This window comes from Streptopelia decaocto (genome assembly GCF_964273445.1).
Source record: "Streptopelia decaocto genome assembly, chromosome: 2".
NCBI lineage: Eukaryota > Metazoa > Chordata > Aves > Columbiformes > Columbidae > Streptopelia > Streptopelia decaocto.
This window is the reverse complement of record NC_138655.1, coordinates 109,651,386-109,795,564: the sequence shown is the minus strand read 5'-3', so window position 1 is coordinate 109,795,564 and position 144,179 is coordinate 109,651,386. Positions and strand designations below refer to the sequence as shown.

Below are 144,179 nucleotides of genomic sequence, written 5' to 3'. Positions count from 1 at the left end.
CCAACAAAGCGGCATAGCACCAATGGAGGTGGAAAAAGGACAACCTCCAGCCTTCTGCTGAGAAGCATGGGGTACAGAATAACTCTGTGCTACCCTGATCCTCCTCCAGAGCTTCAGCAGAAAGAAAAAAGTAAAAGTGTGCACAACTGCTCTCACAGCTCCTCTGGTCTGTGGATGAGGCTTCTCCCAGCCTGTCTCCAACCCCTTTTTACTCTATGCTCAAAGCACAGGAGGCAACATTAACAACATCAGTGACTGCCAGGCTGTAATCATCTCTTGCCCACCCCCTTTCAGGGAGGAATGAGAGTGAGCTCTGTGAAGACGAAGGCAAAGTAGTGGAGAAAACCCAAAGACCAATGCTCCTGCAGGTGCTACCTCACCTGTTACTGAGACAGGAAGGAAATACCTGAAAATCAGTACTCATGTCACCAGGAAGAGGCAACAAAGAGGGGGTGTATACCTGGTTTGCAGCTTGACACTCTTAGACCCAGGGGGCCTCGCTGGCTCTTTGTCCCACCTTCCTTTTGGCAGCAGGAGCATGCCAGTGCTTTGTTTCCACCTCTCATGTGCACAGATTGGTTCCTGCTCCTCATCTTACCTCCCAAAGCACTGCAAAGACCCCCTGAGCTTTTGCCTGGGTTCTGGCCACTTCCCAATTTCTCCCATTGCCCACCATGTGCTTCCTCAGCTGTCCAAGGATGATAGCTTCTTCCCATCAGGTGCTGCAGAATCAGCTGCCCCTATCCTCTCCTTTGCTCTCTTGCCATAATTTCAATCAAAGCCAAATAGAAATGGACAAGGAGAAAAAATATTTTTGCTACCAAGCTCAATAATTGAATAGACATGTATTTCTACATCAACATTCTAGTACTTCTTTTCCCCACTCCCCCATTTCCAACTAACTGGTTCCTAAAGAATCTGTAAGTAACCTCCAAACGCTGCTCAGACTCATGTATCCACAGGCACCTAGGCATGCCATCCATGACTATCAAAGGGGGTGGATGCACTTCTGTCTCCCTTGATGCAGCTGCATCCATCTTCCTAACAGACCTGGCACGGCAGAGGTGGCCTCACCACCTCGCTTGATGAGCAAAGCACAGGTTTTGTTCCCAGATCTGACTGAAGCTATAGTCCTAACAGACTACCTGCTACAGGGTTGTTTTTTTTTCCGGGAAAATTTCCAATGTGGTTCCCATAGAAAGAAGTGTACAGGAAAGTTATTAAACATGTTTCCCCCTCCTCCCCACCTCTGTTTAGCTAAGTGAAAAAGAAACAATGTAGTGATGAAATATTTCCCAGTATTTGGACACTTTAAAGAGCATCCAGGAGACTGCTTACCTTTAGAACAGCCTGAATCTTTCAGGACAGTGTTACATAAACTGGAGCACAGACTCGAGAGCTAGTGCTGTAGAACTACAGTTCAGCATTACGCGTCTGAGATGTCACTGACAACACTTCTTTCATTCTTCTCCTGTTTTGCATGATGATATTCAACTCCCCAGGGGCTTCACAATCTTTCACAAGTGTGAATTGTTCCAGAAATGATCCTTGCTTTACATGCAGGAATTATGTCTGTCTATAGGAGAATGGTATGTAACAGCCTCCCGCAACTGTGGAAAGCGGGAGGAGAACAAAAATCCTGTAAAGAGCAGAGGAACACAGTTGAACTCTTTCAACAAGCCATGTGTTCCCATGCTATTGGGGTTCAGACAGGACCTCAGTTTTTGACACTGCAACAGAGTCCACTGCTAAGGGCTGTTCTTGCACCAGTTGAAAAGCGTAGTTGGATGCCATGGTTTGGAACCTAATCACTAGGGTTTTCAGATCCTCCTGTCCCGTCTGCTTTATGATACAGGTACAGTTTCCTACCGAGTCTTACCAGATCTTCTTTTTACCAGTAAAGAAAGTTGGTAATTGCCTGACGCAAGGCATCGGAGTAAAACGGGATTGCTAAGCCTGCTTTTACTGGCCCACCGAGTCATCTGGCCAAATTCCGCTGCTCTTGTCTCCATCAGACACACAAAAACCAGTCTTCTGCGCAACTGGAACTGTCCCACTGAAATCCACAAACACCATGTATCACATATTAAGTGCTCGGGGATTGTTAAATATTACTGAGTGCAATATTAATCAAGAGGATGGTGGACGCAAATCAATTTCTCGAGCAACTTAAACTTTGGTACTTTTGCATTCTGCATGCAAGAAATAAGGTAGAAAAAACACACCCAAGCAAACAGAAAACAAAAGGTATCTTCTGAATATTTTCCGCAAATGGATTGTACCAGTTAGATGGCTGGTTGGATGCGGCCAGGATCTCTTTGAAAGTGAGAAGTGTCTTGGCACCTGCCAGATCCTCGGCAGATCTCAAGTGGTATTTATTGCAGCATTTGACAATGAAGCCTCCTGAGCACCAGGACTGTCTCGGGGCAGCACCCCAAAGGCTTCCTCCATAGGATGCTGAGCAGAGGGCTGGCAGGCGGGGCTGCTGCGGGCGGGGCTGCACACAGGGGTCCCGTCACCCCACGTCACAATGCCAGCACCCGGCAACGCAGCGGTCACAATGCCCTGGGCAGGATAAGAAGGAGCAGCCTCCCGTGTCTGCTGCCAGAGCTGGCCCGGGGGCAGCCCGGACACATCCCCGAGGAAGGCCTTGAGAAGCTGGTGGAATTCCTTGGCGGGGAGTGAGGAAGGAGAAGACTGGAGGCTGGACGAGGCTGCGGAAGGTTGTCTGCTGCAAGACACCTCTTTTGGACGGAAACCCTTCTGAGCTGGACAGCAGTGGTAAGAGCAAGGGAATGACTTCTGGACGAGCACTGTCTTCATCCCCTGCAGAGCCAGGGCCAGCAGTGGTAAGAAATAGGATGCAGATAGAGATGTTGCCAGGGGTCCCGGTGATTTGGAGCAGCCCCTGGTGTCCTGACAGGCACGGGAAGGATTCCTGCCCGCAAGGTCCATTAGGTCAGAGGCCTTTGGGCACTCTGGGAAGTCTGGGAAGTTGAGCAGGGCCCCTCACCAAGGCTTCTTGGGGCCATTTTGGCCTCAGTGCCTGCTGCTCCTGCTCTACCAAAGTGGGCCTCGTGCTCTGCGCAACCCCCCTCAAGCAAAAGATCCTACCTCAAGCAAAAAAGCCTTCCTAAACCAGCCAACATGATCCGAAAAATCCCTACCTAAACTAGAGAAGCAAAAACCAGACAAACCAATGAAAGTGAACTACCAAAACCAGCTGAACTAGAACAAACAACCCTCAAAATCCTGAACCAAACAACATCAACCAAAGTAAACCAAACAACCCATACCAGGCTAAACGAACACCAAACAACCCAAGCTAAAGAAAACCCTCTTAAAACAAGCTCAAAAAACTAGCTATTCTGCCCCATCCAAACCCAATTCAACCAATCAAGCTAAACCAAGCTGGACAAAAATACTTAAACCAAACCAAACTATGCAAAGCAAAACTACTTCAACTCACTTACCTAAAGACCTCAACAACCTAAATACCAGCAACCTAAAACAAGCAGCCTAAGCCAACCTCAAACAATCACTGAAACCAAGTTCAAACATCCCACCAAAAACACACAACCAACCTTCAATACCAATAGCAGAAAAACATCAAAAAACCTCAGCCAAAAGTCACCTCACCCAACCAACCAATCTAAACCAGCCACCCTTAACCAACCAGCCTTCAAGAACCAGCCTCCAACAAACTGCCTCAAAACAACAGCCTCCAACAACCTCAACAACCTGAACCAAGATACCTAGACCAAAACACTAAAACTAAACTCTAACAGCCAACCTTGAAGAACCTTCCTAAAACAACATCAAACAGGCTCCTCAGAAAGAGCAACAGCAAAAAACACCTGAACCAAACAACAGAAATCTGAATTAAAACGGCCCCAAACCACCTCAAGCCACCAACTAACCAACTGCAACCAAGCTAAACCCAGCAACCTAAACCCAGCAACCTAAAGCCCAATGAAACAGCTCCAAACCAACCAAGCCTAAATGGCCTACAAGCACACAACCTGCAGACAAGCAGCCTCGACCAAACACCCTCAAACAACTCAGAGAAACCCAGCTAAAGCAACCAATGTCAATCAACGCTCAAAAGAAAGAGCTTCAGACAACGTAGAAACAACCAACCTACAAACAAACTAGGAACAACCTATTAAAAAGGAAACAAAGTATCCAAAAACAACCAGATAGAAATGAGCCCCAACCAGCCTAGCAAGCAGCCTCAACCAAGCTAAATCAAAGGCTCAAGCACCAAAATCTCCAACCTCAGGGCCTGCTTCTCCTGCTCTACCAAATTGGGCCTCCTGCCCTGCACAGCCCCCCTCAAACAAAAGAACCTACCTCCAGGAAAAGAACCTACCTAAAACACCCAACATCATCCTGAAAATCCTAACCTAAGCCAGAGAACCGAAACCAAAGCAAACTGTGGAAAGCGACCTACACAATCCAGCTGAACTAGAACAAACAAGCCCAAATATCTTGAACCAAACAGCAACAACCAAAGTAGACCAAACAACCTAAACCAGGCTAAAATAATGCAAAACAACCCAAGCTAAGGAAAACCTTCTTAAAACAAACTTCAAAAATACTAGCTATTCTGCCCCATCCAAAACCAATTCAACCAACCAAGCTAAACCAAGCTAGACAGAAACACTTCAACCAAACCAAACTATGCAAAGCAAAACTACTTCAACTCACTTACCTAAACACGCATAAGTACAACAATCTACCTAAGCCACCTAATGAAAAGAAACAACTTAAATCACCTCAACAACCTAAATACCAATGACGGAAAACAAGCATCCTAAGCCAACCTCAAACAAATAGGAAAACAACCGAACCGAAACCAACATCAAACATCCCACCTAAAATGACCAACCTTCAATAACAACCTAGCACAACAGATATCAAACAATCTCAGCCAAAAGTCATCTCACCCAACCAAGCCATCTAAACCAGTTAGCCTTAACCAACCAGCCTTCAAGAACCAGCCTCCAACCACCTGCCTCAAAACAACAGCCTCCAACAACCTCAAAAGCCTGAACCAAGATACTCACACCAAAACACTAAAACCAAACTCAAACAGCCAACCCTAGAGAACCGTCCTAAAACAACGTCAACCAACCTCCTCAAAACAAGCAATAGAAAAAACGCCTGAACCAAACAGCAGAAATCTAAATTAAAACGACACCAAACCACTTCAATCCACCACAGACCTAACAAGCCTTACAAACCTCACAACCTAAACCAACAAACCTAAACCAAGGAACCTAAAACAATCAACCTAAAGCCACCTGACACAGCCCAAAAGCACACAACCTGCAAACAAGCAGCCTCAACAAAACGCCCGCAAACAACTCAGAGAATCCTAGCTAAAGGAACCAGTGCCAACCAAGGTTCAAAAGAAAGAGCTTCAAACAAGGTAGAAACAACCAACCAACAAACAGCCTAGAAACAAGCTATTACAAAGTATAAAAAGTAACCAGAAACAACTGTCTGGAAACAATGAGCCTCAACAAGCCAAACAATCAGTCTCAGCCAACCAGCCTCAACTAAGCTAAACCAAAAGATCAGCCAAGAACAAAGAGCCTTGACCAACCTACACCAAAGCAGCCTCTACCAACCAACCTGAAACAACCAACCTAAGCCAAAGCAGCCTGAAACAAGAAACCTTAAAAACCAAGCAGCAACCTTCAACAATAATCCTTAAAGAATCCAGAAGCAGTAGACAAAGAGTCGGAATGGCAAAAGTGACGTCAGGGACACCCGGCAGCTGTGCCCAGTGCATGGCCATTGAGGGGCAGGGACAGCCCCTCAGGAGGTAAGTAGAACCACCAGCCCCTAGAGGTTCCCAAGGCTATGGGGTCTTCTCAGCTGCACAGCAGTGGTAAGAGCAAAGGAATGACTTGTGGAGGAGCACTGTGGAGCTCGCTGTCTTCATCCCCTGCAGAGCCAGGGGCAGCAGTGGTAAGAAGTAGGTTACAGAGATGTTGCCAGGGGTCTCAACGAATTGGAGCAGCCTCTTTTGCCCTGGCAGGCAGGGGAAGGATCCTTGCCCCCGAGATCAATGTGGCCAGAGGCACTTTTGCTTTCTTGGAAGCCCCTGATCTGGCTCCAAGTCAAGGGAGGATAGGGCTTGAGCAGCTCCTGGGAGGCATGACCAGCCTGTGGGACAAGGAGCCAGGTCGTGCTCACATGCTCAGGGAACAGCCGATCGCCAGCATTGGGGTCAGGAAGGAATTTTCCCCCGGGGCAGATTGGCCCTGGTCCCCGGGGGTTTTTTGCCTTCCTCTGCAGCATTGAGCATGACCACTTTGCAGAGCTCCTCTGGGCCCTTTTGGCTCGGTTCCTGCCTGCTGCTCAAGCATCAGGAAGATGGCCTTCCTGCCCTGCAGCTGGGGGGAGAAAGCTTCTTGGAGTTCCAGGGTGGGTGACAAGGGTTCTCCTAGGAGTTACTTCTTGTCCTCAGTGACATTGAGCACAGCCCCTGGCTCTCTCAGGCTGTCTTACCCAGAGTAACTTTGCAGCAGGGGCCAGCTGTTAGTAAGTTTTCAAAGGGAAAATGGCTGCTTGCCATCACTATATGCCATAGTTTTGAAAATACCTTCACAGTATCAACCACTACTAATACTAATACTAATACTAATACTAATACTAATACTAATACTAATACTAATACTAATACTAATACTAATACTAATACTAATACTTCTTCTTTTCTTCTTCCTTTCTTCTTCTCTTCTTCTTCTTCTCTTCTCTTCTCTTCTCTTCTCTTCTCTTCTCTTCTCTTCTCTTCTCTTCTCTTCTCTTCTCTTCTCTTCTCTTCTCTTCTCATTCTTCCCTTCTTCTCTTTTTACGCTTTTTCTTATTCTTCTCTTTTTCTTCTTCTGTGCATGGTCACTCCTGATCCTCATACTTCACGTGCTCCCTCTTCAGGAACCAGGGACAGCTTGGTCTCTATTCCTGATGCTGCTCTTGCAGTTCTGTATCTTGTCTTTGCCAGACTGCAGGGGATGTTTCTTCAAGCTGAACTGAAGAATGCATCAGTCTGCTCCTGGCTACATGAGCTTGTGTTAATTCTTGTGCACATCAGCTCTGTAAACAGAGTCAGTAAATTACATAAAATAAAATCCTGTTTCAACTTATATCATTTGTGTTTTGTGTACTAGAAAGTCTTCATGGAGCTAAGACACCCTGGCACTTCAGGCAAATGGTCTCATGGTTATTCGCTTCATTGTCAGCATATAGAAGAGAGGAATTCTGCTCTGCCTGGAATTCTGCATGACAAGCCCTGACTGAGCCCTGAGGGCTCCATCCAGGAGAGCCGCTCTCTGCAGGGCAAGGCCCAGGCCCAGCCAGGGACAGGGCAGAGACAGGACGGGCACACACACCTACAACACGGCTCTGGCAGGGACCCAAGGCCCCAGGCTGAGCTGAGACACGTCCCCTGGGCCCATGGCAGGAGACGGTGGCGGTGGGTGGGGGTCCCAGGGGAGCCTGGTCTCAGCCACTGAGGCCTAGGAGCACCCCCAGAACCCTGGCAGAAGTAGACTGGCTCTGCTCCTGTGCTCTGCTGTAGACACTGATGGCTGGCCACTTTGGAGACAGGGCATTGGGCCAGATGGACCTTCTCTCTGATGGAGCACTGTTGTTCTCAGGTTCTTGTATTTTAGTATGTTTGTTTTTTTTTTACATGGGAAACAGCACAAGAATTTCTAGAAATGAATACCAGAAGGAAAACAATTCCATAGGATATGAACATTTCTTGCTCAACTCAGAAGGATTTGCAACCATTCAGTGGAGGAGCACGTCTTGCTCCAGAGCGAGGGCTTGATCTTTGGGCCTCCCTAGTGTCAGAGGTGTGGAGTTATTTCGTCAGTGGAAACCCAGCTCAACTGGATGAGCACAAAAGACTTTCAAAAAACCTGCACTTTGCACTTCCTTCTTGCAAACTTGTGCAGATGGTCAAAGAAATGAAGAACAAATGCAACGGACAGAAACAGCTCACCTTGTTATTTTTTCTTGATGTTTCTTTCCTGATTTTGCTTAAAAATTAAGAATGACCAAGTGTGATCAGCATTTCTGAGTGAATACGCGCAATGTGGTATTACAAAACGTGTAAATACTTTTAAAAATGTCTCCCTTTCCACGCAAAAGGAACAAGTTCTTAACATCAAAATGAAAGATAACGTAGAAAAGAAACATTCCAACATTATTTTCTTCACTCCATAGTCATAAGGGTAACTCATGTGACTAAGGGATTCTAACCAAACCTTAGAGCAAGAAACTTGCTCTACAGCATGGTTTCTTCTACCTGCTAATACTGTACCAAACAGAAGCATTTAATGGACCAACTGCATTGTCCCATTAAGACTTCCATGTAGCCCTAGAGACAAACACAGCTATTCTTGAAGTCGGATGCAATACACCGTGATGATAATTTCTTCTGCAACAAAGGGAACCGCTATCAGAAAGGCAGCTCCACAGTGGTCTCTATGGACTGCTGCCCTGTGCGTAGGACCAACTGGGCTTACTCATTAACACCCACACTCTAGGCACCTTGTCTATGGATAAAGATACTTAGCATTCATCATTTTTTTAGGAAATCAATGAAAAATATCTGTAGTTTGTTACAGGTTTAAATAATGCTGCAAAACCAAAAGCAGTGGCACACCCTTATCATAATCTACTTTGTGCTGAGAACAAAAAATATTCGTAAGGTTTCCTTCACAAAACGAGTGAAAAAAATAATAACTATAACAGAAATATATAGGCATGTTGGATTCAGTTGAAGGGAAAGACCAATTCACTACTTTCAGGACAGCAGTGTACTGGTTTTGACTGGGATAGAGTTAATTTTCTTCACAGCTGCTAGTGTGGGGCAATGATTTGGATTTGTGCTGGAACCAGTGTTGATAATAGAGGTATCTTTTAGCTATTGCTGAACAGTGCCTACACGGAGTCAAGGCCTTTTCTGCTTCTTGCACTGCCCCACCCGCAAAAAGGCTTGGGGTGCACCAGAAACTGGGAGGAGACACAGCCAGGAGAGCTGACCCCAACTCACCAAAGGGATATCCCATACCGTGTGATATCATGTCCAGCATAAAAAGCTGGGGGACATTTGGAGTTACATATAGAGCATATAAAGGGGGGGCACATTTGGAGTGATGCCATTTATCTTCCCAAGTAATGGTTATGCATGATGGAGCCCGGCTTTCCTGGCGATGGCTGAACAGCTGTCTGCCCATGGGAAGCAATGAATGAATCCCTTGTTTTGCTTTGCTTGTGTGCACGGCTTTTGCTTCACCTATTGAACAGTCCTTATCTCAAGCCATGAGTTTTCTCCCTTTTACTCTTCTGATTCTCTCCTCCATCCCACTGGGGGGTAAGGCAGCAGCTGCGTGGTGCTTAGTTGCTGGCTGGGGTTAAGTCACAACAGGCAGTCAATGTCTAAAATATAACACTCAAACTGCTGATTAGCATCATGCCTCCACTCTTAGCCAGGGCACCCTTGAGGCACATGCTCCACCATACCAGGAGATGACCTCCTTCCTTCATGCCTGGGATACTGACATCCAACAAAGCGGCATAGCACCAATGGAGGTGGAAAAAGGACAACCTCCAGCCTTCTGCTGAGAAGCATGGGGTACAGAATAACTCTGTGCTACCCTGATCCTCCTCCAGAGCTTCAGCAGAAAGAAAAAAGTAAAAGTGTGCACAACTGCTCTCACAGCTCCTCTGGTCTGTGGATGAGGCTTCTCCCAGCCTGTCTCCAACCCCTTTTTACTCTATGCTCAAAGCACAGGAGGCAACATTAACAACATCAGTGACTGCCAGGCTGTAATCATCTCTTGCCCACCCCCTTTCAGGGAGGAATGAGAGTGAGCTCTGTGAAGACGAAGGCAAAGTAGTGGAGAAAACCCAAAGACCAATGCTCCTGCAGGTGCTACCTCACCTGTTACTGAGACAGGAAGGAAATACCTGAAAATCAGTACTCATGTCACCAGGAAGAGGCAACAAAGAGGGGGTGTATACCTGGTTTGCAGCTTGACACTCTTAGACCCAGGGGGCCTCGCTGGCTCTTTGTCCCACCTTCCTTTTGGCAGCAGGAGCATGCCAGTGCTTTGTTTCCACCTCTCATGTGCACAGATTGGTTCCTGCTCCTCATCTTACCTCCCAAAGCACTGCAAAGACCCCCTGAGCTTTTGCCTGGGTTCTGGCCACTTCCCAATTTCTCCCATTGCCCACCATGTGCTTCCTCAGCTGTCCAAGGATGATAGCTTCTTCCCATCAGGTGCTGCAGAATCAGCTGCCCCTATCCTCTCCATTGCTCTCTTGCCATAATTTCAATCAAAGCCAAATAGAAATGGACAAGGAGAAAAAATATTTTTGCTACCAAGCTCAATAATTGAATAGACATGTATTTCTACATCAACATTCTAGTACTTCTTTTCCCCACTCCCCCATTTCCAACTAACTGGTTCCTAAAGAATCTGTAAGTAACCTCCAAACGCTGCTCAGACTCATGTATCCACAGGCACCTAGGCATGCCATCCATGACTATCAAAGGGGGTGGATGCACTTCTGTCTCCCTTGATGCAGCTGCATCCATCTTCCTAACAGACCTGGCACGGCAGAGGTGGCCTCACCACCTCGCTTGATGAGCAAAGCACAGGTTTTGTTCCCAGATCTGACTGAAGCTATAGTCCTAACAGACTACCTGCTACAGGGTTGTTTTTTTTTCCGGGAAAATTTCCAATGTGGTTCCCATAGAAAGAAGTGTACAGGAAAGTTATTAAACATGTTTCCCCCTCCTCCCCACCTCTGTTTAGCTAAGTGAAAAAGAAACAATGTAGTGATGAAATATTTCCCAGTATTTGGACACTTTAAAGAGCATCCAGGAGACTGCTTACCTTTAGAACAGCCTGAATCTTTCAGGACAGTGTTACATAAACTGGAGCACAGACTCGAGAGCTAGTGCTGTAGAACTACAGTTCAGCATTACGCGTCTGAGATGTCACTGACAACACTTCTTTCATTCTTCTCCTGTTTTGCATGATGATATTCAACTCCCCAGGGGCTTCACAATCTTTCACAAGTGTGAATTGTTCCAGAAATGATCCTTGCTTTACATGCAGGAATTATGTCTGTCTATAGGAGAATGGTATGTAACAGCCTCCCGCAACTGTGGAAAGCGGGAGGAGAACAAAAATCCTGTAAAGAGCAGAGGAACACAGTTGAACTCTTTCAACAAGCCATGTGTTCCCATGCTATTGGGGTTCAGACAGGACCTCAGTTTTTGACACTGCAACAGAGTCCACTGCTAAGGGCTGTTCTTGCACCAGTTGAAAAGCGTAGTTGGATGCCATGGTTTGGAACCTAATCACTAGGGTTTTCAGATCCTCCTGTCCCGTCTGCTTTATGATACAGGTACAGTTTCCTACCGAGTCTTACCAGATCTTCTTTTTACCAGTAAAGAAAGTTGGTAATTGCCTGACGCAAGGCATCGGAGTAAAACGGGATTGCTAAGCCTGCTTTTACTGGCCCACCGAGTCATCTGGCCAAATTCCGCTGCTCTTGTCTCCATCAGACACACAAAAACCAGTCTTCTGCGCAACTGGAACTGTCCCACTGAAATCCACAAACACCATGTATCACATATTAAGTGCTCGGGGATTGTTAAATATTACTGAGTGCAATATTAATCAAGAGGATGGTGGACGCAAATCAATTTCTCGAGCAACTTAAACTTTGGTACTTTTGCATTCTGCATGCAAGAAATAAGGTAGAAAAAACACACCCAAGCAAACAGAAAACAAAAGGTATCTTCTGAATATTTTCCGCAAATGGATTGTACCAGTTAGATGGCTGGTTGGATGCGGCCAGGATCTCTTTGAAAGTGAGAAGTGTCTTGGCACCTGCCAGATCCTCGGCAGATCTCAAGTGGTATTTATTGCAGCATTTGACAATGAAGCCTCCTGAGCACCAGGACTGTCTCGGGGCAGCACCCCAAAGGCTTCCTCCATAGGATGCTGAGCAGAGGGCTGGCAGGCGGGGCTGCTGCGGGCGGGGCTGCACACAGGGGTCCCGTCACCCCACGTCACAATGCCAGCACCCGGCAACGCAGCGGTCACAATGCCCTGGGCAGGATAAGAAGGAGCAGCCTCCCGTGTCTGCTGCCAGAGCTGGCCCGGGGGCAGCCCGGACACATCCCCGAGGAAGGCCTTGAGAAGCTGGTGGAATTCCTTGGCGGGGAGTGAGGAAGGAGAAGACTGGAGGCTGGACGAGGCTGCGGAAGGTTGTCTGCTGCAAGACACCTCTTTTGGACGGAAACCCTTCTGAGCTGGACAGCAGTGGTAAGAGCAAGGGAATGACTTCTGGACGAGCACTGTCTTCATCCCCTGCAGAGCCAGGGCCAGCAGTGGTAAGAAATAGGATGCAGATAGAGATGTTGCCAGGGGTCCCGGTGATTTGGAGCAGCCCCTGGTGTCCTGACAGGCACGGGAAGGATTCCTGCCCGCAAGGTCCATTAGGTCAGAGGCCTTTGGGCACTCTGGGAAGTCTGGGAAGTTGAGCAGGGCCCCTCACCAAGGCTTCTTGGGGCCATTTTGGCCTCAGTGCCTGCTGCTCCTGCTCTACCAAAGTGGGCCTCGTGCTCTGCGCAACCCCCCTCAAGCAAAAGATCCTACCTCAAGCAAAAAAGCCTTCCTAAAACAGCCAACATGATCCGAAAAATCCCTACCTAAACCAGACAAACCAATGAAAGTGAACTACCAAAACCAGCTGAACTAGAACAAACAACCCTCAAAATCCTGAACCAAACAGCATCAATCAAAGTAAACCAAACAACCCATACCAGGCTAAACGAACACCAAACAACCCAAGCTAAAGAAAACCCTCTTAAAACAAGCTCAAAAAAACTAGCTATTCTGCCCCATCCAAACCCAATTCAACCAATCAAGCTAAACCAAGCTGGACACAAATACTTAAACCAAACCAAACTATGCAAAGCAAAACTACTTCAACTCACTTACCTAAAGACCTCAACAACCTAAATACCAGCAACCTAAAACAAGCAGCCTAAGCCAACCTCAAACAATCACTGAAACCAAGTTCAAACATCCCACCAAAAACACACAACCAACCTTCAATACCAATAGCAGAAAAACATCAAAAAACCTCAGCCAAAAGTCACCTCACCCAACCAACCAATCTAAACCAGCCACCCTTAACCAACCAGCCTTCAAGAACCAGCCTCCAACAAACTGCCTCAAAACAACAGCCTCCAACAACCTCAACAACCTGAACCAAGATACCTAGACCAAAACACTAAAACTAAACTCTAACAGCCAACCTTGAAGAACCTTCCTAAAACAACATCAAACAGGCTCCTCAGAAAGAGCAACAGCAAAAAACACCTGAACCAAACAACAGAAATCTGAATTAAAACGGCCCCAAACCACCTCAAGCCACCAACTAACCAACTGCAACCAAGCTAAACCCAGCAACCTAAACCCAGCAACCTAAAGCCCAATGAAACAGCTCCAAACCAACCAAGCCTAAATGGCCTACAAGCACACAACCTGCAGACAAGCAGCCTCGACCAAACACCCTCAAACAACTCAGAGAAACCCAGCTAAAGCAACCAATGTCAATCAACGCTCAAAAGAAAGAGCTTCAGACAACGTAGAAACAACCAACCTACAAACAAACTAGGAACAACCTATTAAAAAGGAAACAAAGTATCCAAAAACAACCAGATAGAAATGAGCCCCAACCAGCCTAGCAAGCAGCCTCAACCAAGCTAAATCAAAGGCTCAAGCACCAAAATCTCCAACCTCAGGGCCTGCTTCTCCTGCTCTACCAAATTGGGCCTCCTGCCCTGCACAGCCCCCCTCAAACAAAAGAACCTACCTCCAGGAAAAGAACCTACCTAAAACACCCAACATCATCCTGAAAATCCTAACCTAAGCCAGAGAACCGAAACCAAAGCAAACTGTGGAAAGCGACCTACACAATCCAGCTGAACTAGAACAAACAAGCCCAAATATCTTGAACCAAACAGCAACAACCAAAGTAGACCAAACAACCTAAACCAGGCTAAAATAATGCAAAACAACCCAAGCTAAGGAAAACCTTCTTAAAACAAACTTCAAAAATACTAGCTATTCTGCCCCATCCAAAACCAATTCAACCAACCAAGCTAAACCAAGCTAGACAGAAACACTTCAACCAAACCAAACTATGCAAAGCAAAACTACTTCAACTCACTTACCTAAACACGCATAAGTACAACAATCTACCTAAGCCACCTAATGAAAAGAAACAACTTAAATCACCTCAACAACCTAAATACCAATGACGGAAAACAAGCATCCTAAGCCAACCTCAAACAAATAGGAAAACAACCGAACCGAAACCAACATCAAACATCCCACCTAAAATGACCAACCTTCAATAACAACCTAGCACAACAGATATCAAACAATCTCAGCCAAAAGTCATCTCACCCAACCAAGCCATCTAAACCAGTTAGCCTTAACCAACCAGCCTTCAAGAACCAGCCTCCAACCACCTGCCTCAAAACAACAGCCTCCAACAACCTCAAAAGCCTGAACCAAGATACTCACACCAAAACACTAAAACCAAACTCAAACAGCCAACCCTAGAGAACCGTCCTAAAACAACGTCAACCAACCTCCTCAAAACAAGCAATAGAAAAAACGCCTGAACCAAACAGCAGAAATCTAAATTAAAACGACACCAAACCACTTCAATCCACCACAGACCTAACAAGCCTTACAAACCTCACAACCTAAACCAACAAACCTAAACCAAGGAACCTAAAACAATCAACCTAAAGCCACCTGACACAGCCCAAAAGCACACAACCTGCAAACAAGCAGCCTCAACAAAACGCCCGCAAACAACTCAGAGAATCCTAGCTAAAGGAACCAGTGCCAACCAAGGTTCAAAAGAAAGAGCTTCAAACAAGGTAGAAACAACCAACCAACAAACAGCCTAGAAACAAGCTATTACAAAGTATAAAAAGTAACCAGAAACAACTGTCTGGAAACAATGAGCCTCAACAAGCCAAACAATCAGTCTCAGCCAACCAGCCTCAACTAAGCTAAACCAAAAGATCAGCCAAGAACAAAGAGCCTTGACCAACCTACACCAAAGCAGCCTCTACCAACCAACCTGAAACAACCAACCTAAGCCAAAGCAGCCTGAAACAAGAAACCTTAAAAACCAAGCAGCAACCTTCAACAATAATCCTTAAAGAATCCAGAAGCAGTAGACAAAGAGTCGGAATGGCAAAAGTGACGTCAGGGACACCCGGCAGCTGTGCCCAGTGCATGGCCATTGAGGGGCAGGGACAGCCCCTCAGGAGGTAAGTAGAACCACCAGCCCCTAGAGGTTCCCAAGGCTATGGGGTCTTCTCAGCTGCACAGCAGTGGTAAGAGCAAAGGAATGACTTGTGGAGGAGCACTGTGGAGCTCGCTGTCTTCATCCCCTGCAGAGCCAGGGGCAGCAGTGGTAAGAAGTAGGTTACAGAGATGTTGCCAGGGGTCTCAACGAATTGGAGCAGCCTCTTTTGCCCTGGCAGGCAGGGGAAGGATCCTTGCCCCCGAGATCAATGTGGCCAGAGGCACTTTTGCTTTCTTGGAAGCCCCTGATCTGGCTCCAAGTCAAGGGAGGATAGGGCTTGAGCAGCTCCTGGGAGGCATGACCAGCCTGTGGGACAAGGAGCCAGGTCGTGCTCACATGCTCAGGGAACAGCCGATCGCCAGCATTGGGGTCAGGAAGGAATTTTCCCCCGGGGCAGATTGGCCCTGGTCCCCGGGGGTTTTTTGCCTTCCTCTGCAGCATTGAGCATGACCACTTTGCAGAGCTCCTCTGGGCCCTTTTGGCTCGGTTCCTGCCTGCTGCTCAAGCATCAGGAAGATGGCCTTCCTGCCCTGCAGCTGGGGGGAGAAAGCTTCTTGGAGTTCCAGGGTGGGTGACAAGGGTTCTCCTAGGAGTTACTTCTTGTCCTCAGTGACATTGAGCACAGCCCCTGGCTCTCTCAGGCTGTCTTACCCAGAGTAACTTTGCAGCAGGGGCCAGCTGTTAGTAAGTTTTCAAAGGGAAAATGGCTGCTTGCCATCACTATATGCCATAGTTTTGAAAATACCTTCACAGTATCAACCACTACTAATACTAATACTAATACTAATACTAATACTAATACTAATACTAATACTAATACTAATACTAATACTAATACTAATACTAATACTAATACTAATACTAATACTAATACTTCTTCTTTTCTTCTTCCTTTCTTCTTCTCTTCTTCTTCTTCTCTTCTCTTCTCTTCTCTTCTCTTCTCTTCTCTTCTCTTCTCTTCTCTTCTCTTCTCTTCTCTTCTCTTCTCTTCTCTTCTCTTCTCTTCTCTTCTCTTCTCTTCTCTTCTCTTCTCTTCTCTTCTCTTCTCTTCTCCTCTTCTCTTCTCTTCTTATTCTTCCCTTCTTCTCTTTTTACGCTTTTTCTTATTCTTCTCTTTTTCTTCTTCTGTGCATGGTCACTCCTGATCCTCATACTTCACGTGCTCCCTCTTCAGGAACCAGGGACAGCTTGGTCTCTATTCCTGATGCTGCTCTTGCAGTTCTGTATCTTGTCTTTGCCAGACTGCAGGGGATGTTTCTTCAAGCTGAACTGAAGAATGCATCAGTCTGCTCCTGGCTACATGAGCTTGTGTTAATTCTTGTGCACATCAGCTCTGTAAACAGAGTCAGTAAATTACATAAAATAAAATCCTGTTTCAACTTATATCATTTGTGTTTTGTGTACTAGAAAGTCTTCATGGAGCTAAGACACCCTGGCACTTCAGGCAAATGGTCTCATGGTTATTCGCTTCATTGTCAGCATATAGAAGAGAGGAATTCTGCTCTGCCTGGAATTCTGCATGACAAGCCCTGACTGAGCCCTGAGGGCTCCATCCAGGAGAGCCGCTCTCTGCAGGGCAAGGCCCAGGCCCAGCCAGGGACAGGGCAGAGACAGGACGGGCACACACACCTACAACACGGCTCTGGCAGGGACCCAAGGCCCCAGGCTGAGCTGAGACACGTCCCCTGGGCCCATGGCAGGAGACGGTGGCGGTGGGTGGGGGTCCCAGGGGAGCCTGGTCTCAGCCACTGAGGCCTAGGAGCACCCCCAGAACCCTGGCAGAAGTAGACTGGCTCTGCTCCTGTGCTCTGCTGTAGACACTGATGGCTGGCCACTTTGGAGACAGGGCATTGGGCCAGATGGACCTTCTCTCTGATGGAGCACTGTTGTTCTCAGGTTCTTGGATTTTAGTATGTTTGGGTTTTTTTTTACATGGGAAACAGCACAAGAATTTCTAGAAATGAATACCAGAAGGAAAACAATTCCATAGGATATGAACATTTATTGCTCAACTCAGAAGGATTTGCAACCATTCAGTTGAGGAGCACGTCTTGCTCCAGAGCGAGGGCTTGATCTTTGGGCCTCCCTAGTGTCAGAGGTGTGGAGTTATTTCGTCAGTGGAAACCCAGCTCAACTGGATGAGCACAAAAGACTTTCAAAAAACCTGCACTTTGCACTTCCTTCTTGCAAACTTGTGCAGATGGTCAAAGAAATGAAGAACAAATGCAACGGACAGAAACAGCTCACCTTGTTATTTTTTCTTGATGTTTCTTTCCTGATTTTGCTTAAAAATTAAGAATGACCAAGTGTGATCAGCATTTCTGAGTGAATATGCGCAATGTGGTATTACAAAACGTGTAAATACTTTTAAAAATGTCTCCCTTTCCACGCAAAAGGAACAAGTTCTTAACATCAAAATGAAAGATAACGTAGAAAAGAAACATTCCAACATTATTTTCTTCACTCCATAGTCATAAGGGTAACTCATGTGACTAAGGGATTCTAACCAAACCTTAGAGCAAGAAACTTGCTCTACAGCATGGTTTCTTCTACCTGCTAATACTGTACCAAACAGAAGCATTTAATGGACCAACTGCATTGTCCCATTAAGACTTCCATGTAGCCCTAGAGACAAACACAGCTATTCTTGAAGTTGGATGCAATACGCCGTGATGATAATTTCTTCTGCAACAAAGGGAACCGCTATCAGAAAGGCAGCTCCACAGTGGTCTCTATGGACTGCTGCCCTGTGCGTAGGACCAACTGGGCTTACTCATTAACACCCACACTCTAGGCACCTTGTCTATGGATAAAGATACTTAGCATTCATCATTTTTTTAGGAAATCAATGAAAAATATCTGTAGTTCGTTACAGGTTTAAATAATGCTGCAAAACCAAAAGCAGTGGCACACCCTTATCATAATCTACTTTGTGTTGAGAACAAAAAATATTCGTAAGGTTTCCTTCACAAAACGAGTGAAAAAAATAATAACTATAACAGAAATATATAGGCATGTTGGATTCAGTTGAAGGGAAAGACCAAGTCACTACTTTCAGGACAGCAGTGTACTGGTTTTGGCTGGGATAGAGTTAATTTTCTTCACAGTAGCTAGAGTGGGGCAATGATTTGGATTTGTGCTGGAACCAGTGTTGATAATAGAGGTATCTTTTAGCTATTGCTGAGCAGTGCCTACACAGAGTCAAGGCCTTTTCTGCTTCTTGCACTGCCCCACCAGCAAAAAGGCTTGGGGTGCACCAGAAACTGGGAGGAGACACAGCCAGGAGAGCTGACCCCAACTGACCAAAGGGGTATCCCATACCGTGTGATATCATGTCCAGCATAAAAAGCTGGGGGACATTTGGAGTTCCATATAGAGCATATAAAGGGGGGTCACATTTGGAGTGCTGCCATTTATCTTCCCAAGTAATGGTTATGCATGATGGAGCCCGGCTTTCCTGGCGATGGCTAAACAGCTGTCTGCCCATGGGAAGCAATGAATGAATCCCTTGTTTTGCTTTGCTTGTGTGCACGGCTTTTGCTTCACCTATTGAACAGTCCTTATCTCAAGCCATGAGTTTTCTCACTTTTACTCTTCTGATTCTCTCCTCCATCCCGCTGCGGGGTAAGGCAGCAGCTGCGTGGTGCTTAGTTGCTGGCTGGGGTTAAACCACAACAGGCAGTCAATGTCTAAAATATAACACTCAACCTGCTGATTAGCATCATGCCTCCACTCTTAGCCAGGGCACCCTTGAGGCACACGCTCCACCATACCAGGAGATGACCTCCTTCCTTCATGCCTGGGATACTGACATCCAACAAACTGGCACAGCACCAATCGAGGTGGAAAAAGTACAACCTCCGGCCTTCTGCTGAGAAGCATGCGGTACAGAATAACTCTGTGCTGCCCTGATCCTCCTCCAGAGCTTCAGCAGAAAGAAAAAAGTAAAAGTGTGCACAACTGCTCTCACAGCTGCTCTGGTCTGTGGATGAGGCTTCTCCCAGCCTGTCTCCAACCCCTTTTTACTCTATGCTCAAAGCACAGGAGGCAACATTAACAACATCAGTGACTGCCAGGCTGTAATCATCTCTTGCCCACCCCCTTTCAGGGAGGAATGAGAGTGACCTCTGTGAAGACGAAGGCAAAGTAGTGGAGAAAACCCAAAGACCAATGCTCCTGCAGGTGCTAGCTCACCTGTTACTGAGACAGGAAGGAAATACCTGAAAATCAGTACTCATGTCACCAGGAAGAGGCAACAAAGAGGGGGTGTATACCTGGTTTGCAGCTTGACACTCTTATACCCAGGGGGCCTCGCTGGCTCTTTGTCCCACCTTCCTTTTGGCAGCAGGAGCATGCCAGTGCTTTGTTTCCACCTCTCATGTGCACAGATTGGTTCCTGCTCCTCATCTTACCTCCCAAAGCACTGCAAAGACCCCCTGAGCTTTTGCCTGGGTTCTGGCCACTTCCCAATTTCTCCCATTGCCCACCATGTGCTTCCTCAGCTGTCCAAGGATGATAGCTTCTTCCCATCAGGTGCTGCAGAATCAGCTGCCCCTATCCTCTCCATTGCTCTCTTGCCATAATTTCAATCAAAGCCAAATAGAAATGGACAAGGAGAAAAAATATTTTTGCTACCAAGCTCAATAATTGAATAGACATGTATTTCTACATCAACATTCTAGTACTTCTTTTCCCCACTCCCCCATTTCCAACTAACTGGTTCCTAAAGAATCTGTAAGTAACCTCCAAACGCTGCTCAGACTCATGTATCCACAGGCACCTAGGCATGCCATCCATGACTATCAAAGGGGGTGGATGCACTTCTGTCTCCCTTGATGCAGCTGCATCCATCTTCCTAACAGACCTGGCACGGCAGAGGTGGCCTCACCACCTCGCTTGATGAGCAAAGCACAGGTTTTGTTCCCAGATCTGACTGAAGCTATAGTCCTAACAGACTACCTGCTACAGGGTTGTTTTTTTTTCCGGGAAAATTTCCAATGTGGTTCCCATAGAAAGAAGTGTACAGGAAAGTTATTAAACATGTTTCCCCCTCCTCCCCACCTCTGTTTAGCTAAGTGAAAAAGAAACAATGTAGTGATGAAATATTTCCCAGTATTTGGACACTTTAAAGAGCATCCAGGAGACTGCTTACCTTTAGAACAGCCTGAATCTTTCAGGACAGTGTTACATAAACTGGAGCACAGACTCGAGAGCTAGTGCTGTAGAACTACAGTTCAGCATTACGCGTCTGAGATGTCACTGACAACACTTCTTTCATTCTTCTCCTGTTTTGCATGATGATATTCAACTCCCCAGGGGCTTCACAATCTTTCACAAGTGTGAATTGTTCCAGAAATGATCCTTGCTTTACATGCAGGAATTATGTCTGTCTATAGGAGAATGGTATGTAACAGCCTCCCGCAACTGTGGAAAGCGGGAGGAGAACAAAAATCCTGTAAAGAGCAGAGGAACACAGTTGAACTCTTTCAACAAGCCATGTGTTCCCATGCTATTGGGGTTCAGACAGGACCTCAGTTTTTGACACTGCAACAGAGTCCACTGCTAAGGGCTGTTCTTGCACCAGTTGAAAAGCGTAGTTGGATGCCATGGTTTGGAACCTAATCACTAGGGTTTTCAGATCCTCCTGTCCCGTCTGCTTTATGATACAGGTACAGTTTCCTACCGAGTCTTACCAGATCTTCTTTTTACCAGTAAAGAAAGTTGGTAATTGCCTGACGCAAGGCATCGGAGTAAAACGGGATTGCTAAGCCTGCTTTTACTGGCCCACCGAGTCATCTGGCCAAATTCCGCTGCTCTTGTCTCCATCAGACACACAAAAACCAGTCTTCTGCGCAACTGGAACTGTCCCACTGAAATCCACAAACACCATGTATCACATATTAAGTGCTCGGGGATTGTTAAATATTACTGAGTGCAATATTAATCAAGAGGATGGTGGACGCAAATCAATTTCTCGAGCAACTTAAACTTTGGTACTTTTGCATTCTGCATGCAAGAAATAAGGTAGAAAAAACACACCCAAGCAAACAGAAAACAAAAGGTATCTTCTGAATATTTTCCGCAAATGGATTGTACCAGTTAGATGGCTGGTTGGATGCGGCCAGGATCTCTTTGAAAGTGAGAAGTGTCTTGGCACCTGCCAGATCCTCGGCAGATCTCAAGTGGTATTTATTGCAGCATTTGACAATGAAGCCTCCTGAGCACCAGGACTGTCTCGGGGCAGCACCCCAAAGGCTTCCTGCATAGGATGCTGAGCAGAGGGCTGGCAGGCGGGGCTGCTGCGGGCGGGGCTGCACACAGGGGTCCCGTCACCCCACGTCACAATGCCAGCACCCGGCAACGCAGCGGTCACAATGCCCTGGGCAGGATAAGAAGGAGCAGCCTCCCGTGTCTGCTGCCAGAGCTGGCCCGGGGGCAGCCCGGACACATCCCCGAGGAAGGCCTTGAGAAGCTGGTGGAATTCCTTGGCGGGGAGTGAGGAAGGAGAAGACTGGAGGCTGGACGAGGCTGCGGAAGGTTGTCTGCTGCAAGACTCCTCTTTTGGACGGAAACCCTTCTGAGCTGGACAGCAGTGGTAAGAGCAAGGGAATGACTTCTGGACGAGCACTGTCTTCATCCCCTGCAGAGCCAGGGCCAGCAGTGGTAAGAAATAGGATGCAGATAGAGATGTTGCCAGGGGTCCCGGTGATTTGGAGCAGCCCCTGGTGTCCTGACAGGCACGGGAAGGATTCCTGCCCGCAAGGTCCATTAGGTCAGAGGCCTTTGGGCACTCTGGGAAGTCTGGGAAGTTGAGCAGGGCCCCTCACCAAGGCTTCTTGGGGCCATTTTGGCCTCAGTGCCTGTTGCTCCTGCTCTACCAAAGTGGGCCTCGTGCTCTGCGCAACCCCCCTCAAGCAAAAGATCCTACCTCAAGCAAAAAAGCCTTCCTAAACCAGCCAACATGATCCGAAAAATCCCTACCTAAACCAGAGAAGCAAAAACAAGGCAAACTATGGAAAGTGAACTACACAATCCAGCTGAACTAGAACAAACAACCCTCAAAATCCTGAACCAAACAGCATCAATCAAAGTAAACCAAACAACCTATACCAGGCTAAACGAACGCCAAACAACCCAAGCTAAAGAAAACCCTCTTAAAACAAGCTCAAAAAACTAGCTATTCTGCCCCATCCAAACCCAATTCAACCAATCAAGCTAAACCAAGCTGGACAAAAATACTTAAACCAAACCAAACTATGCAAAGCAAAACTACTTCAACTCACTTACCTAAAGACCTCAACAACCTAAATACCAGCAACCTAAAACAAGCAGCCTAAGCCAACCTCAAACAATCACTGAAACCAAGTTCAAACATCCCACCAAAAACACACAACCAACCTTCAATACCAATAGCAGAAAAACATCAAAAAACCTCAGCCAAAAGTCACCTCACCCAACCAACCAATCTAAACCAGCCACCCTTAACCAACCAGCCTTCAAGAACCAGCCTCCAACAAACTGCCTCAAAACAACAGCCTCCAACAACCTCAACAACCTGAACCAAGATACCTAGACCAAAACACTAAAACTAAATTCTAACAGCCAACCTTGAAGAACCTTCCTAAAACAACATCAAACAGGCTCCTCAGAAAGAGCAACAGCAAAAAACACCTGAACCAAACAACAGAAATCTGAATTAAAACGGCCCCAAACCACCTCAAGCCACCAACTAACCAACTGCAACCAAGCTAAACCCAGCAACCTAAACCCAGCAACCTAAAGCCCAATGAAACAGCTCCAAACCAACCAAGCCTAAATGGCCTACAAGCACACAACCTGCAGACAAGCAGCCTCGACCAAACACCCTCAAACAACTCAGAGAAACCCAGCTAAAGCAACCAATGTCAATCAACGCTCAAAAGAAAGAGCTTCAGACAACGTAGAAACAACCAACCTACAAACAAACTAGGAACAACCTATTAAAAAGGAAACAAAGTATCCAAAAACAACCAGATAGAAATGAGCCCCAACCAGCCTAGCAAGCAGCCTCAACCAAGCTAAATCAAAGGCTCAAGCACCAAAATCTCCAACCTCAGGGCCTGCTTCTCCTGCTCTACCAAATTGGGCCTCCTGCCCTGCACAGCCCCCCTCAAACAAAAGAACCTACCTCCAGGAAAAGAACCTACCTAAAACACCCAACATCATCCTGAAAATCCTAACCTAAACCAGAGAACCGAAACCAAAGCAAACTGTGGAAAGCGACCTACACAATCCAGCTGAACTAGAACAAACAAGCCCAAATATCTTGAACCAAACAGCAACAACCAAAGTAGACCAAACAACCTAAACCAGGCTAAAATAATGCAAAACAACCCAAGCTAAGGAAAACCTTCCTAAAACAAACTTCAAAAATACTAGCTATTCTGCCCCATCCAAAACCAATTCAACCAACCAAGCTAAACCAAGCTAGACAGAAACACTTCAACCAAACCAAACTATGCAAAGCAAAACTACTTCAACTCACTTACCTAAACACGCATAAGTACAACAATCTACCTAAGCCACCTAATGAAAAGAAACAACTTAAATCACCTCAACAACCTAAATACCAATGACGGAAAACAAGCATCCTAAGCCAACCTCAAACAAATAGGAAAACAACCGAACCGAAACCAACATCAAACATCCCACCTAAAATGACCAACCTTCAATAACAACCTAGCACAACAGATATCAAACAATCTCAGCCAAAAGTCATCTCACCCAACCAAGCCATCTAAACCAGTTAGCCTTAACCAACCAGCCTTCAAGAACCAGCCTCCAACCACCTGCCTCAAAACAACAGCCTCCAACAACCTCAAAAGCCTGAACCAAGATACTCACACCAAAACACTAAAACCAAACTCAAACAGCCAACCCTAGAGAACCGTCCTAAAACAACGTCAACCAACCTCCTCAAAACAAGCAATAGAAAAAACGCCTGAACCAAACAGCAGAAATCTAAATTAAAACGACACCAAACCACTTCAATCCACCACAGACCTAACAAGCCTTACAAACCTCACAACCTAAACCAACAAACCTAAACCAAGGAACCTAAAACAATCAACCTAAAGCCACCTGACACAGCCCAAAAGCACACAACCTGCAAACAAGCAGCCTCAACAAAACGCCCGCAAACAACTCAGAGAATCCTAGCTAAAGGAACCAGTGCCAACCAAGGTTCAAAAGAAAGAGCTTCAAACAAGGTAGAAACAACCAACCAACAAACAGCCTAGAAACAAGCTATTACAAAGTATAAAAAGTAACCAGAAACAACTGTCTGGAAACAATGAGCCTCAACAAGCCAAACAATCAGTCTCAGCCAACCAGCCTCAACTAAGCTAAACCAAAAGACCAGCCTAGAACAAAGAGCCTTGACCAACCTACACCAAAGCAGCCTCTACCAACCAACCTGAAACAACCAACCTAAGCCAAAGCAGCCTGAAACAAGAAACCTTAAAAACCAAGCAGCAACCTTCAACAATAATCCTTAAAGAATCCAGAAGCAGTAGACAAAGAGTCGGAATGGCAAAAGTGACGTCAGGGACACCCGGCAGCTGTGCCCAGTGCATGGCCATTGAGGGGCAGGGACAGCCCCTCAGGAGGTAAGTAGAACCACCAGCCCCTAGAGGTTCCCAAGGCTATGGGGTCTTCTCAGCTGGACAGCAGTGGTAAGAGCAAAGGAATGACTTGTGGAGGAGCACTGTGGAGCTCGCTGTCTTCATCCCCTGCAGAGCCAGGGGCAGCAGTGGTAAGAAGTAGGTTACAGAGATGTTGCCAGGGGTCTCAACGAATTGGAGCAGCCTCTTTTGCCCTGGCAGGCAGGGGAAGGATCCTTGCCCCCGAGATCAATGTGGCCAGAGGCACTTTTGCTTTCTTGGAAGCCCCTGATCTGGCTCCAAGTCAAGGGAGGATAGGGCTTGAGCAGCTCCTGGGAGGCATGACCAGCCTGTGGGACAAGGAGCCAGGTCGTGCTCACATGCTCAGGGAACAGCCGATCGCCAGCATTGGGGTCAGGAAGGAATTTTCCCCCGGGGCAGATTGGCCCTGGTCCCCGGGGGTTTTTTGCCTTCCTCTGCAGCATTGAGCATGACCACTTTGCAGAGCTCCTCTGGGCCCTTTTGGCTCGGTTCCTGCCTGCTGCTCAAGCATCAGGAAGATGGCCTTCCTGCCCTGCAGCTGGGGGGAGAAAGCTTCTTGGAGTTCCAGGGTGGGTGACAAGGGTTCTCCTAGGAGTTACTTCTTGTCCTCCGTGACATTGAGCACAGCCCCTGGCTCTCTCAGGCTGTCTTACCCAGAGTAACTTTGCAGCAGGGGCCAGCTGTTAGTAAGTTTTCAAAGGGAAAATGGCTGCTTGCCATCACTATATGCCATAGTTTTGAAAATACCTTCACAGTAGGGGCCAGCTCTTTTTTTCCCTGGATTCCATAACCCCAGGGTTCTGGCTGCTGCAAAACAGGCTGTTCTTGGAAGATCCCCTGGCTTGCTGCGCCATCTGGATCTGCCACTTTTCAACCCTCCCTGTGTGGAACGCTGTGCCGGTCAGGCACAAGAAAGCTAGTTAGGTGTCACTGGCCAAGAAGCACAAGAGCTTAGCAAGTTTTCAAAGGGAAAATATCTGCTTGCCATCACTATATGCCATCACTATATGCCATAGTTTGGAAAAAACCTCACAGTATCACACACTATTAGTACTACTACTACTACTACTACTTCTTTTCTTTTTCTTCTTCTCTTCCTATTCTTCCTTTCTTCTTTTCTTTTTTTTTTTTCTTCCTTTCTTATTCTTCTTTTCTTCTTTTATTCTTCTTTTCTTCTTCTTCTGTGCATGGTCACTCCTGATACTCATACTTCACATTCTCCCTCTTCAGGAACCAGGGACAGCTTGGTCTCTATTCCTGATGCTGCTCTTGCAGTTCTGTAACTTGTCTTTGCCAGACTGCAGGGGATGTTTCTTCAAGGTAAACTGAAGAATGCATCAGCCTGCTCCTGGCTACACATGAGCTTGTATCAATGCTCATGAGCATCGGCTCTGTAAACAGAGCCAGTAAATGTCATAAAATAACCCTAAATAAAATAAAATATAATCAAATCCTGTTTCCACTCGTATCCTTTGTGTTCTGTGCACTTGAAAGTTTTTCTGGAGCTGAAAACCCCCTGGCATTTCACGTAAATAATATTCCCATCTGTATTTGACTCATGGTGAGCACATGGAATAGAATACAATACATAGGATAGAACAGAAAAGAATATAATAGTTATTCTGTGTTGTGCCTTGAGTTCTGCATGATGAGTTCTTACAGACCCCTGAGGGCTCCATCCAGTAGAGCCGCTCTCTGCAGGGCAGGGCCCAGGCCCAGCCAGGGACAGGGCAGAGACGGGACAGGCACACACACCTACAACACGGCTCAGGCAGGGACCCAAGGCCCCAGGCTGAGCTGAGACACGTCCCCTGGGCCCTTGGCAGGAGACGGTGGCAGTGGGTGGGGGTCCCAGGGGAGCCTGGTCTCAGCCACTGAGGCCTAGGAGCACCCCCAGAACCCTGGCAGAAGTAGACTGGCTCTGCTCCTGTGCTCTGCTGTAGACACTGATGGCTGACCACTTTGGAGACAGGGCATTGGGCCAGATGGACCTTCTCTCTGATGGAGCACTGTTGTTCTCAGGTTCTTGCATTTTAGTATGTTTTTGACATGGGAAACAGCACAAGCATTTTTAGAAATGAGTACCAGAAGGAAAACAATTCCATAGCATGGCTGCTTAGATGCAGCCAGGATCTCTTTGAAAGTGAGAAGTGTCTTGGCACCTGCCTGGTCCTGGTCAGATCTCAAGTGGTATGTATTTTGGCATTCAACAATGAAGCCTCAACGAAAAACATTCCAGTCTGGTCAATGTTTTTAGATAAAGATGAGCTGACGCTCCAGTATTAGCAGCATTGGCACCTTTCCCTCCATTCAATTTTAGTTAGAAGCTGAAGCTCCCACAAAAATATGCAAGGAGATGTTTCTTTCCTGTGTCATCTGTTAAAAACACACCCACTCATTTATTTAAGTTAAAATCCCAGCCAAAAATTGGCAAGAGCAACCCTGGACAGAAATATAGTTTACACATGTCTGTCTACACATCCATGGGGCTAGAATAGCCAACACATCTGACAGCAACAGGAGAAAGTTTAGAAATTAAGGTGACCAATTAGTTTTCCCTATTCAATTCTCAACTGTTGTAGGCTCAATCCTACCTTCTGATCCAGCTCTGGTATAGCTAAAAGTATTACAAGCATTCATGTAATACCAGCTGTCCCTCTGTTGCTCTGCATTTTGCATTGGAGTATAACCACACAGAAACCATCTACCCTCTCAGACTCTGGAATCATTGCAAAGCTTGGTGTCACAGAAAAGGAACCCAAGATTTTCAGTAAGCCCATTTCACATATTAGTAGATAAAATATTTGGCTCCTGCAGGTGAATATAGTGAGCATAAGGCTCAAATAGGGAGTGTACTTTACCGTATTACAACTGCAACTGGAATTGCCAGGGGGATCATCCAGCGTGCCATGCTGATGTTAACAAGGTCTCTATGAATGGGAAAGTGCTTCCTGCACATCGTGATGCTGTTTCAGACTACTCAAAGCAAGCTGCTGGATCGCAGTGTTGTTAAGCTACTGTATGCTCACCAGGAAGCTACAGAAACTACCAAACAGACCACAGACTTATTATCCAGCATTTTTGAAAGTCAATTCAGTTTTTAAAGCTATGAGAAGTTACAGGAAAAAATTGAGTTAGGAAAAGAATTCTATATTAGTTGCGTTCGTAATGGAAGACTGAACTTTACAGCTTGTTACAAATTAAGGCATCTCTCTCTGGCTTGCAGTTTCATTAAACAGTACAATGCATTTCCCAAAAGGTAGCAACGGTACTGCCAGCATGTTAGGCTAACTTGGAGGGAAATACCACAGAAGGCTTCGATCCTGCCAGTGTAAGGATGTATCTTCATCTTCTTGGAGGAGGAACAGAGAGGAAAAGTGCTCTCAGGTGCAGAGGTGCTCTGAGCAGGTTGATCCAGGAATTTCAGACAGAGAAGTGGGCTAAACCAAACACTTCTCTATGATGCAAATGTATCACTCCTTTCAGATGACTCTCTCAAGATGTACCCAAATCTTACACAATTCAAGGTATATTCCCTACAGGTGGAGGAAGCACACTGAAGTTCTCCCTGAGTGTGCCAAAAGAAAATGATTCAGAACACATTTTTATTATTATTTCAAACTCGCAAAGGTTAAATCTCACTTTCCATTATTATGGAAAAATACTTTTGAAACAAGCTTACCTCAATTTATTGGTCTGGTTTCTGATAAGCTTTGTTAGAGCAAGTAGGGATAAATTAGCTCTGGATAAAAGGTAGCACATGTATAGTCCCAGCTTTTACCAAGTAGCTTTTTATCAGACTAAGTTTAACCAACAATTTTGTTCACACACAAAAAAAAGGCTTCTGGAATATTTAGGCTTAACTGCTTGACAACTGGCATCAGCAACAGCAAAGTTTACTAATAATATAAGTATCAATTAACACTGCACAAGTATTTAAAAAAAATGGAAGTTTATTCATCTTTCAATGGCTCAAATAGCAAATAAAAGGACAGGATAAGGCATCAGCCAAGACAAATTTCATGTGTCCAGTGGCTTCATAACACCTCAGTTCCCAGTATACAGGTTCCAAAGCAAAGTCACAATGTTAGTGGTTAGACTCCCTGGTTAAATAGACCCAAATGAGTACACAGTAAGATGAAGACTGGCTTATTTGCCACAGTTACATGAGTAACTTTAATTCTGCACTTGGCAGTCTACTAAATGCACATACAAAATTCCTATTGATAAATATTTAACATGACAAATATAACTTCTAAGACTTGAGTCCCTAAAATGTCTGTTAGCATTGAAGTTAAATATTTGTTACCTAGTTTGCTTGAACACATTTTAAATTGTCAGTTATAGGCTTACACATGTATAAAAAGTATAACAGTTTGTGGAATTAATCTAGCCTGTCTTAGCCCAGAAGAGTCCAAAACCCTCAAACATTCTGGTCCATTTTCAGTGAGGATGCAGCATACTAACCGTGTGCTAGTATTCTTGCTGTTCTGAAGCAATTGAGGCAGTACGTTTTGTTTGGGGATTTTGGATGCACATGGTAAATGTTTCTGTGTTGCAAAGCATGTTCCATTGTTTAATATCAACATTAACTAGAAAAAGTAGCTACAATGTTCCCCATTTGAAAATCAACATAAAGCAGAATAAGCTGTACAAAACCTGCAAAGAGCTTCAGCATAACACACCATGTTCCCATAGCTGAGTATTAGGAACACAAAAGAATTTAGCTGATGACACCAGAATTTCCCAGACAACACCTTAACTCAAAACACAGTAGCACTACTGAGTCAGCTCCACTCCACCCAACTCCAGGGAGATAAAAGCCAAGGAACATGTAGACAAAAACCTACTCGCAGAAGGGAAGTTTCAAGGTATCAGCGTGTTAAGTTTTAAACAACCATTCCAGGCTCAGATGTGCCACAGGCTTATGACTTCAGTCTTACATGTATTCTGGCCCTGTGCCCTGTATTATTCACAATACCAGAGTATGGCACACAGGTAAAGAACAGACACGGCTAGCAGACAGCTAGTTAGCAAATCATTCACATCACTGCGCTCCCCAGACAAGATGGTCTCGGTCTCGCACTGCTGCAACAAAGTTGAAAATACACCCTTGATTAAGCAACCTGCTATGTTTAGGTTTTAAAATTAAGGCATATTCAAATGTTTCAATGTAAAGGATTACATCCCTCTTCCAGGTTAATCAGGTAATGCGGAACCACATATATTTTCCCCATAACATAACTGTTCGCATATACATTATTCTTTTCTAATTTGCATAACTCAATGGCAAAACAACTGCATACTGCTTTGTTAGGTATCACGTCCACAATTGTAATTTTCAAGGCAACAAAAGACAAGATGAATTGACAATTACCAGTGATAAAAAAGTATGCTTTACAAGAACCCACAAAGTAATACTTCCCCCCTCTGTTCACCATTAAAGAAAAGACTATGAAACACTACATTCAGAAGAAATGTGAGAAGGTAGGCAATTATGAAATGGACTGAACTTTGCTTCTCTTGAAGCCACATCATTTTTTTCAGTGAATTTGACTTTCAGTGCAGCTCCAATTCATGCTTTTTGCGGTAATTACAATTTCCAACATGTTAGAGTAATTTCAGTCACTTGAGCCTTCAATGGCATGCTTATAAATTATGGTTTTTATTAGTATGGTCAGGGTAGGAAAGGAATTCAGGGTTTTGATTATAAAATGCAACATCTTTCTCTGATCCTCTTGGCTAGGCTTTTTCTTTTCTTCTTCCCATTCTTTTCTTTGCTGTCTTCCATTTTTCTGGCTCTAATTTCTCTCATTAAATCGAAAAACACCTGAAAAAGATGTAATAATGTAAATGCCAAAACAGACATGGACATAAGACTTAATTTAAGCTCTCACTGATAACATCCATTTTAGTTGGTTAGAATGAAGTAGGTTATGCACAAGCAGTCTAAGCAAACAAATATTAACCCAACAAATCTTACACTGGTTTTGAAGGCCAAGTTGATATGATGCAAACTTGTTTCTTTCACGGTATCATAACGTTGCCTGTCTTCTGATTTTTGCTTATGGACCCTGTCAGAATTTTCCACAAGGATTGAAATGAGAGTCATCACTGTCCAGGATTTTTTAAAATGTATTATCTATATCCTACTAAGGAGACTCAAGGAAATCAGTTTACATTTCAAGTATTTTCAGTGCTGAACTGTAATGGCTGAAAAAGTACAATATCCAATTCTAGAGGCATATTAATGGAGCAGCATTCCATGGCTGGTATGTCCAATATAGAAGTCTAAACACAAAGTGACTGAAGGAAAAAATTGTTAGGTCAGTATCTCCATTAAACCAAAGTTATCAATCATACAACTATATAAACATTTTTTAATATCACGTAATCTCAACTGCGATATCAAAATCTACAAGTACATATGAACTTCATGTTCATCAAGTGGTTTACTTGGAAACAAAAATTCAGAAGTTGGAGATACACCAATGACTTAACAGAGATCCCACTGTCAGTTAAGGCTTTATGATTGGACTGCTCAAGGCTACTTTACTCACTTGAAAAGCAGATCTCGACTCACAGTATCACAGTATGTTTGGGATTGGAAGGGACCTCAAAAGATCATCTAGTCCAATCCCCCTGCTGGAGCAGGAACACCTAGGTGAGGTCGCACAGGAACATGTCCAGGCGGGTTTTGAATGTCTCCAGAGAAGGAGACTCCACCACTTCCCTGGGCAGCCTGTTCCAGTGCTCTGTCACCCTTACTGAGAAGACTCATAGAAGGCTACAGCAGATAATAATTTCATCTTTATTATTTTACTGTAGGAAATCAGTTGAGCAATTCTAAGGCTTTTTTTCCTTGGGAGATGTTATCTAGATCTTTGTCAGGGGACTTGATCCACTTATGTAAAACATGGACAGTGCAGGGGCTGGGAAGCTCCTCTGTGGAGCTCAGTAGGTTTTTATTTGCAATGACACTAATCTCATATTGACTGCAGCCAAAACATCAACCTCCATTACACAGGATACGAGGAAAATCAATGTAACTAAGCATTGCCATCAAGAACTAAGATTGCTTTCAGATTTTTAAATGGGAGTTAAGTTACTTGCCTGTACTTAAATCTGTGCAACTGTCGACTTGCTTAAGCACTGATCCTGTACTACAGTACTTAGGTGCCTGGCACACTTAACCTCCTAAGAAGATGCGTGGTGGCGCACCTTTACCAAAGTGAGTGGAAGCTTTCCCCAACTGGGCAACCTACTATACTGGAATTCAGAGAAGCCATATTCCTTATAGAATAGTAACTTAAATTCACATAACAAGCCCCGTAACTTCAAATGCTCCAAGTAACTAAGAATAACTGGTATTTACTAGTACCGACAAATCCTCATTTGTGACCTGTCAAACCTTAATTCTATATGAAACATGCCAATCTGGATCCATAATGCCACCAGCTCCAAAAATGACTCAGCTCTGTAGTAGCCTATTGCATCTTCAAAAGCTATTGACTAGAGAGCTATTAAAAATACATGTACATACACTTTTTTTTCCAGCTGCTAAAGGATGGTGAAGTAGATTTTGAAGAGCTGGGAACTTCTACATGACTGTAATAAACGGATGTTGACTGCAATCATGCACCAAAACTAAAAGATGTACTATTAATAGTCTTTATAGCAACACCACCAAAAAGCCCAAGCAAACCAAAAAACCCCACAAGCTATATTCAACGAGACTGAGTTCTACTGCATTTAATTGGCTTAATTTTCTCTATAGAACAGCATAAAGTTCTTACTTGAACAATCAATTTCTTCAGGAAGTCAACAGTCAAGTTTAATTTACTGCAAAACAGAACTTGCATCACAGCTGCCATGCTGCAATTGACAGCTCATATGAAAAACTCTGTAACATAAAAATCCTTACAATGTGTGATCAAGTCTGCCAATAGCTCTGAAAGGAAAGGCTGGCACATCGAACTAAACTACTTATTTCTTTTGCCATACGTCTGTTACTCTTGCACTCTACAAGGCTGTTATCTTGGCTTCTGTATTCAAAGAAATCCTGTCTTTTAGAGTTATAGATTAAGTAATCACAACTAATCTATCATTTATCTTATTGGAGACTAAGATTCTGTCTTTTATCTCATGACTTTCTAAACCAGGTTTTATCCCTGAAAACTCATGAGGTGCTTCTAGGCTGTTCAAAGTTGAACAGGGTTCAACAATTCTTCATCGAAGCAACACACCACCAGGCATCTGGTTAGATGAGGGTAGAGAGGGCTCCAATCCCTCCCTTACCTACTTTCATAAGCTGTTTCATTCTGGCTGAGGATCAGACAGCATTCCTCACTGTTCAGAAGCAGACTGGCTTCTAGTTATAGAAAATGCAGTAAGAAGTCTAGGCCAAAACTGCTGCCTCAAGAAATTTTTAATGAAGTAAGGTCTTGTATAATGACTCCTTGCAGTTTGGGATGGGATAAACTTGTTATACCTAACCTTTTTACTGTTCTACATGAAGTTACTGAGTCACACATTCATCACAAGCTAAGAGAGAAAAGTACATGAATCAAATTTCACGAAAAAACTGCTAAAATAATGAACATATAGAGCATGACCTATAGAAAAGAGGTGTAAATTAAAAACTGATGGGGCGATTCTTTGTATAAAGATGCCAGTTATTACCTTATCAACATTAGCTCGTGTTTTTGCAGAAGTTTCCACATAGTTAACATTCCATTGATCTGCTCTGTTTTTTGCTTCCTCTACTGAAACTTGCCTTTTATCTTCCAAATCTGATTTGTTACCAACTAGCAAAAAAGGAACATTCTCATCTTCTTTCACTCTTAAGATCTGTTCCCTGGAGGAAAAAAAAAAAAAAAGAGAGAGAAAGAAAAAGAAAATTAAACTTCGCAAGGAGTACTATTATTAGAACACAAAAATAAGAACTTGGATTAAATACTCTTCCACCTCACAGTGAAAACCCACTTACTCCTTTTATGAAGTTTACATAAGATTAAAATCTTAAACCTGATCATGATACTATACAGAATGAAGCAAAGACAGACAACTAGTCCTCCAGGAAAGGAGGAGGTACACCACTAGCAAACTAAGAGAGTACAACAGGATTATTTTAGGTGAGAATTTATATTATTAAGTCCTTCCCTTTACTACAGGTGTTACTTGATTAAAGCATTTACCATTGTTTTTATATTACTGTTTGTGACTGCAGTCTTTAAGCTGTTCAAATTTCAGTTTTGCTCTTGATTTTTTCCTGAAAAAATGCCTGTGACATTTTTAAAGCTAATAAAATGGTCTACAGCATAGCAAGAGAAAATCTCTTCCATTCAGGAATCTTTTGCAAGTCAATTATATTCAGTCTCTGCAGAGATTCAGTTAAGCGCCAGCGTACAGATACAAATAGCACATGCATTAGATTTTTAATGGCGGACCCTTCTACTGTTTGAACTACTAGGATGAAGGTTTTAAAGTTGTAAATAAAAATCAGCACAGCAAATGGTTTGGTACATAAATCTTCAACGCTGAAAAAAATAATCAAAGTTTTCTTCTAATTGAAAATGCATTAAAAGCACTCAAAAGAATGTGTTGGGTTTGGGGGTTTTTTTGTTTGTTTGTTTTCTGGAAGAGGGATATTCTCTGTTTTGTCTTAGAAAGCAGTATAAATTCAGTACTGAAATGTAGCCCTTTATAGTGGAGTAATTTCTGAAAGACTGAAAAAAAGCACAGAGAAATAAATTCCTTTTGTTGGCTGAGATGAAACCTGTTGCCAGATTTAAAGCTGAATGGAGAGAAGCTGAAAAGAGTTAATTTAACTGATATTCTAAAGAGCCTTGATTGGGTGTCCAGTGTTATAACAAGCTCAGAAAAGCATGCAGTCTTGTGGAGGAAGTCTACTCACAGGGATAAGAAACTGCAGATAGCCCCAAATTTTTTTTAAAAAACAGCAAATAGGTATTTCAGGCAGGTTGTAAGACCACATTCATCTCTGAGGTGTAATTCAAACAACATTCTTCCTCTGCCTCACACTATCAGTTCAAATATTTTAATAGGGTCAAGAGTAGTTCAAATAGTCAGTGGATTAGGAAGGGTGGCCAGAAGTAACTTAGTGTGTCACCGCAGTTATCTGTGCAAATAAGACTTCTGCTAAAAACTAGGAGCTTTTGACACTAATTGTTCAGGCAATGCCAAACTATTTCACCATGTAAAGAGTTAATCTAGCAGTGATCCAGATGACTGTTCTCCTTTGAGCCCTCTCTGAAGACTGATATCTCCTAAACAAGAAATACCTTATTAACGATAAGCCATCTTGAAATCTAGAATTTAAAAAGAATCACTAGAGCCAGACTAATTGTACTCAAAGCAAGAGCACACTTTATCAAGCTGCCTTTCAAATATTTAAAAGTTTAGCCACTGCAGGTCTGCTTTCTATTGAATATACATATATACATACATATATATATATATATATATATACACACACACACACACACATATATATATATATATATAGGGAGCAATGGGATTTCAGAACACACCGCGAACCCCATCAGGAACACTGAACAGCAGCAAACAGCTCTCCTGTTGGGACTTCTGCAGTTCCAGCAGAGCAAAATTCCATTGACACAATCAACCATCCAAATTCTTCTTGTCACTTTCTTTCATACCTGCCTCTGAAATAGTACTCCCTCAGGCTGCTCAACAATGCCAAAGGTATTTTAACTGTACCTTCAAGAGATACAGGTTACTTGTACAGAGAGAAGAATGTACTTTTTCTGAGTTACATTTTAGCATTTAGGTTTCTACATTTTCAAAGACAATTTGGATGGCACTTTCATATTAGGATTCAGGAGAGTTTTAGTATCTTCACTGAAGAGATTCTTTCCTTCTATTTTGCTGTTTCAGCATGTGTATTGTCAAGACTCACCTTTGCTGGAAAATCAGGACTTCCTCTAGAACCATAGAATATAATGTATTTTAAAGCATTAACAGGATTTTAAACAGATTTGAATAGGTCATTTTGCACTCTAGAGGTACCCAACCATACTAAACAGTTCTCCAGGACTGACAATACCTAGCATAAGCCTGCAAACCAACCAAGGCCTGCCCCTGCCCCTGCCCCTCCCTACCTCTCAAAATATATACATACAGAGACAGAAATATATAGAAAAGGACGCCAGAAGAGGAAAAGCTCACTTTCTCCCCTCTCCATACCTCTTCCTCCTCCCTCAGAGATATTAAACGTATTCTGATACTTAGTGCTAATAGAAATGCGACAGCATCTCTGAGAAGCCTTATATCAGTGGGATGCAGATAATTTATTTTAAGACTTGTTTCCTTTTATCTTAAAGGTTATTTCCTCTCCTATTTTGCTACGCTTTGAACTCATAAAACAAAACACAACACAACACCATTCTGGTCTCTTTTGTCCTTATTTTTTTCTAAATACGGTGATGAGTGCTTTAAATAGGCTTTACCTCTCAACCAAAACCAAGCACCTGTAATATACTGCTGCTTGTTTAATAGTTTCTTACCATTACACAGATTATAATATGCTGCATGCCTGAAAAGCATCTTAAAAAACCCTGCCCTGTTAAATCTTTATTACACTGGAAAGATCCAGTCTGAAATTTAGTTTTTTACCACAGTGCTCCCTATTAAGTAAAATACTGACTTGGATGGGAAGGGTGAATGATATGCAGAACTCTATGCCAAACCTTTGTCTTGTAAATTCAAAAATTTACATCAGTATCTTTTGCAGAGAAAATTCCATCCAAGAAAAACTGAAGCAACAGACTTACAGCAGTCCTTCACACAAAATGCATAGCTACTACAGAATATGGAAAGATATTTCTCATTTCTGTTGCTCAGAAAATAATTTTTAAGAGGTAAAATTATTTGTGTTGTTGCTACTACGCATTTCACTCACCCAGAAGACAATGCACATACTTCACATCATCTAAGACTGCAGACAGACATCACCAGACACGGTTCTTCTGCACAGTTTTCAACTCTAATCTGGTCACATCATCTTTATGAAGTATTCTAGCACGAAACAGCTGTACATGCTACAGCTGTCCTTTTGCTCCAGGTGGTGCTTCACAGGTTAAGAAAAACACAACATAATCCTCTATATTAAGCAAGAGCTAAAAAAGACAACTCTGGAGAGTATGCAGTATTGTACATACAGTACAAGCAACCATACAATCTATAAGCAATTTTTCTCAGATCCATTACTTTGGATAGCAGTAGGCCTTCTCACAAATATTGCTTCTTAGTGCAAGTGCCAAGCAACACTGATTTACAAAAGGCAGAAGCCTTCTGAACATTGCTATATTGCTCGGTGGCAATAGCCTTTTTGGTATTCAGAAACACAGCAGCAAAGATATCTCAAGTGGTAGAGATAGCAAAGGCATGGCTAGGCAAATGTTCAAAACATTATCTGGCTACAGTAAGAGCTGTCACCTAACCTGGACTATCATAAGGATATTACAAAACAAATCACTTGTCATTATCTCACTGTAATTAGAATAATTAGCTTGCCTTATAATTTACCTGAAGTCCGCAGTTGCTGCAAAGGATTCCAGCTCTGTAATAGAGAAGACGCAAAGAAAGCCTTCTCCGCTTCGGAAGTAGTTGTCTCTAATTGCAGCATAGTCCTCCTGCCCTGCTGTGTCCAATATATCAATTTGGACTTCTTCCCCATCCAGAACCACCTTTTTCCTGTAGCTGTCTGCTTTGGTGGGCTCATAATCTTCAACAAACTAGGAAAAAAAAAACCAAAAAACCTTCATGGTATAAAATCATGGCTGTACAAGGTAAATACTTCCATTTGCATATAACAAACACCTTATATGGTTACAGTAACTAATAAGTAAACATACGTACTTAGGCTATGTGACAAACCCAAATGAGTATAGTTAAAGCAGGCTCTCTATCGGATCAAATAGTTCACAGGTTTGTGCTTTCTTTAGGCATTACAAGGAAATTTTAAAGGTAATGCAAAATATCAACATCTGTGCACTACCCTAAGCCTCTGCTGCTGGTCAAGCACAACATCTGGCTTGGTTCCATTATGCTATCAGGCAGTCCTGACTTTGAATATGTTTAGTATCAATTTTTAAAGGTCACTGAAGCCACAACTTCTGCCTTTTAATCAAAAAAGAATGACTTTCACTAGCAAAAAGTTGGGAAACAAGAAACAGATTTTCTTTCCTTCCTTCAACAACAGCCCCAACAAAACATGGAAAAAAATGGTTATCATTTCAGGCATCATGCAACTCACCTAAGTGAAGAAGCTTTGAGCTAATAAACCTAAATAAGTTCTAGTGAACAATGACAAATGTACTGATAACATGACAGAGCATCTAATTGCTTTGAAGTCTGAAAAATGCACAATTATACCTTCATAGGTATCTCTAGAGGGCAAATCACTAATCTCAAAAAATAATGCTGTTCAATTTAATTGCTGACTTTCATACCACATCATATACATTTAGACCCTTTCAGAGAATAACAAATAGCAAATGTTTAATAACACTATGTAGCAGACATCTCCTGAAACAATTTCTGGTTCAGATTCTTACCTCATCATACATAAACTGTAGTGTTAAAGCAGATTTTCCTACACCACCACTCCCAACCATGATGACTTTGTGTAAAGCCAATGAATTCTGTCCTTTAGGCTTATTAGCCGCCATCTTTGGATTGTAGAAAATTCACACGTATAAAATGAAAAAATCTAGAAGAAAAATATTGGTTCATTAGTTTTCTTCCTCCCACATGCACTGTTTAAACTGAATTTGTTTTAAAACTCTACAAGTCTGGGACTTAATTTCAGTTCTGCTGTCTTCAGTGAAAGCTACCTGCTTTTTCACTGGCAATCCCACAAATTGTACTGAACTTTATCTTTTTTTGTAGCATGAGCAAAGAAAGCATTCACCACTTACAAAGGGCACAAGTGGGTTTACAGCATACAAGATCAATTAAGGGAAAGGATTTACACTTTGGCATGTAGCGGTTTTTTTTAAGAGACACAGTACTTGTCAATAATTTTTGTTAGTTTATTAAGTGAGAACTAAAAAAGGAAGCTGCAGTGAGTCAACACCATACAGGAAAACATGAGATATAACAGCTGCAAGGAAATTAAACAGACATTTGAGGGAATTTCCAGCTTAAATAGCAAGCACCAAGACACAGAAGCAGGGATTAGCTAGTATATTTTTTCAGAGAAAAGTGAGCGTGTCACTTAAAACCTAAAAATAGCCAGTAAGTCAATCAGGAGCCAAAAGAATAATCTAGTTTATGCACAGTAGAAAGATCCAACCTGCCTTCCTAGGCTACAAGTGCAGTTATTCCATATATTTGGAAAAGTTGCCTCAGTCCCTCAAACACAAATCTCTGGACCTCACTAATTCCAGGGGGCTCTATGATACTTAATTCACATACAGTATAATGTGCATGTGCACACGTATGAAAAGCAACAATTTCAAAGCTTTTTTTAAAAATTCACATTAGAGTTTTAGCACCTCTCCAACTACTATCTTCCCATAGCTTCATTTCATTCCGCCACTATCCCAAGAGCAACATAAGGGTATTTGTGTTATATGAAGACAAAAGATTGTCTGCTTGCACAGTTCTTAAGACATGAAAAAGTCACTGCACAGTGACAAAATGTACCCTCCTCCAGAGATTTAAGATCAAAACGAGCTCTGATGTCCAAAAAACACAACGACGCATTAGAGGACATGTAAACACAAGAGACATCTATTGCAGATCTTGTTAATTAGAAAACTCAAAAAGAGCACATTCACATGGCAGCACAATTTATATACAGAACTATCAGATAATAACACAGTGCAGCAAAAAGACATCACTACATCACTGCTTTCACCCACCACGATCATTTGACAAACTCATAGTAAAATTACATCCTCCTGCATAATGAATCAACCTTATGTACAGCTTAATCAGAATATGAAGCATAACAATTTTCTGAAAACTTATATCAGTAAAAAAGCATACTGGTTTTGGCTGGGACAGAGTTAATTTCTTCGGAGTAGCTTGCGTAGTGCCGTGTTTTGGATTCACGATGAAAACAGTGATGATAACAGACAGATGTTTTAGATGTTTTGCTGAACAGTGCTAACATAGTATCAAGGCTGCTTCTGGGTCTCACGCTGCCCTGCCAGCAAGTACACCGGGGGTGGGCCAGCAGTGGGGACAGCTGACCAGCGGGATACCCCATCCCACAAGCTCAGCATTAACAGCCCACAGGGAGGTTTGCTGGGGCTGTCCTTGCTCAGGGGACTGGCTGGGGACTTTTTCCTTTCCAAATATCTCGCCCATCCCACTGGCAAGGGGGAAGCGAGCAAGCAGCTCTGTGGTGCTTAGCTGCCTACCAAGGTTAGCCCACAACCTATATGAAAAAGTCTCCAGATCATGTCAGTAACAGCACCCATTCTGTTGTCAAAGAATTCTGAACATGCAACTGAAAATTAAGCCACTTCAGCTGTTTTTCCCAGAAAGGTTATCTAAGTGAAATGAGCATGAGTAACTATAGAGATGTAGCAAAGAAATACAACTAACATTATGTTACAAGTTCTTTTAAAACAGAGATGGATGAGAACAACAACAACAAAAAAACAACCCAAACCATTTCAGTTTTGGCCATCATTGCTTAAAAAGAACCATTGCTTTCTCTTTACTCAAGAGGGAGTACAAGAACATGAAAACAGCTCCAAGCCATGTGTACATTTTCAACCTACTTTACTGCATTTTGAACTACTCCACATTGGTTTGCCTTTGCACTTTTCTCTTAAAAGGAAACACATATAACGAAAGTTGTGCTTACTTGTTCTATTATGTATTTCAGACAAGTAATATAAATAAAATTCCTCTGAATTCCATCAACTGAGAGCAGCTCAGTTTGCTGCGTTCAGATTACAATACATGTACATGCTCTCAGGAGCACATAAACTGAAGTGCTAGTATACCTGATTACAGCCTATACTAAACCTTACGAAGCAATAAAACAGACTATTCTTCTACATGCAGTTAAATACCGGAAGAAGTCCAAATTAATTCAGGACTGCTGACAGGTAAGTTTGTGCAAAATCAATACTACAATCTGTGAAAAATTTCAAATACACAATAGTAATGTTTCACTGCAATATGAGTTATAAATTAACCTACACTCTTTAAGTGGATTGAGAAATGTGACAATTATATTTTACTAGAAGTTGCAATTTAACAAGTAGTGTCTCACTGTGACAAAGAGAAGCTGCCACTTCTTGTACTTTGTGCAACAGCTGACACATACTTGAAAAGTCAAAACAACTATGTCCAACCAATAAGATCCTTACAAATAATCAGGACAGTGACAACGCTCCTTTTTACTGAAAATTCTTTAACCAGAAGGATTTTAGGGCGGCCAATCATTTTCAGAAGCCTTGATAACATCTTTTCAAAGAGACTAAGTCAAAGAAAGAAACTTGGAATTAAAAAACCTGACCCAACCAGTCAAAGCAGTATACTGAGTCATCAATAACTGTCAGTGAACAACATTTCTATTAAGATCATGAAGATAAGACTTCACACTACCACAGACCTCAAATCTTAAAGACAAACTTATTAAAAGTACTCTGCAACATTTTGTAGCGGGAAGAAGCTCAGGGAGGTCAGTTTGCTCTCAAATTCTTCACCATGCAATAAAGATACAATTCTAGCAAAATTCAGGCCTGCTGAAAGGCAGACAATGTGAAAAGAAATACGTTACAAACAAAGCAAGTACAGTCTGATACTGTGCAAATGACACTCAGTCCAGAGAGGCTGCTTCAGAGCAAGTATTCTGCCAGAGACCAGAAAGACCTTGAAAGCGATAAGTTTTAAGCTATTGCCATTTAACTCCACCTATTTCAGACCGGTTTCAAAAACAGAGGAACATAGATTCTAATTTTACCAGTAAAGCACCTGACATGAAGTTTCATACAGAATAAATTTTTCTACCCTTAATTTATGCAGCCTGACTTATTTTCATAAGAAGTATTAATCTGGGTCATATCTAGTTTCTAAATTGTCCTCATTTATAACTATGATAAAAATAAGACTGCAGCAAGAACCCTGTTGTATGAAGCTCAAAAAAAAGCATACTTTCATATATGTACTGTGATTATTATTATCTTTTTAATCTTCACAGTGCGAAGTTGTTTTGGGGTCAGAAGATAAATACAGGTTTGTCCTTCAGTAGAAACCTTCGTCATCCTACAGCAGAGATAGGTTCACATAGAGCCAAGCAGGGTGTTGTCAATAGCTGTATTATCCATTTATACAGGTCAGCTTTTTACCACACCCACTGGTAATCCCCATTGCAGCAATACAGCTGATGACATATATGAAAGTCTATTTTTAATCAGTTCTTCCTGTAGTCCAACAGGTTGGAAGAGAAGTGAAAACTTAACTGGCTCAATAACGTACTGCCATACCTTCACTCAGAAGGCTGACAGCATTGTCTAGCCTCCATGCTATGGATCACTCCTCACCTCTGCTGCAGATAAACTCCTAGGAAACTGCCCTTTTCCAACATGCTTGAGCAGATAAGGGCACAAACAAATGAATCTCAGTGGCTGCGTCATCAAAGTAAGCAGTTCTCAAAGCTCATTGCCCACTTGCAGATAATGACGCCCACGATTCTGTGCTCCATTTAATGGCAGGCTTCCAGTTGGAGCCAGGATTATTTTTGTAGAGCCAGGTTAGGGAGCAATTAGATTAAGTCAGAAGAACTGTAGGAGCAGGAATCGTAATTCTTGTTAGTATCAGCAATGGTATCTTGTCCAACAGCCTAAATATCTGGTCAAGGGAAAGAAGAGTAGGCAGTTAAATAACTTTTAAGATCCTAGGTGATTAGGATCATGTAGCAACAGGAACTTGTACCTGGAGCTGTAAAACAGTTGTGTGAGTGACTGGCTTCTAGGTGTACCAATACTAACTTCTCCAGAGTTTCACAGCTTACATAGCAGGTCCACTGTGCAAGAAATACAACATTATCTCTAGTCCCCAACGGATTTAAACACAACATTCAGCTCCACCCAGCAGAGGAGTGAGCTGGAGAGTGTTCCTGTAATAGGACTTTGACACAATAAGCATCATGTTAACTTTTCTGTAAAGTTGTGAAGCACAGAGTGGTTATCCAGATCTGCAAGAGTAAGAAAGATATTCAGGTGCCAGCACAAAAAAGGGTTTTCATCTCCATGGACAATGTTTTCAGGAAAGATATCTTTGCAAATACACAGCAGGGAGGAAGAAAAAACAATAATGAACCAGGAATCCTTGATCTCTCTACATTAGTCTTTATTTTCTCTTGCCATCTCCTTCTTCAGCCCAATAAACTGAGACCTAAAAATATGCTCATGGGTGAAAAACACTGTATGGTTTTTATCCCCTCACTCATCTTGCTCATCTGATCAAATCCAGAAGACTCCTCTTAAGTTGTCCTATTTCTCAGATGGCTTTTTCTTCCAGAATAACTTACTCCAAAACAGTTAATCAAAGCATGTGTCCTTACCTATCTGTGCCATTTGTCCTCTACATCCCTCTCCTCAACAATTAATACACTAAAAGGGAGCAAAAAGGGGGTAAGAATAGCAACAGACATCCAGCTCAGATTGCTTCCTCTCCTTCACAGGGAGCACTGGTACAGATTTCTCCCTCTTTAGCCAGCAACACATATTCAAGAAACTTAGGGGAACAATAATATCCAAGACACCTAAATCTCTGTCAAAACATACCCCAAAATGGCCAACAGGCCAAAAATTAAGGAAGAGCAAAACACGTGGATCAGACTCATTTTCTTAGAGAATGTGACTAAAATGAGGTCAAGATGCTACCCTGTCCATTTTGATCCCCTGGAGTCTCGTAAATGCAACGTCAATGCGAGCAGACCAGGGAAGGAGAAGCATTACGCTGAAGACACATCGTTACAGGCACAAATTCAGCTGGCATCCTCTGCAGTGCTATACACAAAGCTGAATGCAGGCTTTGTGAAAATGCAGTTGTCCTTAACAGGAGGACTTTGATTTGCTGCAGGCATTTGTTTGAAGGGGACTAGTTAAACATAGCTTTGTGTTTAAAGATAGTTGGTACAGTTAGTATAACAGATTCTAGTTAATAAGCAGAGATAGTGCTGCCTTTCTTCAATTACAAAACAATTTCTCATATTGTTTTTTTATAGCATTCATAAAACTACGACATCAAAACTGAATTCCAGTTCTTTTGTTTCCTTTCCTTTAAGAGAAGATTACATAAAGATTTGCAAGACAGTCATATTAACCTCATTACCCACTCACTTTTATGATGAGTAACTTTCTTCCCTGAAGACTATTTTATATAATAAGCATCAATTACAACTGCTAACTCATATATCACAGCGCCTGCTTTTACTCTTTTTTTTTAAACTGAGTTAGAATTTGACACATTTGAAAGAACAGCAATAACTTAACTGAAATATGTGAGCTATTTGCACAATATTAAGAAGTACAGTTAGTATGCTTTGACCAGAATACTTGCAAAAAGGCAAAATATTGTATCAGTCACTTACTGAACAACTAAAGAAAATTTAGTAATGGAGTCTCATGTTTGTCTAAACAAATAACTCAATCTTTAAAAAAATTTTTAATTCTCAATTATTATTATTTTATTATTAATTATTATTTTATTTTTAATTATTAATTCTTATTTTTTTAATTAGAGAAACTAATACTTGCACTACTGTGTATTTTACACTTAGTATAATCAGCTCCAGAAACATTAGCTACAACTTTTTATCTCATTCTGAAGTGAAAATTTATAGTAATTATGTCAGTAACCCTGTCTTGTAAAGTGAGATTGAATATTCACCAAAGTTTTTAATTCCCACAAAGCGATTCCCAACTCTGTTGCCTTGCATGACCTTTCTGAAAAAAGCACAAGATCAAGAATTTTTGAAGTGTCAACATTTTCATGTCCACAGGAACCATATAATCTTATCTGTAACTAAAATACCATGATTTTATCCAGTTACTTTATTGTTTATGGAGGCCAGTAGTTTCAGATTGGTTAACAACAGCAATATTATGCTTTGAGAATGTACTGTTTGAAAATGATCAGCACAGACCAGCATACTAGATGCAAAATATCTGGAAGACACCTCAGGAATGACTCAAATATTCCTGCAACGAATATGTTCCTGGAAATGGAGGCAGGCAACTCCAGGCAAGCAGAACCAAACCCTCCCAACAGCTGCTTCCAATTACAACATCCAAACTAGATCAGCAGAAACACCCTATGACCCAGAAATAGATGAGATACATGGGGACAGTGGATGGGATACATGATGCCAGCTGTTTTAAGAGCTGGAGAGTAAGGAAGCTTTTTAGGTTAGATCAGCATTACTGTAATAAGTGTCATTCCACGTCTTGACTTCAGTGTTTTTATTATAGTTTAAACATAAAACATCTGTCAAGTTCTGCACAAAGTAACACCAGTATTTTATTAAGGTAGAATATTTTGAATATTAAATAGTAACTATAAATTCTAAGTAGTTGCCTAAAGAAAGAGGAAACTGAACTCAAATATTCAAACCTATCTTAGAAATGACTAGTCTCCTCAGACAACGAAACAGGTCACCTGAAGCTCAACCTCAGAACAAGTCAGAAACGCTTTCACAATAAGTCCTTTCCTTCCTCCTGAAAATAATCCTTTGACCTAAACCTGTTTAACTGGGAATTTGGACTCATAGCTTCCCATGACTTTACCAAGTTAAACCACATTCAAGGTTTGGTAAGAACCCTTAGTTCCAAAGCTTTCTAGTGCACACCATAAAAGGTGCTTGTCTCTGTCACACCCACAAAACAAATTTACTAAAGATGACTACACATCTACTAAAGAAAAAAGACAAAGGGTAGAAAAATGTCTTAATTTTTATCTCTCAGCAGCAGCAAACCTCCTCAGGCAAAAGACCTACATTTTCCCAGCCTCTCGGGACCAGTACATCAAGCTGTTACAATATTCAGGCATTGAACCTGGAAGAGTCAACCAGTGAACTCTTCACCAAGTAACTGAGGCCCCACCATCCTATAAATTACGTCATGTTGCTATAAAGAACAGTGGTCCCCACAGGCCCACAGCTCTGTGCTCTTAAGACATTGCAAGCACTGAGATTCCTCCAACAAGAGGTCACTAACCACTAAGAAACAGTGAACAAGTTTACAGCCTTTCAGCAGTCTCCCCAAAGCTCCACAGGGCCTTAGTGCCAGCTTCTGGGCATAGACATGAACAATGTGGCAGCCTCTGAACTGAGACTCTATATGTGTATTCCACATGTTTTAAGTCATCATTTCAGCATTTTGTTAGCAAAAAGCCTTTTTGGCATCCTGCAAGAAGACTTCGGAGGAGGCGCTGCCATAAAGAAATTTATTGAAATCCATATGGCACAGCACAAGAAAACCCTGGCAAACTTAGCAGCAGAAATAGTCTAGAATAAAAACAAGGTCTTCAGATTTTAAATCTTGCAGTGTACTGAAAAGAAAATGAAGCGTGTATATTATTGCCCATGTAAAGAGCTGACAAAACACACAACACTCAAGCCCAACCATGTGTTTCTGCAATGCTGATAAAAACTGAACCTCTCACAGGCTGACTGATATTCCCACACCTTCCTTCTGATAGCACTTGTTTGCAACAACTAGGCAGCAAAGCAGTTCGGAAGCTGCTCTAGAAAAAAACTAAGCTATACTGGTTTTCAGACAGATTAGCTACCTAAACAAGCTTGCTGGCACAAAAGACATCAGAAAAACACTTAGCTGAGCATGGGGAAAGCTGAACTGCAGCACCTCCAGCCTGTAAATACTGTGAAAAAAGCAATCCAAGTGTTCTAAGATTCTTCAACTGCAATTTAGCACCTGTTGAAGATTCCTCACTTTTTATAAGTTATGTGATGGCTATTATGGAACATCTGGAGGAATTCTAGGTACTTGCAATGGTTTACCTGGACAGATCCAGAGGATTAGTGGGAAAAGAAACAAACTCAAGCACACCACCTATATTAACACAAGCAGCAAGCTTGTTTTTATAGTTCAATTGACTGAAGTTACACTGGGAAGTAATTTTGGTAATATACACATTTACATCAGAGCCTAGAATACTCTGTTTTCTCAAGTTCACTACATGGCTGGCACCCTATCTCTATTCTAATCATTGAGGGAACTTAGCTTCCTGAGGGTGACACTGTTGAAGCAACACTTCAACACTAAGTGTAAGAGTCATATCTTCTCTTAGATTACATTTCTAAACATGAAGGTCTAGAATAGTAACAGAAGGCATTCATTTTGTATTGATTTAAAATTATATACCATGAGGAGAGATCTAACAGTAACAGCAGTCATGGTAGAAGAATGAACACTTACATGTCACTAGCCTGTCAAAGCTATCTATGCTAGAGACTTGCATGGATTCAGAGGCAAGACAGACAAACAGGTACTACAGCCAATTTTCTAGCATAAACAAAACTAAGGATGAATGAAAGGCTGGAACAGAAGAGGGGGACATCAGCAGTGAGGTTCCAATACCAAATACCTATTATAAGTCTCCTGAGAAAAGTCAGGTCACATTCATGGGAGATGCTACGTAAAGCAGCTGCTACTATTGAATTTTATTCAGCATTTGATTTGATACTTTTTCCCCCCCTCTTCCATAAAAGGTAAGGGGCAAGACATAGCCTACAAGAATGAATTTTAGTAATACAGGATCAACAACTCGGGGTCTTAACTTAGTGCTATTCAACTAAGGACTGAGGGAGGAACTTCAGGCATGTTTAAGGTAGCGTCACCCAAGACACACTATCTACAGCCATTTTCACTCTGTGTTTGAACTACAAGAAAGCACATTCAGAAGCTAACTTTGGACTGTTGAGTCAGGTAACATTCGCACTTGCACAGAGCTGCTGCTTCCAGCTATTCTGGAAAGCAACGAAAATGGAGTTCCCTTGAAGGCACTATGCCAGAGCTTGCAGCATGGGCCTCAGCAGTTCACTTCCAAAAGCAGTTCAAGAGCTCTGCCTCAAAAAGTTGCTTACAGCATATTTGGTGTCATAAGCCCAGCTTGCTTTTTTCAACAATAGTTCAAAAGAAATCTCAATAACGTCACTGTGTCCTTTTTGCCCTGTACACTTACACTTCAACATTCACTAAAGAAATCTAAGGAAGATTTAAATGTAAGCATTTTGACTTGACAAAGTAAATTCTTTAAACAAAGTCTGAAGAAGGCTTCCAAAAGACATATTTGAAAAAACTGGGTTTGTCAGAACAAGTCCATAGATCAGGTTTTCCTCTAGCAGAGTATGTCCTTAATTGTTAACAACTTGATACTCTTCCTTTACTTTGAAGTTCAGAATGTCAGATGTGTATTTTCTACAAAAAGCAAATATCCATATGGTCATTTTTACAGCCAGAAAGGATGACTTAAGATCCACACATCAAAACTCCACCCAAATAGTTTCACCGCTCCATAGGCAATAAAGTTGACCCGTAACAGAGAAATCTAGAAACAAATGGCATCTGCAAAGCGAAAAGAAGCTTCCACTATGCTCATGGCAGGCTGCACTCAACACTCTTAGGGAATCTAGAGAAGGGATGCTATCCACACCCTTTCTATAGGTCAGGGTTCTGTCTGGTAGAAGCAGCCTTGTTGTGTTGGAGGTGTCTCACTTCACAGTGAGACAAGTTCTGATGCTGATATAGCTCAGGGAGTTTATCCTGCTCAAAACAACTTATTTTGCCTCATCAGCCAGTCATATAGTATTCTGGTGAAAACTCACATGAACACCCTTAAATTCTTTCAAGGTATTAGTACCGACAGAATGAACACAGAAGCCTTGTTTGAATAGCATTTCTATGGAATTCCTGACATAGGGAAAGTTTTAAGCTTTCAAATAAAGCCTTTTGGAGGCAGGCACTGCCTTCTTCTGCGTGGTCACTGCCCAGCTGGATGAAGTTTCAACAAAAGTAAAATAGGAACACCAAAATACACTATCCTTCACATTTTATTAATAGGCCTCTAGTCATGAAGGATGCAGGGAACAAGTGCTTCAGCAGGTGCAAGCACATTTATTTCAAAGGTCGCAGCACAAACGGTATAACACACAGTACTAAACATCAAGCAGCAGGTACCACCAAATTCTCCGCCTCCTCTTCACAAATACAGGCAGGCATTCTCTCTCCCCACAGGCAGACGGCATCAATACACCAGCCAAATGGAACCTAATAAAATAGGAGCATGTTGGATTTTACATTTCAAAAAATTCCTTTTATTCCTCTAAGGAATCACCCAGCTGTAGCAAATAAATTTCATTAGTGAAATCTGACTTGGCAAAGTAAGTTACTTCATTTGTTTTATGACTCTGCCATCTGTTTTACCACCCAATTACAATTGTGTAAGCACTCTTTTGTAGTATTATTGTAAGAGCATTACTTTTGTAGCTGTATTTTGTTCTGGTAACTTCTCCTCCTGTTTACATTTTATGCAGTGCAAATTGTTCCTCCTAAATTACTTTTTTTTTTTTTTTTTTTTTTAATTCAGGAGAAGATTATTTCATATGCATGACTCACTGAATGAGACTGGTTTGCAAATACACAAAGACTAGTCATTAACCTTTTGAGTAGGTGACTCAAGGACACAAGTGGTTATAGACCTGATGGTGCATGGTAATACAGCATTCATGACGTTGAAACAGTGTTTACTCTGATCCCTCCCCATTTTTAGATGTTGTTTATTCTAAAACTATTACATTTATGACTTGAAATATTGGTAGAGTCAATTCAGTAGATCTAAAAAACCCAACCAGGCAATTAATTGTCTTTTAGTTCAATATATGCTTGCCAATCATATGACACATGGTAGTGTTTCATGGCTATTTCACACATTATGGTCATAAAACATGTAGTGGCAAAAAACAGATGGCATTCAGTTCATGAACTTAGTATGAAACTATTAATATTCAGGTCAATTTATTAATTTCCACATTAAGTTCCAGTGCAAGGTGGTTTTAATCTTGCCCTGCTTAAAATACTGATCAGACTTCTCTTGCCGTACCACAGAACACATTTCCGACTTAAATTTTCTCAAATTGTAAAGCAGTGACTTTTAAAAATTGGTTTTAATTCCTATTTGAATTCTTATAGCTCTTATTGTTCACATGGTAATTCAGAACACTGCAGAACTGTTAAATGACTGGTAAGAATGTAAGTCTGTAGTTTTAACAGAACAAGCTATCTAAAAAAGTTCTTCGTACAGCAATAAATGTGAAAACCATGGATCAATTTCTGAAAACAGAAACAAGTATGTTCATTTTAGACTATATGTGTAACCACACAAAGCAGCTATCAAAAACTTCTGATAAACAACCTAAAAATAGTTTTGTAATCACATTCCAAAGACAATGAGTCTTGGAAAAGGGAGCCTTTGAGGACTGTATACTATTGCACATCACTAGATGAGTCTCATGCATCTCCTTTCCTAAGGCCAGACACAAGGCAAAAGCCAAAGGCATTCCAGTGGTGGTCACAGACCAAATCCAGTTTATTTTAAAGGTCAGTCCCCCACTGCAAAGAACTACTATATAAGTCTGTCTACAGTGAAACCTGATATTTTTATCAACACTTAACTGATTTAGTTCTACACATGGTGCAATGCTAAACATTACCAGTATAAGCTGTATTGCTTTCTGTACACACAAAATTTTAAATTCCAGTGAGAAGTGACCTAATAACTTTTCAATGTTGCATGGTGTAATATAGGATTTCCTCTGGCCTACAAAACCTTCAGTACTAGTAACTTCAGAAAAATTTTATTTCCAGCTGATCACTTGCATGCTTTCAATTCAGCTGCAGTACTTCTAATAGCTTCAGTTCTCCACAGAGTCAGAAGCTTATTTTACATCTTTTTTTTTTTCCTTGAGGGCTTTTTTCTTTTTTCCTTAATACACACAGTCTGAGTCCTGCATAAGTCTGGAAAACTTGGTTTTGTTAAAACCCATTCAAATTGTTCACAGATAATCACAGAATCAGAAAAATCACCCCTTCAAATTACTGGAAATCCAAGAATAACTATGCCATCCTGACTGGCTTAGTTATGACCATTTCAGTATTTTATCATATTATATTTCACGGTTCATATTAAAAAAAAAAAAAACACACCAAATAAAACAAAAATCAACAACACACAAACCCATCACCTACTATTTGGCTATAAGATCTTTCTGTTTCAGTTTCTCCTCCCAGAATTTTTTTTTTTACCCATATGTGTAAAAAGGTCTTAACTTCTAAAACTGTAGTAACACCTATTAGAAAGATTACAATATAAAATTTTGCTTCTCAAGCAATAGATGGTTTTCTTCACTACTTAAGACCACTAGAACTAATTTGCTTTTGCAGCGCTCTTCAAAATAATCCAGCCTGAAGAAACTCAAATTATGCATATTATACACAGGGTCCCGTTTCTAACTCGCATGTCTGGCAGAGAAGAATGCTTTTCTTAGATTACTTCATCCCTCTGTCTGTTTTGACTGCAAGAGCTACAAAGCTCAGCCTTTGCAAGACAGAAAATTTAACACATATAGGTTAACCTTCATTTAATTTTATTAAAAACATACACTCTTCTACTAGAAACATTCAACATGTGCTAAACCAAGTTACCTAAAAATACCGAATTTCCCAATGAGATCCAATGAAAAATGTTAAAAGAGACAGGACAGTAATGGAGTTTCTCAAAATAAAAACCAGGAACTTCTAATGTCTTTTAATTATTCTAAACCCAAACATTTCATATCTTACTCTTTGGTCCTTGGGTAAAGAGGAGCTGAGAAATTCTAGCATTTTGGTGAGAAGCTGCCCTATAAAAAGTTTCTTTTCAGTGCCATTGTAATTGCAAGCCTGTCAGTAAAACTCTAACCACATGCCTAAAGTTAATGGTTGACAGGGAACCAATTGCATGGGAGTATGCATACAGGCTTTCCTAAAATATTTTGTGGACCAGCTGCTGGCCTCTGGAAGAACACCATCAATCTACAGATTATAACCTCCCTAGCTCTGAACACAGGAAACCCCAGTTGGCAATGCCTGCAATGGGATTCCTTAACAAAGAACACAGACATGAACAATGAGCCATATATATTGGTTCAAAGTATTTTCCCCTCGCAGCAGAAGGGTAAAGAGCTGAGATCATGACTTAAGATCCAAGTATTATCAAAACAAGATCTAAGAAAGAGGACTTGGACACAGCTTGGATTACGATTTAGAACTTAACTCCTCTAAGTCTAAAAGGCAGCAACAGCTCCTGCTGAACTGGCATTACACAACCACACCTGATACATGAATTCTTCCCAGAGAGAATGCTGCACCTGGAAAAACCACTTGGTTAACTTCAGCCTTTTTAATATTTCTTAAACAAATGCACCTGTATTTTTTAATTAATTGCTCTAAAACCAGTCCTTTATGTTACACTATACACTAAAGTAAGTACTGATGCAAACCAAATTACTAATTCAGACTAGCAGCCTCCTTATTGTTCTTCATCAGTCTTTTAATTTTTCATTATTGTTCTTAAGTCTTCATTAAACAGGGAAAAACAAACAAGTACTAGCATTTTATGCATCTCAAGTGACAGTGGTTATCTTCCCACTAGGGTATGCCAAAAATTTGCGGACCACACTGAATTTCATTATGAAAGTTACATGTAGCCATCTTTTGTTCCTTGCAACACTAACCATTTAATAACATTGTAGAAGGTGAACTTGCTTAACAGAAAGCACTTTGATATTTAGCCTAATGCATCTGATCTTTAAATTCTGAATGACAATACTGGACTGTATAGAGGAGTCCAGAGGGCAGTGTTTTCTGTCTATGTTAAGTTTTCCCATTTTATTACTTCCTGTGCATATGAATGAGCTGGAATCTCAAAGCCATCATGCCAGATCAGCAGCAGACAAAAATACACAACCTGGAGCATGAAGCAAAATGATGCTTTCAAAAAATCACACTCATACAAAATATTGCTGCATCATTGACTTTGCAATGTGACCCATATCAATGTAAAACAAATTCCATATTTGTTTTCAAATCAGTGACAACTTCAAAAATATAAGCGTATAAGAAGTCAGAGAATTCAAGTTGCAATAAGGTGTACTAAGCTATCAGTCACAGCCATACTCTACCAGTCACTGAGGCACTGCAATGAACTCTTAATTTGGATGCTGTTGAACACAAATTTTGTCCTTACAGAAATTAGTTGTTAAGAGTATGTGATTTAAAGTGTTATTTCTTAAAATATAAGAGTTCTGAGGGCTGGAATGAAGCTTTATTTGCATGTTACACTAGAAGGTGGAATTAATTAAGGTGGTTAAGTGTGTAAAAACTTTATAATGTTGTGGTGTTATTCCAAAATAGCTCCTCCACACAATCACCACTTCAATTCACTGTTTGTGCTTACCTTAAGAATGAGCTTCTGCCAGCCTTGCTTTGAGTAGAGTCTTTACATCCATCTACTCAAACATCTTCCATGGCTTGACCTCACCAGTCAAGGGTGGGTTTTGGGACTGACACAGCAATTCTGCAGAAGTCTGTCACAATAACATAGTTCTTCTGTCTGTATGATTTATTTTAGTTTGAGGTCTGAAATAAATCCCACTGGGCAAAGTGCTGCTGGAATTAACTACTTCCATACTAAAAGCCCTTTCAGGAAACTGCACAGCTATATCAACAGGACAACACTGGGACAGCCCTGAAAAGACAGATGAGCTTAACTCTGCACTGTCTAACGGGCTTCAATGGGAGTACTGGTAAAGAGCACGACTACACCACACGCAGCTGGCCTTTAACATTCCTCACAGAAGTTTCATGTCTGGAAGATGTCCGTGATTACAGCACCCTGTTTAATGTTGATAGAAACATTTCTGCCTGCCTATATGTGGGTGTTACACATAAGCATTCTCAGCCTGCTGGAGACAAGGACTGGAGTTAAAGATCAAGCCTAACAGTAGCACGGCGGAGTATTAAGTGGGCATTTTAGGGAGTAAAATGAAACAGGTACCAAGGTGTGACTGCATGGCTGATCCCTGCTACCCACATACTAAGCACAGGTGCCAAGCTCCTGTGCAAAATCACATTTTCGATAATTTACAGAAACACTTGTTTGGTCATACAATGTATTTACATGCCACTTTTAAAATGAAACCTTATGGGCCACTGCACCAGGCATTCCCACACACTTGCATCAAATTATGTAGTAAACTTACTGTTACAGAGAAAAATACATTAATGAATTGTACTTGTAGGAATACAAAGTATATTGTAATTGCCTGAACTGAGGAGCCTATATCACAAAAATAAGCATCAGCAATTCCACTAAAGTAACAATTGCAGAGTTACTATGCAACCAACTCTCTTTATATCTCTTGTTTGTGCTACCTTCTTTGCATTCTTGGCTCTTCTCCATATTAGCATTATAAACTGATTACAGCATAGCTTATTTTGAATTCTCTATAGTAACTGTCTTTTTCATTACATCTCCCCCCTTTATGTTGTCTAACCTCTACAACACACCTCTTTCTCCATTCTTCCCCTTGACACACAGCTTGGACACTTCAGTGTTGCCCCAAGGGTGCTGGAAATTTTGACAGTCAAAACTAATCCTGAACAAAACATTAGCAGTAAAGACTAAGCCACCCTCTAGACAAAGGCAATAAATTCTCACATTGGGTCATTCTAAGGCAGTGCTACTTAGCTCATACTACTTTACTTTCCAGCTTGCTCTCACTCCTAAATACAGCACTGTTTTTTCTGTAGGAATTTCAGATTTTTCTGCTGCTGTGTAGAGCTCCTAAGACTCAGCAATATAAGCCTAACCTGCTGGCTGTGGGTTACACATCTACCAAAGAGATTTGACAAGCAGCTGTGCCCACTGACAAATCCTTGGTTGGTAGGTGCTTGCTCTGACTCACAGTAGTTAAGAAAACACAATGAGAAGCAAAACAGGATTTAATAACTCCCCGGTCTGTCTGTAAGGCACAATTGCTATAGTTAAAGTGACTCTAAGTTTTTTACACACACAAAAACTAGAAATAATTTCAGACTCTGCAGACAGTAAGACTTACCAATAACATTTTACAACCACCCCAAGAGCCAATTTTAAGTACGACAACAGACTAATAACATAAAACCATTCCTTCCCTACTTAGTAATTTATAAAATGTAAAACATTTTGCAGAACATTCAGTGAAGGCAGAGTAATTATACCAACTGTTCCGTTTCCTTAGTTCCTCACATCAATTCTTCATAAGGTAGGAAGGAGACTTAAAACAGTTGTCCCATAATTGCATGTGTGATGTGGGCAGAATCACACAGAATCACAGAATGTTAGGGATTGGAAGGGACCCCAAAAGATCATCTAGTCCAATCCCCCTGCCAGAGCAGGAACACCTAGATGGGGTTACACAGGAAGGTGTCCAGGTGGGTTTTGAATGTCTCCAGAGAAGGAGACTCCACAACCTCCCTGGGCAGCCTGTTCCAGTGTTCTGTTACCCTTACTGAGAAGTTTCTTCTCAAATTTAAGTGGAACCTCTTGTGTTCCAGTTTGTACCCATTACCCCTTGTCCTATCATTGGTTGTCACTGAGAAGAGCCTGGCTCCATCCTTATGACACTTACCCTTCACATACTTGTAAACATTAATGAGGCCATCCCTCAGTGTCCTCCAAACTAAAGGGATGCAGCACCCTCAGCCTTTCCTCATAAGGGAGATGCTCCACTCCATCATCTTAGTTGCCCTGCGCTGGACTCTGGCAAATGCCTTACTGAAGTCAAGGTAGACCACATCCATCACTCTGCCATCATCCATCCATCTTGTTATGTTCTCATAAAAGTCAATGATATGTTCACAAGAATGCTGTCACTAGCCTACCAAACTACCTGGTTCACTTAAAATAGATTTCAATTGAGATGCAAAATAATTTCAATAGCTTGGAGCCATTAGAAGTTTACTAAAAGCTGGCTGTAAGCACTCTCAAGAGGGTGGGAGTTCCCTGTACAAAACATACCAGGGATGTGATCAGCAACTCATTTTCAGGACCACTATATCCTATAGCACTTTCTAGGTTGGCAAAACAAACAAATCTAATCACAAAGTTCCAAGATTTTTCTCATACAATTATTTCTTCTTCATTTGTGAAACTGCAGGGAAAACAGCGTCATTAGCAATCAGCCGAAAAGCAGTTGCCTAAACAACTTTTTACGTAACGAGACACTGTATCTCACTATTTTTCGATACCAGAGACTGCCATACATCAGTTTCCAAGACAGCAACACCCTTTGCCTCAGCAATTACCTTCTTCCAAGTCAGATGTACTTGAAATTTAACAAGAGTAAAAGCTCATCTCAGATGCAAGATCCCTGTTTCATGGTAATCCCTTAGAAAAAGTAAATGCAAGGACATCAGTGCATGACTTGACTGAGGTTAAGAACACAACTGTTTTTATGGAAGTCAGTCTGAATACAGAAGACACATGGACCACTTCAGGGTCTCCAACACACTCATTTAACAGTCTTATGTTCTTCCTTGATTGCTTTCAGACAGCATTGCCTTATCCTCACAGCCACATCTCTCCCTGTCTCCTTCCCTAACTCCTTTTTCTCCCAAATAGCCTAGTATTTCTGTGGGTTATTTATGTAAAGAGTACATGCCCACAGGTGACACAGATAATAATAAATGCACAACTGGTGGACATTCTAGCTTTCTCTTCCATGGCTAAAGATCCTCTCTTCAAGGTCCTAAAAAAAAAAAAAATCACATTATTTCAACATTGTCAAAGTGCATGCAACTCAAAATACTGACTCCACCTTAAAATGGCTATATTTTTTTCCCTTCTTCAAATTCAGAACATGACAAAGTGAAGACTGAGATCAAGGAATTTCCAGTAGTAAAGGAGTATATTAACTATTTAGTATCACAGCTTCTTTAACCCCTCAGTTGACCTCTCATGCAGTGGACGGAATGCTTTTTTTAAATCTTTTAGTGCAACAGTATGTCACATTCTCCCATTTTTACAGAAAAGTAAAAAAAGGTAAACATCACTAGCACTGGCAATACCTATAACTCCTACCATTTGGAGGCTTCCACAAAAAATGTTTGACAAGCTGCCTCACAAGCACAGACTAAAGGGTTTGAAATTATGTCAGAGATCTACACATCCCATAGTTGTTCTTCATTCTATTAAGAACGCTCACAGTTTCCTAAGATTTAAATGTTTAGGCACATGCTGTTAGATGAATAAACTGGCTGAAAATAAAAGGCCTTTCAATTAAGGATCCAGGTACAATCACTCTTAGTTGTATTGATAGCTAATAGAATGTCAATATCTTCTCCCAGCCCATGCAGCTCTTCTCCAAGGAGCTCCTCACTTTTCAGTTTAGCTTTCACTGGAAAAGACAAAGAACAACTGACAGCTTTTTTGTGCAGACTGCTCCATAACCTGTCACCAGATACTAAAATGCCAGCAGTGGCACATCTTGCTTCCACTTGTGGAAGTGTATTGGTTTGCACTGCAGAATGCCAAGTCTCTTTCCAATGAGAACTGGAAATGCAAGCTTGAAACAAAACATTAGCGTCACTTTGAGTCCGAAAAAAAAAAATTTGGCATTCTTTCTGCCAGGATGGTCCAGTGATGTCAAAAAGCAGACACATGCATCATACATAAAATTGTCCCTCCAGGTGACTCTTGGGATACATACGACCCACTTAACATCTTCATTTTGAAAGAGACTCAAGTAAGGGGAAGGAGCTGAAGCTATCAGCTTCCATTTAAAAGAAAACCAAAAGTAAATACCAAATTATTTACCTAATCAAATATACGAGCGCTCAAAGGCTCTTTTACTTAATAGCCACACTTTGCACTTCTTTTCCTTTTGTTGCAGGCAAACACAAGCTACAGTTAGCAGCAACGCCTTTTAACGCGTACTACTACAAGAAAAGAACTGTACACGAAAGCGAGCTGCAATTAAACGTTGCAGAAACGCTGCTCTTTACTCGTCCTCGAACTGCAGCACACGCACACACAAGCACCCGCCGCTCACACGCTGACACGCCGCCACGGCAGGAGCCGTCGCCGCAGCTGCCGCTCCGTCCATCCCGGCCCGGGGACGACAGCTCCGGCTCCTTCCCCGCCGGCCCCGAGGCGCGGCCCCTTTGTTCGGGGCGAAGGCGCTGCCGCGCTCCGCCCTCCGCAGGTGCGGGCGTTGGCCGCGGTCACCCCGCGCCCTCAGGACGCGGCCGCGGCGGGGACGCCACACCTGCCTCACGCCGCCGCCGCTCCCGTGGCAACAGGAGGCGGCCAGACCCAGCCGCACCCACACCCCGGGGGCTCCGTCGCCCCGACACCCCCTCCCGGCTCCCCTCACCGCCCGGGCGGGCAGCGGCAGGCCTGGGGCGGGAGGCCCCCAAGGTGGACGCCCGTAACCTTCAGGGAGCAACCGGGTGCCGGTCACCGGGCCCCCACGGGAGGCTCCGGGCCACGCCCGCCTCTGCCCACACCTCAAGGTGCGGCCGGCCGGCAGAAACCGCCGGCCAGGGCCGGCAGGGCAGCAGCCGCGCCCCAATACCGACCCACGGGCGTGGGGGACAGTGGCGGGCACTGAGCCGCCGGGAGCCCCCACCCGCCCGCCCGGTCGCTCCCCCTCCCCGGGGAGGGAGGGCGGGCGGGGAGGGGTCCCTATGCTCTCCCACTCCGCAGCCCCCGTGGCGAGTCGCCAGGCGGCTGCCCCTGACCCGCGGCGCGGCCCGTCCGCCCCGCGCTGCCCCCGGCTCACCTGCGGCGGCGGGGCGAGCTCCGCTGCCCGCTGGACGAGCGAGTGTGGAGGGCGGGGCGGGCGGGGGGACCCTGGTGCCGCCTGGCGCCGCCCCCGCTCGCAGAGCCGGCGGCGCGCGCGGCCCGCGGCGGAGGGCGGGGCCTGGAGGGAGGTGGGGGGGGGGGGGGGCTGCGTCGCGCCGGCGTCCGCCGCAGAGGCAGGAGCGTCACCGCGCGCAGCCCCGCCCCTTACGCCGCGCGAGAAGAGCCAGGCGCCCGGCGCGCAGGCGCAGTGGTTGCGCGGCCGCGCGCGGCGAGGGCGGGCGGAGCGGGGCAGGCGCGCGCGGCGGGGCACGGGCCAGTCTGTCGGTGCGCGCGGGCGGGACCAGCTTCCGGCAGAAGGCGGGGCGGCCCGCGGGCAGCTGCTTCCGGCAGAGCGGGCGGTGGGGCAGGGCGGGGCTGGGTCGGGCCTCTGCACACCGTGGCCGCTGCAGGTCCGTTAGGCTGTGGCGGGTGACGAGAGGCTGTTCCCGAGGGTCGCGCGGGGCCCGTTCTTCTCAGCAGCTGCGTCCTGAAGCGGGGGACACGCCCCCACCTCGGCAAGCCCGCTGCGGGCTGCGTCCCGCTCACCCCAGCAGCGCGTTAGCTCGGGAGCCTAACGGCGGCAGAGCGCCTGCTTCTCCGCCATTCGTTTCAGCTGAATGTTTTAAGGGAGACAGGGAGACAAACACCGTGGCTTCATGTCCGCTTCTCCTTCCCCCCCCAGCTAATCCCCGATCTGGCGAGTAGATGAGGCATGTTCTGCCATGGTAAGGAGATAAGTTCCTGACATCTGTCGCTAGATTTATAAACACAATTATTTTTAGTGATGAAGGCAGAACATCAGCTTTCCTCAAGGGATAAGTACAAGCTGAGGAAACATTTAATATACTGAATTTAAGAAGAATTATCCTCGGCAGAAGGGAATGTGAAGCACTGACGTTGTTAGGAGGTCTTTTGTAGTCATGTACCAACCCATGCATGAATAAAATAAATAAATAATAAACAGTTTTATAGATGCCTAACAGAACAGGGAGATATGAGAGTTTCCATGTGAATAACAAAAATTCAGATAATAATAATGAAGCCTTAATAACTGTACCTTTCGCTGTTAACCATTTACTTAAATGGGAGCTTTCTGTAAACACAGCATGATTTAAACTCAAGTGATGTAACCTAAGTATAATATAGAAATTGACTGCTCAGTATGTTTTTTCGTTTCATCAGGCTGCAATAATTCAGGGATGACACAAATTGTGTTGATTCCTCCCCTCCTCCTCACAATTACTTGGCTGAAGGTAGTTTGTAAGTTTGAAATTTCCAGTTTCTAACACCTCAGCTAGAAATCTTGGACCTCAGTGTTCACAACATGCAACCATTGGGTTTTATTTGCGAAGCAGGTGCACTTTAAAATCTTTGTTGTTCTTCGTGCTCTGTTTTCTGCAGTTTCTGAAATATTGGACATTTAGCCAGTGTTTAGGCCATGTCCCTCTAGGATTTAGTTTCATTTGTCTCATCTTTAGCTTGATGTACTTCATGCATATTCCACAGTCTGAGAAACTGATTGCAACAAAGAAGCAATCCAGATGCAGTCAGTTCTGATTAAAATACTAAAATTTGTTCATTTACACAAAGAGATGTTAGATTCTGTTAAGTGGAGAGGTGGGGAAAATGGGGAGTGGGGAAGGAAAGCTGGTAATACTGATTCAACAGAACAGCCAAAATAACAGCCAACAGCCATTTTTGATATTTCATGACAGGGAAAAATTTGCATTCTAGCTATGATTAGCCTTCTCTTGAGACCATGAAAATATTGTGAGTCCTAGCATGACCCTGTACATGTATTGATTTGGGGGTCTTCAAGAAATCCTCATGCAACTTCTGCAGCCCTTTGAGGCTGTATTATTCCTTAACACGTTCCAGAACCCTTCTGTTGGAAGAGTGGCTGAGTCATAGTTAAGGTGTCATTAATACTGTGGTCTGCAGCCATCCTAGTGCACAGAGGAACCAAGAATAGGATGTTAGTTTTGCCTCCCCTGATTATACCCTGTCTTCCACACCTGCATTCAATCACACCCTGAAATCACACAGTTTTTAAGATAATTAGTTGCAGAAAAGGTGTCACTGGTGGTTGACAAAATGGACATGCAGTCACTTCTCCCTCTCTTATTCCCTTCATCTTGACCAGTAATCATACCCCTTCCCTTCACGTTGTATGAAAGGCAAGTTCCATTGCTGAAGCTAACCAAGTCTTTGAATTTATTTTAATAGCAATTTGGGTCACACCTAAAAAGTATAAAGGACATTTTTTGGCCATTAGTGTTACAGTTCACAGTATCACAGTATGTTTGGGATTGGAAGGGACCTCAAAAGATCATCCAGTCCAATCCCCCTGCTGGAGCAGGAACGCCTAGGTGAGGTCGCACAGGAACATGTCCAGGCAGGTTTTGAATGTCTCCAGAGAAGGAGACTCCACAACCCCCCTGGGCAGCCTGTTCCAGTGCTCTGGCACCCTCACTGAGAAGAAGTTTTTTCTCAAATTTAAGTGGAACCTCTTGTGTTCCAGCTTGATCCCATTACCCCTTGTCCTATCATTGTTTGCCACCGAGAAGAGCCTGGCTCCATCCTCATGGCACTCATCCTTTATGTATTTGTAAACATTAACAAGGTCACCCCTCAGTCTCCTCTTCTCCAAACTAGATCAGGAGTGCACCTCTGAAACTAAGCTCTAGGTTGTTCTGATTTACTTCTTTTTGATTTGCACTGTAGAGTGGTCTTGGAACGGGTAAATCTGATTTGTGTAGGATGGGACACTGAGATGCACTGAGTGTGCCTCAGCCTCTTGGACATTCTGTTCATGGGACCAGATCAGAGCTAGTCCAAAATAATCTCTGCACGGAAGACACATAGTGTGGTTGCCAGGTCCTTGGTGCCAAATGTTTCACTCAATGCTGCATGTTAATGGCCATGGCCTTTGTCCTTTTGGTCTCCCTTTAGGAGCTATCTTGTTTGAGATGACAAATGTCATTTTATTTTGAATTTTTGTCCCATGGCCCAAACTACATATCATAATGCAATAAAAAAGAGATTATAGTATACCTCTCATCCTCTGTTTCTTAAATGTCCCCTAGGACCTAGCCTAAACCAAGTGGAAAAAATGAACTTTAAAAAAACCCCAACTTTGATGCACAATGCAATTGCTAACCATCCACAACCTATACCCAGGCTGTCATTAGCAACAATTGCCTGCCCTGCCCCCCCCCCCAGCTCCCCAGGTGTATATACCAAGCACGATGTCATATGGTATGGAATATTTATTTGGGCAGTTTGGGTCAGCTGTCCCGCCTGGTTGTGTCTTTTTCTGGGTTCTATGCAACAGCAGCCTCCTCACAGAAAACTCCTTGACTTGGTATAAACATTTCTTAGCAACAACTAAAGCATTAATGTGTTATCAACATTCTTCTCATACTAAATCCAACACACAGCAAAATACCACTGCTAGAAGTAAATTAAATCTATCCCAGCTGAAACTGGGAAAATTGCTTATTGCTGTCTGGTGTTCGAATGCTACAGCGGGCACCTAAAACCATAGAGACAGTGTAGTAGCCATTCGCAATGTGGCCCTAAGGATGTATGTAGTGACTGTCCTTTGTTATGTATTAGCGTATGTTCCAGTACAGCTCTGCACATAAAATACTTGCAGAGAAAAATTACAAAGTGTAATTAAGCAGAGATGTAATTAATTGTTCGCTAGTAATATTTGCATTATGTACCATAATACAACTGAGAAATCAACTGATACTGACAAGAATTTAACTTATTTTAAAAAGCTAAAGATACAGTGGACGTGTCAGACAAGACATCTAAATCTTTGGGGAAAAGCATTGATGTGCAACTTCCCAGGGAACAAAAAGTACTTCTTCCCTTTACTTTAGCACACATTTTATAGCACACAAATATATCCAAAGTAGGCATAATTTAACACTGTAATTTTATCTTAGATTTCTGTTCGCATGAATGAATGAACCACATTCTTTGGAAAAAACACCTTATCATGCATAAAACATCTATTCTTCCTTCAAGATCTCAATAAATCTTCCAGGGCAGGACTTCATTTTTCTAAGAGACAAAATAGAAATGGAACAAAACCACTTAGTGGTTTTTGAGGGCACCCTTCTATTTCAGCCCAGAATCGATTAGCGTGGCATCTGCTGGGTCTGTGGGTGTGTGGGCCTCTGTGTTGTCAAGTATTTCTGAACTGAAATCAATACAAGGAGGTAGGATTTCTTGGTATTACAGGTAATTCCTTCTATGCTGGTGGCACAACTGTATTAGAATTTATTAGACATTGTTTTATTACCAATGCATAAGGATGCATGAAGTCTATTTGTGATTTAATGGAGTTTCTAAGTAGGAAGACTGAAGGAATGAAACCATCCAACTCAAATCCACTATGGATTCTGGGGAGAATCAGCCCCCCAACAAAAGGGGAGAGCTAAAAGCTTTCACTCGCCTCCAGTTTGTACTAGTTGTGAGAAATCAGAAGTAACAATGAGTGAAGAATATGGCAAACTATTGCTTGGCTAATTATCTACATACTCATACTTCCCAAGTTTGTAACTCTGTGTGCTTTCGTGTGTGCTTGTGTAAGGGTTTTAGGGGCGTACTATATTTGAGGTATATCACTGGCCTGCCCAAGTGCATACTTGGTACATAGCTCCCGCTTTACACGACTGAGAGCAATGGCTGCCTCGAGAGGGTGGTGCATGCATTTGTGGGTTGAATCTCCCTCTGAGTGTGCCTGTTTCTCTCAAAAAAGTAGCAGGAGAATCTGATGAGATAAAGCTTATTTGAGTGCCTGCCATTTTGGCAGTACAGATCCAAGTCTGAGGGGACAGCCTACTGAATTCAGGTACTCTGTGCTGGCTTTTGCTAAAATAGAGTTCATTTTCTTCATAGTAGCTCGTATGGGGCTATGTTTTGGATTTGTGCTGAAAACAGTGTTGATAATACAGGGATATTTTCATTATTGCTGCATAGTGTTTACACAGAGTCAAGGCCTTTTCTGCTTCTCACCCCACCAGAGAGTAGGATGGGGGTGCACAAGAAGTTGGGAGGGTACAGAGCTGGAACAGCTGAGCCAAACTGACCAAAGGGGTATTTCATACCATATGATGTCACACTCAGCAATAAAAGGTATGGGAAGAAGAAGGAAGGGAGGATATTCTGCGTGATGGTGTTTGCCTTCTGAAGTAACCGTTAGGCGTGTTGGAGCCCTGCTGTCCTGGAGATGGCTGAACACCTGCCTGCCCATGGGAAGTAATGAATGAATCCCTTGTTTTGCTTTGCTTGCATGCACAGCTTTTGCTTTACCTATTAAACAGTCTTTATCTCGACCCACAAGTTTTCTCACTTTTACCCTTCTGATTTTCTCGCCCATCCCACCAGCGGGGAGAGAGCGAGTGGCTGCATGGTGCGTAGCTGCTGGCTGGGGTTATACCACGACATACTCTCACAGTGTTACTGATCTGCCCTCATCCTGGCCAGTCCACTCGCCATCCATTTCCCATACCAACTTTAATCTGCCTTTTCTGCTCAGAGGTTAAGCTCTACAAGGTAGGAATAGTCTTTCTTTCTCTGTGCTTTTGCAGCATATACAACACAGGGAATATTTTTGTGATGTGCACAGGTAAACATCAACTATTCTCCAAATGAAGGAATTGAGTCCAGATTCTCAACACTACAAAAACCACAAAGGTTGTGTGGGCAGTTGCTCCTGCTACTCTTGCTCAATGCAAGGACATCTTAATCTGTCAGCTAACAGAGGAGCTTCCCATCATCTGTGACTGCCTACAAACCTGTCACACCTGTCACTCTACACTTGCAAACAGATACATACTCCCCAAAAACAAGATAGTGGGATTACTGTAGTAACTGTTGGGTAATGAGATACTTGCATTTGCTTATCTCTACTAGCTGTCCAAATGACATTTTTCTCAGTACACCATCTGAGCTAGTCACGGTGCTTAGCACTCATAGCTTTCTTACCATTTTGAAAAGATAATTTATCCCTGAATGTTTTGTGCCTATAGAGAAAGTGCAGTGAAGTGACTTGAATAACAATGAAATGAAGAGTAACGATGAGCTTGCAGTCATTCATCTTGTCATTCAAAAGAGCTGGGAGAAAACACATCATTCTAGTAGGTGACTAGGAATCTGGAAATCTGAGGTTTGAGGGTTACAGCACAGTTGGTTTATGAGATGTTAGAATAGACAAAACATTATTAGAAACATAGTTAAGGAATTACCAAATGTTTAAAAATATACAGGTACTAAAATGTGTAATACAATGTTTAATGTATCTATTTTTAACAAGTCTTCGTAGTTTAATTAGTTTAGGTTTTAAAACGTAAGATACAAAAAAGCAGTATCAAATTGCTTAACCAGTACAGAATAATGTAAAATGTGTAGTTTATATGGAGTGCCTGTCTGCATGGCACTGATGCAACATCTTTAACTGACATTTGTTGGGATGGAGCTCCTTAATGGTACTATCTTTCCTGAAAAATGTGTCCTTCCCACATAGTATTTTACTGAAATCAGTATTTGCTATGGAGTGCTGTTTCTTTTTACAGTCTGCATGTTATATAACCCTTGTCCTAATACATATTCAATCAGAACACTTAAGCCTAACAATCATCCCCAAACCAATATTGGTTTAAAATAGCTCAAAGTAGACCTAAAGTCATTTCACTATTCTGTCATGAAAACAACACATAAAAAAATTGTAAAAATATTTTTTCTAATCTTAGATTTCTCTATATAATTAATTCCCTTATCTTTTCCTTTTTATACATTTTCTGCTTTCTACAGCCTTCATTTTCTATTGCTCCTGGTTTTCATACTTTATATAGTTTCATACTTCACGGGTTTTTTGTGTCTTTTTACAGCCTTTCCTCCTGTGTTTCTCTGGTCTCTCTCCCCCTTTCTTTCTTTCTTTGAAAGTTTATTTCTTGCTTCTGATAGGGATGTGCTACAGCGGAGTCAGGTAAACTGCAGTTTGGTTTCTAGTTCTGTGACTGTGGCCAGGAGCCACTTCCTCTCCCCATCTCTCTGGCAAAACAAGATCATAAAGCTGGCCTCCTATGTTCTTAGCTTTGAGACATATTGGTGGAAAGGTCCTTTAAGCACAATTATTCTCTTTCTCTATTTCACCTCTTCTCTATCTCAGTTACCTCCTCAATGCTTATCATGATTTTCAACTCCCCAGCTAACTCTTAGCTCCCATTCTTTCCCCCCTCTTCTAACAGTAACATTTTCAATGTGGACCTCCAGCATATTATGGTTATTATTAATTCTGCAGAATACATGCCAGCTGCATTCACTTTCTTGAAGGAGAACTGTTGTGGCTCTTAAGTGATGGGTTCCATTGATTTCAGCTGACTGATGTCAGTAAAGAACACAAATGATAGTGCAACACCTGATTTTAGTTATAAAAATGATCAGAATGGGCTTAGAAAGATGACAGATGTGGGATAAACAACAAATGTTTGGTTATGAACACCAGCCACAGTGTCCTATGAAAGGAAAAATGTGTGCTTATGAAGCCACCTCTCCCATGTTCATTCACGAAGTTATTTAAATCACGGTCACGTGTCTTTAGTAACTTTGGGAAAACACTTAGACAAGAACAACTTGGAGATAACGCTAATGTCAAGCAGAAATGTTAGCCATATCTTGACTATGCTCCAAAGAAAATATATGCCTTGTCAGTGTCAATATATTTCTACATTCATGGCCATTTGCTACGAACCTATTTTTTTTTTGATGTCTATCTCTACAGGCTTTGGAGTGTTAGAAGTGCCAGAAGTGTTACTCAGAAAGTCATGAAGTAAAACTGGTTCAGTCTATATGGCTGTTGAGAAATAAAATGCAGACACCAACGTTCTGATATTCTCCGGAACAAAATGTTTACTGTGGAGATGATGTAGAGAGTGAAAGAAAGGTGACAAAACATACTGTAGTAATTACGGGTTGTAAAGCCATAAACTATAGATCATAACAGACTAAGCTATGGTTCATAAAAGCTAAACAGCACTTGGTTTAGCCTACCTTAGATGAAAAAGCACCTGGCATAGATAAAGGAATTGTTGGAATGCTCACCATTTTTGATAAACACTGATTCACATTCCAGTTACATGCCCATTTTATAGCTCTGTCACTGCTGATCACTCTCATATCCCTTGGGGCTTTCTGAAAGAACACAATATTACCTCTGATCTCCTGAGTCAGTATCAATTCAGACAATCACAGCGACACCTTTTACACATCCTGCAGTTCTAACTGGAACCACTAGTTTTTCACTGACCGTCTCAGGCTCCAATTCTTTATTTAGACTTACTGTGGGCTGTTATGTAGCTGCTGTTTTCTCTGATCAACAGTTCAGCTGAGGGCTTCTGGAAAGATGCATTTCCAAGAAAGTGCTGGAAGCAGGTCAGTGAAGATATTGCTGGTGATTTATTTTGAATTTTATTCTTTAGATTAAAAGAAAAATCAAAACTGGATGTAAGATTAATAGAAAAAAAAAGCAACCCCCAGCCCCCCAAAAGAAACCAGAAACAAACAAAAAAATACACCAATGTTGCACTGAATATGGAATTCCTGGAATCTTTCCCAGACTGCTATCATTAAAATATGCAAAATTGTCCCTTGTTCTGTATTACGTCTAGAGTGTCTTCACTGAAACAAATAGTTTACTTGAATTCATGCAAGAATATGAATAGAAAATATGTTGATCCTTTCTCAGAAAAACAAAGTACCATTCAATGAAATGGAAAAATCATCAGAAATGAAAGAACTATGAAATGACAAAATTTTATTTTCATATGAATCGCCGTGCTCCCACGGCATGCATTGTGAAGCATAACGTGAAGCATATTATGGAATCAGGAATTTAGAAAGATGCAGAAAACCATGACAAAAATAAACACAGTAGTAATAATAATGAATTTCTCAAAAGGTCCCTAAAGAAGTATACAAGTGTTAACCCTTTAAAAGGGAATAAGATAACCTCCCTTTGTCTGAGAGTAAGAAAATATTTTCCCTGATTACAACTTATTTTCTAACTGTGCTCATGAAAGTTTATTTCAACAGCATTTTTTTGCTGAATGCACAAACAGAGAGTAATCTAGAGCAGGTGGGCATGCAGGATTCATGTGGTAATTCCTGTTATCTTTTATACTGATGAAGATGCTTGGCCAGTTGCCTTTTTTTTTTTTCCCCCCATGAACCGACCCAGTTAAACATTTGTGTATCTAATATGCCTGGGATGCTATAATTAGAATACTTTTAATTATTCAACACTCTTAACTCTTCTCTTGAGTGTGGTAATTTGATAGGACAGTTCTGAATACTGGAACAAGACCTTGATTGGCGGAGCTTTCTGACAATGCTTGAGCTGCTGTTTCTCATGTATGATCTTAGCCAATATTACAATGTTATGTAGATATGAAGGCTACTACTTGTCTTAGAATATTTGTCTTGTTATGAACATCTGGCACTATCCTCATCCAGGAAAAATGATGCAAATTCATCTACCTAAATATATATATATTTAAGCACAATGGAAGAGGTTATTTTGTGTTTAAAATCAAAGTGGATTTTAGGCTGGACTGTGACTACTTAAACTTCAAGTCCTCTGTTTATTCGCAGAACAGTTATTGCGTGGACAAGATAAGCAGTGGCATGTTTTTCTCCATTATTTTGGAAGTGTTCTGCTCAAGAGGCTCAGCAAATAATTTACTTTTCTGCTTATTCAGGACATTATCAAACCACTCAAGTCAGTATCAAAATCACAGAGACTCCAAAGAGTTCTGGATCAGGGCAAACTTTTATGAAAATTGCCACAAAAATATTAAACACTACCAAGTTGTGGTATGTCATGTGTACACGCCTATACATATGATCTGGACTGAGGCAACCTACTTACTTTACATAGGACATAGTACATGTTCTTGCCTAGCAGAAAACAATTCAATATGTTGTTCAAGCAAACTTAAGATAGAAAGCCTCTCTAGAAATGCTGAAAACATATTTTTAAATGGATACACAAAATCACAGAGCTCATTACTATACCTATAGTCACTCTAATGTCAGTTTTAAAAATAAATTAATATTTAATAGCATAAGCCAAGCTAATAATTTTAGGGAAGTGCCATCTACAGCAAGTGTGGAATTACATCACAAATTTACTTGATCACTTTTCACCTCCTTTGTAAAAGCTTAAATCCAAACATATTTAACTCTTTCAGCTGCATTAACTTTCCCTAAGTAATATGCTTGACACCTGTCTGTTTGGAGACAAATACTGTTTTTTTGGCACATACCTTATACTTCTCCATGGATTCCTAGGTCAATATACAGTTTTCTCTGTAATCTTAGTAAGGCCACCAGACTATTTACTTTCTACTCAGGTACCTACATACAAGTTCAAGATCATCTGCTTTACATGTTATGAGACTATTTCAGGCACTGCAGCATAGCCAATGACAGCTGAAAACAGGAAGCATGCTGTAAAAACCTCTTGAAACACTGCCACATAGGAATTATGTGAGACATGCTCTTTTTGCTGTAGACCTGGTGTTCCCTGGTGACCGAGTTTCAAGCTAGTGCCTATACAAAGTTCCAGGATTAAACCTCAAACCTCACACTGCTGTTACACACTGATTTCTATGTACAAGGAGACCAGCAACATGAGGTGGCCACAAAAGGATGCACAAATACAGTAAAATAATTATACAAATATAGGTAGCTATAGTGCATTTTTTTGTTGGTGGTGGTTTTAGTTGGGTTTTGTGTTTGTTTTTCCCCACCCCTAACCTAGACCCTGCTTCCCTGTTTTGCTGAGTGATTATTGCTGTCAATCATATCCCCACCTACCTCTCTCCTCCAGTTAAATTCAGTCTTTTCCTGAGAGTGCTATACCTTCTGAAAAGATGGGGACAGACATTATGCCTTATCCTTAGGACACAGATGTGGAAGAACATGACTGACAAGATGCCTCACCCCTTCTAAAAATTAGCAGAGTTGAGAGGTGATGCTGTTGTGCTTATCAAGCTTCTCAAGTTCAAACCCCTGGGGACCAGTTTTATAAGGGAGAAAGCCTTCTGCCTTGTAGAGCACCTGTGGGTGCTGTGGTGCAGGTGCTACAAGTAGGAGCCCTGGTTTCCTGTGGTGTGGAGGGAGAAAGATGGAGGAAGGGGATGGTGAGCATCAAGGTATGGGTGAGTGGGAACATTACTGAGGGCATGTTCCCCAGCAGAGGTGCTTGCAAGAGCTGATTGAGCTCCTGTGGTTTGGGTGGTCTGCTTTACAGGGACTGTGGTTTCTGCTCTCCTTGCTAGCAGGAGGAAGATACTGCTAGCTCTCACTCACCATCCATCCCTGCCTGGTGTATGCAAGGGGTATAGAGGTGCCTCTCCTAGTCTGTCTCCCTCTCCCTGTGCAGTGCTTCTAGCTCAAAGGGGACAATTCTCTGTGATGTTGTGCTCTCTAGATCAAGGCGGTACCTTGCAATGTTTTTTTTTCTGGTGCTGAGGGGCAGGGCAGAGCAGAGTGAGTGGCATGTTGCAGGGATTCAGTTTTCTCTTGCTAATCAGTCTGGAGTCTTCCTGCTGATCTCAGGCTGATGTATTAGGAAGTTCATTCCAGGTTTATTCCTCATGGAATTAGTGGTTATGGGTGCACCATGTCTCAACAAAAAATTTTGAGACTCTGGATCCTGTTTTCTGCTGAAAATGTTCCTTTTCTTGGTGCTATTCTCCTTTCTTGCCATCTTAATTAGAGACAAAAAACAAGCCACAACTCTGCATTGAGATCATTCCTCTGCAAAACCATAGAATAGCTTGGGTTGGAAGGGACCTTTGAAGGTCATGTAGCCCACTCCCCCTGCAATGAGCAGGGACATCTTCAACTAGATCAGGTTGCTCAGAGCCCTGTCCAGCCTGGCCTGGAATGTATCCAGGGATGGGTTATCTACCACCTCTCTGGGAAACTCGTTCCAGGGTTGCACCACCCTCATCATAAAAAATTATCTCTAATTTTTTATCTCTAATCAAAATTAGCTCTAATGAGCTCTAGGTGGGTGTAGAAATCTGGATGCCTGAAGCCCATGGCAAAACCTTGGTACTTAAGAATATCTGTATGATATTGTGCATAGGTAAAGCCTATTGTTTAAGAAGCTGAAGACTAGGCTGCATCTCTGTATTTAATAGTGAGAATACTTGCCTGTACAAAATCTCCACCTGCCCTTTTTCTGCCAGAAGTCTTAGAAAAATTAGTTACTTTTATGCAAAATTCAACTAAAACTATTTTTTTTTTCCTGCCTCCTCTTTTGAAGCATAACACCTATGACCTTAGCAGGGTTTTATGTTTTTCCTTCTCCAGCTCTTCTCATTGCCAATGTAAATACATGCCACTATATTTAGAACACTTTGACATGTTTTTCAGGTGCTGCAAAAGCTACTTCTACAAATGCCTTAATGGAACAGTTGCGTTTAAAATACCAACAAAAACCATGGACTGAAACTCAGAAACTTGTCCATTTTTGTATGGTAAGAACCTCAGATTAGGCGAGAGAGGGATATGTGGTGTAAGAGCAGGTTGCCAAGATGGATCAAAAACTGCTTGACCTTTTAAAAAAAACCCAAAGAACTCCAGAAAACGGGTGCCTATTATGGCCTGGTTCCTGTTTTTTTTTTTCTTACAACAGTAGATAAAAAAGTTTCCTGCATTATTTTAACATTGTTTCCTGCATTGTTTTAACTCTTCAGAAAATAGTGCTGATTGTCTAATACTTCAGGTTATTTTCTATTAATTATCATTAGCACATTCATAGTATGCATAGTATTCTTGCCCACAGGACTGAGAGAAGACTGTTTTTCAGAAACTGGCCTGCAACCTGCTATCTAGTCTCTCTCCTGCTGCGATGTACCTTAAGTCATTCTGTGCTTCCTGCCATTCTAGTAGCTAATTATATTTAAGAATCATCTTTGTAAAAAGCAGATTAGCACAACTGCTCTGATCTTAGTATAAAAAGTCCCATTTGTTTCCATGCTTTTTATTAATGCTTAACTACAGCCTTACTCTGAAAACAAAGTCCTGATTTTGAACATAGTGAAAACTTTTCAGCAGTGAATATTCTTTGTGAAGTATAAGAAGTTTTCAGACAAGAGCCAGAAGAGAAGGAGTCTGCTTGCTACTTAAGTTACTATCTTCAGCTGGAACTTGCACCCTGAGCCTAACCAAGTACACCTGTGGTGCTTACCAATCTCTCCTTCTCACTCAGGCAGACTCCTCCTAAAATAAAAATCTAAGTATTTTCCTAGTTGATCTCTAGTATCATGGTGAAATTAGCTGGCAGAGCTTGTATTTAGCTCAAAATAAAAGGGAACAGAAAACTGTTCCCTGCACGAGAGGCTTCTGATAAATAATTATGCAAAGGGTCTTCACAAATCCATTCAGTGCTGCCACTTTAGAGATAGAGGTGGCCTATGATTGTAGCTATGTCTGACAAAAAGAAATAAGTAGTATTTTGTTGTACTGGACATCAGTGTTCGGTGTCTCACATGCAGTAATATTCCTCTTTGGCTAGTAATTTAAGGAGTCTGTCTCTTTTTTTATAATTGTGCTAGGATAAGCCACGTCAACAGCCTGCCAGTAATGCTCCAGATAGTCCATTGCTCTCTTGCATGGAGAAGATACAGAGGACATTAAATGGTAATGAGCTGTCAGGTAACTCAAAGTGTATTTTTTAATCTATGGAAACTACCCATCCTTTTCCATTGGTGATGTTCTGCACAAAAATGTCAAATGTACAGAGGTGGATATGACACAGAGACTTGTGATTCATCTTTGGGCTAAGCCTTCAGGCTATAGCTATTCGCAAAGTCTGAGAATAAGCTCTACCCAGCACAGCACTCGTTAATCATAGGGTAATAGTTGTCATTAAAAATAAGAAGTCATGCAAAAGATACTATTTTCTCATTACTTAAATCATAACCTTTAAATCAGGATAATAGAGGTTCTACTTCTTGATCATTGCAGCCTGATTAAATAACACTTTTGTTTTTTGCAGCTAAATCTTTGTTTTCTGTGATGAACAGATTGGAATATTTATCCAAACAAAAAGGGTAAGTTTGTTTATGAATAAATGCAAATGAGCAAGCATGGCCCCGAGTCCAGTGAGGAATACCATCTGGATGGCTTGTCAACAACATTTTTTTTCAGCTTGGTGTTCTAATGGAGTATTACTCGGCACAGGCGTAACTGGCTATTTTGGTTAGCCCTTTGTGCAGGAGGTTGTGGGGTGAAGAGGGGACATGCATGCCTAGGTCCCAAAGCTACAGATTGAAGTAAATAGTTTTCAGCAAACCAACATGATAATGCAAAGAGCAGAACACAAATACAATGACTGGTTGGATAGCTTTCAGAAGCTAAGGCAAGGAAGAGTTATTTTTGAAGCATCCCTGGTGTCTCTTCCCACGACCAAGTAAACTACACTTATTTCCTTTCTTCATGTGACAGAATTTTTAGATACACAAACTTTTTTTCTTTTTCTCTTTCTCCTCAGGCTTAATGCTCATGTTAGCCCCAGTGGGACTGCCTGCTACATAACATCAAACATGTTTTATATAGAAGTTCAGCTGGAGAAGGATGGAAATGTGATCGATGTAAAGTTGGCTCACTTTGGAGAAGCTCCTGTGGTAAAGTTAATTGTCTCTCACCTTCTTGTAGTCTCCTACCTGGCCTCCAGTTGCCATGCCTTTGGCTTCCTTTTGGTCTTGTCACACACCTGCCAGCCTGGGCATGACACTAGCTGCCTCTTTAGGCATCTGAATCTCTCACCTAAGCTTCCAACTCAGTTACAGATATTAAGTACCATAGAACTAAATATTAAAGGTAAAACTCAGATGACATGCCCACTTCCAAGAATTTTGTAGCACCTTGCATAAATATTTATATTCTCATACTTTGACATTATCAATGTACAGTAAATAACAAAGTCTTAAAATATTTTCCTACCAAGGTGTAGTGCAAACTATATTCCAAATGGGTGTCTTAAAGCTGTTACCAGAGATTAAGTTTTTCCTTCTGCCTTCTTTATGAGTATGTGCATTCCTACTACTGTGTGTATTTTTCTTGAAAAATTTCTCATTGAAATATTGGCAAAACATCACTGCAGTTCACATACCGTGCTCTGCAGTTGTTTAGTGCTACAGAGAATCCTTCAGATCAAAGATATAACAAGCTGTTGGGGGGGGGGGAGGTGGGGAGCATAAACTCTGATTTTTATCAGTAAGTATCCAAATTGTTACATTAATTTGGAGTTATTTTAGTCCCTTTTTTTCAGTTAGACTCAGCGGAGGAATTTCGAGTTGTTCTGTTTAACCAGCAAAGTGCTGGACAATATTATTAGGATGGAACTGCATATCCAGAGAATTTCAGCACAGTGATTACCAATAAAAGAAAAACTGGCAAAGACTTTTTTTTTTTTTCTGGAAATAATTTATCAACAAACTATTTCTGTTAATTTTATCCTCTTCCACAGAGCCTTTGTTCTTCTAATTATTATATTGTTATATTTTAACTATTGTAATGTTACTCTGTTTTTTGTTGGTGTTTTTTTTTTTTTAGCTAACTATTCAGCTAATGAGAAGTAATAGAGAACAATCTTATTGTTACCAATGAAATGCTTTTAAGAGATGTTTCACAAAAGGTGGTTTAAGAAACACGAAAACTCCTATTTTTTATTCCTGTAGGTTTGTGATGACTTGGTGCAGCATCTAAGGTAAAGAATAATGTGCAGAGTCTTGTTGAATAGAAAAGAATTCCTGAGTCTTGTGTTTCTCTGAATGTTGTGGAGAAGTCAAGGCTAGAATGGGTTCAGTATAAGAACTGAAAGGGGGGGAAAAAAAGTTGGGTGTAAAAAAAGCAAGAATCAGGAAACAATAATATAAATCCAGGAAACAACAGAAGAACTGACACCTTTTTGGGTTTTATTTCCTGTGGGAAGTTCATTCCAGTGCTCCATGTTAGAGGTTGGTGGCTGTTCTAACTGTTATTACCCGCTTCCTATTTGTAAATTCAAGGCTAAAACTGTAGCAAATATAATTTGGAAAAGATATTCCAGGCATTACTTGTTTTTTCAAGTCATTCTGTTAAAAACAGCTAAATTGCTAGTGTTTCAATGGAGCGGGGGGAAAGAGTAACCCCAATACATTGGTTCTAGCTGCCAGTTGAACGCTGCCTTTGAATACTGGTAGTTGTGTTGATTGCCAGAATTATAGAGCTACTTGGATCCATAGTTTTGGAAACGGACTGATGATGATGATTCAAAACTGGCAGATTTACAGATCCAAACAAGGTATTACTTTTCCCCGTCTCCTTCCATCAAATACTAAATAGTCTTTGTATTATCCTCATGCAAATATTCTAACTACATGTCCTTCAGGTTTCTAACACAGCAATGAAAGCAAGGTGATATCACCTGGCCTGTTTTTATTTGCAAATGCAAAGGAGATGTTACTTTAATATTTTCTTGTAGCACTAGGGCACTATATGTATTTTTTTATTATTATTAGTAGTATTAGTATTATCATATTTTGTTCTGTATGAATAGCTGCTGTTCCAGGTCAGACCACCACCTTTAAAGTCCATTTAGAAGTTCTCCAGCCTATATCATCAAGGTTCCAGGTTTTACTAAAAATGAGCGTGTTTAAGAAATTGGATTATTAGTTAATTACTTTGGCTGAACAGGTGAAAGTGAAGGTAGAGAGAGAAAGAATAATAACTGACCTTGCATATTTCACCTCTTTTCTATGTGGCCCTGTAATGCATCAGTTTTTCTAGCCCTCTCCTTCCTCAGAAATGAAGTTATATTAGCTTTATGGATGTAAACAGCTATGTTTTAAAGCTTTAACTTGCATTTTCCTAGGTTTTTGACTGCCAGTGATGTTAACTGCCAGCAGTTTGGCTCTGAGCGGTGACATATAGTTACTATTGGCACTATGGGTACTACTTGTCTGCCTTCCTGTTTTTGTTAGGGTTTGGCACACAGTGCAAGTATCCCTTCTGCACCTCTTGGTGTGATATTTTATTTGGTCATAAGGCAGTTTGTTATATGTGTAATGTTTCCTGCAGGTCTCAAAGTAACTATAAAATCATGATGAACCAGCCAGCTAATGCATAGGCTGGTGCTGAGTCTGTGCCTGCCCCTGCATGCCTGCTGCCCTGCCTTTTCCCTGCTTCCCCACCACTCCAGCTGGAAAGAGTCATGGTAGAGCTGAGTGACTTGTTAAGGTTTCTTTTTGGAAAGGATTTGTCCCAACGTGAATGTCAGGCAGGCTCATTTGTTCTCTCTGCTGATCCCCATTGCAGCCACATCTGTATGGAAAGGGAAGGTGTGTCTTCTTGGGCACATCTCTGTGTGACTGCAGCACTAGAGTGTTTAGTAAGGCTTGTAAAATCCACTTTAAATCCACTTAAGCAGGTGAGTAAATACCTGGTGGGTTAGACTTAGCAGAGCTCCATGCTATCACAGCTAGTTAGAATATGCAGGAATTCTGGGGTTTGAGCAGTCCAAACCATTTCTTCACAATTTATGGAAGCCACTTATCTCCTGTCCTTTTTTTTTGATCAGTGTATCTATCAATTGTATATAAGATCCGTCTCCCTCACAGGGTGCAGTGAAGTGCAATATTAACATAATCCTTGATGTTCTGATGGAAAGAACAATGTACAAATGCATTTTATCAGGGAAGTGTTACTACATGGCTAGCTTTGTTGGAAGATCAGGAAAAGTGCTTTGCAGCTGATAAGCTGTCAATTTTGTGTATCATGCACATCTATTGCTTTCAGGAGTGCATATTTAACCAGTGCCAGCTATAATTACATTGGTTTTTGCATCAGAGCCAAAGACTCACATTTCCTGGTATTTTCTAAGAAAATTTAAAAGCAGTACTGTTGCTTTCCAGATCTGATAAGAAGGGAGCCTATGTCTCTCTGAGATGGTGCTTTTTCTAGCAAGCTAGCTATAAAAGACTTATCCATCTCATTTAGTTGCATGATAGCAATTGTTTCTTTTTGGTAGGATGAAGAACTATGATGCCTTTGGAAAGATTCTAGAAGACCTGTCAAATCTGTATCAAATTCCAGGAAACAGGTTGCAACTAGTTTTTACCTGAAAAAAAAAAATATTAACATCTATAGCCTAGCTTTTGTTTACTTATTAAAAAAAGTATGTCTTCTCACTCTTCCAGCAAAATGCAAGCTAAGGCATACTTTGCTTTGCGGGCCCTTGAAAGAGACCTTTATACAATGTCCCTTGTAGACAGGTAACTTGAAGTCTACCTCTTTCTACCTTTCCCTCCTCCCCCACCCCTTCATTTCACTAAAAAACAAGTTAACTGATCTAATTATAGAGCAGGATGTGGAAGGCTAATGAGTGTTTTCTCACTGGAAAGCTTGAAGCCTTTCTGCAGTTTGCCAACCCCAGGCATGCCAAACAAGACTATCTACTGAACGCCTGTGCTTTATCTAAGAGACTTGCTGGGAAACTGGTTGGTTGCAGAGCTTGGAGGGGTGGGGGTGTGTGTGTGAGACCAGCCACTAAGAGCAAACGGTGCATCTGAAAGTCAGCAGTCATGTTTAGACCTCCCTGTGGCAGAAGTAAAAATACACCTTTTGGGGTCCTGCTGTTTGGCTGTCTTGTTTTGTGATCAGGTTTTAGGTCAGGAGTAGTGGATGCCAGCTTTCCTCCTATCCATTTTTTCATTTCTCCTTTCAAAAAGTAGGATTATAGGTGGATGGCAACCAGATTTTTGTAAACTCTCTGGTAACTGTACAATGATTTTCCTTCTTTTCAGAAGATCAGAGTTGAGGGCAGTGCTTTCCTTCTGGATTTTTGAAGCATCTTTTCTGTTATCTTGCCTGTTAAGTACTTATGGCAAGCATGGCCTTCTGTAACTTGAAATACACTCTTGGATTATGTTTGTACAGTGTTTCCTTATGAAGCATGTTAACTCCATGAACAAATATCCTTGCTGATCCCTGATATCTCAGTAAATATTATTTGTGAGTTAAACAGATTATTCGTCCCATCTATTATATAATTTAATGCACTGCAGAGTTTTAGTACACAGCTGTATGATTAAACATGAGGTTAGAGATTGGTTCTGTTTGAGTGAGTTTATCCAGGTTATTTCCTCACTCTTTGCTCAAGCTGCCACTCCAATATTTTTGTCCCCCTTCGTTTCTGGTGAACAGCACATCAAATTGCAACGTGAAACAGCTCAGATCCAGGGTTGAAACTGGAAGCCCAAGTCCTGGGAGTAATACATGAATGGAATTATGGGGTTTTGGAAGCTGTCATAACAAATGGTAGACAAAATCTACTTCCAAGAAAGCATCCTCTCTCTTTGATTAAGGGTGCAAATTAGCCTTTAAATTAGCCTGGCTAGCACTGCATCTCAGGAAACACTAATCAAGATGTGTTTTGAACTAGAACACAGGATGTAAACAGAGTTACTGAAGTACTTCATGGAAAAGTAGGACACCTGGTGCCAAGAACTGGAGGTGATTTTTTTGTTTGCTTGTTTCCTTTCTCCATGGATTCAAAGAATTGTAATAAGCTCTACTGAGTAGATGTTTGTTTCCAGTGAAGATCCTCTATTATACATAAAACATGCTGTAGGGACTTACTGTGTCTGTATTCTCAGATGGTGTACAGACATACAGAAGAAGAAAATACAGAGAGCCCAGGTTGTTTATCAGTTACTGCAACATTGACTTTGCAGCAGCCTAAAAGCAAAGCCAGCAGTATTCTGAGGTTATGTGGGAAACCACAGTTTGGGAGTAACCCTGAGGCAACAGCAGTAGTAGCTGAGATAATATGTTGCCTAAAAGGGAAATACAGTCGGTTGATAAGCTTTTTGGCTTATTTACACTGTCAGAAGTAAGCTTTAACCATTAATGTGTTATAGTTCTTAAAAGTACTTCTAATACGTGTTACTACTATCCTGTTGCACAGTTTGTGTCCTTTAGGCAAGCACTACAGCTTTTCCTTCTATATCAGACTAGTCATAGAAAGCAAGCAGTTCAGCTAGTATTTTTAAGGCTGAAGAGCAGGTTATTGTGCAAGAGATAGAAACTCAATCTTTTCAAAGATGTCTGATGACTTTATACACTGAGGATTTAGCTGTTAAATGCTAAGGAAATGCTGTGATTTGAACATATACCGCAATTAGAGATGTACTCTTATGAAGAATCCCCTTCTGCCTATCTACACTGCTTTTGTTTTTTTCCTTTTTGTGTCAAGACGTCTACATGCCTCTTTTATATATGTATATTTTTTATTCCTCAGGAACTCTTACGAACATTGAATTTTACATTTCTCCCTATCAAGTTTTGGAAGCAGAACTAAATCCCGGTAAAGCTAGAAAAGCAGAAATAACTAATGTGATAACTTTTTCAGCAGTATCTGTTTCATTGAACAAAGTTCATTAATGAAACTCAGAAATAAGACTTAAAATTCTGCTTTAGCAGAATAATTTCTGTGATGCACTGTAGCACAATTATAATCTACATTAGGAAACTACTTTCTCATCTCTTGGCTGTTGACCCAAATTGAAGTGAGAGTGGTATCAAACAAAATAACTGCCTAGCCAGCATGAAAATTACGGGGTGTTGCTTGATCTGTTTCATGGCATGTCCCAAAAGCAGCTACTGCTGATATTGCCATTGGTCAACTTTGGCCTTCTGGTTGCGGCCTGTGCAGGCTTCTCCTTCCTGCCCAAGCCACTGTACCTGCCAGTTGGACCTGACCTTTACAAGACCTCACCATTGCATGTTTTGTATGCATAGGATTAATCTACACTGACATGGGAGAAATAATGCAGTTCTTTTCTCCCTCAGGTTCTCAGGTATGTGGAACAAAAACAGTTGTAACTGTTGAAGGCACGGATACACTCCACAAACTTCCTCTTTCTCCACTGCTCGTAGATTCTCAAGCTGGAGAGGACGGGTGAGGCTCTGGACACTTCTCAACACAGAAATGGATTTAAAGTCATTTGTACTACCCTCAGCATAATTTACATTTAGCCATAACACCATAAATAAAACAGGAAACAATTTCATTGATGGCATTCTGCTCCATAGCTACACCCTCTATAACCTGTGGCTTTTAGAGTTTTCCCAAATGGGCTTTAAAGTTATTGTGTTCATATTTAACAATGTCAATTGGATTGAACTATAGATTTATTAGTAGATTTAAGCCAGAAGGATCCACTGGAACAGTATTACTTAACTTCCTAGTATTCGACAAGTAATTCTTGCATAGTTTAAGAATAAATAAAGCATATCTTGAGCAATATTGCAACTTTACTATGCAAAACAGTTTGTCATCCCACCAGGGATGCTGACACCTCATCTCTCTCTACTTCAGTGCTAGGCTGGAAGGAAAGTTTGAAATCATTCTTCAAAATAATCCCTACAGAACAATTTATAGCAAACATCCTTGTGTACTCTTACTCAGTTTCTGGTGCCTCACTTCTCCTTTCTGCCAGTCTTCACATTTGCTTTTTTTAAAATGGTAAAAGCTATAGTTGTGTTTTCAAAGCAAAACTCTTCTCAAGACAGAAAAAGTATGAAGCATAGCAAACTGCTAGGGACTTGATAGTGGCCTCGCACTGAGACTTCTTGTTATGGCAATTTCTGTAACAAGCTTTCTTTCTGACTTTTTTTTTTTTTTCTCCCCAGCAACCCTGCTTTTCTACCACTGACTGATGAAATCAGCATGGATTTGCCAGCATTTTTTGTGTTGAAGTTCTACCAGCCTATTCCTATGTCCTCATCCAGTATTGAAGAGATCCAGAGGCTCACAGGCATGTTGTCATTGCTTTTAAGGCCTAGTACTTCTGTGACTATGCATTGCTTATTTACTTTTTATTTCCCTGTGTTAATGCTGTAAGAGGAAAAACTGGTTTCTGGGGCTGAATGCCTTCTGTTCTATCAGCCCAAGTGTAACATTTTAGCAGTGCAAAAGTTCGGAGAAAGATATGACAATTACAGGCAAAACTGTTAAATACTCTACCTCGAATTCCCATTAGCAAAAAAGGGAATAAGAATGTGGAGATTAATGTTTTTGATTTTTTGAAACATTGGTTTTGTTTTTAATATTAGCTTTCATGTACGGTCATAACCTAATGCTAATAAAAACAAAAATCACCTGGTTTCAGGAATTCAGATTACTGGCTTGAAACTAGCTCCTCTATATGAGCTGATTGTTCAGTCTGCCCTTAAAGAAAAATGCAGTGAAGACTTGTCTACAGATAAATCCTGTTTCTTTGTGGTGAGTATAGTGTGCATTTGACACACACCCTGCCCTTGTGCAAGATGCATATTGAATTATATTTCTCCATAAGCAAGCAATGCAGACTTCCTAGATTCCCAACAGTATTTAAATGCTCTTTAGGAAATAGTTCAAGTCATTTATGAAACAATATTAGACTCTTTCAAGTAGGTGAACTTTTCATCCTGATGAATGAAACAGTGTGCATGGCTGCTGAAGTCATACTAATTTGTCTATCTGTAACCTAAGTATTTACTCTTCTAAAAAAAATGCTCAGAACTTTAATGCCTTATAAAGAAAGAACTTATTGGCTGGTGTGACAAACAAGTCCCAAGATGTTACTTACCTAGATTTTTGAAGGTCTTTATCATGCTGCATGTCACACTGCATATCATTCTGGTTTAATAAAAAAAGATTTCTTGGTTAGATAACACTGAGAATATTGATTCCTTTTTAAAGGACTGGCAGGAAGAAATGTGTAAAGTGCTATAACAGTGATGTGTATTACTATCTAAAGCTGTGGTTGTTTAACTGTAGATGCCTTCCTAATAACAGTTTTATTAAAAATATTTAATTTAGAGTGCATTCAATGTAGAGAAAGTTTTAGAATAGAAAATGGTGGCTCTGATGCCTTCTGCCAGACTTATGTACAGGGGAACTAGAAGACAAGCTTTAAAGATCTACTTTTTTTTGCTAAGAAACATAATTTTTTCAATTCATGGCAGCAAAAGAAGAGGGCACTTCTTTCTCTTCTATGAGGGGTGCTAGCAGAGCCTATTGCCTACATAGTGCTTGGACTCTGAAGTGGTAGTACAGAAGGTAGTAGTAAGTTTACACCATGCTAAAATATGGTTTAGCAAAGCTCTCTTCTATAAAACCCATAAAATGTGATGAATTTTTCATTTCCATTAGATACACACAAAAGGCTCGAACTCTTCAGCAATTGCCTAAAATACTAGTACTTGCTGGGAGATTGTTTTGGTTCTGAGTTTAAAGATTTTATCTCTAGAAATAAATTACTAAATTGAATTCAAACCTTGAAAGGAATCTAGGGGAAACCTTTTTGCTCCACAAACCTGGGAGGAAAAGCCCTTTTATTCTGTTCTGCTTTTCTTAATGTAGACCCTGCTAATTAACTGCCCTGTTCTTAAGGTGACAGTTCCCATTTGGCATCCTAAAGTAGATAACACAATATTGCACTTCTAATTTTGTCACGGAATCACTGTCAACATGGACAGGTAGCAATTTTTTTTTTTACTATCTCCTCTTCCAATGAATCAATGGGAGATTTTATAGCCAAACATGCTTCTCCAAAGAAAGCAGTACTGATGGATGGAGGAACAACAGATGATGCCCCAAAGAGATTTCAGGCAAAACTGCTATCCTATTTGCACAACTGTCAAGCAGCACTACTGTGATACTATTCTAAAAGAAGATCTTGGTGGTTAACATTTCTGTAGTTTACAGGGCTCTTAGGAGTAGATGGAAGAATGGGTGGCACTTGAACTCCCAACCAGTTGCCTCAGGTATATTTGCCTAATTTGGATGCATTTTGGAGGGAGAGTGTATCTTATTTAGCTTCCCTTAAGGATTATATTTCTACTGAAATGCAGAGACATGATGAACATGCTAGAAGAGTGTCTTCCAAAATTATTTTTGCTGTCAGATTTTGCAGTTGCCTGATAACAAAAAAAAAGCTTTACTTTCTTGTTTTCAGTGCTTGAAATATCACCATATTTGTTGTTCAGTCTCTTCCAGATTGCCCAAAGCACTGTTACTTCATAAACAAGGGCTCAGAAAAATCAGATTTAGCAGGAGCCTTGGTCAGTAAAATCCCATTTAGCCACCCGAAGTGTGTGCCTGGTGTAATAGAGATTCTTCGACATCAAGTGGCATATAACACTCTTATTAGCAGCTGTGTCTCTGACAAGCATATAAATGAAGGTAAATTGTGTGGCTGGGAGCAATGGTAGAGTACTAGAGAGAAACTAGCTTCTAAGCTGGGTGTTAACAGATTTACTGCTCCCTTGCCAAAGCTGTCGTTACTTGTGGAGTATTTTAAATGATAAAAGAAAAATCCTTAATTATAGTATTACACTCTGTTTAATATATATATATATATTTTTTAATCTCCTAGGCCTGACACTTGTATAAGCATAAACTAAGTTGCCCAAGTAATGAGTAATTAGATTCTACTGTATCAGTATTTTTAAAATTCTGGCATGGGATGAGCCGAAGAATCCAGGTTCAATGGGTTGATACCACTAAACAGTAATTTTATTTCTAGATGATTCAGAACTGCTGTACTTTGAAGTGGTACCACACAAGAACACCAGCTTTTGTGTCTTTTTCCTTCATCCTGTGAAAGAGAATTTAGCCTGTGGTATGTGTGGAATTATGGATACTGTCATCTTTATTGGGCTGACAAGGGACTTGGATATGTCTAGGCTCTTCCACTACACTTCTTGATTACAAATACATTCTAAGACCTGCTCTCAACGGTGTGCGACCCACAAAAAACACAAAGTAGTACTTGTGTATAAGCTGCTTACTAAAAAGTATTGTATTCAGCATAAAACAGGAAGTAAATTAAAATATTCAAGTTGTATTCTGTTTTGGCCCACAGTTAAATTATAAATTGAAACTTCTAGTATTGCTGAATTAAGTATATTAGGAAAAAGCAAGTCTTATGCAAGAGCATTGCTGCAAACCCCTTCCCACTGACTTCAGTCTTACCTCTTTTCAAGTATCAGAATGAAAGAATGGTTTTCAATGTTTATAAAAACATGCATTTTGAAATACTTATATTTGGTTCTTAGTGCTAATTGATGTCATAACCTCCAGAGAAGTCCAATGTCACCTTCATTTAAATCCTCAAGATCCAACGCTAAATTCTAGTGATGACTTTATAGCAAGAGCTGTGAAGCGGTAAGTAGTTTTATTTCCTAACAGTTGGAATGAACCTCAGATGTCCATTTAATGGAAAAAACGTGTGTATTTACAATGTCACATGACTGGTTTAACTAGGAATAGCATGGAAAGGACTTTTTCCACATCTACCTAATATCAATCAGAGCTTCTTTTCATCAAGTGAGGGGTGTATAGCATGGTTACAATGCTGTCTCTGTTTTGTTTTCTGAAACACAGTCCAAGAGAGACAAGTTGCTCTGATACATGAACATAGGCTAGAGAAAGGACTGAGAGCACTAGTTAACTTGGCATAAGGTAGTATACAACTATTATGTGTTTGATGACAGCAAGATCAATGCAGGCTGGATTTTGAACCTGTTTAATTATCCTGCCCTGTCTTAAGTCACAGGATACTAGACACCATCCCTGGCACCACATAACTCTATTGTCAAAAACCTCTGTTGGATAGTGTTTTAGAGAAGATATGCTCCTGTCTCATGCAAAACATGAAAGTTACAATTATAAAACTGAGCAAGAATGAATATATTTCAATAATGTTAGTTTAGGTTTTTCATTAAAAGCACCCTTATGACTTTTTTTACCAAACCCTCCCATTCTTTCTATCAAGCTTCTTTGCATCACTTAACTCAAAGATCCAGCACTGATTTCATTGTTTCAACATATGTTTTTGGTATAGCACATTGTAGTTACACTGTTAACACCTATCAGGTTATAGAGGGCAAAAAGATGCAAGAAGGTAGTGCTGGTTTTCACCATTCTGGTGTCATCCATCATTCCTTTTCATCATTCAGGTGTCATCCACAGTTTTAAAAAAATAAGTATATTGAAGAATGGATGAAGTCTATAGTAGTAACTAATGTTTTATTTCCTCCTTCAGCTGCATGTCAGTCCCAGTTGTCATGAGAGCTATTTTCAGGAATGCTGCTAAGGTGAAAGCTGATAGTGAAACACAAGACATGGAAGCAGACACAGAACAAAAACCTGAACCACCACATGAGCAAATTACAGATTCTAGTAGTCTTGAAGAAAGTCTTTCTGTGGCTGGTCAGCAAGATTTAGTAGTGACAGATAAGCCAAGTATTACAGACAGCCCAAACCAAAATGTCTCCACAGCCAAACTGGAAACTGCGGGTAATAACACGGAAAAAAGCAACCCCACAGTAAGCACGGAAACTCTGTGCGGAGTGGAAGAAAGTAATTCCACAGCTAGTACAGCAGCTGTTACGATAGATAAGTAAAACACACGATGTATTGTTTGATAATCAAAGAATAAAGGAATATTTTCCCTGGCATAGCTTGCTTTTGCGGAAGTAGTTGGAGAGAACTTGGCAAGCTCACTGTCTACTTATTAATTTGCGAATGGAGTTTCCTCTTTGCACACCATTAAATACATAGGAGTAATACTCTAGAATTTGCATTTTTAAACTTCCTAAGTTTGGAAAGTCTAACACTGCTCTAGTAACCTCTATTTTTGTCTGCACCATATCCTACCACAGTATGGAAGAAAATTCTCTCTACCATATGTGATATGGGCTATAACACATGCACTTGTAGAAAAGTAATGTTTATCCATGTCAGTGTTCTGCTAAATAAATTGAGAAAAAGCAGATTGCTCAAACAATTTTGTACATACATAATTAATGCAGACACTGCTATTTGTCCACTATTCAGAAACAGATTCAATAAGAGACTCTTAACTGCAGTGGTACTGAATAGTAGCCAGACTTAAAATCTACCAACTCCATGGCAGGATAATAGAGTCTTTAGTAACAAAACTGTAAACTCAGTCTCTGAAAAATAAGTAATTTTTACCTTAGCTTTTTTTCTGGACTCAAAGTATAAAAATTATTTGTGATTTTTTTTTTTTAAGCATAATTTAGCCAGCTTTTGAAAATTTCAGTTTTTCTCTGCCTAGACCTGCTTTGTCTCAGACATGAAGTTACAAGCAACTTAAAACAAGGAAACCACTAACTTACTGTAGATCAGTTTAATTAGTGTAAAACAGAGAAAGGCATTCACAAAAAAAAGACCTCCTGACCAGAGCAATTTGCAGCTACAATTAAGGTAAACAACAGGAAAAGGAAGGTTGACACAGAAATACAAAGTTGTCAGAAATATGCATATGTGGCTGACAACATGTTTCTAAAATAAGCTGAATAAGCCTCGCTTCCTTGAAGAGTTTGGAAAAAACACTATGGGAGTGAGGGAAAGAAAGTTCAGGCTAGAAGACCTGGCAAAATAAATATGAAAATAACACAAGGAAGCTTGTTAGACTGGAAACATGTTCAGTGTGGTCTAACAGGGTAAGAGTAGATGGTATAACATTAGAACAATGACATTGTCAATAATTCTGCATTTGAAGACAATGGTGTGTTTTCAGCAAAAGTGAAATGAATAGAACTGTAGGAAAAGGAAAAAATAACTGTTAAAGTGCACTGCATAGTAGACACAAAATATGAAGAATTTGACAAAAGGTGAAAAATTCCTATTTTTATATAGTGACTAGAGGGAGTCACAGCACTCTAGAAATCAACAGCAAATCCTGTTCTGTTTTGCATAGAGTTGACATGTCATCATCATCTTATTCTGAAAAAATAGCTTGTCCATAGCACTGGGCATTTAAGTTTCAGATATTAGAGGGTATGTATTTAGAGGGGCTGTTTAAGGGACATACTCCATTTCCAAACTACTGCCAAAAGACAAAGTGAGGATGAAACATCAGTTTCTGATGCAGAACAGTTCAGTAAATCTTTGTAGAGCTTTAAAAGCAAGAGGGTTTTTGTGAGGATTTACAGAATTACCTCTACTGGGAAGTATCCAAATCAGATTTCCCTAAATTGAAGTGATGCATCAGCCTGTATGTGGTCCGCAAACTGAGAATCCAATCCAGCTGAGACTTTTAAATACACCAAACAGAAAAACTAATGTTCCAGTTGCTGGACATGATGGAGTATATCCAGTGATAAACCCAGTTGCTCTACTAGCCAAATAGTCTGCCTTTTAACCCAAGCAAGGGTTGACTCTTTAGGATCTGTACAGAGTTTTGCCTTGCTGCACTCAGACTGCAAGGAACCAACATCACCATTATTTCTACAAATGTTTTCACCAGAGCTGCCAGCACCTTCATGTTTTCCAGCTTCAACTTCATTGTACTCTGTCGCAGCTGGAGCTGTGTGATTAAGGTCCATATCCTGAACAGAATCTAAAATGTGTCCGAGATGTGGCTGTTGTTCAGCAGAATTCAGATATTTAAGCATATCTTCTTCATGCTTTCCAACCACTTCAAGGAGATTATTTATCTTACTTAAAGCAGAATCATGTCCATTAAAATGACACCAGGATAAGAGAGCACTGAAAAGAGAAGAACACCACCAACAAAGTGATTACATGTACCCCCACAGACTTCCAGTTGTTGAAGAGAGACAGCAATGTGACACGATATCTATACTATATAAACATATATATGTTTCATTCACATTTTCTGGGAAATTCAAGCAGTAGAACTCAATATTAAGCTTAAAGATGTAGATTCAGATAATTTTGGAAGAGCAACTGAAGGAGGATTTTTAAGAATGATCACTTTACACCTGGGTAGGCAATCCTTTGTATTCAAGACATGAGAATTCTCAGGTTGCTCACTTTAGACAGATTTACAATGCACTTTTTAAAAAAAATAAACTAAATTAAAAACTGCATGCATGCTCCCTCCATACACACCCTCCACATGCACATGACCTTAAGGTGATGGTAACCTACTTCAGGGTTCCTTTGAACTGGCCACATGTAACCATCAGCTCAGCACCGTGTCTGTAACCTTGATTAAAGCCTTCCTGGAGTGCAAGTTCTTTTCCAGCCTCAACTCCATCCCTATAGCCTTCCTATAATAACAGTAGTGAAACAGGTTGTTCACAAGATGAAAAATTGGACCTATGACAATTTCGTAACAATAAAAAAAAAGGTTTAAACAAGCATTCAGTCCCTTAAATTACAGCTTCTAGATTTGAACATCCCTCCCAGCTATTCCCCCACTACCAACCCATAACATGCTTTTTGCAGTACATTAAGATTTAGTGATCTGTAAGATCCAGTTCTTTCCTAAAAGATCCCCAGAAAGTCAGAAAACAAGTATTTGTAGAAACATCAAAAAATAAGACAAAACTGCAGGAAAGCATGCTTGATTTTATGATGACCAGCTCCTTTATGAAAAATTTCTTAAAGAATACCACATATAGATTTCTAGACATCTAAAAAACAACAGTTGTAAAGCCTTCCTTTTAACAGTGGTACTCTCCTGTCTGTAATCCATCTACCCATTTTCACAAAATGAATTACTTGGCCTTGTTTTCTGTTTGCCAGATCTCATTCAATTCAAGAGTTATACTAAAAAAAAAGATGGTGATGGAGTGAGCCACGTATAAATACACGTAACATCGTGATTGCTTTCTGCAAGAAACAGCTAGCGATTGTACTGCAAATTAATTTCTATATATTCTAACCATATAATGTAGAATAATTCTTAACTTTTTTCACACCAAAATAGCAAGTTAGGAGAGTGAAAACTTCTATTTGCTCGTGAGAGAAGAAAACTGGTGGCCTTACTAGAGAAATAGCCAGGAACAAGAATGTGTCTTTATTTTGCCAAACATACAGCTCTAACTTCAGTAACATTTTATGATTTTGCAGTATCCACTCATAAAATACTAGAGGGATTTGTGTAAGAACACTAAACAGGCCCGTAAGAAAATCAGTCTTTCCAAGGGACTCAAATGCAGGAAACTTTTCTTTTGAGAATAATACAAGAGCTCTGTTGTAATGCCTTTCCTCATCAACAGCCTACGCAACAGCTTCCATTCATGTTCCTCAGCCAGATGCTGTTCACTCATAAGCAGAGAAGCCCCACTGATCTCACTCTGCATGATAATGTTTCTGTTGAAGTAACCTAGGTTTATTTACTTGTTTTGTTCCTGTAGAGTTCCAGGGAGGGAAGGGCTGTAGAAACCAGCTTTCTTAACATAAATTTTTCACCAGGAGAACAAATAAGCCAAAGAACTACCCAGACTGCAACATCCCATTGTGGTTCCACATGGAGTCACACATCTTCCATCTGACTGATGAAGAACTCTACTTTGAAACCCAAACATCTCGTATTTTTTTGTTAGCACTGTTTAGCTGTGTTGCACTACAACTACTAGTGGTATGCCTACAAGTATGAAGCAAACAGCTGACATCAGAATTTAGCACTGCCTTTTACAAAGGAACATGGTTGTACAGAAAGAGCCGATGTCTTCGTAAGACAGTACTTTTCTCTGATGATTACTACGATAGAGCCTCTGTAAACCCCTGCTAAGTTTTCCTGACATTCAGAAGCAGCTCTGCCACAATAACTTTTAAGCAGTAACTCATAGTTTGCCACTTTATATCAGCCATATGTATAACAATGTATGTATCAGTAGACCTAAAATAGTTTAAAAGACTATTAAATCATTGTTACAGAAATACCTTCAATCTTTTTTTCATGGTGCTGTTCCATTCTTTCTGTAGTAGATACATCTCATCTGCATCTTCGTCAAATATATCCTCACTGGATCGGCTGACTGCAACTTGTACCCAGGACATAACAGCAGTGATGACTGTGACCTCTGTTTATGTAGTAAAAAAACCACTGAGAAACTATCAAAAGTCCATCTGGCTAAGTGTCAGATTAGGCAAAAAAAAAGTGAGTTCTGACGAGAAGTCATGTCAGGAGCTGATTATTCAACCCATACATTTGTTTCCGCGTGGCAAATGGATGCTGTTGACCATCAGCGTGCATCTGTCAAGACAAGACATCATCATTGGTAAAGCAATTCTGTAATTTACGAGGACAATTTAAGTCAATAGTTTCTTCCTTTCTTATGGCACTGACATGAATATGCACATCTAATTAGGATTTCTAAATATTGCTAGTACACAAACACTAAGCAAAAACAACTTTACAACTTGATTCTGAAAGGGGGTGACAAACAGCCCCATATAGTCTCCATATGGTGCATTAAGTTATACACACAGGTAACTGCCTGCAGAGTCCATAACTGGCAAGAACTTTCACTTTGATTTTCAGTTTCCTGGTTATGCCAAATATTTAACCATCTTAGAAACCTTGAGTAGAAATAGCCCTTTACCCAGGGTATTTCCAAAAGATGGACCCAATTTCACAATGGCAACACGTTACGCAAAAATTTACAAACGGTTTAATGAGTAATCAAGTTTCAGCAACCTTTTTATAAATGCTCCATGTTCTCTCCACCTGCTGTACAGACAACATCAAGCCAATAGTTGAATTTGTATATAGTGATTTCAAACTGGGTCCATCTTTCGGAAACACTTTGTATTTTGAATAAATTATGTAGTTCTATTGCAGAAGGAAGAAGACAGAACTGGATTGTTTCATCTTTTCCGCAGAAGAAAGCTTTAAGAGGCCGTTCACAACTGATCCATTGCACGGGTTAAGTTCTCACAACCCACAAATGCTGTTTTCTTGCAGAAGCACCAGCGGCTCCCGGGGAACCGAGCGCCATAGGTCCCACGCCTCGCTCGGCCACGCCGCTTTCCCGGGACACAACCGGCTGGAGCATCGCAGTCTGCAGGCTCCCTCCCCGCGGAAGGGGGGCAGAGGGGCACTCCACCGTCCGCACACCCTGCCCAAACCCCGGCCGAGCCCCCAGGTCCCTCGCCACGGCACCGGCTAGGCCCCGACCCGCCATTTCAGGGCCGGCTGCTCAGGCCGGCAGACGCCCAGCTTCCCTAAAAGTGGCTGCGCTGCGAGAAGCCTTCCTCTTTCCCCCGTCCCGGCGGCAGGCGCAGCCGCCCCTCAACTCGCCTCGCCGTTCCCCCAGACCCCGCCGCCACTCCGTCCCCTCACCGCAGCCGCCGCTCACTGGGAGCCGCCATATTGGCTGAGGGCAAACTGGCTTCTCTGCTCTCGGAAGTTATAGGGGAGCGACAGCCATGTTGAGCGAGGGCAAGGTCGGGGAGGCCCCAGGTAAACGGCCGCCATCTTAACCAGCAACCCTGTGGCTTCAAAGCCCGTCTGAGACACTGGAAGTGGGCGGCCATCTTGAGTGCGGGCGCAGCCTCACATCCTCCTCAAGGAGGCGGGACTCGGTGGCCGCGCCCTCCGGCCCGCCGAGGAGGGCGGTTCAGTGGCGGAGCCCGGGCTGTGGGGGGAAGGAGAGAGTCGTGTCTGTGAGCCACACTCCCGACTTGCCAGGGCGAGGGCGTGTGGCTGCCTCAGCCCGCCCTTCCACAGCGCCCTCAGGCCAACCCAGAGGGAGCGTGTTTCCCAGGCGTGGAGCTTTCATCCTCTTTTCAGTCATAAATTGTGGAATTAAAAAAAAAAAAAAAAAAAATCTGCCCTGTTGGCTTCTGAATCCTCAACGGGCTTGTGTGTCAGATGTGCTCTCAGGCTGTCCTCTACAAGATTTAGGCATTATAATAATAATTTTTAATGTGAAGGGTGCCAGCAGGAGTCGAGTATTTCATCGCTTGCTTCTATTAAATGGTAATACCCTTTTGACATAAACCCAACAAAATAATAGTTTTGTGTGTGTGTGTACTGCGTTTGGCTTAAGAGCATGAATTTAAAGTTGTTTAATCTTCTTAAACATACTATAAATCAACCTCCAAATTCAAGCTGTATTTCTCCAGGTTGCTGAATCCTATTCCAGTAAACGCCCTTGTGTCCTGGGCGCTTCTGCAGGTCCCTGACAGGAGCACATTTGCTATCGGTCTGGAGAGACTAATTCCCTGTTCACTGTGCTGGCCAGGGTACCGCATTCACCCCCGTGACTGCCCGGTGTCCCAGCTCCTGTGCGAGGGAAGGCTGGTGGCTGCAGGGACACAGATGACAGCAGAATCACAGAATGTTAGGGATTGGAAGGGACCTCAGAAGATAATCTAGTCCAATCCCTCTGCCGGAGCAGGGACACCTAGATGAGGCTACACGGGAGAGCCTGTCCTCGTACTGTGGGTGCTGAGGGATGAATGGCTGCATGCTGTGACTCGCTCAGCCACAGCACTCTCATTCCCCTTGTCCGTCTTGTTTTGCAGAGACAGGCTGTGCACCTGCTCGGGGCGCTTTTTGGATGCTCGCTGGTGGTTGCATGCCGAGGTATGAGTGGCTAAGTAGCCCAAATCTGTCTAGAAACTTGTGTGTCAGGGGGTGAAATGACACTGCTGCCTCTGGATGGCCAGAACCATATATATCTGTTCCTCAGTAGTTACTATACGTGTCCATGACTGCTGATGTCCTAGCCCGGTTCTATCACTTCCACCTCCTGTCTGCTAAAGGCTTATTTAGCTATCTCTACATTTTTTTTTTTTTTTTAATAACAACAATGCTGAGTATAGCCTGAACACACAAATGCACAGTCACAGAAAAGCCTTCTAGCCACAGAAACTTGTGACTCCTCATGATGGGTCATAATGATGCTATGAAATGTGTGTTAACCCTTTGCTTATTACCCCTCTGCCTCTTGCTCTTCTAGAAAAGATACACAGGTCACTGTGCCTCCCAAATTCAAACTATCATCATCTCAGTATTACATTTACTAAAGCTGATCATTCCACACAGATGCTTGCTTAAGATAAATCCTTATAACCATGAGAAACAATGAAGGAAGCTCATATTCCTGCCCCTTTGTCTTAGTATTGGGTGGACAGTTCAGTGAATCATATTGTATATCAAAAGCAGCATTGCTGGGGTATGAAGTACAGGTGTAACCTGAAGACAAATTGTTTGTATGCTGCTGGCTTTGACAGGCCAGCTGTCAGGGTTTGAGGGTGAGGTTTAGTGCCTCAGTGTGTAGACGTTTTCCATACCTGTGTGTGTTCTAAATAAAGCAGTGTCCGCATACTAGGGTGGCACTTTGTAACGACACATGCCAAAGGATCAAAACACAAGAACTATATTTCATAGGCTACAAACAAGTTCTGGTGTTTTTTGCAGAATAACGAAAACTTACCTGAAAATGTGAAAAACTAAGTAGTTGATTTGTGACCTGTTGTAATTTTGTCACTGCCATATCTAAGGTTAAAAACTGGCTAATTTTAGGCTTATGGTATTTGCTATGCCACAGGTGACTCTGAGCCATGAAGATGCTTGGCTGAGTAGTAACTCCCTGCACACCTGTAAGTACTGGGGAGAGGCTCCAGAGGGGGCGTGCACAGTCATACAGAATTTAGCACTACCAAAGGGTCGCAAGAGACCATTACAAAGGAATTCTGTCTGCTGCATCTTAGTGGTAAGTTATGCCATTAAGCCATCAGCCAAGAGTAATAGCCAAAAGTAAAATATACGAACATAGTAGCATGAGCTGCTCCTTTACACCTTCACATAAAGCATTGCTCCCATTCAGGTCATTATTACACACTCTTGTCTTTCAAGTCATCAGTGTGTCAAACCCAAACTGACAGAAGCAGCCGAGGGATTTCATCATAATTCACAAAGACCCCTCAAGATTTCAAGCTTCTTTGGAGGGTGGTTGATTACCATAGCCAGGACTTGTGCTGCTTACGGACTAATCTGTGGGGCAGGATGATCACATTCTCCCCAGGACAATTTCTGTTGCTGTGTACTGCTGTGTCTGGCAGAGCTGAGCTAAGGCTTGTGAAGGCCCAGGGCAGAGGACTATTTACTCCATAAATTATTCTCCATACAGTGCTTATTGTCGTGGACTGACAGAACCATGTTTCATTGTCTCTAATTTTTGGAGTAATACGATCCTTTTAAGAAATCACAGCTCTTAAATGGTATTTGGGTTAATTTCATCAACACTTTAGTCACTGTTCACTTATCTTTGTAGTAAACAAGACTAAAACACAGTGGAAAAGAGTAAGCTATTGAGATGTGAGGAGAATGAAAACAGTCAATATTTGATAAAGATAATATATGCATTGTCACCAAACATGGCACAAAGTTTCTGAAGAGCCTTAAACCGTAAGTTCCTCCCAAAGTGTGTATTCTGCCTAAGGTCTGGTCTGTGGTCTTTTTCAGGTATCCCCCTCTACTGACTGGTCAGATTTGAGGCTGTTTTCCTTGAACATGGTGAATGAGAGGGCACTGGCAGGACTGCCTACAACAGCAAGAAGGTAGACATGCTCATACTCACACACTCTATCCTGATCTGTCTCTCTGTGCATTTTTCCTTCATGCAAGGGGTGATGGGGTTGTGTACTTCTGGCTGGGTGTTGCAACAATGATATGGTGACCTCCAGTGCTTAAATCCTTTGCTTCCAGATCTACCACAGAGAAGGAAACAGTGAGCTAACAGGTTGACAGCAAGGTCATAGGCTTAATGAGGTTTTAAATATTGCAGCTCACAGCACAGGAGGCTACAGCAACCCTAAATTAAACAAGAGGCTTAAAATAAACCTTGAGGATCAATGATTATTACCAGGGCACAGTAATAAACATTTCTGTGTCTTCCTGTAACATGTCTCATTCAGGGTATTAAGGCAATTTACTAGTAAAGCTCTATCACCCTCTTGTGAAGAAGGTAAGTAATACATAGGAATCATTTTTCTGGTTTTGTGTAATAATTTCTCTCTTATTTAATAACGTGATAAAATTACACAACACTTTAGGTCAAAATGTCTCATTTAATGTCAGAAGAAAATGGCAGAATATGGAAACTAAAAATTCATGAATATATCAACAGTAAATGTCTAACTCTCACTTCAAAGCACCACAGGAATCTTAATAACCATTTTGCTATTATTTCTCACACAAATGTTTTCAAGGGAGAGAATAGTTTTCTGCCTCTTCCTTGCTCTGTATTACCAAAGGACAGAACTTTGACACTTGGATGTCACAACAGAGCAGTTTTTCTTCTTGTGTAATTGTTACCATTTCGGATCCTGGTAAAACAAACCAACCAACCAACCAACCAACCAACCAACCAACCAACCAACCAACCAACAAAACCCACAAACAGGAAAAACACAAAAAACTCCCAGACAAACCAAACCAAACCAAACCAAACCAAACCAAACCAAACCAAACCAAACCAAACCAAACCAAAAACAAACCACCAAAACCCTTCCCTAAATATTCCATGAACTGACAGCAGTTTGGCTTGTATGGAATTATAAGTGGAAGTTGTTAGGCGAAGGAATATTTTTTTCCTTCCTGCTTTCCCCAGGCTTGCTTTGAACATCCCTGGGGAAGCCAGGCTTGCAGTGTGAAAAGCTGTACTCTGAACTTTGCATACTAAACAGAGCAGCAGGTACAGTTTATTAACACCAATGCAGGTCTCCCCCTCATCTGTCATTTTCCTTGGTTTGCTCCTCAAATGAGTGAAATTTTTTGTCCTCAGACAGAGTCCATATTTTCATTCTGGAACTTCAACATCCCAAACATTGCAAAAAGGATGGTATGGCTGAGATCAAAATGATCTGTACACACATTCCAGTTCAAGACTAATGCTGATAGAAGAGAGTGTAGCATGGGACTATTATTTTCAGAATATACAACAGCGATGCAAAGAAACATTATTGCTAATTGTCTTCAATCTGTTGACAGTGAGCTTTTTACAGTCTGAAATTCCACATGAACATAACAGTTTATGTCAGTAAGGAAAAGAAAATGTAATAAATTCTACATCTTAGTTGTGTAGCTGAATTGTGTGTCTACTGAATATCAGTGACGAGTCTGACTGTTTTTTGTCTTCAGTCAATCAGGACCTTGTAGCTCCATGACTCGGATATCCTTCAATAAGGTTTTTCTACCTTATTGTTTACATTTTTGGATGCAGAACTGCCTTTTTTGTTTGAACAATAACCTATCATAACACACAAATAATTATTGTGAATGTAATTGGTCCAAGGATAATGCTGTGTTCTGCATATGAATTTCCCCAGTGAGTTGCATCTCTGTTAAAATCACACAGACTTTATATCACACTTGTGTTGCTCCAACGGGAGAGAAATGCCGGCTCTTTTCCTTTGGTTAAGAGACGAATTGCCCTCTCTGTTTTATCCCTTGTATAAACTCAGGCAAATGATGAAAAACTGCAGGAATAGCAGCTGTACAATGCTGATCCAATTGTCTGAAGTGAATGGAACTGCTAGAAGGCATAAAACTTGTGGTGTGCAGCGATTTCTTTGGCACCTGAAACCATGAGAAAACAATTGTTTCAGTGACAATGCACAGTCTCTGAAAGGTGGAGGTTATGACAAGGGTGGTTAAATGGTGGCTTTTGTGTTGCATGTGGATTGTGAACAATTCCAGTATAGCATGTATGCCGTATCTGCTGTGTGTAATTGGTTGTTTGGCTGTGCTTAGCACAAAGGCTGCTGGGCAATTGATATCCTCAGCTGTGGAAGAAAGTGAGCTGGCATGGCTGGACCGCTGGGGACCCAGCTATATGGTGGGGCTGGCTCCCTCCCCCAGGGAGCTACAGCCCCCTGCAGAGCCACTGTCACCTGTGAACTGCTACCCGAGCTCTCTGAGGAGGGCCTGCTGGATGAGAGAAACCAGTTGCCCAGGACAGCATGTTCCTGGGTATGGCAAAATGTTTATGCCTCTTTTGCTCATTTTTACCTTGTGACTGCTGCTGCAGCCAGGTGAGGTGCCCTTGGCAGGGCAGCTGGGCAATGACTTTCCCATCTCTCTCCCCTCTTTCTCCCATTCTCAGTCCTATCTTCTTAACCAAAGCTGGAAGAGCAAGTACCATTTTGCTTACAGCTCTGGCTCTGAGTTATTCTGAGCCACCTGGAGGTCATAGAATAATTTTGGTTGGAAGAGACCCTTAAGATTATCAAGTCCAACCATAACCTAACTCCAGCACTGAACCGTGTCCTTAAGAACCTCATCCATATGTCTTTTAAACAACTCCAGGGATGATGACTCCACCACTTCCCTGGGAAGCCTGTCCCACTGCTTCACAGCCCTTTCCATGAATAAATATTTCCTAATATCCAATCTGAACCTTCATTGGTGCAACTTGAGGCCATTTCCTCTCATCCTATCACCTGCTATGTGGGAGAAGAGACCAACACCCTCCATGCTACACCTTCCTTTCAGATAGTTGCAGACAGCTATAAGGTCTCCCCTCAGCCTCCTTTTCTCCAGGCTAAACAGCCCCGGTTCCCTCAACTGCTCCTTGTAAGTCTTGTGCTCCAGACTCTTCGCCAGCCTCCTCACCGTCCTCTGAACTCACTCCAGCACCTCCATGTCTTTCCTATAGTGAGGGGCCCAAAACTGAACACAGTATTTGAGGTGGGGCCTCACCAGCACTGAGCGCTGTTCATACTCTTCTTGATACATGTTGGGATGCTGTTGGCTTTTTTTGCCACTTGGGTGGTGGCATGTAGCTAAATGCTCAGGGATTTGTTCTCCTGCCTGCCCTTGAATGTGATCTTACCACTGCACTGGGTTACCATCTCAGACCTGCAAGTACAGATATGCTCATCTTTTGCAATTATCATCAGTGTCACTGGAAAGTGCCACCTTCAATAGCAACTGCAGGTGCCATGCAGCTAACAGAACAGGGAATTTGTCATTTAAACATGATGACCCATTGCACGTGACACGTCTTGAATATTACTCACTAGTCTGGAAAATACTGAGCATGTTATTCAGAGTTACTCCAGACTTATTTCACAGGACTTAACTATATACATTTACATGCAGTTACCTGCCTATACTTTGCCATAGTATTTTGCTTAGGAGCAGGTCATCTGACCCAACGCTAACCCATCATCTAAACAATAACATTAGGTACTTTTTTCATTGAATTATTGTGGTCTGTATCTGTCACCCTGATATATGCTGAGAAGCACATTGCTTTTCAGGTAGTTATTGATTTCTGTGGGTTTTCACTCAGGGTAATGCAGTTCTCAGTGTGCAGGATCACAGAAAAGTTGAACTTCCTCATCAAATTTTCAGCAGCAGAAGACTTGCTAGCTCTTTAAGAAAACTGAGCCAACAGTGGTCATGTTACAAGCTCAGGTCCTGACTTCAGAGTAAGCATATGATACATTCAAGGTCCAAAGCCGCCTTTCTTTGCTCATCCAAAAGCTGTAACGAGGGGATCAGTGGGTTACATCAGGCAGACATGGCTCATCGTTTAAATAGCAATAAAGAGCTTTAAAGTTCTTCAAAGAACTAGAAAAAAAGAGCTAGGAAGTACCCTCCCGTTTTGTGACATAAATGAGGTCACACCTTCAGCAAAACCATGTATTGGATTTTGCCACTGACTCAATGCATCAGCTGACTAATTGTGACTAAACAATTTTACAAGTTACGCAGCAATTACACAGCAAAACCAGAATTAATTCAACACCACCTGAAGTCTGAGAATCAAATTCCATGGCAATGTGACAGGCACTCTTAAGTTACAAGGAATGTAAGAGAAACTGATCTGAGGCAATTTGTGCACAGAGATGGGAAAAAAGCTCTCTATAGAAATGGGCTACTTCATTTTATTTCTTCCCGAACCCAGATTCCACTCATTTATCTTTCTAACTCCCATACGGATATCAGTTCCTCTAAGAAACGCATCTCTCTGCAACAGCTTTGTTTGGATAGTTCAACTGGGCTGGAAAATAAATCTCAAAATGGAAACTGTATTATAATTCTAATTATGTATCAATTGCAAACTGATCACATTGCATATTGTAAAGTTTTAGAGTATCAAGTGTCTGTGGAATATTAGTATCAGGGTCTATAAATATGGTATAAACTGAAATTAACTGTCAAGTCTGTTCCCAGAACTTTATAAAAATTATACATTTTAGGGTCTTTTTCTAAATAATGTAACTGATTTTTTTTTCTTTTTGTGAACTATCGTATTCTATTGAGGACCACCCTTTATCACAAACTTTGGTAAAGGCATTTCCAGTTTATTAAAGAGACTACAATTTAATAATTTTGCCAAGGAGAATCTTCAGGTCCTCTGAGAATCATCTTAGCACATGTGGAATAGGTCCCTTTTTTTTCTAGCAAGAAAGAAAGTAGTGTATAAATATTTTACTAATGTGCTGAGGACTACATTTTATCTTCATGCAATATTAGCTCCTCAAGAAAATTCTCAGCATATATTAAGGCATAAGATGGTATAATCTGTGATCATTTGAAAATGTCAGACCTCGTTTTGCCTGTCCCTTTTACCCCCATATTCCTGTGCAATGGCTGCTTTCTCTTTTCAGAAGCTAAAGCAACACAGACAAACCTTGTTTCCTGAATGACTGATGGGGTAATGAAAATTAATAGTAGCTACTAGAAACACCATTGATTTTTTAAAATCTCAAAGACTGACACCTTATCTTTGTATCTGAAAAAAGCCTATGTCTGCTGGTTGTAATAAATATAGGTATGCATGTATACCCTGATATCTACCAGCATTGTCTGCAGACCCTGAGGAGCTCAGGGGCACATTTCAAATTCACTTCAGCAAGGGCACCAGGCTGTGTTATAAGGATTTCGTAAAAATCCATCCCTTAGAATCTTGTAAGTAATCTCTTGGATATCCTACAGGCTTTCTTTCATAAAGCTTTCAACACAGGGTTGAGTGGGCTGCACACATGTGTGTGAAGCTGCCCTGATTGAAATGCCAATGTTCTCTCTCTCCCTGTGCTGTAAAATTTACTATTGCAATAAAACAGAAGCATTCCCTTGCATACCAAACTGAAGTGGCTATGAAGAACAACCACTGAAACCCCTCATTTATTTCATGGTTTCAGTTTAATTGACATCAGTGTTCAGTCCTTCCTCCTGGTCTATTCATTGTGTCCCTCTCCTGGAGATTCAGTCTGAATTCGGTGTGCAGCAAATTCATTACTGAACTGCAGAACCTTCCCTCTCTGAAAGGAAGGGGAAAGAAAGAAGTCACACTGTAGATAGAATCACAAGCATCTAATCTTAGTTTTCTTTTTGTTTTGTTTGTGTGTTTTTTATTTTGTTTTTTGTTTTTTTTTTTTAATTTTAGGTATTACCCACAGCAAGCAACCCACAACACTTCCCCCATCTCCCAGTCCAAGTCTTTGCTGAGACAGAATATGTTAAGAGGATATTTATCTACCTCCCTGACTCCAAATAACCAGTACCAGAGACAGTGTAATACAAATATTTCTGAATAATTCATGAAATGATTGATGGGCAAAAAATATTGCAAACAATGTATTTTAGGCATATTATTTAATCAGCAGCAATAAACCAGCTCATTTTTTAAAGAACATGAATAATTTATTTTAATACTAAAGGATGAGAATTCCTGTAATGCATGATTTGTAGGAATGATCCAACCAGCTCTAATCAGAGACTGGGGAGCATGTATGTGAGTCACTTGCCGTGTGCAAGTATCTAGGCAATGATGAGAGGAAAAATGAGTTGCTCTGAATGGTGAAGGGTCACTGGTACCCACCAGTTCTTCCACAAGAATGGGGCTTATAAAGTGTTTGAAATTAGAGTACGAGAACTATTGTGGTGTAAAATAAAGAGAGCAAGGAGGCAGATTTGGTAAAATCTTGCCACACTTGAGGCAATAAAAACAAAGATTGCCTGTAGAGTATAGGAAGAATGATATGAGGGGGCACAGTACATGGAACGTAGCCTCCACATTAATGCAGTTTCTTGGGGAAAAATGTCGGGGGAAGGATGTGGTGATATATTGGGAAGTACTGTGCTACAGAAGATATTTGTAAACATTGAACACACAACCCTTGTAACACTCTTTTTAGTATGGTGCAGACTATGTGGGAAAAGATCCGCCGAAACCTGGCATCCTGGTAACTTAGTCCTGTTCATTGGACAAATCCTTCTGTAGATCTCTCTCTGACATTCATATGTTACTTGTGGGGACCACAGAGCCTTAGAGCTCAGCTGTGGTAAGGATGGTATAGTGGAAGAAGATGATTATGGACTCTAGGATAACCACCAATAAACTATTAATTAGCTGCCTTGCAGCTCACCACATTTCTAAAATGTGTGAAAAACATGGTAAAAATCTGGGGCATCTGCCAGTGGGATTTCATAGTAGATGCCTCATCAACGCTATACAGCACACCAGCGTGGGGACTTCATACTGGTGAGAGCAGAGCCATTCATCAGGATGGGGCAAGTTTATTGTGGCTTCTGCACATGAGAACTTAGAAAAAGTCCTAACACTTCACATTATGTCTGGCTAAATAGAACAACAGTCTCAACTTCTACAGTGGGGTTAGATTCTGAGTTGGTACCTGGTTAGGAGTGAGTAGATTCAAAGTAGCTGAACCCAATCAAGAAAGTGAGGTAGATGGTAAATTCTGCTCCATTTAGTGGATGTTTAGTGTTTAGTCCTTTTTTAAAAAAAAGGTACAGTTTAAAAATATCTACAGAACCTTAAGTCCTGCAAAAGAACACTCTGCTACTAAATAATGTAACAGCGTGTATCATATGTTCATTAAATATCAATCACTAATTTTAAATTATCTGAAATTTGAAATGCTTCTGAACTTATATCCATTCCCCTGTTTATTCTCTATACATTTGTAAGGGGAATTTTGTGAGTTTTCTTTGGTTTAAACTCTTGATTTTGACATTTTTCTTTGCAGTCACTAAAATTAAGACAAAATGGAAGAACAAGAGATAAGTCGTCATGTATTTGAGATGACTGTCGGGAATGGAAAAAAAAAAAAAAGATTCCTTGAAGTGAGAATAAATCTTTTCTTTGGCAGATTATCTACTGGTTTCTAAATCTTCCTACTGAGAGGAGAGTACACAGGAGGTAACAGGATATTATGTCTTTGCCTTCAGCTAGCTGTTAGCAGATTTGCAAGCTGTCCAGGCCATCCCTTCAGTAGCTCTCACACCCTGTTTTTGGGCAGCAGTGTGTGACACCAAGGCGTGGGCCTTGGCTGAATCTTTGGCTTTGCTGACATTGATTCAAAAATCCATTGACTCAGTGGGCAGGATTTCAACCCCTGTGCCCCAGCCAAGTGCAGGGCACAGCCCAGCCCTTGATGTTTAATTACAAGGTGTGCGTTGCTCAGCAGCATTTTATGTCTGTGACAAAAAGAAGCTTCATTCAAATCTTTGTGGGTAATTGATGTGTTACTCCTCCTTTGCTGGATCAGAAGTAGTGGCCTGACTTTAGCCATGTCACTGTCTTCCTGCTTTATACATTTCTCCGCTCTTTAACAGAAAGCAAGGAACTTTACAGATTCTGAAGCTAAAATAACGATTTGTGTATGCACATGAAACACATTTCCCAGTACAGTGCCACAGATAAAAATCACAACAAATGTACTTTAGAGTAAATGAATGAGTGAAATTTAAGACTGATACTGCAAAATAAATTTGGACTGTTTGTTTTGTTTTGTTTTGTTTTTTTATTTGTGGGGGGAACTCATTAGACTGTGAAAATTAATCACACTGTGCATAGTGCCCTACTGGCAAGACATTACTCATTGCAAAATAATTCTGTTGTTTTGGGACTTTGCATGTATACTAGATTGATGGTGATTCAGTGTTTATTGAAATTTTTGGTTCGCATCTCATTTATGTTTATGCACACCAGATGGTCTTTATTTGTCAGAGTATTTCTTAGGATTGTTTTTTTTTTGTTCCTTGATGTGAGTGTCTGCATGATGAAGATGCTCGATAAGTGAAAGAAGAAATTGAGCAATATTAAACATCACAAAGGACAAGTGATTGCTAAGGGTAAAGAAAGCAGATTATTATTACAAATAATAATTAGAGAGAAAAGCCTGAACTGATCTGGATTTTGGTTCTAGGGATAAGATCTTCAACCAAAATGCATATCTTGCTGTTTTCCTAGTCTTGAATTTGTGGATTTAAAGTTAGGAAAAGAGCTAAAGAAGGTCATTTTCCAAGAAAACCTTTTTAGTAGCAGGACTTCTTTTCTTCTAAACAAGCCATGAAAATCTCATTGCCCAAGACATTTACAGGGAGAAGCCCAGAGTGCCTGACATTGTATCGTAAGCATAATATAGGAGCAATAGAAGCAGCAGCAATATCTGCCTAGCGCTTTCAATTCCTCGTCCTCGGAACAGTAGACTGTGTCCAAGTTCAGTCCTCACTGTTGAGTGTTGCAGAGATCAGTGTCACAAGCTGGCTTCTTGTATGAAAAACAAATCTTGGCCCCTGCTTTCCATGGAGGGACACTGACATTATGGTGGTGTTTGTTTGAGTGATGTTGATCTCCTCCCCTCTCCCTGCCACTGAGCCTTCTTGAATTCCTTCCTGGAATAGGAAAGGCACACAAAGATTTTAGAACCTATGAGAGATCTTTCATCATTTCTGATAATGGAATAGTATTTTGAGTCTTTAATGGCTGAAGGTTTATGAACAGGAGTTAAGTTATATGTCCTCAAGAAAGAGTTTTCCCACAGTAGATACCAGAAAAACTTTTGACAAATTTCCAGCAAAAGGTCATCCTGCTATAAGATACTCTGATAATCATTCCATGTACAGATGTAGAAAGTGGCATGAAAAATTTCTGGGTCTGTTAATCTTGCAAAATTCAGCTAATAATCAGATATTCTCTACATGCAATGTCAAATGAAAATGTAATGAATACAGGTCCATAAATATATACGGGGAGAATAAAAAGAATAGCCTTAGACAAATCCATGATGCGAAAATACTAACTTCTGTTTCTGTCACAAAGCTAACTGAATTATCTTCCTTCAACTATGAATCAAAAAATCTTGAGACATAATGCTGAAGGAAAGCTACAATAAATTGAGTTTGGTAGCATAGACCATTGTCTCAAAAAGAGAAAATGCAAACAAGAATTAGTTACATCACAGCAGTTTGTTTAACAGTGAAGAACGGGAAGCAGTGATACCAACAGCTCAGTATAGGCTATGAGAGGAAAATTGTTTTCTGGTAAACTGAATTAAATCCAGAGTGACCAGAGGAGATGGTAGATTCAGCTGAAAGATATTGGTAATGGCAATATTAATGGCAAATTGTGGTTAGAAGTAATTCACTAAAAAAAAATAGATATTTGGCTGGAGTCTCCACTTTTGCAGAGTAGGTTAAAGTAAACTTCCTATTTTCTCACCCAGGATATGGTTTTTCCCATTGGGAAGTACTCCAGGGTACCTAGGTACAATCAGAAACTGTTCTATGAAAGGAAGAATAGGGGACAAAGCCAGCAAACACTGGGAGATTTGGAAACCTTGAAAACAGACACCAGATGTTTTGCCATGCCCAACAAAAAGACCAAAAGTGTTGGTGTGTCTGAAGTATAGACAGCATCTCTGATGATTAAGACACTGGTATGTCTATACTGTGCATTATTAAGAGCTGAAAAGCAGATAGTGATTTGCCTTAATTAGAATTGACATTTTCTCTTCTAGCTTTTACATTTACTGTATTGTCCAAGTAGTTTCCCCAGTAATGTGACATGTTTAAGGAGCTCACAGAAGAAAAGACGGTGATGTTTCTGAAAAGATGTATCTGGCCTTCAGCAGGTAAAATTTTACCATGTCTTTTCTATTTCTTGATTCTGTATTGACACCTTTACTCCCTTCCCATGTGTTCAAGCTCTTCTGAACAAGTTTTCATTTCATAGAGTTACTATTGAAGCTGTAATCACAGCTGGGTTGGGCACCATGTCTCACCAGCCCAAGGCAACTCAAATTCATTGTTTTCGTGGGACCCAGTGGCAAACAGAAATTACAGGATTCCTTACCCTGTTACAAACACTCCTTTTTTTTCCTCACCTCTTTCAATTTGAGGAAGATAAAAACTGTCACAATTGTCTTCAGGCAGTAATTTTCCAATAGCCATTGGTGAAAAGCACTATATTTTAATACCCGTGCATTCTTATATGGAACAATGTAGCTATTCAGAGTGAATAGACTTTTCAGGAATTACACAGTCTGTTTGTAAAGGTCTTTCTCACCGATCTACAGCTGTGCTTTTAAAGATATCCTTGGAGAGATTTAGGAAAGCAGTTGTTTGCTCCCCTTTAAATGAAAAGAAAAAAAAAAAGAAAATAATATTAATTTAGTACTGTTATTAGCTCAGTAACGAGTGGTGTATTCCTCATCATAAATACATACATACGTTTTCTTGCGATGGAATGGGCAAGTATATGTTTTCTTTTTTTATTTCCTAAAAATAATATTCATTCTTGCACAGCTCTCCTCTGGCCTGTAGGTGTCATAGTCAGAATATGGATGAAATAGATAAATATTAGTCTACTTACATGGAATAACTTTCTGAAAAGCAATGCTCTTGCTAAGGAACTACTATTATTTATTGAAGCTTTGGAAGTGGAGAAACTACTCTAGTGTATAGACAAGCATACAATATAAAGGATTTCACTGCACATTCTCTACCTCCAAAGGTGAAGCTTATCAGATTTCTCAGCTAAAAAACTTTTTTCTCCAAAGTCTTTTCCTGAGGCCTCAAAATCTGAGCTTGCCTGTCTTGATCCCACTCTTCATCCCTTCTCCCTCTCCCTCTTGCTTCATCTTAATGTCTGTCTCAGGTAAGGCTCTGAGAAGTGACTGAAAAGACTGAAAGAGAAGCATGTTCCTCCTCTCTGGAGGGAGTAGAGTGGTGGGCTGTAGCTGTGTTAGGGCTGCAGGTTGAAGCTGCAGTGAATACTAGGGAAACATCTAAGGAACCTAGTAGTATCAAATACCAATTCTCATACTCTGTAGCCTTTTAAGTAGCTAAGGACACCAAAGCTTAGGTTTACCCAGGCTAACTTCAAGCCACTTCCTGAACACCTAAATCAAAAGCCTTGTCATGCTGTACAATTGATATAGTGTTCAAGCATCACCAGGAGTACACTGGCCTATTGAAGATGTCAGGTTCTCTCCAGCTGCAGTGGAAGCTAACAATGAACTCCAAAAATGACATCTGAGGTAAATATGCAAAGTCACAAGGGGTAAAAATGGGACAGTTTCACATTAACGGTAGGATATAGTAGGATTTGATAACACATTAATAGGGTGCTTACATAAATGTTGTTTAATCTACCATTGCTACACAAACAAGTTTGTAAATAGTGTACAACAGCTATTCTGCTTGGCCAGTGCTCAGCTACTACAGTTTGTAGAAATAGCGTAATTTCCTCCAGTAGAAGTTTCAGTGGGAATTCTAGTTCATCAAGGACAGAGGTGTTGAAGCATCGGACATTTGTAAAACTTGTAAAAGAGTGAACACTTAGAAACAGTTTTGGCAACGTCAGTTAAAAACTTCCCCTTTATTAACTACCTTAAAGATGGGACCAGAAAAAGAAAGTTCTGCATCCTATGTGTAAATGTGCAGTGCAAATATTATAATTTAAAGAAGATTTAGCTATGTTATTGATTAGAATTGGTAACTTTCTGTCTTGAGCCCTCTTTTCTCCTCAAAGATGAGGAGAAATGGTAAACAATACTTTGATGTCATTTGAAAAATATCTGACTTATGATGCAAGACCCAAGGTGGTAAAAAAAGGATCCTTGGTTACCACTGTGAACCTCTTTCCTGGTTTACTAGATAATTCGGTAACAGATTTCTATGCTTATTCCTGCAGGTATTTATTTATAAAAAGATCTAATTTAAGAATTTCTAATTACTGCAGCACGAAACCAGGATTTAGTAATTCTGAATAAGAAAGGCCCATCAAATACTTACCGAGAACCCTAGACCTTGACATTTCTGTGACACATGGTTCTATATATTAATTTACTCTGTATTTCCAGATAACAATACAATCCTTGTGCACGAATTTTAGGATGCAACTAGAGAACCCACTCAGTTTTTCTTGCAGATGTATGGCTTCTTTAGCTCAACATTATTTAATAATCCCTACCACCTGGAATAAAGGAATAAGCATTTCTGTAGCTAGGAGAAGCTAAAGACTGAGTTTGGAAGCACTACATTAGATTTTGAAATCCAGTTTCAATACCTGCATGCTTCTGTTCTGATCCAAATATTTAAAAACCTTCTTAAAGTATTCTAAATGAAGCTCTGAAGTTTGTGCTCTATAACAATCTTATTGCTGATCACATTACATAGTGAAACACTTCCCCGTGCATTTACTCCAGGCTGTTAACCCCTTGTCAGCTGTAACATGCAGAGTGACATGCATTACGAGATTATGACAGTTTTGTCCATTTTCTCAGATGCCCTCCTCTCAGCTACTAGCGTATGTCTGCCAGACATTCTGTGCTATTAGACAAAGCTGGGTGGGGTTTGCCTTGTGGTCTCTTATTTCAATCTGTTGATGGGTAAGAAAGTGGTGCCCAAAACTTATTGTGTTATCGGGGAGCTGGCACCAAGCTTGAATTGCTATTTAAGACAAAGGAAGTAAAAGGTGCTCAGAATCAGCTCTTTATTTCTAAAAAGGCAAGACATGAGGATACTACCCACGATTTCCAGTAGAAAGCATATTAAGGTTAAGTTTTGAAGATCTAGGTTCAGTTCTGGGTGCACCCACTAAGTTGTCTAATCATTCTGATACACAGAGGTCTGAGATTTGTAGAGAGTTTTATTTTTCATACTACTCAGACCAGTACTGGCTGAATGAAGAGGTCCTGCCTGTCCATCTGCTGTTGAAGTGTGTTTAACTTTGTTATGCAGAGTTTTGCTCTGGCTAAACTAGAAGCATGAGTGACACTAGGAATCGTACTGTGCTCTACCTATGTTTGAAGCATGCTTTTTGGTCTGTCCCTTGGAAGATGTGCATGTCTTTCAGAATGACAGGGACATAATATGACACACTTCAAATGACTTTATGTTTCTTATGCATAGATATTTACACATCTGAAGAAGTCATCCTTGGCTCACCTTGTGGCTACTGGGTAGAAACAGACAATCTAAACACATGATTTTTGACACAGCTAATTGTTACCTGAAAGTTTTCATTTTTCCTCCATTGACTTTGAAGTTGCTCGAGACTGTTAGCTCAGAAGTAAACCTGCATTTGCTCACATAAACCAACTAAAAAAGCCTGATCCAATACAATGAAATAAGCAGGAAGATTTCCAGTTACTTCAGGGAAGTCTAAATATGTAAAAAAAAATATATTGAAAGGCTGGATGATACAAGTCTTATTGGACATTTTTGGACCTAAACTATAGCTGAATTCTGCATGAGTTACCACAGCCTAGTTACAGTAGGCCACACGATGGATTAAATTGCAGTAAGAGCAACCAAGAACACAGATTAAAAAAAAACAACAAACCAAATAAGTTATGTCAAGTTGAATAAAACCACGCCCCAGTATCTAATCTGATCCCACTAAGTAGGGCCTTGGTCAGCCCTGCTTTAGGATTGAGATGTTACTGGTGAAAAGGGAAAGCTTTCTACATAGGCTGCTGGGGGAGCAAGTAGAATTAAAAGAGTTTGGAAAAAGTGCATAGAAAATAAAGACTGAATCTTCTTTAGAAACCTTGAATATTTTTTTTCTTTCTTTCTGTATCTGGGGATTTCTTGTGCTCTTGCAACTATTTTTAGTTTACTGTTCTTGTAACTAGTCAGCACACAAGCCACTCATTCTCCTGCAGGCTCTGAAACTTACTGTTGCAACTGAAAAGAGATACAGCAAAGACTTCCTGCCAGAGACAAGTTTTTGGTATGTTTGTTTGTTTTTATGTTTTGGGTTTTTTTTGGTTGGTTGTTTTTTTTCCCCTCCACAGGATAGTTCATCAAACCAATAGCATCAATACTTAGAAAAAAACATAACTTTTTCTTCCTTTTTTAAAAGAAATAGAAAACAATAAGCAAAAAAGTAAACAAGAAAAGCTTTTCCTGAACCTTATATGAGGCACATATCAGAAGACTTTCATGATCTTCCTCAGAAAAAACCCAGCATATTAGTAACCGAGTTCAACAGCCTTACTCAGTAAAGCAACCTTATCCGTATAGGCAAAAAATACTAATGCATGTAAATAACATTGATGACAGCAATAATCTCATGAACAACAACTGCACTGATTCTTGAAGTTTCCTTTTACAAAACAAGAACTAATCCTGCAATATATCTCAATAATACTGGAATGATTGTGTTTCAAAGGCACCTGTCACTTGAGAGTCTTACCTGGTCCCATATCTTTTAAGCTCAGATAACTAATTAGCATCTCATTTATGAATGTTTCATATCAGGAAAGAAACCTGAAGTTATTGGAAAGGGTCCTTGTCAGAAAGTTGTCCTTAAGGAAAACTTTACAAGATATCCTTGCAACCAGTATTATTTCTGATTCTATGAAGAGCTCTTCTAAGTTGCAGGTAACTTCAGAATGAAGGGTTTTTGTTGTTGTTGTTTTTTATTATTTGTTTTTAATGCTTCTGGAGGAAGAATTATTAGGTGCAGCACATCTCAATCATTCTTTGACTCAATATGTTTTTGTTTAACATTCTAGCAAGCAGCAAGAACTTTGTTTGTTTGTTTTGATGAATCATTATTTAAGAGTTTTCTATGACTTAATGATGCTCCCATTCTCAGGAAACCTTTTCACAGAAAAAAAACTGCTGTTTCAATGTGCTACAGTATGGCAGAGGCTCTGCTCTCAAGAACATAATGTTGAAATGTTAACTAAATAAAAAGAATAAGAGCTATTTTGAAGGAACTGCTTCAGGCTGGCTATTGTGTGTGCTCCTTAGTATAAATACAGGTATAAAAAAGTTTGGATCCTGACTGAGCTGCAGCAATAAGAACAGACATGAATTATATTTTTTAAATTATTTACAGCTTCACAGTGTCTGTGGCTTTAAATTATTGATGCTAGTGACAGGAGCTGTCAATGAGACAAAGCTTCCACTGAAACAGCAGCAGCAGCATGCTACGATGCTGGGAACTGGTTTGGTTTAGCCCTTCCAGTCCTTATTAAGTAAAAATGTCACTTCTCTCATGTTAGTAGAGCCGAAAAAAAAGGAAGCAAGATCATTATTAAAGGAGAAGTTTCCTGCAATAGTCTTTGATTACAGTGTATCTCTCAGAACTTTTGGGAAAGCAAAAGTGTTCTAACTGAGCATGAAAGAGGTCAATCTCGGCAATAAGTGACTGCATAATGTTTCCTATATTTTTTATTTTTTCACATGTAGGGTTATAGCAGCAAAAAGGTCCCTGCTGCACCACAAAGGCTGAGGAAGCACTGCATGATAGAGGGACTTTAAGGGGCACATTTGTCCCCACCTACACCCCATAGAGCATTGTCTAGGGCAGCATAACTCCACATTCAGGCAGTACCTCCAGGACAAAGGTATCAGCCTTTCCGGGTGTGGTAGAAGCACTTGCACCTCTGTTGGTATAGCAGTGATAATCGGGAGTACCGCAGATCATCTGTCTTCTTTATTACTGCTGCTCTCTCCCGCTGACCTGTGTGGCTGTAATCTCCTGAATCTGTCTGTCTATATCTGACAGCTGCCTAATAAAGTTATGTTGCTTTAGGTGCAAAAGGACACACCTGTTTTAAGTACGGCAGTATAGGGCTCTGTTTTTCCTACTGGTTTATTCAAGTTCAAAGCAACAACACACTAGGTGAAATTCATGGAGAGAAAAGGAATACTATGTTACTTGGATGTAAGGGTTGAGTTGGACCCATTACTGCTGAAAGGAGAAGGTTCCTGATGTGAAAACATCACTGAACCGTGTGTGTGCACTGCATACATACTTGCAGAGTGGAAGAGAGCTGTATGGAATATAAAATTGCATCCTATACTGCTGGGGATCAGGTGCCAAATTATATAGACAAGTGCTGTATTAAGAGTGGGCAAATGACTGAAGAGAGAATGATTTTCAGTTGAGGGGGAAAATCATTCCTCTTTTGTATCCTCTTACATGCACAGACGGAAGGAAAGAATCAAAACTCTTCTGCTGTCATTTAGGAAACAAAGATCATCTTTATGACTTACAAAATAGTAACAGGCATGTGGACACATGCTGAGGAGCCTTTGAAGCTGCAAGAAATGAAGTGTGCTTTCATGGCTCGGGTTTAATCTCACTAAAATGGGCTTGGATTAATATTGAGGCAATGGCTGCCCTCTGGTTGCAAGTCACCAAAATGGCAGGAGCTCCACCACCCCAAAGGATCTAAATAGTGCTCATCTGTGTAGCCTAGAGGGGCCTCCAGCTTAGCAGCTTTCCATTGCCCAGGGCACTGGCCTCAGGGGGCTATCCCTGGTCCATCAGCCATGCAAAAGAGAGTGGGCAGAATATACATTGCTCAAGGGGCTAGTCCCTTTTTGCAGGAGAACAGCCCTAATAAGTAGTGTTTGACAGAAGCCCCAATATAATGACCATAAGAATTTTTTTTTTAAAGTTTTCATTTTTTCCCACCCCTTCAAAATACCTGAAGTAATGACACTGTGTTGTAACAATGCAATGCAGGTACCCTAGGTGTAAGGAAGGAGCAAAGACTCAGGACAATGACAGAGCCAAGCCATTTGGCAATGCAAGCATATCTTAGGAGGCCCAAGAAAAGATTTGCATAATTTTATTTGGGTGACTGCAACCACAATATTAAGGTGAGAATTTAAGGGGTCAGCAAAAGAAACCAGCAACAGGATCCAATAAGCTGGCCCTGAGAAACCACAATGTGAGGAAGATTTTCAAGTGAATGAATGCCCTTTGTCTAAAGATGCCATGACTAAAGAAATAGTCTTGTTTGATTTCTTCAGTGTTTAGGGAAGCATATCACTGCTTCAGGAAAACAGAAGATTGCCAACATAACTAAGATGCTTGATTCCATTGTTAGTTTCTATTCTTTCCACTAGCACTCCAGAGAGGCCAGCTGTTTGTTTGCTTAGGTTAACTGTGTCTTGGTCCCACCTCCTCAAATCAGTAATGCAGCGTATTGCTCTGCCACCACTTATCTGACCTTCATCATTGTCATAGCATGAAAATACGCAGTATATTGACTGACCTCAGTTTCTTTCTTACATAGACATCCTTGCAGCAGCTTTTACTGCAGTTAATTGGAAGATCACATCACTTTGATTCTGTATAAAATTTTTTGTGTTCAAGGGCATTTACTATAGAGTACTGACATCAGGTAGCACTTACAGACTGAAAACACATAAGATTTTTGATACTAACTTGCATGATCCAGCAAGAATATTTCATTTTGTAGCTTAACCACTAGTTAACGGCACAAGAGCAGCAAAAAAAAAAAAAAAAAACAAAAAAACAAAAAAAACCACAAACCAACCAACCAACCAACAAAAAAACCAAAAAAACCCACACCCAAAGACCCTTATTTTCTTTATGTAAAATGCTGAGCAGGGGATACTAATGGGAAGATCTCATTGATGATATGCCATGAAAAAATGGAAGCTAAAAAAATAAAACTATATAACATGAAGTGTTCATAAGCAGAAAAATAACATTTCTTATTTGTCTAAATCTATCCCTCATTTCTCTTTTAAAAACAAAATCACTGAAGTACATATATAAATTCATTACATTATAAGAACCATCGCATTTAAGATTTTTCACAGAATCTCTGTAGTGACATGAAACTGTGTTCATTAGGTCAGATCTTCCTCACCCATTTTGTGGGTTTATTGTCCTTGACTGCCACTGAACACAATGAGATCTGAGGTCTTTCATGTGTGTTGGGTATAGGGAGGGCCCTCTTCAGCAACAGAGTTGAAGTGTGTTCAGCTTTCTGTCTTCTTTCTATCAAGCGCAGGTAGATTTCTGCAGGGCCTAGCTAGCTGAGAATCTCAATCTTTGGCATACATTCTCGTATCTTCCAGAGAGTTAGCAGAGGACCAACACATAGCTGCATCATTCTTAGCAAACTAGGAACTGTTGGTCATGTCTTACAGGTAGGGAAACTGGAGAACCAGACAGTACCCCAAACCAACCAGCTGGTGAGCTGCTGATCTTCCAAGTCCTAGCCCAGTGTGATGCCCTTTGAACACTACCTAGTTTACATTTTCCATAGGAGGAAATTAAGATAAAAAGAAACAAAGACTTTCATCTAGGTCATAAGAACAGTCAGCCACAGCAAATAGAACCCACCCCAAGACTTTTATTTAGGCTAGTGCTTGTCCCAATGAATACTACTACTTTATGGACAGAATGATCCCAGAAAGGTCTTGGGTATGGACTTCACCCCCCAGCGTAAACATATTTTATTTTTTTAATTTACATATTTTAACTAGTTCCTGTACAGATAGATTTAAAAATGACTGAAAACCTCAGCAGTGAACAGCAGGTGGTGGTATAAGACTTGGGATTAGGCACTCTCCTGATTCCAGCTCTACAGTTGGCACTGAAGTGTGAGGAAAGCATGCTGAGGTTTTCCTCTTGTACAGATAAGAGAGGTCTATAGTTAGAGATTATGCAGATACCATGACTAAGACGGTTGCACTTGGAAACAAAAATATATATTAAACCCTTTTATACCAGTAATTTATGTGACCACTTAATATTCTGGAAAACCATGCTAACAGGGTGAGCTCAAATCAGAGAAGTCACTTTGTTCCCTGATTTTGGGCTTCTGTTAAAGTTTCATCTGGGACATATTCTAGGGCTAGAACCTCAGTCTCAGCGTGAATTTTGGCCTGTCAAAAGGAAAAAAAAGTCTCTGAACTCTACTCAAGAAATGGAAACATAAAGTATAAACAAGTAGAGGATACTTGCCTTGAACTGCAGTGGCAAATAAATGGGAATTTTGATTTCCACCTCACCTGCCCTAACTCTTAGGTTCTATTTGTATTTATATTGATGGTAGATAAGAGGATAACAAATCCATCATCAAAAAAAACCCCAAACAAAACAGTTTCACCACTATTAGTACAGTCCCTATTTGATGTCTCTTCAGGCACCTGATCCCACTGTAACATAAAATGTAGTTTTACACTTCACTCAGTTTCACAAAACAATGAAAACATATGATTTTTAATTTGTGTCACCATATTAAAAACGAAGTTCTACTAGCTCCTCAGAGGAGCTTATATCAAGCTTTTCACTAGTTCCTATGGAATGAAGCCAGCCTTCAGCCTTTACAGAGCATAGAATAATGTTGTTTTACATTTTAAGAGGCTTGTGCCTTTCGTACAGATTGTTTCTGTGGACTACAGCTTTGAAAAGCTTCAGTAAGAAGTCCAGTTTTCAGGGCTTTGATATCAAAGTCCTATCAAAGCCCTAATACCATGTAGACATGCATAAAAAATGGTTTTATGTACCAAAATTGTTGTATCCACATTCAAAACATTAGGATAAGAGTCTTTACAAAGACAAAGGGAGGTGGGAGAACACCCCCACAATCTAATGCTATTTCACAGTGACATAATAAATTAAAGTCAATTTAGTTTTCCCATTTGGGGTTATTAGTACCCAAGAGCTCCCATAGCAAACTCAACACAGGAAGTGACAAGGAAAGGCACAAAAACTTGCATTCAGTTCAACAGTTATACTGCTTTGTCTTCTATTTATTTTCCTGTAGGGACAGGACTATAAAACACAGACACAGTGTTAATAGATGACAGTTATTTTTTTATTTGTAGACTTCAGGAAAGTAATTCACAGGAATTTTTTTTGCTATTGTTGTTTTATTAGACTTTTGACACAGAGGTACAGTGACATTTTCACTGTTTTCACTCAAGGACAGAACTGTTTAGAATTCTGTTCTTAAATAAAAAACTCCAGAAAATTAAATGCCTATTTTAGAAACCCAGAATTAAAAGTTTCTTCCAGATAAGAATTAGAGAGAAAACAGAAAAGTTTGAGTTTCATATAGTTTTCAATTTGAGAATAGACACAAATCCTACAAATAAAAGTTACCAATACCACTCTTCCTTCACAAGTTTTATTCTTATGATGAAAGTTTGAATCAACAAATGCTTCAGAGAAATATTAACAGGTTTTATCATCACATGGAAGTTCCTGTGTGCTATTTTTATGCAACAATGTTATGGGGAACCAGTGAAATACACTCCTACATCAGAAACAAACTGAAAAATCTTTATGAATTCCTTTGGCATTCATTGAAGCATTTCACACGGCAGAGGAAACATCATGTAAAAATTTCTTAACTGGAATAGCAGCGTCTCTGGCTGACTGCCTTTAATTACATGTCAGAAGAAACTTACTTGTAGACCCCTATTAGCAGAAAATTATGTGTTTAAATTCCACTGCTAGTATGTGTGCTCTTATTTCTGGTAGCTCTGCAACTGAATGTTCAGATGTAGTATTTGAAATGAGAAGTGTGATTTTCTTCCCATCTCAGATGGCTGTTTAACTCCTTGTGACTTCTCCCTGCTGGGCAAACACCCATCCCAGCAGGAGCCTTGTTTCAGACTCCATTATATGTGAGGTCTCTATACTGCCACATCATTCCCAACTACATTTGGAAAAACCTGTTGCATATTATGTACTTTTCCCCTCAACTATTCTCAGCTGTTCAAATGGCTTCTCCAGATGCAATTACATTAAGGGCAGCAGCTAGCTTTCTTCTCTCCCTTTCTGTGCTTGTGGAGTAAGATTTGACAGTCTTCCCAAGGGACTTCAGACTAAAGTTTTGCATTTGAGAAAGCTGTCATAGAACTTCTCCAGCCTTCCTGATTCCCTCAGCTATACCCTTTGCTAGTTTTAATCTTGTTATATCTCAGCTCAACACAAGTCACCTGGGAAGTGCTTGAGCTAAACACATTTAGGCCATAATCCCCTCTGATATAAGGGTGGGGAAAGTACACACCAGCCAATCTGACTCTGGGTCATCTAACATGACAAATAAAAATCTTTTCATGGAAAAAGCACAAATGAAAATCTGCATTTTATAGCCCCTGTATATATCCCATGTAAGTAAAGGTCACACATCAGGAGACCAAACTTCTTGTACTTACCTGTACAACTTAGGTCTGCCTTTTATCAGGAGCTGCCATGGTGTAAGGTTGCTCTTCTCTGCAGGGAGAAAAGAGGTTGTACTTGTCCAGGAGCAACATGAGCAGGGTTATGCTGTGACAGGTGCCAAACCAGGAGCCACAGGTGACCCCAGAGCAGGCCAGCCCCTCACTGACAGGGTACCATCCCACAGGGCCCAAACTGGGTGAGCAGAGCTGGAGATCCGAAACAGGGTCCATCAACAGCCTCTGATATGGTGAGGAAACAAGCCACATCCAGGGTCCAGCCAGAGACAATGCTAGAGACCAGTTACCTACAACACACACCCCAGCTCCACCCAGGAAACAAGGCCAGACTCAAGACAAGCACTCTTGTGATTCAATCTAAGCAAGAAGCAGGTGTGCTGGGTTGAGCTGAAATAGGGCTACTGAGCCAATGGGCAGAGGGTGTGAGGAGGCTCCAGGTGAGGCTGGTCAGGGCTATTGGAGCCCACAGGGATCTGATGGTAGCAGCTGAATGCTTTTTTGGTGATTGACAAGAGCATGAGCTGCAAAAAGTGTTCTTCAGCTAAGAAATGAGCTGATACATATGAAACAACAGGCACCAAGGGCTGCATGCTTTACCGATTTGAGGGTACGTGTCAGAGCCAAGGGCTGATCACCTATGCTCTCCATCACCCATTGGGAGCTGCTGTTCCCTACTTCGTTCCTTTCAGAGCTCTCAGTGACTTTTGTCACCTCTCCCTTCATGGTAGCAGTTGTGTGTTCCTTCCCGGCACATGGCAGGAGTCCTTGCTGCTTTGCTCCCTCTGGCTGCGCACAGAGCATCTGGCAAAAACAATCAAATAAAGCAGAACTCCAGTGGGAATGGTAAGCTCTGAATGATTGCTGATCACCTCCTGGTCTTTGTAAAATGGAACAAGAAAAGAGCTGGAGTGAAAGAATGGAGCAACTAAAAGCTCCATTGGAACCAAAACTCTTTGGAGATTTGGAAAACTCACAGGAAGTTTTAAATAGCATGTCACTCCACACTTGCAAGCATCTGTATTAGAATGCCAGCAACAGAAGAAGTCAGTTAGAAGGTTGTCCTATTTCTAGAATAGCTGTCTTTAAAGTGCTTTATGTGCCTAATAATTTCCATGTAACTCAAACAAAAGTAAAGTAATGCTACGACTGTTATAAGGAAATTTGAAGAGTATGGCACCACAGAACTGTAAACAATGAAAAACACAAACTGAAGGTGAAACCAGAGAATGGTCTGTGGCAGAACTGAGGCTGAAGAGCAATTTTTAAGAGCTAGATATGTTCCCAGCAGGAGATCAGTCTGCAAGCAGAATAAAAAAATTCTGGGGGCTACTACAGAGAAAATCAGAATTAACCCCTCGTGAAACATTTTGAGTTCACCAGGCAAAGAAAATCAACCAGCCCACAGTAATACTGTGGAGGATGGTCAGTGCTCTGAACTTGAAGACATAAGAAAATCTAAACCGCTATGAGCCACCTGAGGCAGAAAGCCACGCAGAGCTCAAAGTTTCAGTCCAGCAAAAACAGCAAGTGAAACTGGCATGTATTCAGCTCCCAGGGTGTTTTATGGGGAAATTCATCAATATTTTGATGGGATGGAAGGCATGAAGGTTTAATGGAATGACGTTTTGATCTGGGGAAAAAGACTAGCTGAGCATGGCTGGAGGCACAGAGCAACTACGGAGAGACCCATAACTGAAAAAAAAACTTAAATCCTGTATGATGTAAGTAACATACCTGGAAGAGATACACATGTAGATCACAATAAAGTTGAAGGTATCACTAACATAGCTCTGATATATAAATAAGAAGGTACAAAGATTCCTTGAAATGCTGAATTATGTAGAGAGAATTGCCTCTAATCTGCAAGATGCACATAAAGCCCTAATAAGGGGTTGAAAAAATGAAGACAGCAGCAGCTCAGAAGTAGTTCCTGCAAGATGAGATTATGACTTTCAGCACACAGCAGCCATGTGAGTGAGCTCCTACCCTAGCTTGCTAATCAGAGAAGAGCTCTCAGTCTACTTGTGTGAACATCTGCAATCAACACCTAGGCTCTCTAATGCAGCTCTGATGTCTTTTTGACAGTTGTCACCACATTAGAGGAAGACTAAAGCACATTTAAGATGTGGATTGCTATCATGTAACTTTATAAACAGAAACAGTAGAGGAGAAAGGCTAGAAAAATGGCTAGGGACCAGCTCCAGGATGGTTTTTGTCAACCTCCATTTTAAACTATAAACATACAGTTCAGTCCTGAGCTGCCAAATAGTCTCTGCTTGCATGGTGACTTGCCTGCTATGTTTACCACATAATAGTTTCCTTTGATCAGCTCAGAGGAGACTGACCTGGAAAAAACATTGGTATTATTTTAGCTTCTGGTTGTCTTTGGGTTCAAATCTCTGCTGAAGACAGTCAGTATTGCTTAAGGAACTGCAATGTTCTGTTGTGGCAATGGCAGGAAATCTCAAAGAGTTCAGTAATAATAGCAAATATTTTTTGAAAAGGGTTTTAATGGGCATGCTTTCAAATCCTCTTTCATCTGACAGCCTGACAGAAAGATCGGAGAATCTGGAAAGCCACGGTACCTCTATGTAAATGTTTCATTCCTAGCCTAATACAGAAATGCTTCATGATCTTTCAGTAGCTCTTGATAGACTACTGGGGGAGGAGAAACTGTAAGGGTACAGACAGCATTCTGATATGTCTTTTGACATGGTAGAAACTGTAGAGTCATTGAGTTGTAAAGTTTTACATGTATGGAGAAATTATCGGGCATGGCCAAGGGTCAGTTGGCTTTTGTTTTCTTTGTCAGCTTTCTTCATACTGGCAGAAAACTGTATCAGAAGGAACTGTAATCTGTCAAGGCATTTCATGGCTACCAAATGAGTAATCAGAAATCCAGCTCTGCCTTACTCATGATAAGAACTTGGTAGGAAAATCTGCACGACACAGTTGTGTATCTTGTTAGACATGACAAGAATTTACATATTATTCTGTACGTTCATTTCAATATAAAATTTAAAGGAAAAATAAAGGCATGCTTGTATTGTCTTACTGTTCTGAATTCTACCTCTGATTGCCATGGTTCTGCCCACATTGCTTTATAGATGCATTTTCAAACAACTCTGCTCTCTTTATGACAAATTTAAACTTCTGCATGCTGCCCCTAAAACAAACCTCTTTGCCCTCCAGCTTTGAGTTTTAGAACATTTGCGTAGTAGCTGAACTTGCTGATTGTCTAAAGAAATGAAAAAATTGAAGTGCTAACTTCTGTGATGTGGCCAGGAAACACTGATAAGTGACGAATTCTTCTCTCTTCTGCATTTTCCCAGACTTCATACTGAAATAAGGCGAGACAAATTCTGGAAATATCTATACTGATGTCATTGTAGTTACACCACAAATGGATGTAGCACATCAACTACACTAGAGTTACATTAGACATGAATCAATTTTTATATATATTGATCAGCATTAGGTCATGATCTTTCCATGAATATACACTGAAGAACTCAAGGATAAAGTTGAAATATAGAATCAACCGAGAGTATAAATATGACAATTTTACCTCGCATTAGCAGTTGATGGTGTTTTAGCTCAAAAGGATATCTACAGTGTAGTTTCATTTTTCTGTTTTTCACCAAAAAAGTGGGAAGTGTACTAAGAATGTTTCTTATTAATATCTAGGTTCATGTCAGGTACACTAGTCTATTCATTTTTTATTCCAATGAGGTCTTTTTTTGTGAGAGGTAAAAAGGGGAATTTTTAGTTCTAGGCTACTGAGATAATAGTTTGTTTTCATTCATGAGAAGAGGAGGAAGCACCCATTTATATGCAGTGATAATAGTCCAACTTTAACTATAGATAACAGGTCACTGAAAGTAGCAAGCATAGACCCTCCTACCCCTACATATTACATCTATAAAATGACCCTTGCAACTTTCCCCAGCAATGGATTCTGCAAAGAACATGTATTGATTGAACAGGTGCCACCTTCCAGTACTCCAAAGCACAGGCAGAACAAGCCTTACCTGATGCTTTCCCCTGCGTTGCTTATTACTGCTTAATCTGCCCAGACACATGGTATGATAGTTCAATTGAGGTCATGTTGATATTTTTGTCATACTGGATATCAGGGAATGGCAAAACTGACAGTAAGACCCTCTGATTGGGACAGTATCAGTCATTTTCCTTTTTTTTTTTTTTTTCATGAGCCAATAGCGCGTTATTCTACACAGAGAACTGCGAAAATCCCATGGGCAGTAGGTGATTTTGAAAACAGAATTGCCTAAGTCCTTTGAGGTCTTCGTGTGGACTAGAACAGCTAGGGCATCACTTAATCCTGAGTTGTTTAAATTCTCCTCTGGTAATCACAGTCCCCTCCTGTTAAAATGTAGGTGTACTGCTGTGACTCTATTAGTTGTTCTCCCTGGAATTTCACTACAAATGATTACTGGAACAAGGAGCATCAGTGGGTGGAGGACAAAGATTTATATTGTAACAAGATGATGTACTCTGTATGGTTTCTAATGTTACCAGTGTCTGCTCAGAAATTAGGTGTGCTATTTCTCCTTTTCATGGCCAAACACAAATTCAGCTGTGGTATTCATGCAAGCCCATTTGCCAAACACATGATACAGTGTGTGTTCTACATACATGTTTTAAATGTTGCTCAGAAGTTTTTTGTTGCCTTGTCATTTAGCATTTGCCTTAACTAGTGGTTCCTATTCAATTCCTGTCCTACTCGCTATACTTTTCACTGAGCCATAGAAGCTAGAGCTGGAAAATAAGACAGCTAGCAACTCTGGGCTGCTATCTCACAAATGCATATTTTTACCTTCCTAAGTATATACAGTGCTTTTGCAAGCCTTGTTCAGACAACCCTTTTGCTTTAGCCAGTCACTTAACTCCTTGATACTTTTCCTACTTTCCATCTGATCTATGTCTTTTTAATTGTGAACCCAGCACTCAACAGGAGTTCACTCTTTTTAAAGGTCACCCAAGTCTTCTTCCCAGGCAAATCCCAGAACTTCTTGTCTATTTTTGACTCTTTAAACTTCTGGCTGCTTTTGGAACTACCGATGTCTGCCCTTTCGTAATCTGTTTCTTTTCTACTGCTCTTGATTTTCCTCTAAGTATTTCCTCCATATTTGTAAGGTCTCCCTCACTGTCTGCTATATCCATCTCTTATCTGTCACAAGTGTCCCTGAAGGTTTTACCACTGGCCTCGTCTCTCCCTGGATCTATTCACAAGAACATCTGAGAGCTCCCAGCCCTCTGTGCTGAAATAATTTCACTGCAATTAACAGACTGTATGCTTATATTCCCGAAAGGTTAGAGACTTAATTTTTCTAACTTGTTTGTTTTCATTTTGGGGAGTGACAGAATGAGTATGGAGAGGGAAACAAGGAGTGGCAATATAGTCAATATAATTGGACCCACACCCCATGTGCTGTAGCAGCTGAAACCACCAGGACCTCAGTTATCCAGGAAACCTTGGGATAGAGAAAGTCAGAAGAAAACAAACAAAACTAGACATCATTATGATGTAGAAAACAAGTGCTAGAATCGTCAAAGTGTCATTTCACAGTTACCATAACAAGAACAGCCTTCGATTTTCCTTTTCCACTTTATTCTTTTTTTTTTTTTTTTTTTCATTACTGAAGTCAGGAGAATGGAGACAAAAAGAGTACAGAACAGTGTAATAGTAAATTACAGACAAAAATTATTCCCCCAAATGTATGTACTTTCAAAAATTTCACCAATCAGCTGTATACTTTTCTGCTTGAAGTTTGAAGCTGTCCCTGCTTTGAGGGTGTGCAGCTTGCCTGAACCAGATGAGCTCCTTCCAAAGTTACGCTATTGTTCTAAAGAGCCAAAAGAAACTAATTAAAAAAAAAAAATATATATATATTTTTACTGGTGTTTCCATTTAAAGCCTCTTAAATGGTTTTACTAAATTCTTAAATTATTTATTTGATGGAGACGATTGTTGTTTAGCACATGCTTTACCTTCTTATTCAACCCAGTGTCCCCAGTAAGGCTTCCTTGCAGATCCACTGCTTTCCAGGCTGACAATGTGATTTCCACCAGTTATGAGAGGTGAAATTTACACCTCAGCTGGACCTATCCTGTGAAAACTGCTTTAAAGCAGACATAAAAATGGCTATGGTTTAATCTCTTCAGTTTAACTTCCCTTAGCAATTTTCATACATGCACATAAAAGTCAAATCTATGTGCTACACGTTTCTTTCCTACAAGAAACACATCTAAAGGAATGGTTGTAGTTATTTCTGGTTTTAAGCCTACTTGATTCTCAGTTGTTATAGTGAATAAGACAAATCTTGCCTATATCTTTGTCTGAGAGAGATAGGTTAGTCACTGACAGCTGTATAACACAGCAGTTACTTTTTACAGTGACTAAGTCCAAGTATTTTATTTATTGTATGATGTTTTCTTTATGAACATAGTTGTACTGGATTCATTCCTTCTCAGGTTTTGTCCAGCTCTTTTGCTGCTAAAGGTGGATGCATTATTTATGTAGATGACAAAAGTGAAGTTATGTTGTTAATGTGGATGAATTTTCTCATGGATTCAGCTTTAGCTGCTCAAATCAGACCATTCCCTGAAATTCTTGGAGATATATGTTGTCTTTAAAAACAAAGCTCGTTTCTTATCTTTGGAACAAGACTCTGTAAGTGTGAAAGGTAATACCTCCCCTCCAGGAAGATCTCATAAACCTCTGCAGATTCACTGCTTTAAAACCCTCATATAGATATATATTTTATATATATATATATTCCCCCCCAGCATCCATATTGGGAAAACAAACAAACAGAAGCAAACACTCTCCCCAAATGCAATCTCAAATCAAACTGGATTTCCTATTATAACCATAGGATTTTTAGCAGACGTCCAGCAAGGACAGCTTTTGAACTATTACATGAAACATGCCTTATTAATAAGGCAGAGCTTTTTCTTAAAAAGAGCATTACAAGCCAACAAAAAATTACTTCTGACTCTGCTTAGATTTCCAGATCTTAGTAATACTTCTGACTACTCTCTGGAAGTGTTTTGTGATAATGAGTTGCTCTTAGTGATCTACTAAAACTGAACTCTGCTGTGACAAATGTTAGCACTTTAATTAGCCTATCAAAAAACCACAAAAATAAGAAATATTGACTCTGTCCTATACCTGTGAACCTGTAGAATCACTACAAATTTTCTTTCTCCAGCCTACAAGGCAGACACCACAATGTCTTATTGGAACATGAGCACTCAGTTCCTCCAAGATACCCACCTGAGGTGGGATGTTAGAGAGCTCTGGAAATTGCTGTCTCAGAGACACCCTGCTGGCTTTTGCTGCCTCCAACAATCTGCTGTGAATTCTCAATTTTCATCTTAAAATAATGCTTTTATATTTTTGCAGTGGGCAATTACAGGCATCACAGATCACAAGAAAAACAGATGTGCTGCTGACCAGTTAACTTAGTCTTGCAGAAAACTGTCTGCAGCCAAACAGCAGCAGATGGCAACTTACCCCTGTTCCACTTCATTACCTTAGTAAGGTGTGAATGGCAAGGCTTGTAATTTATACCACTTAGATAGTAACGTTTTTAAGCATAGGGAATTTATTTCTTTGTAAAAAACAAAGTAACAGCTAAAACACAACTTCACTTTTGTGATAGCTGGTCAGAACAGCTAAAGCCATGAACAGAAGAAATACAAATATCTGAGCTTTCAACAATAGAGCCTCATAGGTTTCATGGGTTTCATACAGTATGTAGGGCAGGACTCTGAGCTCTGTGACATGGGCAAAAAAGTAATTTCATTACTGTGGAATTAAAATCAACCACATGACACTGGAAAAAAATCTGCTGAAATTGAGAGCAGGAAGGAACTGGGTTCTTTCTCTGTTCCACTCTCTCCTACCATCTAAGCAAGTACTAATTCTCTGAATCCCCTATTAGTGTCTCTGCAGAGTAGATAACCAGCTGTTTTCAGAGATTGCTTAGAAATAATCATTTGGACAAACAATTAGTGTATACAATCAAGACTCTCAAAGGCACGTGGATGCCAATTTTTAGGGTGCAAGTTGCCTAAAGGATCTTGCAGTGCTTGAACTTGAAGCTCAAGACTTGGAGTCCCTAGCTATAACACTAACTTGTCATGTACTGACCAGCTACTAGAAAAACAGATTCATTGACTAGGAAAAAAAATTAAATTATTCTGTGTGTACAAACCAAAGTGAAACAGAAGGTATGGAATCATGAGAATGAAAATGAATAAACTCCAAGTGAATAGTTTAATTATATTTCATAATGATTTGTTCTTGCAACCCATATAACAAATACTTCAGCGACATCTGTTTTCTAAGAGAAAAAGAATGGATTTACTGGAAATAATACATGAAACTATAAAGATCTTGGTTACAGTGCTCATAGGATCTAATCCAATTCTATACCTAGAGGTTTTGGCAAAAATAAGTGAGGCCAAAATATCAAACATTATTCCAACATAACTGCTGAGCCTTCTACTGCTGAGCAACTCTACCTAGCGCATCTATACAAATCTTTTAACTGAAATGCCTATTGCACTGGCTCTGCTTGCTCAGAAATAATCTTCAAACAAGAAAGGTGGCTCTCCCTCAGTATCATGGGTGGGACACAACTGAATTCATCTAAATGTTATATTTTTCCTTCCTGAAGGAAGAATCCCACATGTACAACTATCACTTCATCATCAGACATGATCTCACAATGAAATTCCTCCTTTTATTATTTTTTTTTTTTTTGTGAGAATGTGGAACTTACACTTCCAGGTTACCAGTGTTTTTGATGCATTTTGATATCAGTATTTCAGCTTCTCTGTCTGAAGAAGGTAGCTGCATGAAACTATAGGCATGCTTTTCTTAGAAAAGTTTTTAAGGCTATAGTTTGCTGCATTATTTAACACTTCTTTTTTTTTCAAGTTGCTTGTAAAAATGTATTCACAGTTCTTTTAAACTGTTGACATTTCCCCTTGAAATTAGAATTTTTGCAGTGTCTTCATAGAAATAGGCGTGTAAACTTAATGAGTTATGATATGGAACCTGAAAGTGTGTACCCCTGCCTATGTGAATTCATCACCCCATATATCTACTTTTTCATGAATCCTCTGCATGATTCACTCTAGTTTTGTGAGAGAAGGTGCTTAATTACTGAAATGAGAAGGTTGAAGTATCAAGCAGTGCAGTTTCCTACACTGCTGAGAATTGGCATGACAATAATTTAAAAATGTAATCAGTAATGCAAGGAAAAGTTTTAAAAACTGTCAGTTAATAGTACGTTCCTCAAGGCATCCCTAGAATTAAGTATTTTTGTCAATTATTTAGTAAGTGCCTAATTTGCTACTACTGGGGAAGAAAATTACATGGTTGCTTCTAAATTATTAAACAATATTTTGATGGCATTGACAGAGCAAATAGCAAGATATTGACCACAGTCATCATGCTATAGACAAATTCTTGCAGTTTTCCTTTTTACCTTTTTATGTGAAATTGAAGAGAAGAAAAATGTCATTAAGTCTTATGAACTATATGTGCAAACTGTGATTGGAAGCTATGCCAAGAGTTCACCTTCCTTTAGATTTTCTTGTAGACTCACTAACTTATAGGGATTTTTTTCTAAGAAAGCATTTAGAACTTCAAAAAGAAACTTGATTCTACCATACAATTTTGTGGCTTTACAGGATTTTTGCTCTTCATTGATTTCAAGGTATATTTTCAGCCCTGTGACATAAATGTCTGCATCTTTAATAGCATTTTAATAAAATGATACCTAGACTTCAGGCTCACTTTAACTTTACCTGTTTTTTAAGGCATATTCATCAGGAAAGTTTTGTTTGTTTGTTTGTTTGTTTGTTTTCCTTAAATTTCAAGTGTCACAGATAGAGATGTGGATGTCCAGAGAGCTCAAGAGTTCATGACCAGGCAGGAGGCAGACACATAGCCCACAGCTACAGGTGAAGGAAGAGGGAAGGTCTACTCACGGTGACTGGTGGAGATGAGTTTGGATTTAGGTGGTTACTGTATCTATGGTATGGACAGGAATTGTCCTAGGGAAAGGTAAGTTCTGTGCTATGGAAGAGATGAGAGATTCAGATGACAACAGGTTTAGAGGTGGACTTAGCAGTGTTAGGTTAATGGCTGGACTCAATGATCTTAAAGGTCTTTTCCAACCAAAATGATTCTATGGTTCTATGAAAAGGTATTGACAGTGGAAGCACTGGAGTGTTCCTTTGAATTTTACACAACAAAATTTGTGTTGATGACCACACTTACGAATATATAGCTGTGACGAAGTGTAGGAATGATCAAAAGGTGGACCAGAAACCATTACTAATATTTAGTGTGTACAGGAAAATGAGGTAGTACAGAGTTCTTCAAAGTAGGCACTTCAAATTTGTAGTTCTAGGAGACTCCATGGTCAGGAGTTTCATTTACATAATTTGTTGTACTAATTAAAGAACCAATCAAGACCATTTTAGGCTCATAATTCTTTCCATGCTCTTGGGATCAATTATTTTTTTCTTTGAAGGACAACCTCCACCAACACTCTTAGAATAATTTGCTGACTTATTTCAAGTCCTAGATCCATTAAGAGTGAAGCTTGGCTAGCTACTATTGGAAACAGGAGGAGCTGCTCTACTGACACATCACCACAGGAGATGCACACAAGTGCATGCACAACTGCACATGCCAGTCTTTATTTTCCTTTTTTTTTTTTTCATGTACAACCCAGTCACAGTAGCCTTCTCATAAGAAAAAGAAATCCACAATGTAGTTCCAGCCCAGAAGTTATCATACCTTCATAACCACTGACAGCTTGTGCTTCTGAAACTTGGAAACCTCTCACACACCTTCTATGCATGTGTATCTTCTGCAATGATAAATTTCTATATGAACCCCCAATAATGAAGGAGAAAATCAAAACTGCTACAGAATTATAAAAAATAACATCCTGTTTGGAAACAGAATCTTATGCATTTAAATAATTTTTGACTGCTTAGATAGGCTCTTAAGCAGAGCTACCACCTGCCTTGTCCTAAGAAACTTTTTTTCCCTTAATGTCCAATCTAACATGTTTTGCTGCAGTTTAAGCCTGTTGCTTTTCTTTCTGTCAAAACCAAATTGTCTCCAAGGCATTTTTAACCTGCATCACATTTAGCATCCACCGGGCTCAACACCCCATGTATTGCTCCTGTTTCCACTGAAAGCAGTGGGAGTTTTGCCGCTGAGAACAGTACATGGGCTTTAATTCAGGAACTCTCTTGGTGCTTCTGAGAGACAGTCATTTTTACAGTTCTTCTGCAGGTGTGAGGATGTGGGCATGAAGAATGGGATTAATTTTATCTAATGTCAGCACTTTGGTATCCAGTCTAAGTTAATCTTGTAAGATCCCTCTTGAAGTTAATAGGAAGGAGGAAGGAAACTTTGGAGGACAGTTCACTCTTCCTGTCAGGGTGGGATGACTCCCTCTCTGTGAGGTTACAATCTCTCCAAGACAAAGAAATTTGACTTCCTGCTTTTAGATCAGAAAAGGGCAGAAGAGACAAATTCTATTCAGTGATTATTTCTTCAAATGAAGCAGTGACTGTATGGATTTTTGGACTGAAGATAACACTCTGCTAGTGTGGTTGGGATATGGACATTAGGGGGAACAATTGGTCCTGTTCTATAATATTAACATGGGATGTTACTCTCTTTTGCTGCTTTTTTTCAGTTTCACATCTCCAGGGTTCCCATCAAGTAGAAATAACTATTAATTCTGTGTAACATGCCTGACAGGATGCTCTATGCTTGACGAGAAAGTTGCAATATTAGTCTGGTGCACATTTATAATAGAAATGCTGCAGTAGGTTGTCAGTGAGGATCACTGTGATCTGGGGGAGAGAAATTTCTCCTGCTGATTTTAAGCTCAGTGTTGTAATTTTAAATGGTTTTCTTGGAGGACACTTAGTCCATGAAATCATCAGAGAAACAAAGATTAATTGGGCATGCCAGTATCACCATCACAAGCCACTCTTGTGGTACTGCTAGGAAACAGCTTTTTTCCTCCATAGGTATTGATGGCCATGTTGAAAAGCTTAGTCTGGCCTCATGTAGAAGAACCAATCTACTGAGACATTAACACTCCAGCCTTGGTAATCACACATGGATCATCACCTTTAATGACTTACTCATTACACAATTTGTCACTTTCAAAATTTGAATGAAAGCATCACCAGTACTGGCCGTAGAAATTACAACTTTTTGTAAATTCAGCCTTTATTATGGGAATTGTGGGCCTTATGAGGAAGCCAGCAGATACTGTATCACAATTAAAATGGAAGATAATAACTGAAGAATTTCAAGTCCAAAATTCTCCGAAGTTACTTTAGAGCCATTTTTAGAGGGCGCTCAGAGGGTTGTGATGAACGGTGTCAAGTCTGCTTGGAGGTCTGTGGTTCGTGGGGTTTTCCAGGTGTCAGTGTTAGGTCCAGTCTTGCTCAACATGTTCATCAATGACCTGGATGAAAAGACTGAGTGTACCCTCACCAAGTTTGCTGATGATACCAAACTGGGAGGAAGGGCTGACACACCAGAAGGCTGTGCTGCCTTTCAGCGAGACCTGGACAGGCTGGAGGACTAGGCAGGGAAGAACCTGATGATGTTCAACAAGGGCAAGTGTAGGGTCCTGCACCTAGGGATGAATAACCCCAGGCACCAGTACAGGTTAGGGACAGACCTGCTGGAAAGCAGCAGAGAAGGACCTGGGAGTTCTGGTTGACAACAGGTTGACCATGAGTCAACTATGTGTCATGTGACTAAGAAAGCCAACAGTATCCTGGGGCGCATTAAGAAAACTGTGGCCAGCAGGTCTAGAGAGGTTCTCCTCCCCCCTACTCTGCCCTGGTGAGGCTGCATCTGGAGTACTGCATCCAGTTCTGGGCTCCTCCGTTTAATAAGGACAAGAAATTACTGGAGGGAGTCCAGTGGCAGGCTATGAGGATGATTAGGGGTCTAGAGCACCTTTCCTATGAGGAGAGACTGAGAGAGCAGGGTCTGTTCAGCCTGGAGAAGACAAGGCTGAGAGGGAATCTCATCAATGTTTATAAATATCTCAAGGGTGGATGTCAAGAGGATGTGACCAGACTCCTTTCAGTGTTGCCCAACAATAGGATGAGGGGCAATGGGCACAGACTGAAGCACAGGAGGTTCCATCTAAACATGAGGAAAAACTTCTTTACTTTGAGGATGACAGAGCACTGGAACAGGCTGGCAAGAGAGGCTGCGGAGTCTCCTCTGGAGACATTCAATGTGTCCAGCCACCCTGGACACATTCCTGTGTGATCTACTCTAGGTGAACCTGCTGTAGCAGGTGCGTTGGGCTAGATGATCTCCAGGAGGTTCCTTCAAACATCAACCATTCTGTGTGATTCTGTGATTACAGACAGAAGAGGGTCCAATTTTTAGAGTATCAGTCCCTTGATATGGCAGTTCCTAGTAGTTTGATGGATTAGTGTGCTATTGAGTATTCAGTCAGTGCCATCATAGCTTTTGGTGATGGTGTTTGTTGCTTCCATTCTACTTGTGCATGCATTTTCTCCCAATAAATGGTTTTCCATGAGGTTTTTTTAAGCAAAGCTCCAGGTGGCTTGCATCCTAGTGTGATGTACCTGCTAGAAATGTTCTTCAGAGAGGTTGCAAAAAGGAAACCCTGTTGGTGACTTGTTTTTGAAAGAGCAAAGTCTACATAGCAATTTTGCATTCATGAATATATGCGGGAGCAACTTCTCCCATCTCAGTGCACTCCAGTCAGGTCACTGTGAGTGACACAGAGCTTCCCCACTCTACAGATACAAGGTCTAATGCTGTTACCCATAACTTCTTCCTCTACTGGAAAAGTCTATCTACCAAGAGGTTAGCTTCACCTTGGCAATTCCACACCAGATAAATAAATACAAATATCTCATGTCGCGACCTTTCTGTTCCACATATTCAGCACGTTTCAACAGCATAAGCAGACACAGTTCAAGCTCAGAATATATAAACACAAAGATTAAAATGCCCTTTTGTCCTAGAGTTTGGCACCTTGCAAGGCAGGGAAGCACATTGGCTGCAGAGCGCTCGGATGCCAGCCTGGAGGCCACTTGCACAGCTCCTGACTGGCCACTGGCATGGTCACAGGGACCCTTCAGAGACACCTGAACACAGACCAGCCAGAGCAGCTCCAGCCCTGGGTTTGTCTCGAGAAAGTTTTTGTGGAAGAAACTGGCGAGCAAAGAGAGGCAGGGGGTGGAATGTTACTTTATCTATGGCAAACAAATTACATTCTCATTAATATTGCAAGCCTTTTTTGCAGAAGAAAAAAAATCCCTGCTTTATTTTAAGATTTTTAGTATGGTTTATTCTGAGATTTAGAAAACACAAGAGAGTCAGGCCTTCCAGACAAATGCATTTACCTTGACGGAATGCATTTGCAATAGCTTTACAACAATGGCCTAGAGAATACTTGCAATTCACATTGGACTTTTTTTTCTCTTTTTTTTTTCACTGCTTGGAAAATGGACCTGGTTCGCGGGCCTAATTCACAGCTACCACACCTACTCTTTCTGCCCAGAGAGCGAAGAGAATGAATAGGTCAATCACCTGACATATTTCCATCCAATTTCAAGGGTAGAATGTGTTCATTTTCTGACTAATGGCATGTCATTTTGCAGAAGCCTTTGGTCGCGAATTAATCCTGGAATCAAAACAGATTTTCCGGGGAGCAATCTTCCATCAAGTATTGATTTTTTTACACTCATGGAGTCTGTACTCCCTAATTTAACCTGACAATGATTCTGCACAATGGGCTGGGAGCACCTTGGCAACTCACAGAAGGAACTTTTAGTGTCTTTTCTTTCTGCAAAGTAGTGTGGGGGGGTGGGGAGTGGGGGGAAGAAAAGACCCAAACAACACAGTTAGTCACTGAGGGAGTGTTTACTGTCTGATGTTTTATTTCTGATTATTTGGAATGGAGAAATAATGCTAACTTTAGAAGTAATGTAAGCTGGAGATGTCTCTGAAAGACCCATGACTCTGTGAAATCCTGTTTATGGCAACAGTCCCCTGCTGCTCCTGCACCTTTTGCTCACCCCCAGCACTCTTGGATGCTAATAATACAAAACCTGTAATAGCATCTCTGTTTGCAGCTGATGCTTTTATGAGATGACATTTTACTCTACAATAAGTAAGTAAATAAATAAATAAATGCTTGCGCACATAGGAGCATAAAAATCCATCCTTTCCCAAGAAGGTGTTTTTTCACTCTGGCCTCAGAAGCCCAGGCACCAAAAGCTACACTTTGCTTTTGGATTCTCCTGCAAGACAAACTCCTCTGTATCTGCTTCTCTACCTGCCCTGTACTAAACATCTGTCGTAGTTGTTTGTTCTATTTATTTGACTACTTACACCAATGAGAAGAGATGAAAAATATATCATTATAACACAATAAACCACAGCAGAATGAAAAGCTAGAAATCCTTTACAGACAGGAAGACTGATGGTACAAGACGTAAAGAAGAAGCCATCAGAAGTTGGTTTTTAATAGAAAACTCAGATGGGGCATTTTTGTTTTTGAAGGTACCACTACAGAAGCAAAATAATGCAGTGTAATCATCATTCCCACGTTAAAAACTCCTTTCTTAGAGATGAGAAGCAATACATATATTTAACAGATAGTGGGCAAACTGCCCATTCTTTTGCCTTATTCTGAAACTGAAATGGAAGAGGTTTTAAGCATCTTGCACAAAGGTCTTTGCAGAAAAATAAAAACATCTCTGCTGATGATTTCTCCATTAGAAACGCCACATTACTGGAAACATTGCTTTATGACCTGAAGAATAATACTTTTTTTCCTCTGTCATTTTAGAGACACTCACAATTTGAGAGGCATTTTGTTGGAAATAATTTTTTCCCCCTTTTTAAAGCAGCCTTTCAGCTTTACTTGGAACAGAAGAAATAAAAAAGCCTTTCATGGCCTAACAGGAAAAGGTTTGGAGAAAAATACTCCAGTCCTTCCTTCAGCTTGGCCACCACAAACCTAATATAATAGTTATGTTTTAAGGCATATCATACCAGATAGTTTTGAGTTGTAGATCTGACTGCAAATTTCTGAGTGATGGAACTCTGTCATTGTCAATGCTAAATTCAAGAGAGGACAAGAAGAACTAAAGAAGAGGAACATGGTTTCAAAAGAGACTTAAACTCATCCTGTGCCTGGCTGAATCAGCACCTAAATTCCTGAAAACTGCAATTCCAGAGTGTAATATAGGAAATATTTGCTGAAAATAAATAAACCGAGATACACAGAAATAAGAGGTCCACAAAGAGTTTCAATAATGATATTAAGTAATAAATCAGTAATAGTTACTCCAGAACACTAACAATACCATATTATATTTCCATTGTACTATTTTAGGAATACCTTGGAAACCGCAAGATAAGTGTTTTCTGGCCTCATCAAAAAGGTTAGGGTGAAGAGCCCTTGTGTGAAAAGTTTTGAGTGATAGAATATGTTTAAATTGTTACAAATGTTTATAAAAGTGCTTCTAGGCATAAAGATGATGACTGAAATCATACGTTGGAACAGTTGAAGACAGCTCTCATACTGTTAAAGAACTCTTTTCTCACAAGTTTTTTTCTACTTTCATCTCATTTTCCAGAGACAGTTTGAAAGAGGACTGCTTCTTTTCTTCCTTGTTTTATGAAAGTGCCTTTGTACATTAGCAAAGTGCTTTAATAACACACACTTTGTAGAAGTCAAAAGTGCTCTATTACCTGTAAGTACAGAAGTAAATAGCACTTGTTTTAATTGAAAACATCAAACTTTTGTAGCTTTAAATACATCAAAGACACATCCATTTGTGCATCTGTTCCAAAAGGTGAATTCCACTGCTTTTAGGCAGACTGTAAAAGAATCAAGCTCATTAGAGCTATGAGAAATTTTCAAATTGAAATGCCTTTCAGCCTTCAAGTGGTTAAAATATGGAAATGGTTAATGCACTTAGCATGTGAGGCCACCAGGAAACAGTGAATGGTTTAACCAATTATACCGATCAGCTGAAACATGCCAACTGACCACAGACACTGTCTTAGGTCAGTCTGACTTCCAGGTAATAGAGAGTGGATTACATTTTAATGAAATACATTAATCTGTAGGTTAACTAGCAAAGGGAGGTTTAAGCTGCTGTGATGTACTTTAGAGGAGCATGCACTCAGCCTGTTGCTGTGGCATGACTGAAGGACAATATGATTTTGAACCACTGTAACTTGACATTTCTTCAAGTGTACTTAAACTTTATATACACAGAAAAGTGTAGTGATTTATTTAGTGTCAGTGTAACAAAACTACTTCTAAACTAATTTATCTTCCAGCCTTCAAGACAAAACTTAAATGGCTTAAGGAGTGTCTTATATTTAGTTGGTCAGTTATTAACTTAACCTGAAATAAGATAATGTCTCACAGTAGGGGTAAAGAAGTGGCCGGAGTGATTTCTGAGCCAAACCGAGTTACATTAATAAAGCTTTTGAGACCAGATGAGGGCTACTGGGTCTGGCACAGAGTATGGGCAGATGATGAACACAGTCACACAACCATGGCTTAACAAGTTACCATCTGTCAGCAGAGCTCTAGTAACTGACTGTGATTAGATTTCATTTTGATTAAAAAGCTAATGGAAAGGGGACAAGTAAAAGCAAAAATCAGTCACATCCGCAACCATCAAAATACTAATAGGATTTTAAATATTTGTCCAGGACTTGAACTCCTGATTTCTATAGGCTTCTTGTCCCTTAAAGGTTGAGACTTCTTTTTCAGAAGCCGCCTGTCCACTGTTACTTATTTGTATTTACCATTTGCCTAGAGGCTTGTGTCAGGATTCCAGCCACGAGGTACCAGCATACACAAATTATTGTCTTCCTCTGCCTGACAAGGGTGGAAACAGTGCTTGGAGTCTCCACAGGGTAACATGTTTCACATGAGCCCCTGATATAACTTCCTCACTAGGGCCATACTACAGTATTAATAGTGTATGATGCTTCCATGTAGATGAATTCTTCTTCACATTTACTCAGGAGCAACTGTACAAGGCTCTATGTCCCTGACAGAGAAGGGATGTTGCAGCTACAAGCAGAGGTGATATCAGAATCAAAGTCTTCTGGTTCTCAGGGGTACACTGGTAATAAATCCTCATCCTCCATACCATCAATAGCTTAGAAAGTCCTAACAAATTTTTCCCTCACCTCTGAGTGCCTGCTCTTCAGGTGGCTCCAGTCTCCAGCATAATCCAGGCAAATCATTTGCAGACTGCTCCTCTCCGAGGGAACCTTTCTGCCAAAGCAAAGCCAACACTGTTGGCTGGAAGGGGCATGATCCATCCAGCAGGACTTGCTGGCCAGGAACTGGTCCCACCATCTCTGAGAGAGGTGAGCAGGGCAGGCTTAGGAAAGATGGGAAGTTGAGCTCAGCCCAGGTTGTCAGGCAAGTTTGTGGTGATAAGGCAGGTTTGGGCCCACATCACGGACATTAGCCAGTGAGTTGGGCTGGCTCAGTGGGGTGAAGTTTCAGGGCAGGGCTGTGGGGAGCTGGAGGTCAGCACTCCTGTGACAGGGACTGATGGTCCCAGGCTGGGCTGAAATGAGGTCTTGGCTATAGTCAGGGATGGGGGAGCCTTGTGGGGACAGGCCAGGGACAGTAAGGTCTGTTAGTGCCCGTAGAACCTTAACACCAATCTTTGCACAAGTTCACATCCTTGAGAAAATAAACCCTAATCAAACTGATAAAGCCTGAAAATGCAGCCAGAATTTTTCTCCCTCAAAGGGAGAAAGGCCAGTGACTCCTGAGCCCATCTGCCATCTTAGTCCTGCAGATCTTCTCCAGGATGGCTGATCCTTGCTCTACCTCTGCCTCCTGAGACAGCTACTGGTTTTCAAAACTCTCTCTTGCTAATCAGAAATTGCAGGGCATGGCCCTTAAAATTGCCTCTTCAGTTTTCCATGTATTTGCTAATACACATATACACGTTACCTACCAAGACAAATCCTGATTGCTAGAAACAGGAATAATTGTCAGCAGTGTGGAACTTTATTTTCAAATATGCAGACATCTGTGTTGGTTGCAAGTATTAGAGTTGGCATTCCTTAAATGTCAACACCATTTTAACATCTATGGAAGCCTGTAGAATTAATGATGAGAGAGATTCTTACTGTAAATGTATTGGAAATGGCAGCGTTCAGTTACCTGTAAATGTTAAAACATTGTCTACTAAGAGCTGACAAAGGCAATCAGTAGATGCATGCTTTAGTTTGTCAGACGTTCAGCCCCTGAAGACCTGTTCCAGCTCGCTTTGTGCTCATCCGAACGTCGTGTTCGTGGTGTCAAGAGGAGCAGTCTGGCCCAAGATTATAGTGACTTCTGCCCTTGGGAAGACGGGAGAAACCATAAATGCCTCGAGATGATCTGAGGGGGCTGCAGTCACTGGTGCTCTGCGTGAGTGCTGCAGGGGTGAGCCTGGTACTCGCCTGAGTGTGGAGGTGGCAAGGAAGCTGCTGCAAAGGCTTTTGGAGAAAGATAACAGGGCAATCTGCCCTTCTGGGAGGCAAAGAGGGAGCAGAGTCCATAGGGCTCTTCTCCAGGGGTGCCCTGCCAAAATGCAAACACAAAGAGTTTAAACGCTTCGGAGGCTGTGGATATGTCTGTACAACCTTCCAAGTGGTTTTCCAGTGGAAAATGTCAGTGTTCCTAGAGCTAAATAAAGTAATTTATGTACTTTCATGTAAATAGCCCTATTACTTTAGATTGTATTGTAGTGGAAAATAGCCAGCAGCCTGTATCATTCAGCCCTAGTGCAGATTTCTTCAGGTAATTTCCAGTAGTGACAGGCTATCTTGACAGGACAATTTATGTTTGAATTTCATCCAGTTCACAACATAACTTGCTGTTCACCACTGAACTGGACTCTTCCACCACATCTGAGAAGAAATCAGACCCCTCCTGATTTTGAAGTCTGAGTGTGCAGCTGGCTGCTTTTACACCTCCGAGAGATGCTTCTGCTAATTATCTTATTTGTGCTTTGTGTAACATCCCTCAAACTAGCTAGTGAAGATCAAAATCAAAATTCACCAATGAGTTTCAACATATCTGTGGAGAAATATTTTTTTCCAGTTTTCATTCAAGTCTCATTTATCATTTAGTATCATTGACACTGCTTATAGTCTAATCTCACAGAATCCAAATTCTCTCATGCTCCCTCCCTTCCTTGCAGTTGCTCATAAGAAATGTTATTATTTCAAAACTGTTCCAAATCTAGGCAGGTGTATCCCCCCTCACCTTTCAACGTTCCTCATACCCCAAAAAACAAACATCTGTGAATTTTCTTCCAGGAGGATGTGCAAGAAAACACTTTGAAAAAAGTTGTTAGACTTTAATATGGTTATTTTATGTGTGCGTTTCATTTTGCTGCAGGCAATGGCAGGAAAAAAATCAATCCACATTTGAGAGGAATGAAAAGATGAAATAAACCCCCCAACTTCCAAATAATTAGCTGCGTGGTGTAAGGAATGAAATAATCAAAAATACTTGACCTGTTCCTCTGCTGCTGCTGCTGCTGAGTCCTTAAAATGCACAAACATTAAGAAAAGTGTTTCGGATGGTTTATTTAAGGGAACACGCTGCCCTTGTTCTGGGCCCTTGTGAATGCTAGCCTTTTTCTGAAACCTGGAACCTCCCCAGCTCTAATTTAGGGGTGAGTGCTTTAAAACACAACTGAAGCCAAAAATAACATAGTAAGGCATTTCTTTAGAAAAAGATTAAGTGGGTCAACCATTCATTCAGCAATGGATTCAAATGTGGCTACAATCACCACAACTGAGAAGTATATCTGCATCTATGGCATATTTGTGTGTGTATATATAAAAATAAAAATACACAAACATATATCTTCACATAAACATGCATATGCTCATTTGCATTTGTGTGAATATATATTCACATATATATGTATGGTAAATGTGATCAATCTTGTATATCTTCCAAAAGGCTGAACGGTCCTGTTAAGTCTCTGGAAGATGTAGAATAGAAATGCAGTTGCAATTGTTTTGGTAGGAATATACTTGACAAACAGTTTATTTTAAATGGGAGGACTTCTGGATGGCTTAAATATACAGCCTTGCCGTGACAATACATTAACAGTGGCCAACTCCAGCAGGAAAGATTAATATTACTTATAAAAAGCCTGGTGTAGAATGTTTGTTGTACTGCCAACAACACTGTATAGGAGATGATTTTTTTGGTCCCTGGCAATGATTTTTGCACAATGTACTGAGTAATCATTGTCTACAATGCAGTTTTTTCCACCATAAAACCTGTAGATGGAATAATATGGCCCTCATTTTTCCTCTAGCTTCTAAGGAGAACTCTAAAATATATACCTCATGCCAGCAGTCCATAAACTGCAGTTGTGCTCAGGCACTATGCAACCTGAGGCTACCAAGATCAATAAAATTATTGAACCCACAAATATTTCTACAGCTAGACTTTTGCGGAAAATTTAGAGACACATATATATCTGTATGTAGGAAAAATAGACAAAGAGACCGTTGTTGGTAGGAGGAGCAAAGTCTGCTTGATTCAGACTGCAAGACAGTGAACATCAGAAATAGTTTGATGCCAGAGCAGTATAAATTCAAGAGATGCAACACATTCAGAAAATGGATTTAAGTAGGATGGATGACTGGCTCTGGCAATTGCTAATCAGACACAGAATGTTTCCTGCCAAGGTCACTGGTTTTACTCCATTTCATTATCAATTATTAAATATCTATTCCTCTTATTTATTAGTTTACAAGTTGTTTTCACATGAGGGACACCATTTGGTGTCCTATGCGAGGTGAATTGTGGATGACAAATCAGGCTCAAAGCAGACTGGTATCTGTAACAGGAAAACTGTTGTTACATTGGTAGTAGCTTGCACGCTGTCAGGAGTCTCAAGTCAAAGGACCACCTTACATTACGAAATAAAAATAATGAATTTTAATTTTTCTTATTTGCCAGAATGGCGGCTTAAGTTAGACTTTATGATATTAGAGAGACAAAGAAGTGATTTGGTCACATCATAATGGTAAAAAATTAATAAGGAAAAAGGGCGAACTGCTTCAATATTGATATGAAAAACAAGAGCACATTTCAGTTCTTTTTTTTTCCTCACAGAATTCCGTGTTTAGAGGAAAGTCTCTGAGGTTCAGTAACAAAAATACAGGTATTTCTGGCAAGTCAATCCTCAAAGAAATAATTCTCCTTCTTCAGGACAGATACAGCATATTTGTCATGTTGCCAAAGGAAAAAAAAAATAAATATTACTGAGAGGATGTAAGAGAGCAGAAAATTCAAAAGCACAATCACAGGCAGTGTGAATCTCCCTAAAGGATATGCTGAAACTCTGAAGCAGTGAATAGTCATCTGCTTTTTGTGGCGGTTGGGAGGGGTGAGGTTTTGGATCCAGCTGTGCTCGTGGGTGTCATTTCTGCACTCAGCCTTTTGCTCCTTCCTTTCTTTCGCACCTTTGCCATTGAAGCAGCTTGTGTGATTGCTCTGCAACATGTTTCGGTCATAGAGGAGCGGGTTAGCTTAAAAAACTTTCACAGAGAGTGTTTGTTGATGTTGTCCCAACTGAAATGAATTAGTGAATGAGAAGAAGAGTATCTGCTGGAAGGGCTGAAGTGGCAGCTGCAGATAGGGATGGGAAAGGGGCTTAGGAGCCAGTTCTACTGTTGCACATGTTTGCAGAGCACATTTGCCTTCACCATGAGAACATTATGGGTCATCATCTTCTGCAACTTGTTGCCTAGTCGATCTGGATATTGGGGTGTTGGGGGAGGCTGTAAATTGCCTCTGCCAACTATATTCATAGTCTTTGATTCTGTTCAGGTTGCACTGTAAATGTCAAAGGCACAGGAAAGCAATGGCTTGAAATGGCATGGAAAGGCCTGGAGGAAAATCTCTAGGACTGACCAAGCAAAGGGGAAAAAATGCATGTTGATTATCTGGACTATACTTTAAAATTACTTTACCAGCTCATGAAAGAAAAGGTCTTCAGGACTGGATTTTAGCCCAATTAGCTATATTCCTTAGCTAAACCTGCTGTTTCATCAGATTTTATGTTTTGGAGACTGGAAGGTCAGCTCTGCACTGCTTTGTGGCTCCTCAGTGTCTGTGCCTGAGCAATGAGTTTGGCTTCTTATTCATATCTCCCATACTGACATACTGAAGCATCCTTTCACTTTAGGAGCAAGAAACCATGAGCTGGGGTTTCTACTCCAGCCACAGGATTTATTACCAGACAGCTGGTGAAGATGCACCTCCAGTGCAGACAGCTGCCTCTAAAGGCTGGTGTGGACTTCGCTTAGTCTTGCAGTATGTTTGGCTTGCACAGTGTTCCGTGGTGGGACACATGTTTTCCTCTTTGTATGGGTGGTGCCAAGCATGATCGACCTTTTTTTCTGATAAACTGAACTGGATATAGGCTTTGCTGGCCTCCTCTAACCCAATTTACTGCACAGGTGCTGAAGGCAGGGAGCTTTAGAACTTCTTTGGAAGCAGAAGAGTGTTAAAAGAAGAGGGAAGCATTGAAAAGAAATGACCAAATCCTTCCCAGTTTTGGAACCAACACTCAAGCAGCTAAGCAACAAAGCTACTTAAGGTAAACCTGTAACTTTGTACAGTTGAACATCTCCACCCAGTTCAAATAGGCTGCTTCCAGTGTGCAAAATTTTGCTGACAGTAGCAAACAAAAAGAGGCTCAAACTTGCTGCGTATTTTGTTAAATTAATGAATGAAAAGTTGTGTTTATTTCTCTCCTGTGTTCACAAGTAACCTATTTTTCTGATTTAAACCCTGAGCTAGGAAAATAGACTTTCTAATACAGTACCTCATAAACAGTTTCTACTGGGAGGCTATTTTCCTCTCTCCTTTCTTTTTAATCACCTTCCCAGTGCAATAGGAATGGAATGTTTTTTTCTTTTTTCTTTTTTTTTTTTCAACTAGACATTTGTTTCATCCTAAATTACAATATAACTGCTGTATTGGAAATGGAAGTGACAGACTGCTTGCTTTCAAAGACAGTACCTCTCCACAGTAAGGAACAGTTTTAAAGGAAGCCAAGGCCTTGCTGGTTATGCCTGCTCTGAAGCATTGGTGGCTGGGCTTGTAAACCACATGAAGAATACAAAAAACTGTTGGGCACCAGAACTAATGAAATCTGGTTTCTTAGGATGAGCATTTCCTGATGGCTTTTGAGCTCAGTGTGATATTTTTTCATGCAAGTGGGGATATTAGAAGGACTTGCTTTCTCCTCTTCCCATGTTGATTCTCTGGTGCTGAGTAAGGATTGAGCTCACTGCAGGCTTTTTCTCACCTGGGACTCTAATCTGCCTCTTGTTCTCTAGGTTATTTTCATTAAACTGATAGACACTTATATATCTGTGAGGTTTCTTCCCTTCTGTCAGGTTAGTTTGAAACTGGCCAATGTTTTAAAGCATCGAGGTTAAAATCATATGAACTCTAAGTAGATAAGGAAAGCAAGCATGTAGTGGATTGTTTCCTTATGATAGCAAGCTAACATGGCTACATAAACATTTAAATACTCACAGAACTGACTGCTTACTCGAGACATGATTTGAGTAGGCTGGAGATGCCGACTTTGTATATAGGCACATTCGCTTTTAAATATTACAGAATTACAATATGTTTATATAATTAAAATAGAAAAATTCAAGCTGTGCACAATCGAAACATAAATAAAAATGCCATGTGATTATTTGAAAACGGACATTACCTTCCTGCCCTCTAAAAACTATGAATGATTACATATGAAAGATGATTTAAAATTGTTCTGGGAAAATTATTTCTGTTGCTTCAGTAGAATAGTCTTAGACTTAACAATGATCTTTAAAAAATATTAACTTGTTATAGATCGGTCAGGTTTCAATTTTAACATGAAATTCAAGCCATTTTCAAACATAAATGTAACTTGTCATGTTCTCATCTTCAGTTGATGTCTAGGGCCACAGGACCTGCTTTTGTTATCACACCTTTAACCACAGCAGACGAAAGTATGTTATAAATAATACAGACTCCTCACAGGCTTGATGTACCGTGCGTGTACGCTCAGCTGATACCAAGCGATTGATAGGTTTTTATTACTGTGTTTGTCTGTTCTAACACGCCTTCAGAAGAAACATACTCTGTCAGTTGTGCCCTTTTTCCTTTACCAAATGCCTGTGAGTTTTGTTTTTTCCCTTTATTAGTCTTTATTACATATTACCTCTTGAGTAACTTCTTTGAAGATACCGTGACCTGTAAAGTGCACATGCCAGTGTGGATTTTTGATCCTTGCTCTTTGTGTTCCTTACTCTGGATGTATAGACCACCTGATGAGTTTCGATCCCCACACTGGCCGGTAAGTCTTAGACTCAGATTACTGATGCACATGCTTGGGATTAGGTACAGCACAGGCACAAAATGGTGCTGCTTCAGTTCTCCTTATCAGTGGTCAATGTGTGAAGGAAGGATGTTAAATGCTGTGGAACAACAGAGAGTATTTTAAAAATATTTAATGGCTCATGCTCTTGCATTCATCCTGTTTCCCCAGTGTTTACCCCCTTGAGATTATCTTCAAAAGAAAATGTTTCTGGCAGCTGTCTGCCAAGCCAGAACAATAGTTGTATTGACTTTAGAAGGAATATGCACACACCTTTCTTGCTGGGATACAGTCCCCTCTGAGCTGTTTGTGCTTCAAAAATAATAAAAGACATATCAAGATTTACTGATGGATGAGCTAGAGTGATAAATATGAGTATCGATTCACAAATGCCTAGGGTAGGTCCAATCCTGTGAAAACTTACACATGTCACTTAATGTATCTATGAAGGTAACATCAAAACATCAATAACACTAGTTGGGCAAATAAAGTTATCTACATGATACACTTGAAAGATCAGTTCCCTTTACTTTCCACAACTAGTAACTGAAAATAGCTCTTTATTTAAGAAATAACCACCTCTCTTCAGGTAGCTTAACCTGGGTGGATTTTGAGGGGTAATTTTGGTGGCAGATTCATACTCCTCTGTTTAAGAACATATAATTGAACTGAAAATGTCAGAAGGACAGAGGCAAGAGGGTAAAAACCACCAGAGTGCCTTCTTTGCAAAAAGAAATTAAAGGATTTTCATAGCTTTGTCTTTTTTTAATCTCAGTCGATAGACAAGTTTCTATGTCTTAAAGAAGAGGCATAAGTGGTTCATGACAACATGAGATATTTAAAATTAATAGCATCAAAAACTAGCAGGAATGACTGAATGTCAGAACACGGGCTTCATACAATTTATAAAAAGGGGTGGGCAGGCAGCCAGGGAGTCCGCAGCTGCTCGGGCAATCCTGGCTTCCCCAAAACATTTACAAGTGGCCACACAATTCAGATGTGTGCATTGTCACCATCTTACTCACTGTCCTCTAAGGCCTTCAGCATTCTGGGACTATTTAAGGGACTATTCTGGGACTATCACTTAGAGAAAGCATACAAGATGGGAGATCTTCCTGTTGATGGTATTGATAGATAGACTGACTGGGCATGGACTGTTGTTAATTGAAAGCCAGGAGCTCATTAGCTGTAGCTGAACACCAGCAGTATGTGGTATCTGAAAAAAAACAAAGTGAGTCCAGATCTGACAAGCTTGTTGATGCTGTGCTGGTGGAGGCCATGTCACAATTTCAAGATACTGCTCCACAAAAACAGAACTTCTCATGTTCTTTCAGGACTGGCCCACGCATGTGGTCTCTAGCGCAGTTTTAGTACTGGCAAAGCCATTTTTTGCTGCCCCTTGAGCTTGTACGTGTGTTTGTGGCAGGAACCAAGACCTACCCACACCAAGCATGCATGTGATCACAGAATCATAGAATTACAGAATGGTTTGGGTTGGAAGGGACCTCTGGAGATCATCTAGTCCGACCCACCTGCTACAGCAGCTTCACCTAGAGCAGATCACACAGGAATGTGTTCAGGCGGGTTTTGAATGTCTCCAGAGAAGGAAACTCCACAACCTCCCTGGGCAGCCTGTTCCAGTGCTCTGGCACCCTCAAAGTAGTTTCTCCTCATGTTTAGGTGGAACCTCCTGTGCTTCAGCCTGTGCCTGTTGCCCCTCACCCTGTCACTGGGCATCACTGAAAGGATTCTGGTCCCATCCTCTTGACACCCACCCTTGAGATATTTATGAACATTGATGAGATCCCCTCTCAGCCTTCTCTTCTCCAGGCTGAACAGACCCAGCTCTCTCAGTCTCTCCTCATAAGAAAGATGCTCCAGGCCCTGAATCATCTTTGTAGCCTGCCGCTGGACTCCCTCCAGTACAGCTCTTGGGCTGAGAAGTCAGCTGGTGTTTTGACATGAGGCCGGTGATCATGCAATGTTCCGTGTCCGTATGGACACAATAACATGAAAGACTTGTTATTACACGAGCTTCTACCTGACCTCCCTGCAGCCGCTTTGGTGGATTAGACAAGGCTGCTGCAGGCATTTTAGAAGAATGCAGGGCAATTGGCTTCTGAATTAAAAAACATGGTCATTGCTCATGAGATACATGGTGACTCTCTGCTCATTCCTGACCACTGATGTCCATAATGTGGCAAAATGCAACAGTAAATGACTGTGAACAGGGAAAAACTCAAACCTCCAGGTCTGTACAGCAGAGGGAGAGAGAAGGAAAAAAACCCTTCTAACTCTCTAATTCTCAATTATTTTCAAGAGCATCGCGATCTCATATGGGAGTGATTCATATTAAATCTGAATTCTCAGATTAAAAAACAAACCCCAAGAGAACCTTCCCTCTTGATTGGTCTGTTTTGTTTCCTGAGAGCTTGTTTAATTGAAGTTTAAC

At 40.9% G+C, this 144,179-nt stretch overlaps 3 protein-coding genes across 5 annotated transcripts; 1 reads left to right on the top strand and 2 right to left on the bottom strand.

Moving 5' to 3' along the window:
- Positions 1 to 29,062: 29,062 nt before the first annotated feature.
- RALA (RAS like proto-oncogene A) lies at positions 29,063 to 59,172 on the bottom strand. Of its 2 annotated transcripts, XM_082045458.1 has the most exons (6): positions 59,026 to 59,064; positions 49,343 to 49,432; positions 38,729 to 38,883; positions 37,698 to 37,906; positions 33,810 to 33,984; positions 29,063 to 30,957 (listed from the first exon to the last, which is right to left on the bottom strand). In XM_082045458.1, the coding sequence occupies exons 3-6, from the start codon at positions 38,840 to 38,842 to the stop codon at positions 30,835 to 30,837; spliced, it is 621 nt and encodes a 206-aa protein (XP_081901584.1). In that variant the 5' UTR covers positions 38,843 to 38,883; positions 49,343 to 49,432; positions 59,026 to 59,064; the 3' UTR covers positions 29,063 to 30,834. The 2 variants fall into 2 exon arrangements, with proteins under 2 accessions (XP_081901584.1, XP_081901583.1); XM_082045457.1 differs by lacking the exon at positions 49,343 to 49,432 and having other exon boundaries at positions 59,026 to 59,172.
- Positions 59,173 to 71,111: 11,939 nt separating this feature from the next.
- On the top strand, positions 71,112 to 86,197 carry LOC309437019 (mediator of RNA polymerase II transcription subunit 1-like). The gene is made up of 15 exons (XM_082046854.1): positions 71,112 to 71,653; positions 72,734 to 72,818; positions 73,177 to 73,231; positions 73,672 to 73,804; positions 74,861 to 74,889; positions 77,191 to 77,262; positions 77,360 to 77,434; positions 78,604 to 78,674; positions 79,462 to 79,527; positions 80,013 to 80,121; positions 80,856 to 80,980; positions 81,335 to 81,447; positions 83,196 to 83,391; positions 83,735 to 83,830; positions 84,292 to 86,197. Exons 1-15 carry the CDS (start codon positions 71,582 to 71,584, stop codon positions 84,315 to 84,317), a joined length of 1,323 nt encoding a protein of 440 aa, XP_081902980.1. The 5' UTR covers positions 71,112 to 71,581; the 3' UTR covers positions 84,318 to 86,197.
- Positions 86,198 to 86,350: 153 nt separating this feature from the next.
- Positions 86,351 to 91,525, bottom strand: YAE1 (YAE1 maturation factor of ABCE1). Of its 2 annotated transcripts, XM_082046856.1 has the most exons (5): positions 91,280 to 91,525; positions 90,144 to 90,190; positions 89,878 to 90,017; positions 88,135 to 88,256; positions 86,351 to 87,729 (listed from the first exon to the last, which is right to left on the bottom strand). In XM_082046856.1, exons 3-5 carry the CDS (start codon positions 89,992 to 89,994, stop codon positions 87,300 to 87,302), a joined length of 669 nt encoding a protein of 222 aa, XP_081902982.1. In that variant the 5' UTR covers positions 89,995 to 90,017; positions 90,144 to 90,190; positions 91,280 to 91,525; the 3' UTR covers positions 86,351 to 87,299. The 2 variants fall into 2 exon arrangements, with proteins under 2 accessions (XP_081902982.1, XP_081902981.1); XM_082046855.1 differs by having other exon boundaries at positions 89,878 to 90,190; positions 91,280 to 91,524.
- Positions 91,526 to 144,179: the final 52,654 nt, after the last annotated feature.

Excerpts from the sequence above, each read along its gene's own strand:
- RALA (XM_082045457.1), bottom strand. The coding sequence starts at position 38,842 with ATGGCGGCTAATAAGCCTAAAGGACAGAATTCATTGGCTTTACACAAA. Across the intron at positions 37,907-38,728 it reads TACAGTTTATGTATGATGAG|TTTGTTGAAGATTATGAGCC; the intron begins GTAAGAATCTGA and ends TTTTTTTCCTAG. Across the intron at positions 30,958-33,809 it reads CACGAGCTAATGTTGATAAG|GTGTTTTTCGATTTAATGAG; the intron begins GTAATAACTGGC and ends CATCTTTTTCAG.
- YAE1 (XM_082046856.1), bottom strand. The coding sequence starts at position 89,994 with ATGTCCTGGGTACAAGTTGCAGTCAGCCGATCCAGTGAGGATATATTT. Across the intron at positions 88,257-89,877 it reads CCATGAAAAAAAGATTGAAG|GAAGGCTATAGGGATGGAGT; the intron begins GTATTTCTGTAA and ends CTGTTATTATAG. Across the intron at positions 87,730-88,134 it reads CAGTTCAAAGGAACCCTGAA|TGCTCTCTTATCCTGGTGTC; the intron begins GTAGGTTACCAT and ends TTCTCTTTTCAG.
- LOC309437019 (XM_082046854.1), top strand. The coding sequence starts at position 71,582 with ATGGAACAGTTGCGTTTAAAATACCAACAAAAACCATGGACTGAAACT. Across the intron at positions 78,675-79,461 it reads CCTGGTGCCAAGAACTGGAG|GAACTCTTACGAACATTGAA; the intron begins GTGATTTTTTTG and ends TTTATTCCTCAG. Across the intron at positions 83,392-83,734 it reads TGACAAGCATATAAATGAAG|ATGATTCAGAACTGCTGTAC; the intron begins GTAAATTGTGTG and ends TTTTATTTCTAG.